This window comes from Xenopus laevis, chromosome 7L (assembly GCF_017654675.1).
Source record: "Xenopus laevis strain J_2021 chromosome 7L, Xenopus_laevis_v10.1, whole genome shotgun sequence".
Lineage (NCBI taxonomy): Eukaryota > Metazoa > Chordata > Amphibia > Anura > Pipidae > Xenopus > Xenopus laevis.
The window spans coordinates 19,133,809-19,259,573 of record NC_054383.1 but is presented as its reverse complement, the minus strand read 5'-3'; the positions used below and the strand labels follow the sequence as shown (position 1 = coordinate 19,259,573).

Below are 125,765 nucleotides of genomic sequence, written 5' to 3'. Positions count from 1 at the left end.
TGGCGTCAAGTTGCACACTGCCAAGTAGAGACTCAGCACTTGCACACGTATAAACGTAGCCGGCCTGGCATGTCAAGAGGTAAGAAGATGTGCCAGTCTCCTGCTGTGCATTACAGTTTGTAGCTGTGGATCAGCAATAATTGGGTAGAGTAATACTGCAAAAGAAGGTATATCTCTCCTTCATGATTCAATTGTGCTATGCCTACCGCAACTGTGTGTGCGATTTGTTGCAAATCTGCCAGGTGTAATTTCTGGAATTTGGCAAGTGTGTGATGTGTGCACTCTATTCTTTCAGTACAAGTGAACTGCGGTGATTGACACAGAGCATTGAGAGAACTCTGGAGCTCCCACCTAGGTAGGAGGTGCCAATAGCAAAGACCATATTTTGAGGCAGGTACCTATAGAAAGTAGTTTTATGTGCGACCAACTGTGGGGAAATTGTAGGAAACACAACTGCACTTGCAAACATGCATGTGTCCTCTAAGCTTAGGGTTACAGAGGGAGAGTTTTATGTAGGCTTTATATCCCCTTTAATCTTCTTATAACTATTAATCATTCTGCAAAATATGAATATGTTAAAGAAAAGAGTGGATTATTTTTTGTGTTGAGTAAATGAAAATTAGAGCAAGTATTAATGTAAATTCCCTGTATGATTGAATACAGGGAATGATGCAGCAGAATGACTGAGCTTTTATTTGTTAGACTGATTCTAAATATCTACTTGTGATAGACAGGGTAAAACAAACAGGATGTGTAAATGGAAAAATCCTTCTTTTGTTAAAGCAATTTATTTAACAAAGGAAACTGCAAAAATCCAATCTCATCACCCAGTAGTTTCTGGTGGATCAAAGTCCTTGCGAAATTTCTAACTGTAAATCAAAGTCATAGCATTGAGTCTATCAGTAATTTTCTATTCGATTTACTTGGGATGTGAAAACTAAGCTGAAAGCAAGGAATGTGGCTCAGTGCATTCAGAATCCAATATTGTGTATTGGAATGTTCCTCTCCGGGTTATTCGTATTTATTTCCTTATTAAAACAACACAGGTTGTTAAAGGGGAATGCTCCTTATTATTAACTATCACCGAGAGTAGTACAGGCATGAGATCCGTTACCCGTAAACCTGTTATATAGAAAGCTCCGAATTACAGGAAGGCCGTATCCTATAGGCTCCAATTTTATGAAATAATTTATTTTTTCTCTTTAATAATAAAACAGTACCTTGTACTTTATCAAAACAAGTTATAACTAATCCTTGTTGGAGGCAAAACAATTATATTAGGTTTAATTAATGTTAAAATAATTTTTTTAGTAGGTTATTTACTAAAATTCTGGCTTTTTGAGACAAAAACTCAAATTTTTCATGGAAGAAAGAAACTCTAATTTTTCGAGATTTATTATACTACAAAAAGCTCCAATCCGAAAACCAGGAATCGCAAACCTATCAGGGTCATGTACATTATAAGTCAATGGCAGATGTCTCTATCCCAATTTGAAGATATTGTCGTCTGCTCTGGGTTTAGTCCAATAATCTGTAAAATTCGGGGGTTTTGGGCAATAACGCGGAAAAATCGAGCGATTCGGGAGAAAAGTCTGAAAAAAATTGTACAATTCTGGTTTTCTCACGATTTTATCGAGCTTTTTCCCAACCTGACTTTTTTTCCCGAGTTTTTTCAATTATAAGATAAAATTGTGGATGGGAGTTTTGTTGAGTTTTCTTTATTGAAAACATTTAATTAAATATTGAGTTTTAGTAAATAACCCCCTTAATGTATGAAAACCCAAATTACAAAAAGATCTCTTTTTCCGGAAAACCCCAGATCCAGAGCATTCTGGATAACAAGTCCCTTACCTGTAATCTATGATAGTCTGTAGTGTCCCGTTATCAGGTGTTTTGATTGGTTTGCTTTATATTTTCTTCTCCATTCCCAAGATACAAATGTGAACTTGCCAACACCAACGGCAGCAAAGGTATGAGACCAGTTATCCAGAATGCTCGGGATCTGGGGTTTTCCGGATAACAGATATTTCTGTAGTTTGGATCTTCATGCCTTAAGTCTACTAGAAAATCTTGTAAACCCAATAGTCTGGTTTTGCTTCCAATAAGGATTAATTATATCTTAGTTTGGATCAAGTACAAGGGACTGTTTTATTATTACAGAGAAAAAGGAAATATTTTTTTAAATTTTGGATTATTTGGATAAAATAGAGTCTATGGAAGATGGTCTTCCTGTAATTCTGAGCTTTCTGGATAATGGGTTTCCCGATAATGGATCCCATACCTGTATATAAATAAGATTTTTTCCCCAAAATATAACAATGTAGCATTTATTTAGGGACATATTTATCAAGGGTCGAATTTCGAATTGAAAAAAACTTTGAAATTCGAATTCAAAAAGACCAACCAAAATTAAGAAAGTTGTTTTTTGGTCAAATAGGTTAGCTTTTTATAGAGTAGGGCCAAATTCAAATCGTATGAATCGAAGGAATAGCGCATTCGATCAAATTCGATTCAACGTTTTTCCCAAAAATAACTTTGATTTTTCAAAATCCACAATAGACTCCAAATAGGTCATAGGAGGTCCCCCATAGGCTAAAACAGCAATTCGGCAGGTTTTAGATGGACAATGGTCGAAGTCGAATTGTTTAAGAGACAGTACATGATAAATTTCAATATTCAAGTTTTTTTCAAATTTGAATCGAGTTTAGACTATTCCCTAGTCGAAGTACACAAAAAAAAATCTCGAAATTCGATTTTTTTTTTTTTGAAAATTCCCCTCGACCTTTGATAAATCTGCCCCTTAATGTTGCCAACTATCCCTACTACAGACTTTTCAGCTTTCCTCGCTGGTAACAGTTTGGTTTGAATATCTGGGTCCTATTGAAATGACGTTTATTCCAATATATCTATGGTTCTAGCACTCTTTTTTTTTCTCAGCAACTGGTTGTCTCATTCCCTCTTTTAAATAAAGATAAATTCTTATTCCATGGGATCTCTAAAGCGCGTTTATAGATCATGAAAAAAAAGGCGCATCGTCCATCAAGTGCATCCACAGCTTAATCTAAAGATTTCTGAATCTGTTAGTGGTCCAATCAATGGGTACAATGATTCTTTTTTGTTTCCTCTGCCTATTCAAGGCACAGAGCAATTATCAGGCAACGGAGGATAACTGCTCATCAGCTCAATATAGCCGGCTGATTATTGCTACAATTGTATTGCTTGAACAGCTTTTGGTAAACAACGTCTTCCTGCCCAATCGTATAAGCAACAAAAAAAAATGTGATGGGCTAAATATAAGCGCGCAATACGTTTACGCAATTTTGGTTTGTTCGCATATTAACAAGCCATATGTGCAACACAAACAGATCTAGTCCATTATAAGTCATATATTCTGCTACTCAGTAAATTCATTTAAATGGAGAATCTCAATTGCTAAATGCTATGGTGTTTTACGGCATTATACAACGCATGAATAGACGGTAATGAAACTGCAATTCTCAGTATAATGAACATGTTCTTATTTCAGAACTCGACTAAAGGATAGGCTTTACTTATTTTCAGTTGTATTTATCCCTACAAAACTGAGATGCAGACAGGATGCTATTCTATTGGCCTTTTTAGTGATGGTCTCTAGTCTTATTGTATTAAAGGGTTTGTTTTCTTTTTTATCAACCTAGACATCGCCAAAGTATTCCTTTTCTTCATTTTCTGTGGTTTTAGAATTATTTCACATTTTGCTCTACAACTCTCCACTTTGAAATTTAGAAGGCAATACAGGTATAGGACCTGTTATCCAGAATTCTCGGGACCTAGGGTTTTCTGGAAAAAAGATCTTTTCATAATTTTGATCTTCATACCTTAAGGGGGTTATTTATCAAAGTCCGAATTTATTTTAATATTTTCTGCTACAAACTCTGATCAAATCCGCTTGGGTTTTTTACGCATATTTATTAATACATTTTCCCGAAAATTTGCTTCGCTGGAAAAAAAAATCAGATTTTCATGATTTTTTCAGATTTTCCCTCAAAAACTTTCGTGTATTGCACGAAACCCAGCACACATAAAAAAATCATTGGGACTTCTCCCATTGACTTATATGCAACCTCGACAGGTCTGAGATGCCGAATTTTCTTATTCAGGGTTTAATAAATTCCAAAAAATGTGTGATTTTTTTAAAAGTCTGATTTTATTTAAAAAAATATATTTTTATTTTTGCATTCAAAATTTAGTAAATAACCCCCTAAGTCTACTAGAAAATAATGTAAATATTAAATAAACCCAATAGGCTGGTTTTGCTTCCAATAAGGATTAATTATATATTAGTTGGGATCAAATACAAGCTACTGTTTTATTATTACAGAGAATTTTTAACTTTAGATTATTTTGTAAAATGGAGTCTATGAGAGATGTCCTTTCCGTAATTCAGTGCTTTCTGGATAAGGGGTTTCTGGATAATGGATACCTGTATGTATAGTAGTCAAATATTGCATTTGCAATTTGAAATGTTATAACATTGTGGCTTTTAAATGAAATAAAATCAATTTTTTTAAAGACCTGTTTATGTTTTGCACATATTTTCCCAGTAACATGATCCCAATTAAATTGTTAAAGGGCCCCCACATATTCTATTTTCTATTCAATGATTATTAAAATCCCAATTTTTGAGGAAAAATGCTAACTTTTCCATAATTATATAATATATATTTTTATAAATTATAAATCTGAAATGGTAGCCTTTTTTTCAAGGCTAAAAAAACATGAAAAAAACCCCTACCTTGTTTAACAAACTTGGTTGAATGCTGAATATACTTTTTCCAAGTTTTGGGTGGCAAGATTTAGGTTTTTGGTATCTTGTTTTAGGTGTTGAGATTTTATTTATCTCAAACATTTTGGCTAAAACTGCGGTTATAATAATTTTGCGACAACTTAAAAAATAATTGTTTTTCAATCAGTAATCAGTTCATTCTAATAATATAAAACGTTATTTACAATTTCCTCCATAGAGTATACTAGATATGTACGGGCAGATTTTTCAAAGGTTGAGTGATAGAGTTTTTTTCACCTCGAATGAACTCGAATGGTTTTGAAACTCGAATGGTATCTTATTTAAGAAAATACTCGAACAAATATCACTGACCTGAAAACCAACCCTAAAACTCTAATTGAGGTTGGATTTTTTTCCAACTCGAATTTGTGAGTTTTGACCAAAAATAAAACTCGAAAATTCAAATTCAAATTCATATTTAACCATTCAAACCTTAATAAATCTGCCCCTTAGGATTAAGGCATACTGAGTGCTTTCCTCCAATTTCTGAACTCGTTGCGGGTGGGAACATTATAATGCTCTGATAAATTTGCAATTTCCTTGAGATTACCCATGCCAAACAAGATTACTTTAGAGACCAGCCCTGGGTCATCCAGTAATCATACATTTTCTTTGGAGGTTAAATATAATACAGATCTTGGCCATCAGCCAGTCTATAATGTAAGGGATGATTGCAAAGAGTGATTTTGATTACTTTAACTAGATATTACAATTATGTGGGACCATTTTAAAATTACTTTTAGATTAAACTATAACCCATCTTTACGCTGCATTGGTTTTGTTAAATGGTGATTTTGATGGGGCTGGGGCTCTCAACCTAACTTTTTTTATTTGGATGCAACCAACACACTGATGCTGTGAGTCGCTGACAGATTTTACCTACTCTAACTGGCTGATTCCACAATTTGCAGTGTGTTGCTACCACACAGCAAAAGTTCTTTGCAGTAGGAAATAAAATAAAACAATAAGTAAAAATATAATAAAGAAAAATACTCAGTTAGTACTTCAATATTTACAGACCCGCACATATCAGTGTGAGAATTGTTCGTAGAGTTAGTTGGAATATACTTTCCCCTGATATGTTTTACTGATGTACATGGCGATTTTCTCTTTATCCGAATACTGTATGTTAAAAATTGTCCAAGTCTGTAGGAAAAAAAGTTATCATAAACATTAACACGTTTACCTATTGTTCAGTGGATGCAAGTACAGAACAGAATAATCATTATTACATTTAATAGCCGAGCTCTGAATGGTAGAATATTGCATAATGTATCCTCCGTGAACTTAAACGGATAATAGATAAAATAAATATACACTTTAATGACTCAAACAAATGAATCATGAAAAAATTCAATTAAAGGCAGAAACCCAAGCCTAATCTCAAAAGAAAACTACATTTTAAGGGAAACGCTTGAATACTAAGCAAATAAAGGTAAGAAGGGTGAAATTGCAGACAAACATTAAAATGTGCTTGGGTACTTAAAGGAAAACTATACCCCCAAAATTAATACTTAAGCAACTGACATATTAAAGAATCTTATCAAACTGGAGTATATATTCAAGTAAATCTTGCCCTTTTAAATCTCTTGCCTTGAACCAACATTTTGTGATGGTCTGTGTGCTGTCTCAGAGATCACCTGACCAGAAATACTGCAGCTCTAACTGTAACAGGAAGAAGTGTGGAAGCAAAAGACACAACTCTGTCTGTTAATTGGCTCATGTGAACTAACATGTATAGTTTGTTTGGTATGTTTATGTGCTCAGTGAATCTTACGATCCCAGGGGGCGGCCCTTATTTTTTTTAAATGGCAGTTTTCATTTACCCAATGGCACATACTACTAGAAAAGTTTATTATTATGAAAATGGTTTGTTTACATCAGGGGTCCCCAAACTTTTTTTTAGCCGTGAGCCACATTTAACTGTAAAAAGAGTTGGGGAGTAACACAAGCATGAAAAAAGTTATCGAATGTGCCAAATAATTCTGAATTTAGTAAATAGATTAATAAAGGGTTTTCAAATTCAAATTTATAAAGTTTTTTATAGTCAAAACTGTCAAAAATTGTTAAAATTTGAGTTTTGAAAAACTCCCATGAACTTGAAATTCGACCCTTGATAAATCTGCCCCTATTATTTTATTGCACATTATCTATATGCCAATAATCTTATGGGTAAACAGACATACAGTATGGCTCAATAACATAGAGCTGTTGCATAAAAACTCACCGAATGTCGTGCAAAACAACCGCATCCGCACACACCCTACCAGTGCCTTATAAACTGGCAGTTGGTAGATGAGGTTACCTTATGCCCAGGGTGCATGTTCTGATTGAATGAGTACTAATCTGCGTGATTTTTTTTAATCCCTTTGTGCTCTTTTACTCATAAAAGAACCCCCTTCTTGTAATACCCCTTCTCTTTCTCCAGTTTAACTTTTGTATGTCTGCCTTATATATTTTAAGTAGTCAGGCTGCTGCTCACTTTATGCCTCCATAGTGATAAAAAGCAAACAAAGCTTCAGTATCTGTTAATTTTTGAACCCATTTATTATCATGTTTTAATTATTAAAATATCATATATTCCATGGTGATATTCAATTAGGATCCAGTGCAGAGAGACCTGCAACACAGTGAAATAACGTGTACCAGCATAGAATGTTATGAGTGATAACCATACACGTACAGCAAACCTAGAGTTTTCCATGTGGACACAATACAAATAACGGCTATTATAATGTTTAATTGACTGTACTTTATTCAAAATAAGATTCACACTTGGTTTGTTCTTCAGTCATACCTTTGCCGGAGATTTTGAATATGACTGAGAAAATCGTTGGTTCAGGGTTCAGGGTTAGACTTTGGCATTGAGGGCACCTCCAGATTAGGGTGCAGAAGATTTGCATTTGCTGGGTTTCTTTGTGCTAAGGGTATTTAGAGCATTTATCCAAATGAGTTTATTGCCGGGTATAGGCCCACCTGGCATTACACTCATTAAAGGGCAAAAATAGTACTGAACTCTTGAGAAACATGTTATATCATTTGCATGTTCTGTCTCCATTAACCAGAAGACCAATCAAAGCAATATAAGCTCTAATTAAAACAGAATCTTATGTGTAGCAGACACAAAAATGGACCTACACTGACTAGCGAACAACTACTTCCATTGTAGGGTGACAACATACTCAGTACAGAGCAACTACAGCAAGGGGTGCCCAAAAGGTAGATCTACAAGTAGACCTTTAGCTGGTGATCAGTAGATCTCAAGACCCTGTCAACAAACAGCTTGTCTAAATCACCCTCCTGTTTCATTCAGATATTTATTATGTGACGGTTACATAAGAAATAGTTGTACTTTCTCACCATGGAACAGAATGCTAACAATGCTTTTATGGATATAGATCATAATGGGACAATATCACTAAAAGTAGATCTCACATTAGTAATGTATGGGCATTTCTGAACTACAGAAAGTATACATTCTGTATTAAAGGGAACATTTTCCATAGCAGTCTTGCTCCATGAAATTGTTGCTGGTGCCCAGGATCCTAAAGGGATTCTGTTTACAAAATATATCGGTTAATACAGTTCTGCCAGCAGAACATTGAAATCCATTTTTCAAAATAGCAAACAGATTTTTTGATATGTAATTTTAAATCTAACATAGGGCTAGACATATTGTTAGTTTCCCAGGTGCCTTTAGACATGTGACTTGTGCTCTGATAAACTTCAGTCATTCTTTATTGCTGTACTGCCAGCTATCACTCCCCGCCCTTTCCACCCTAGCAGCCCATCAGCAGGACAATGGGAAGGTATCCGGAGGACAGCTGCATTGCTAAAAATTCTCCCATGACCCAGTGGTAAATATGTGAACAACACTCAATGGTAAAAATCCAAGTCTGGCTATCCCAGGTCACAACTCCTTCATTTATACTGAGTATGAGAAACAATAACAAACTAGTCTAAAATTAGTTTCATTGTGAAGTGCTGTCTCTTTCTGATAGCACACGACCAGGCAAAATGACCTGAGATTTATTGCTTCAAGAATAACTTTTTGAATGGTAGATTGAATTACTTGCAATGTACACAGTGTAATTTAGTAATAAAAGCTACACCATAAAAATCATGACAGAATCCCTTTAACAGTCTACAGAAATCAGGATTCTCTGCCGAAGAGCCAGCAGTCAACAAAATAGAAGAGGCTTACCCTTAAGGGTCAGAAATGGCAGGAAATTTTCTACCAGACAGTTGAACTGAAGAAGACACTCAGCCTAAAGATTATTCATCAAGGTCAGTTGCCTTAGACTTACCACTGCTAGATACTAGTAGGAATGATTCTCAAAGGAATATTTTTAATAAACGTGTGAATGTCTACTTTTAAGACTAGGGGGCACCAGTGGTAGTGTATTAAGAAATGTATATGTCCCCATTAAGGTTGTAGTGGGTTCTCCATGATACAATGAGGGACATAGCTGAATTTCCCCAATTCCAAATTTATTGATTGAGACCATGGGGCAGATTTACCAAAGGGCGAAGTGGCTAATGCTAGCGTCAATTCGATATCGTTACCGCCCCTGCAGGGACATCACCAATTTACAAAAGGGGCGCAGGTGCCAATTCACCAGCGAAAGAGACAGGCGTTAGCATTCTATCGCCAGGCGACAATTTTCTCTGGCTGATGGACGCTGAAGTGCGTATTTTACTGAACGTTACCTCTTTCGCCAGAGTTGCCTTTGCCACCTCAGACCAGGCGAAGTGCATTAAAGTAGCTAGATCTTCCTCAATCTTCTGTCACTTACATTATATTCTGTGTGCCGAAAATGCATCAAAGTCCAAAATATGCTGGCGTCTTTTTCTTTTTTCAGCCTGATTGCCTGCAAAAGACCTAACTTAAACTTTTTTGGGTAACTGGTTTTCCCCATACATTTGCAAACATTTACAGTGGGCACATGTGTAGGGCATTATATTACTCTATTGTCTTTATTAAGGTTCCTTGGACATGTGTTTTAAAAAGGGTAATTTGTAAGTATATGCAACAACATTTAACATAAAGACGTCCATACAACTTTAAATTTCCTGCCCTATGCAAATTGACTTGAGCGCAAAGATCATTAGGCAGAAATGAACGCTAGCGCATCTTCACTATCAAAAGCTCGCATTGCCGAAGTAACGCTAGTGAAAAGTGGCCAGCGTTCGGCGCCCATGGGGAAAACTCTGCATATTAGTGAATTAGCATTGTCGGAGCACATTTGCGCATGCTGAAGTGTTGCGCTGGGTGCGAATTGGAAGTGGACAAATTTTCGCAGGTTAGTGAATCTGCCCCTATAAATTATTCAGCTATCTGGAAGAAATTTTTCAGTGAACATATGTGCAAATGTTTTGCCAAAACATTTCCAGTTGATGCATGGCTACAGAAGTGGGCATCATCAGGATAGGTGACAAATTGCAATGTTAAGTGGCCAAAGCTCAATCACACATAAAAGGGTAGCAGTGAACAGAAAGTGGTTAAGGACCTCAGTAGTGATTGATGGTATAGTTGTTTAAGGGGGACAAGCAAGGGTTGTCAAAAATATTTTGCAGCCTTTGGATGCCCTCAGTGGTTTTTGGAAGGTGTAGTTAACCCATAACTGGGTGGTCACAACTTTTATATCCTTATCTGAATGCACTAACCTTCATTTTCTCTTGGCTTATGATTATACATACACTACCATGGTATTACAGCCATAAAACTGCCTTTTTTATATTTATTTGCGTGCATTCCACTTGCATGGTTTTCAGGGGAAAAAATAAATGACGTATTTTTAGAGATTTATTTAAGTCCGATGGTCTAAAAACTCTGAATCTAAAACCCCGGCATCTTAAAGCCCTTGAGGTCCTGTATAAGTCAATGGGCAAGGTCCCAGTGTCTGCGCTGATGTCCGTACTGATATCTGATGAGTTTGTGGTTTCTGCGCAAAAAAATCCGAAAACTACGAAAAAATCTTAGTTTTTGCGCAAAACTCTGAACAATTCGGGGAAAGCTCTGAAGTTTGCCCGACCCTATTTTTTCAGCCTTTTTTCTTCATAGATAAGGTCCATTCAGGCAATCTGAGTAGCTTGGATTTCTAAATACTGAGATAAATTCTGACCTTGATAAAAAAAAAAACCTAAATGTAATACAGAATAGGCTTTTGATTACAGTTAATAGACTGCAAACAATGAGATACATTTGAGCCCATTAGATAATCTCACTTTAACGCTAGTCATTCATTAGGATCCCTTGCTGTTCATTAGGCGGCATTTCTTTGGAGAACTTGGTTCAGTAGTTTCTACAGAAAACAAAATGGAAAGATGACAGACAATTAAAACAGGCAGCATTCTTAGTTTCAACACACATTTTGGCAGAATGAAAACTTTTTAAAAAAAGGAATTCCATAGATACGGTATACACAGGGTTAGTGCCGCTGTGCCACCTGCTAACAGTGAGGGGCAGAAGGGTTTTTGGGGTCTGTATAGGGGACAACATATAAAAACAAACAAGCTAATTGTTGTGCCAATATAGTTCAGTTCACATAAGCCTTGTGTTACCTTTTTGAAGAGTTCAGCTCTCATTCTGTTGCTCAGTAGTATCATTTTTTTCTCTTCTTCTTCCTTTTTCCTTTTAACTTCTGGCAAGCTGTTATAAATCCTGTAACAGAATGGCTGTGTTGTTACAATAATCCTATCAATAGGGAAATATAACCTACAAGGGGCACAGGCAAAGACATACAACATGCACAATGTTACAGTTCCACGCAAACTAAGATACAGGTATGGGACATGTTACGGTTATCCAGAATGCTCAGGACCTGGATTTTTCAGATAATGAATCTTTCAGTATTTGGATTGCAGGGGTTGTTCTCTTTTAAATAAGCTTTTAGCATGAAGTAGAGAGTTAAATTCTGAGACTTGGTTTTCATTTTTTATTATTTGTGATTTTTGAGTTATTTAGCTTTTTATTCAGCAGCTCTCCAGTTTGCAGTTTCAGCAATCTGGTTGCCATGGATCAAATTATCCTAGTAACTATGCATTGATTTGAACAAGAGACTGGAATATAAATAGAATAGGGTCTGAATAGAAAGGTGAGTAATAAAAAATAGCATTAACAATAAAAGGTGTAGCCTTGCAGATTATTTGTTTTTAGATGGGGTCAGTGACCCCAGGGGAGAATATCATAATTTACTATGCAACCAGGGATTGCATGGAGAAAGTGTCATTTACAATGCCACCAGGGATTGGATGGAGAAGATCATTAGTACCATGCCACCAGGGATTGGATGGAGAAGATCGTAATTTACTATGCCACCAGTGATTGGATGGAGAAGATCGAACATGTTTAAAGGGACCCACTGCAGTCTAATGCCAATAACTACATAGATACAGTACATAGAATGTACTGGGATTTATACCCTCCAGGGGTAAGATGTGTTGTCTACAGATCATTTTTAAGTCTTCCTTTGCCAAGACGAATTCCCACTCTTGAATAAATGCTGATATAGAGGAAAAATGTCCTGAGACCTACAGTCTACAGCAGGGGTTCCGAAACTTTTTTACTAGTGAGTCAAATTCAAATATAAGTCCGGAAGTGGCACAAGATTAAAAAATCTCCCTGGGGTGCCAAATAAAGGCTGCGATGGAAAGATCCATTATCCTGAAAACTACAGGTCCCAAGCATTCTGGATAACAGATCCCATTTCTGTAGCATGCCGGACTGGTGCAGTTGCATCATGTTTCCATGGAAGACTAACCCTAAAGGCTTAGTCTCCCATGGAAACATAATGCAACTGCACCATCCCGGCATGATACTGAAACAATGAATAACAATATCGTGAGGTTATTGAATCGCTCCAATTTTTTGGTCTTTTTCCTGAATTGCTTGAATTTTTCAAGTTTTTGCCTGAAAGCCCAGAAAAGGTCAGATTTTTGGGCTAAACCCAGCACAGACCACAAAAACTCCGAATTAAGATAGGTGCCTCTCCCATTGACTTGACAGGTCTGAGATGGTGGATTTTCAGGCTTTTTGCAGCATTGGGGTACAATAAAAAAATTTAGTTTTCTAGTGAAAAAGAAAATCCAATTGTTTGAGATTTTTCCGGAAAACCCCAGGTCCCAAGCATTCTGGATAACAGGTCCCATACTTGTAGTAGATGGTTAGACTGGACACCAGTTAGATATTTTTTACCTTTTTGATCTTTGTTGCATCTCCTTCTCTGAAATAACCCTCTCCGTTGGTTTAAATAAGTTATCTGAAAGAGAAAAGAAGCGAAAACACACATATGGTCTTTAAATAATTCACTACGCCATGCACCAGATATTGTATGCAATTCTTAATATAAATTGAAATGTCAGCATCTATCAATTTATTTGGCAGATTTATTGTCCTTGCAAGAGAACACCACAAGATTTTGCTTTCTGAAGATTAACCAACTATTTCTTTTTTAATGTCTCTGTCATAAGGTTACGTATCCATGGACGGTGGCAAAATGTTATTTTATGAAATAGGAATCTTCAAATTATTGCCTTTCATAGAGGTGTGACTTGAAGTTAGTTGGACCAAAAGCAAAATCTTTCTAGGGCCCCCCAACCCCCAAAAACAGGAAATAATCTGTTCCATGCACACAGAAATTCTACACCAGCTACTTTAGCTCATTTTATTCCACCATGTTTATTTATTTGAAGGACACTATGGTGTGGGGCAAAAGACAGAACTTAATCAGCTGATGTGACCTAACATGTATGGTTTGTTTGTGAGCAGCGTGAATCATTGGATTCCAAGGGCAGCCTTAATTTTTTCAAATTTTCTATTTAAGATTACCCAATGACACATACTACGAAAAAAGTATATAATTATTATTATTATTAAAATGTGATTTACATGTGAACTGTTTTATGCAGTTAATATGTACCGCAGTATCGTTTTCTTTTAAATGGATCACATTCTAAATTTAATGGCTTTCCATAGGGTGTCAGATAATGTCAAAGTAAAGTTTGCTTAATCAGTTAGATAAGGTAAGCTTGGTTCAGGGAACTCATTTCAACTTGGACTCTCACATGTTTAATGGATGGAGAACATCATGATTTACAATGCCACCAAGGATTGGATTGAGAAGACCGTAATTTACAATGCCACCAGGGATTGGATGAAGAAGATCGTAATTTACAATGCCACCAGGGATTGGTTGGAGAAGATCCTAATTGACAGTAGCACCAGGGATTAGATGGAGAATATCATCATTTACAAAGCCACCAAGGATTGGATGGAGAAGAGTGTAATTTACAATGCCACAAGGGATTGGATGGAGAAGATCGTAATTTACAATGCCACAAGGGATTGGATGGAGAAGATCGAAATTTACTATGCCACCAGGGATTGGATGAAGAAGATCATAATTTACAATGCCACCAGGGATTTGTTGGAGAAGATCCTAATTGACAGTAGCACCAGGGATTAGATGGAGAATATCATCATTTACAAAGCCACCAAGGATTGGATGGAGAAGAGTGTAATTTACAATGCCCCAAGGGATTGGATGGAGAATATCGTAATTTACAATGCCACAAGGGATTGGATGGAGAAGATCGTAATTTACTATGCCACCAGGGATTGAATGGAGAAGATCGTAATTTATAATGCCACCAGGGATTAGATGGAGAAGATTGTAATTTGAAGTGGCACCAGAGATTGGATGGAGAATATCATAATTTACAATGCCACCAGGGATTAGACGGAGAAGATTATAATTTAAAGTGACACCAGGGATTGGATGGAGAAGATCGTAATTTACAATGCCACCAGGGATTGGTTGGAGAAGATTGTAATTTACAATGCCACCAGGGATTGGATGGAGAATATCATAATTTACAATGTCACCAGGGATTGGATGGAGAATATTGTAATTTACAATGCCACCAGGGATTGGATGTAGAAGATCGTAATTTACAATGCCACCAGGGATTGGTTGGAGAAGATCCTAATTGCAGTGGCACCAAGGATTGGATGGAGAATATCATCATTTACAATGCCACCAAGGATTGGATGGAGAAGAGTGTAATTTACAATGCAACCAGGGATTGGATGGAGAATATCATGATTTATTATGCAACCAGGGAATGCATGGAGAAAGTTTAATTAACAATGCCACCAGGGATTGGATGGAGAAGATCATAATTACCATGCCACCAGGGATTGGATGGAGAAGATCGTAATTTACAATGCCACCAGGGATTGGATGGAGAAGATCATAATTTGCAATGCTACAAGGGATTGGATGGAGAAGATCGTAATTTACTATGCCACCAGTGATTGGATGGAGAAGATCGTAATTTACAATGCCACCAGGGATTGGATGGAGAAGATTGTAATTTACTATGCCACAAGGTATTGAATGGAGAAGATCAAATTTTACAATGCCACTAGGACATAAGAAACAGACAAATGCTATGTACTGTATATAGACCGTTGTTGTGCTATGCCTATGACAAGGTATCATGGATACGAAATGCGTCAGGACGATATTTTGCTTTTAATCAGTTGAAATAAAGTTCTTTGTTTTTACTATTGAGTGGACGTGGAGTGCTCGCCAATTTTTCTTCCAGTTATTGTACAGAAGATACTGTTCAAATAGGCACTTATGGAGCCTGACCATGAATGCAGGGATATGGTCAGGAAGTTTGACCAAGTTCAGAACAATGTCCCAAACTCTTGCTCATGATTCAGGTTCTATCTGGACAGTAAATTCACTGTGATGATAACGTCATCAGGTTTGACATTTGGTGAACAAGACATGGCTTCCGTCCTACTCACTTATCCTAGCTCAATGTAACGTGGGTATCATTTTATGTGTTTGAAGAAAACAAATAGCTGTCTTGTTTATCAGCCTTGTAGTTGTGGTTTCCAATGAGCTTCACCAGTGGCACTCATTTATTAACTAGTTGAGTAGTAACCCATAGCAACCAGTCATTCACTTTTTCAGCCAGCTGCAGGTAGAATAATGAATGCAAACATTGGTTGCCATGGGATAGTGCTCAGATGCAAATTTGTGTTGATGAATGATCCCACTGACTTTACCTTAAGTTGTCATCCTTAGTGGCATTAGTTAAGCCATTAGCAAATGGACAATTGAACTTTGGATATGGGACAAGAAGGAAATTTTTTAGAATACTGCCTATTTGTGACATAGCAAATCCACAATCATGTCCTGAGATATCCCAATAAATATCTGCCCTTCTACAGATAAAAAGATGTGCCCCAGCTAATGACAAACAGGGTAACACTAGACTGATAAGGACATTCTCAATCAAACAATGTCTCAGTATTTATTAAGGATTGAGAAATAAATCATCCTTTAGGTTGGTTATTAACATGAGTTAAAAAAAACTAATTGGGTACCAAAATCCAATATGTTTTAGCCTCCTTTGACTAAGGCTGCTGCAGTGTTTTTTTTCCATCATTTTGTGAATCCTTGTAATGCAAGTAAAGCAAGATAAAACAAGGACATTCTCTCTTAAAGAACATGGCCGACATCATTATATCCTGCTCATTGCCCCCTTAATTGTTAATGCACACTGTTCCGTGGTATTATCTAACAAAAATAAGACATCTCATCCATCATGTCTGCAATTAAGTAGAACAGCGCCTTTATCCCTTACTGAGCAATTTTCTCTTAAATAAAGTGTAATCCAGAGGGAAGGACCATAAAATAGATTCCATGTTCTTTGCTTTCCGCCTAGTCATTAGGACTCCCTCCCTGCTCATTGGTGTTTTGCCCATAATGTACAATCACAATTTTGTGTCTAAATTTATGCATAACATTAATAGATATATATATATATATATATATATTTTTACATATAGCTGTTGAGCCCAATAAAATTGGATTTGCATTGAAAATATGTACTGCCTATTCTTCTGATATTTTTTTTATTTAATTTTTCAATACTAATGGATCATTGTTTTGTTTTAACTCTCCCTATCACTCACTACCTCCTGAGGGAGGGAGACGCTGAGCTCTCTATATGAGTCTATGTCTTCTCATAGCTGCTGCCTGTGTCTCAGGTTTACAGTTTAGGGAGTAGTTGTGGTGTTTATTATACAAGGTGTTTAATTGGGTTAACATCCATCTTCTCTTTCAACATGTGGCTACCAAGGAGTAGTAGTGTCATATAAAATGAAAGTACTTTCAATTTCACTGCAATGTTCAGTGCAACACAAAAATAAATGATATGTTAAAACTGAACAGGCATAATGCATTTTCAACTCCTGCCTTATTTGTTAGATTTATGGCAAACACACAGTTCCATGTTCCACTTCCCTGTTATGTGGAGTTCGTACTCCATGTGTAATAAAAGGCACTAAGTTTCCCCAGGAGAAGTAACCCATAGCAACTAATGAGTTGATTGCTTTTTTAATAGGTGACTGGTATATTCTACCTGCTGATTGGTTGCTATAGGTTACTGCTCCTGGCAAAACTTTTATTACATAACCCCCTAGTGTTACATTGTCAAAAAGAAAGTCATTGTTGAAGCAAAAGATGCATTAAGTAAATAAAATTTCAGATCAAACCTATTAAATGTCGGTTGGGATTGGCAAGGTGGTGTGGTGATGGCTATCCTCACAGTACTGACTTTTTTGGAAGGAGGGTGGGTTGTTGCCAAAGTTCTCAATGTTCTTCACATGGGTTTGCTCCAAATATGCTGATACAGTATGTGTAAGAGCTTCTTTTGATGAAACTGACCCTAGTTTGCAAGTATTGAAAATTAGCAGGGGGTATATAAGATTAGATCCAGCAACCGATATGTGCGTAGGCGTTGGTAGGGTTTTCCAGCCAAAGTTAGGCTTTAAAGGTTATGCAAAATAAATTATGTTCTGAAAGGTTTAGAAGACCCTGGAAATTATATTGCAAGCTTCCCTGTGAGAGGAATTTCCTTAACCCGTCATTGTTGTTTTGTTAAATGTCAACAAGAAAAGTGGATAACAACTAAAGGGCCACAATTTTGAGTTACATACCTTTAGCCGTATTATCCAGCATGTGGTCCTTCAGTTGTTCAGTCCCTAATCTAATTTGAAGCTCAATAACAGCTGGATGGGCACATAAATATGGAGGCCAGGGGGTGATATAAGACAGGGGTGCCCAACCTTTCTTACCTGTGTGTCTTAAATGTAAAAAGAGTTGGGGAGCAAAACAAGCATGAAAAAAGTACCTGATCATGGTCTTGGCCATTTGGTAGCCTCTATGTGGATTAGCAGCCTACTGTTTGGCAGTACACTTGGTTTTTATGCAATTAAAACTTGCTTCCAAGTCTGAAATTCAAAAATAAGCACCTGCTTTAAGGCCACTGAGAGCAACATCCAAGGGGTTGTTGAGCAGCATGTTGTTCTCAAGCCACTGGTTGAGGATCACTGATATAGAATATGACAAGCATACAACAGCCATTAATGTTGAATTGGGCTCAATATGGGCAATATGACACCATTCTTCCCTTGTAGTGAATGTGTTGCTCCACAAGATATTATTATTGCCCAATTAAAAGGAATCTAAACCTTCCACTGCAGTGTTGCCCCAATTATAAATTTGATGATTACAACCAACAACATTTTCCAATATATTATCAATATAATATCAAAATTTAAATTTAAGACAAAAACAGGTTTAAATCCCCTGCTGTATCTCTAGATCTCCAAAACAAATGAAGGGACTGCTTCTGTGTTTCCATTAAGAAACAGTTGCTTTAAGCTGCAGTTATGACAAATCTCTAGCTGCCGACAAAAAAGTCTCACTCGTCTCTCTACACATAACAATAATGAATGATATTACGTCTGCATCATTCTGTTCAGCATGCTTGTTATAAGGATTTTGAAAACTTATTACATTTTTATCCAGCAGCCATTATATTTTAATATCTCATCTAGATCTGTCTAAAAAGCCTTTTTAGATGAATTAACAAGGACAAAGCCTTTCAAGCAACACATTTGCCTATGGGCATTGGTAAACGGATGATTGCCTCCTTTCCTCATTATTTATCATTTGAATGACGACTCTTCTCCTACCTGAACTGAAACAAATGACCAGGTGGTGGGAATACAGTTGCAGGCAGTCGGCTGTGCTGACTCAATCAAGCATGCCCATAGCAGCAGGCACAAAGAATGATTGCATAATTGTTTGTTAATATATTTTCAGAGCCGTTAGATAACTCCAGTATAAATCATAATGCTTCAGCCCTAATATTCTTATGCCTGCTCTTCTGCTCAAGGACAACATGTTGGTAACCTGGAATACACAATACCATATACTTTACCCCCAAATTATATATATATATGTTATCCTGTGTGCTTCATCACTGGCCAGTGGACAAAGAAGCTCCATCTGTGCACAATTGGATATCTGAAAAGCAGCTTTTTCTTCAGTTATAGTTTGCTTTAGTTAGCAGTCATGAGCGAAACCCAGTGCTGTATTTACCATATAGGCACTCAAAGGCCTGTGCCTAGGGCTGCAGCTTCAGGTGGGCAGCCCTTGGATGCCTACATTCTACATTTTAAATAAAAAATTTGCACAAGCAATAAAAAAAGTCTTCCTCTGCTGCTGGATATAGTCCTATAAAATCCAGTTGCAGAGGTGGGGAGATATTCGGTGTGGGTTGCATACAGAAGTGATGTCATTAGCAGGTTCGCTATGTTGTGATGTCACTTTTTCCGACTACATTGCACATATGCTGATGGGTGAAAATAGGTCTAGGCCAAGGGCAGTAACAGACCGAAATACAGCCCTGGTGAAACTCGTTTTGCTTTGGCATAAAAAAATCACAAAACCTGGAAACATTCATAAAATGGAGTAATAATAATATATAGTAATAATAATAATGCTGATGTGTTGATTGTGAAGCAGGGATATTGGATGTCATGCAATAATGATGTCTGCACAGTTTATATCTGGCTAAACAGGCTGTGTTTATTTATTCACTTATAGACTGCATGGCAAAAATTTAGCACGGGTTCATGAAAAATTGTAGCTGGCAAAACCGAGAATTTCACCACAAAATTCTACTGGGTGAAAAATTTTGCACATTCCAATCAGTTAAGCAACACATCAAAAAATGCGATAATTGGACAGATGCATCAAGTGTAGATTAAGACTAATGCACGTTAGTTACATTCGAGTATTTTAATGCGAGGGAGGTCTGGAGTTAGAACATAAAATACATGTAAGCATAAAAACATCCACTTGTTGTGAAGAATAGTGGCCCAGGTGCTCCTGCCCCAGGCCCTCAGCTCAGGGGAGTAGAGATGTCGCGAACTGTTCGCCGGCGAACTTGTTCGCGCGAACATCGGGTGTTCGCGCTCGCCGGAAGTTCGCGAACGTCGCGCGACGTTCGCCATTTTGGGTTCGCCATTGTTGGCGCTTTTTTTTGCCCTCTCACCCCAGACCAGCAGGTACATGGCAGCCAATCAGGAAGCTCTCCCCTGGACCACTCCCCTTCCCTATAAAAACCGAAGCCCTGCAGCGTTTTTTCACTCTGCCTGTGTGTGCTGAAGAGATAGTGTAGGGAGAGAGCTGCTGCCTGTTAGTGATTTCAGGGACAGTTGAAAGTTTGCTGGCTAGTAATCGTTTTGATACTGCTCTGTTATTGGAGGGACAGAAGTCTGCAGGGGTTTGAGGGACATTTAAGCTTAGGTAGCTTTGCTGGCTAGTAATCTACCTTCTACTGCAGTGCTCTGTATGTAGCTGCAGTGGGCAGCTGTCCTGCTTCTGATCTCATCTGCTGACTGCTGCAATAACAGTAGTCCTTGTAAGGACTGCTTTTATTTATTTTTTTGTTGTTTTACTACTACTACTACTACTACTACTATAAGAGCCCAGTGCTATTAGTCTAGCAGTGTTGGGGAGTGGGACTGGTGTGCTAATCTGCTGCTCCTAGTAGTTCAGCAGCACCAACTTTAATTTTTTTTTTTAATATTCATTTTTTTTTATTTTACTTTTTTTTATTTTACTACCGCTGTAGTAGTGTATAAGTTGACCTTTTAGGCATTATTTGCCCTGTAGGCATTATTTGCACACTGTTTTCTTCAACCCGCCATCGAGCTGTGTGACCTTGTTCACATTCTGTCTAAATATCCATAATATTACCGTCTCCAGAAAAAACACCGGAGTCACTTTTTTCAAGCAGCCATAATATATTTTACGTAATCCGTATCCACCGCTGTAGTAGTGTATACGTTGGCCTTGTAGGCATTATTTGCACACTGTTTTCTTCAACCCGCCATCGAGCTGTGTGACCTTGTTCACATTCTGTCTAAATATCCATAATATTACCGTCTCCAGAAAAAACACCGGAGTCACTTTTTTCAAGCAGCATTCATATATTTTACGTAATCCGTATCCACCGCTGTAGTAGTGTATACGTTGGCCTTGTAGGCATTATTTGCACACTGTTTTCTTCAACCCGCCATCGAGCTGTGTGACCTTGTTCCCATTCTGTCTAAATATCCATAATATTACCGTCTCCAGAAAAAACACCGGAGTCACTTTTTTCAAGCAGCCATAATATATTTTACGTAATCCGTATCCACCGCTGTAGTAGTGTATACGTTGGCCTTGTAGGCATTATTTGCACACTGTTTTCTTCAACCCGCCATCGAGCTGTGTGACCTTGTTCCCATTCTGTCTAAATATCCATAATATTACCGTCTCCAGAAAAAACACCGGAGTCACTTTTTTCAAGCAGCCATAATATATTTTACGTAATCCGTATCCACCGCTGTAGTAGTGTATACGTTGGCCTTGTAGGCATTATTTGCACACTGTTTTCTTCAACCCGCCATCGAGCTGTGTGACCTTGTTCCCATTCTGTCTAAATATCCATAATATTACCGTCTCCAGAAAAAACACCGGAGTCACTTTTTTCAAGCAGCCATAATATATTTTACGTAATCCGTATCCACCGCTGTAGTAGTGTATACGTTGGCCTTGTAGGCATTATTTGCACACTGTTTTCTTCAACCCGCCATCGAGCTGTGTGACCTTGTTCCCATTCTGTCTAAATATCCATAATATTACCGTCTCCAGAAAAAACACCGGAGTCACTTTTTTCAAGCAGCATTCATATATTTTACGTAATCCGTATCCACCGCTGTAGTAGTGTATACGTTGGCCTTGTAGGCATTATTTGCACACTGTTTTCTTCAACCCGCCATCGAGCTGTGTGACCTTGTTCACATTCTGTCTAAATATCCATAATATTACCGTCTCCAGAAAAAACACCGGAGTCACTTTTTTCAAGCAGCCATAATATATTTTACGTAATCCGTATCCACCGCTGTAGTAGTGTATACGTTGGCCTTGTAGGCATTATTTGCACACTGTTTTCTTCAACCCGCCATCGAGCTGTGTGACCTTGTTCCCATTCTGTCTAAATATCCATAATATTACCGTCTCCAGAAAAAACACCGGAGTCACTTTTTTCAAGCAGCCATAATATATTTTACGTAATCCGTATCCACCGCTGTAGTAGTGTATACGTTGGCCTTGTAGGCATTATTTGCACACTGTTTTCTTCAACCCGCCATCGAGCTGTGTGACCTTGTTCACATTCTGTCTAAATATCCATAATATTACCGTCTCCAGAAAAAACACCGGAGTCACTTTTTTCAAGCAGCATTCATATATTTTACGTAATCCGTATCCACCGCTGTAGTAGTGTATACGTTGACTTTGTAGGCATTATTTGCACAGTGTTTTCTTCAACCCGCCATCTAGCTGTGTGTATTATCGTTTCCAGAAAAACCAACTGAGTTTTTGTTGTTGTTGTTGTTTTTTTAAAAATAATGCCAGGCAAAGGCAGGCCGCCACGCAGAGGCCGTGCTAGGGGCCGTGCTGCTATGCAATCCTGTGGCCCTAGCAAATTGCCCAGTTTTAAAAAGCCAATGACCCTGAACTCCCAAAATGCTGAAGAGGTAGTTGACTGGCTTACACAGCACACCCCATCCTCTACCGTTTCTAACTTTACCACAACATCCTCCTCATCCTCCACTGCTATGGCCACCCCACGTAACACTTCCTCCACCACCGGTGCCCCTTCTTCACTGGGGTCAGAGGAGTTATTTTCCAATGAGTTTCTTGAACTGAGTAATGCGCAACCATTATTGCCAGAAGAAGATGAAGGAGATGAGGACCTTACAACAGATTTAATTCTGGCAGAGAACACGATAGAGATGGACATAATGAGTGATGAGGAGGAGGTCCCCGCTGCTGCTTCCTTCTGTGATGTGTCAGAAGAAATTGATGCATCTGAGGAGAATGATGATGAGGAGATTGATGTTTTGTGGGTGCCTAGTAGAAGAGAGCAAGAGGAGGGTAGTTCAGATGGAGAGACGGAGAGTCAGAGAGGCAGTAGGAGAATAAGACTTAGAAGAAGCAGGGAGGACAGCCCGCAGGGATCAGTAGGGCAACAACATGTATCGGCACCTGTGTTCAGCCGGCCAACGCACCCGCCATTGCCGCCAATACCGCCAACTCCGCCAACTTCTACTGTTACCGCCAGATCGCACACTTCCAAAAAGTCAGCAGTGTGGGATTTTTTTAATGTGTGTGCCTCTGACAAAAGCATTGTAATTTGCAATGAGTGCAGTCAGAAACTGAGCCTTGGTAAGCCCAACAGCCACATAGGTACAACTTCTATGCGAAGGCACATGAGCGGCAAGCACAAAGCACTTTGGGAGCAACACCTCAAAGGCAACAGGCAAACTAAAAGCCACACTCCTTCTGGTCCAGCATCTTACTGCTCTACCTCTGCTCTCCTTGACCCGTCTGAACCACCCTCCACTCCGCCTTCCACCTTGACCACCTGTTCCCATTCCCAGTCATCTGCCACCAGCCAAGTTTCTGTGAAGGCCATGTTTGAGCGTAAGAAGCCAATGTCTGACTGTCACCCCCTTGCCCGGCGTCTGACAGCTGGCTTGTCTGCACTCTTAGCCCGCCAGCTTTTACCATACCAGCTGGTGGACTCTGAGGCCTTCCGCAAATTTGTAGCAATTGGGACACCGCAGTGGAAGGTACCCAGCCGCAATTTTTTTTCTAAAAAGGGAATACCACACCTGTACCAACATGTGCAGAGCCAAGTTACCGCATCTCTGTCACTTAGTGTTGGGCCAAAGGTCCATATGACTACTGACGCATGGTCCTCCAAGCATGGTCAGGGCAGGTATGTCACCTACACTGCCCACTGGGTGAACTTGGTAATGGCTGGGAAGCAGGGAATGGGTAGCTCAACAACAACAGTGGAGTTGGTGTCACCGCCACGGATTGCACGCGGTTCTGCCACCACCTCTACTCCTCCATCGCTCTCTACCTCGTCTTCTTCTTCTTCTTACTCTGCTGCTGGGTCCTCCTTCTCCTCCTCCACACCTGTGCACCCCCAGCTCCCCCTAGGCTATTCGACGTGCCAGGTACGCCGTTGTCACGCTGTCTTGGGGATGACATGCCTGGAAAGCAAAAACCATACCGGATCTGTACTCCTGTCATCTCTGCAGTCACAGGCCGATCGGTGGCTGACCCCACACCAACTGCAGATCGGAAAAGTGGTGTGTGACAATGGAAGCAATCTGTTGGCAGCGTTGAGACTAGGCAATTTAACACATGTGCCCTGCATGGCACATGTGTTAAATTTAATAGTCCAACGTTTTGTCTCCAAGTACCCAGGATTCCAGGACGTTCTCACCCAGTCCAGAAAGGTGTCGGCCCATTTCAGACGTTCCTACACAGCCATGGCACGCCTTGCTGACATTCAGCAGCGCTACAACATGCCAGTCAGGCGTTTGATTTCTGACAGCCAGACTCGCTGGAATTCAACGCTCCTTATGTTGGAACGTCTGCTGCAACAACAAAGGGCCGTCAACGAGTACCTTTTTGAACTGGGTGGTAGGACTGGATCTGCACAGCTGGGGATTTTTTTCCCCCGTTACTGGGTGCTTATGCGCGATGCCTGCAGGCTCATGCGACCTTTTGAAGAGGTGACAAATATGGTCAGTCGCACCGAAGGCACCATCAGCGACCTAATACCCTTCGCTTTCTTCCTGGAGCGTGCCGTGCGACGAGTGACAGATGAGGCTGTAGACCAGCGTGACGAGGAGCTGGAAGCGCACGATTTCTGGTCGGAATCACCAGAACGAACCCAGGCACCTGCTGCAACGCAGGGAGAGGTGCCAGAAGTGGAGTCAGAGGAGGAAGGTGGCTTTGTGGAGGAGGAGGAGGAGGACCAACAGGAGCAGGCTTCCCAGGGGGCTAGTGGTGACCTTTTGGGGACCCCTGGTCTTGTACGTGGCTGGGGGGAGGAGACCGTGGATGATGCAGTCCTTGATAATGAGGAAGCGGAGATGGATAGCTCTGCATCCAACCTTGTGAGAATGGGGTCTTTCATGCTGTCATGCCTGTTGAAGGACCCCCGTATCAAGAGGCTTAAGGAGAAGGACCTGTACTGGGTCGCAACGCTACTAGACCCTCGGTACAAGCATAAAGTGTCAGAAATGTTACCAACATACCACAAGTCCGAAAAGATGCGGCATTTACAAACCAGCCTGCAAAACATGTTGTACAATGCTTTTAAGGGTGATGTCACTTCAGGAACTCATCAACATTCCAGGGGCAGAGGTGCCAGTAATCCTGCCACGAGCACACCTGCAAGGACAAAGCCCTTTGGCCAGTCTGTAACGTCAGACATGCAAATGTTTTTCTGTCCAAGGCAGCGCCACAACCCTTCTGGATCCACCCTCAAAGAACGCCTCGACCGGCAGGTAGCGGACTACCTGGCATTAACTGCAGATATCGACACTCTGAGGAGCGATGAACCCCTGGACTACTGGGTGCGCAGGCTTGATCTGTGGCCAGAGCTGTCACAATTTGCCATGAACCTCTTGTCTTGCCCAGCCTCAAGTGTGCTCTCAGAAAGGACCTTCAGTGCAGCAGGAGGGATTGTAACTGAGAAGAGAACTCGCCTAGGTCACAAAAGTGTCGATTACCTGACCTTTATTAAAATGAATGAGGGGTGGATCTCGGAGGGTTACTGCACGCCGGAAGACTTGTTCTGACTTCTATGCAGCTGTCCTTCTCTTCAAGCCTCATGACTCCACACACAGCTGTCCTTTAGCGTCCTCCTCCTCCCTCCGCCACCGTTACAAACTAGGGTGCAAACCCTACTGGTTTAATTTTTTCTGGCCTCTGTGCTTCAGTGGCTGCGACCAAAAAAATGCCTATTTTCTGCATTTATATGACATAATTTTTCTGGCCTCTGTGCTTCAGTGGCTGCAACCAAAAAAATTTATATTTTCAGCATTTATATGGCATAATTTTTCTGTCAACTGTGCTTCAGTGGCTGCGACCAAAAAAATGCATATTTTCTGCATTTATATGGCATAATTTTTCTGGCCTCTGTGCTTCAGTGGCTGCAACCAAAAAAATTACTATTTTCAGCATTTATATGGCATAATTTTTCTGGCAACTGTGCTTCAGTGGCTGCGACCAAAAAAATGCATATTTTCTGCATTTATATGGCATAATTTTTCTGGCCTCTGTGCTTCAGTGGCTGCAACCAAAAAAATTTATATTTTCAGCATTTATATGGCATAATTTTTCTGTCAACTGTGCTTCAGTGGCTGCGACCAAAAAAATGCATATTTTCTGCATTTATATGGCATAATTTTTCTGGCCTCTGTGCTTCAGTGGCTGCAACCAAAAAAATTTATATTTTCAGCATTTATATGGCATAATTTTTCTGGCAACTGTGCTTCAGTGGCTGCGACCAAAAAAATGACTATTTTCAGCATTTATATGGCATATTTTTTCTGGCCTCTGTGCTTCAGTGGCTGTGGCCAAAAAAACTGGGCAAACAATGCCTACAAGGTCAACGACGTTGACCTTGTAGGCATTGTTTGCCCAGTTTTTTTGGCCACAGCCACTGAAGCACAGAGGCCAGAAAAAATATGCCATATAAATGCTGAAAATAGTCATTTTTTGCCATACGTTGACTCAACGTATATGGCAAAAAATGACTATTTTCAGCATTTATGTGGCATATTTTTTCTGGCAACTGTGCTTCAGTGGCTGCAACCAAAAAAACTGGGCAAACAATGTCTACAAGGTCAACGTATGGCGAAAAATTACTATTTTCAGCATTTATATGGCATATTTTTTCTGGCAACTGTGCTTCAGTGGCTGCGTCCAAAAAAACTGGGCAAACAATGTCTACAAGGTCAACGTATGGCGAAAAATGACTATTTTCAGCATTTATATGGCATATTTTTTCTGGCAACTGTGCTTCAGTGGCTGCGTCCAAAAAAACTGGGCAAACAATGCCTACAAGGTCAACGTATGGCAGTTGTTTAAAGAGAACAGTAGATTACTAGCCAGCAAAGCTACCTAAGCTAAAATGTCCCTCAAATCCCTGCAGACTTCTGTCCCTCCAATACAGAGCAGTATCAAGCAGATTACTAGCCAGCAAACTTACTATCATCTGTCCCTGAAATCACTAACAGCTCTCCCCCTACACTATCTCTTCCAAGCACACACAGGATACATTTTTGCCCTTGATCCCCCTCTGGCATGCCACTGTCCAGGTCGTTGCACCCTTTAAACAACTTTAAAATCATTTTTCTGGCCAGAAATGTCTTTTCTAGATGTTAAAGTTCGCCTTCCCATTGAAGTCTATGGGGTTCGCGAACCGTTCGCGAACCGCTCGCATTTTTGCGCAAGTTCGCGAATATGTTCGCGAACTTTTTTTCCGACGTTCGCTACATCCCTACAGGGGAGCAGACAATCCGTACAAAAAGAAATAGAAGGTTTGGGGCACATTTAAAACCACATGCAGATGCTTGTTAAAAAGTAGAAAAATCTTTAAAAATTATTTTATTAATCTTTAACAATCATCTCAAGCCTTACACGTTTCCTGTCCATGAATCATAGATTAAGGGGCAGATTTACATAGGGTCGAATATCGAGGGTTAATTAACCCTCGATATTCGACTGCCGAATGTAAATCCTTTGACTTCGAATACCGAAGTAGAAGGATTTACCGCTATTAGATCGAACGAAAAATCAAACGATTCGAAGGACTTTAATCAATCGATCGAACGATTTTTCTACGACCAAAAAAACCTTAAAAAGCCTATGGGGACCTTCCCCATAGGCTAACATTGAGGTTCGGTAGGTTTTAGGTGGCGAAGTTTTTTTTAAAGAGACAGTACTTCGACTATCGAATGGTCGAATATTCAAATGATTTTTAGTTCGAATCGTTCAATTCGAAGTCGTAGTCGAAGGTCGAAGTAGCCAATTCGATGGTCGACGTAGCCAAAAAAACATTCGAAATTCAAAGTTTTTTTTATTCTATTCCTTCACTCGAGCTAAGTAAATGGGCCCCTAAGTGTCTGGTGGACACGAAACGCATAAGGCTTGATGACTCTAAACTGATTTATTAGTTGATCTCTTTCTTTTTTTGCCCCTGCTGAACAGAATCCCTCAGTTTTATTAAAGGCAGCTGTTAGAATTGATACAGGTATGGGACCTGTTATCCAGAATGCTCGGGACCTGGGGTTTTCCGGATAACGGATCTTTCCGTAATTTGGGTCTTCATGCCTTAAGTCTACTAGAAATTAATTTAAACATTAAATAAACCCAATAGGCTGGTTTTCCTTCCAATAAGGATTAATTATATCTTAGTTGGGATCAAGTACAAGCTACTGTTTTATTATTACAGAGAAAAAGGAAATCATTTTTAAAATTTTGGATTATTTGGATAAAATGGAGTCTATGGGAGACAGCCATTCTGTAATTCGGAGCTTTCTGGATATCGGGTTTCTGGATAAGGGATCCTATACCTGTACAATAGTTGCTAATATTCCGCAGATGCTGCTGAGAAATGTATTTACTAATGGAGCAAATTGTAACAGTTCAGACTCTGCACCTGAATTACTGAGCTGCCAGACTCAAACACCCGAGACATTAGACTTCAATTCTGGAAAAACGTTAAGAAATAAAAAATGAAAATCAATTGAAAAAAGTCTTTATTTCTGGTGAACAATCTGGAAACAACTCAACTAAAAAAAAGTGCTTGGAAGGTGAACAACTCCTTTAACTCAATTGCGCTGAAGGCAAATCTGAACATAGCCAGGATAAGGATTATGCTGGAATTGTGGGAAAAAAATACTGCATTATTATACAATCCATGGTGAATTGCACTCCTATTTTTCCTGTAATCCCTGTTTGTTTTAATTGATTGTAAACCACTTTAGCGCTATATATAAAAAGTGATGATGGTGATGTAAAATAAAATATGCCAGAATATGAAAAGGAGTATAGCTCTTTCCAAACAACATATGGTTGTTTAAAAATATACTTAGCAGGCAGCATAAGGCATTGCAGTATTCCATATGCAATTTGGCAACCAAAAACATCGCCGCTATGTAAAATACACAAAATTAGACAATATGCAAACATTTGCACGTTTTGTTATTCAGATAGAAATTATATTCTGAATACAGGGACAAAAATTAGTCAATAGAAAAATAAGTCAATGAAAATAATGAAATTATTTATCTGTAACCAGTGATGGGTGAATTTGTCCCGTTTCACTGAAAATTTGGAGTGGAAAATTAGCGAAGCGCAAATTTTGACACCCCCATTAAAGTCAATGGGCATCTGAATAATGTTGAACCCCGACAGTTTTGACGTGAGTGACTATTCCGTCGTGAGTCAAAAAATTTTTGACGCTGGCGAATTTTCGACACAGTTTCCCGCAAATTTATTCGCCGCTGGTGAATAACACAGAAATTCGCTGTGAATTCGAGCCTGACGAATTTATTCGCCCATCACTATCTATAACGCAATACTATAAAGAACTTTTCCTTTTTTTCTGTGTAATAATAAAACAGTATCTTGTACTTGATCCCAACTAAGATATAAATAATCCTTATTGGAGCCAATACAATTCTGTTGGGTATTATTAATATTTAATTCTCACGAAATTCGGAAAACGGCTTAAAATTTGTGAAACTCGAAAAATTGACGAATAGTTTTGACGGTTTTTACGAGAGCAACTTTTCCGACGCCTTTCCAAAATTTTTTGACGAGGGAGCTTCGTGAAATTATTTGCGAAATGTGGAAATTTGACGTTAATTCACAACTGGCAAATATATTCGCCCATCACTTTAAGTGAATGGGCCCTTAAATCTCTGGATATACAAATAGCGTAAAGACCCGTTATCTGGAATACCCCTGGTTCCAAGCGTTCTGGATAACAGGTTCCATACCTTTTAGGATTTGAGAGATGACATCTTAGTATGTCTCAAAAGTATTGCATATGGCTCTGCCTTGATTTAGTAGTCATATATAATTCTTGATGATTGGGTTAATATACTGTAGTTAGTTGAATAAAAATATAATCTTTAAATATCCAGATAAAGGCACATGGGCAGCACTTTCCCATTCATACTGGGAATCAACAACCAGGGAAAATAGTCACAGAATAATAAACACATGCAACAATGTGAGTGGGAGAGAACTCGCAGATGGGGGGGATCTTTAACTGAAAAATTATGGAGAGAACATACAAATGATAATGTGGAAAACATTAGGTTTGTTATTCATGAGTAATTAGATACTGTATATTATTAGCAAAAAGGGGTAGAATTTATTGAGAATGAAGTACAAATACGTATTCTAGCACTTCCTATAGCACCCAAACAATACATGAAACCACAACCAACAATTAGCTGGTTCCTATACTGTGTTTGTCCTTCACAGTCCACTCCCTCATCATCATCACACAAGAAGTGGAAGATTTCCCTGAAGGTTATCAGCAAAACATTATGCTCCATGATAGTGTTGGTGGGGCAATGCTCTGCATATATTAAGGAAGTTATTTATTAAATACTTGTTTTATTCCCTTATTTTACCAGAAACAAACGCAACCTAATGGCCATCCATGAATTTGGCTAATTTAATAATAATTAGGGGTTTTTTTTCACTAAACTTTCTAGATTCATTATGCCCCGAAGCTGCTACAAGCCCAAATCCGAAAATACTCCAGTTAAAACGTGTCGAGGTCATGTAGAAGTCAATGACAGAGGTCACTGTACAATTCGAAGATGTTTTTTTTCATGATTCTCAGTTTTTTATGCTGGTTTGTGCTCATAAACTCGATAAATTCTAGCTATTGGAGTTTTTTTTGCCTGTAAACTAGATAAATTCAAGATATTCCAGTTTTTTCCCGATTGCATACAGTCGAGTTTCTTTACATTCAGATTTTTTTCATAAATAAGCAAACATTTGAGTTGTGAGTTTATTCAAGGTACAAATATCCTCATAAACTCGACCTTTGATAAATAAGCCCCTTAAGACCAAAAAACCGGCAAGCACTCTGTAGTCCACTTATAGGGGGGTTATTTATTAAGTCCGATTTCATCTCAAGATTTTCTGCTACAAACTCATATCAAATCCGCTCTGGTTTTTTACGCTTATTTATTATTACATTTCCCCGAAAATTTGATTTGCAGGAAAAAAATCTGATTTTCACTTTTATTTTTCACCCGAAAACTCAGATTTCCTATGCTTTTTGCCCGAAAACTCAGAAAACTTCAGGGTATTGCACGAAACCCATCGCACATCAAAAAAATCATTGGGACTTCTCCCATTGACTTATATGCAACCAAGGTCTAATGAATTCCAAAAAAATAATGATTTTATAAAAAAAAATCACAAATTTTTAGGGATTTTTGCATTCGGAGTTTAGTTAATAACCCCTGTAGAGTAAAACGTTCAAGTTAATTTCAGCAGGTTAAAAAACATCACAAAAATGACGCATTTTGTATTGAAGATACGTAATCATAGGCATGTATTGGGGCCGATTCACTAAAGGTCAAAAAAGTGAGTGTTATTTATAGCATGCCTTAAAATTTTTTATCACTTCTTATATTTTTAGAATCAACAATCGATTCACTAAAAGTTCACTTGTCTAACTTTACGTTCATTTTAGCTGAATTGTGTGCGGTATTTTATAGCATGTGTTATTTTGTGCGATATTTTAGGGCATTTGATATTGTCACACATTATTAGTGCAATTTATAGCATCTAAGACATTTGGGATGCCACTGGCAGAGTACAAGTCTCTTTTTGCAGTATTCTAGTCATTCCTTACCCTGGGAAACGTAATATTCAATGACACAACGGGACCCATTTACTTAGCTCGAGTGAAGGAATAGAGGAAAAAAAGTTCTAATTTCGAATGTTTTTTTTGGCTACTTCGACCATCGAATGGGCTACTTCGACTTCGACCTTCGACTTTGAATCGAACGTTTCGAACTAATAATCGTTCGACTATTCGACCATTCGATAGTCGAATTACTGTCTCTTTAAGAAAAAAAACTTTGACCCCCTAGTTCTCCACCTAAAAGTTACCGAAGTCATTTAGCCTTTGGGGAAGGTCCCCATAGGCTTTGGTCAAAGGATTTAATCTTTCGATCAAATGCGTTAGTATTAATTCTATTCTATAAATATCACAAAGCGATTAGAATACTGCTGTGCAGAAATGTAGAATTAACGATTGTGCTATGTCTATTAACGCATGTGAAAATACTTATAAATAAATATAATAAATTACGCACAAAACTGTGCATTAAGGAATATTGACCTTTTGTGAATCAGCCCCATTGTGTTAAACGGCTATTTAAATCCACAGGCCGAAAGTAACATCATCAGCTAATTAGTAGAATAAAATCACAATTTCTATATACCATACAACCCCTTGTTTCTCTAACCGGCTGAATTACCTTGTGACCATGTATTTAAAATGATCACATGGCCAGAAAATATCCAGTTGATTTGCGTCAAAGCCCTATAGAAACATTTAACAAAAGCATAGCGCAACAATGTAAATTGGTTTTGACCATGAAACAATATGTTCAATAAGCCCCTTAAACTTGAAAAATTAGATTGAAAAAAACTAATGTTCAAGTTTATAGGCTAAAAAACTTGAATTTATTGAGTTTTCAAGCGAAAACCAGTATTAAAGACCCCAAAACAACCAAAAATCATGATGCCAAAAAACTTCTTAAAATGGTTAAAGGAACCTCTGCCATTGACTTTTATATGAATTCAATAGGTTTTAGATGGGGAATAATACATTTCTAAAAATAAGATTTCTCTAAAAAATTATTTTAGTGAAAAAAACTCAAATTTGTAGAGAAAACTAAACTTGACCTTTAATAAATAGACCCCTAAATGTGTTGCTGAAGCAGTTGTCTTCTAAAACATATCTCACACCCCTGATCTACCCCATAACAATTGGACTTTCAACTAGTCAGCACAGAAAATCGAATTGCTCAATGGAGCAGCCAATAATTGTCATAAATTGTGATCGTTTGCGTATTCGTGAAACTGTTGGATAATATAACTGGCTAATGCTAATCTACTCTAGAATATTGTGGAAGCAATAATTAATGAAAAGGAAAGCACATATCATAACAAATTATAAATACTAGGGATACACCAAATCCACTATTTTGGGATTCGGCCAAACCCCGAGTCCTTTGCGAATGATTTGGCAAATACGGAACCGAATCCGAACCCTAATTAACATATGCAAATCAGGGCAAGGAAGGATGAAAGGGAACTGCACATGTAGGGGCAGATTTATCACGGGTCGAATTTAGAGTTCATGGGAGTTTGTAAAAAAATTTTAAACTATTTTTTTAAACTCGGGTGAATGGGATTGACCCGCAAACTCAAATCGCTCGATTCAAGTTTTTTCTCTAAAATAACTCGATTTTCAGGAAGGCTGCAAACAACTTCAAATTGATCCCAGGATGTCCCCCATAGGCTAAAACAGCAAATTGGCAGGTTTAAGGTGGAGAATAGTTGAATTTAAATTCTTAAAGGGCCAGTACATGATGAGCTTTTCGACTTTTAACTATTCCCTAGTTGAATTCCACAAACAAAACTCAAAAATTCAAATTTCACAATTCGAATCAGAAATTCAAATTTTCAGTTCGACCCTTAAAAAATCTGCCCCGTAGTGTGTGGCTAATGTATTTACTTCCTTGTTGGGTTTGATTTTAAGGATTCAGATTCGGTTCAACCAGGCACATGGATTCGGCTGAATCCTGCTAAAAAGGCCAAATACCGAACCGAGTCCTAGATTCAGTGCATCCCTAATAAAAACTGTAAAATTGTAGGTGGATAATGACTGGATAATGACGCAATTAAAGTTTAAGTTATGGGGATGGTATGTTTGAGGCTATACATTTCCATGATAAACAAGAACATTGTAGTTAACAGCTTTCTCCATAAAGAAAAAAAACCCTTCCTGTAATTGAGCTATCAGTGATCCGATTGCTACCCTGGCCGCTGTCATGGTTCAGTCCCCACTTTTCAAAGACTATATTAAAGCTCTGAATTAATCACACTAGAGATGCTGACGTTCCTTAGCAATACAATAAGTGCATATTTATTGAACATAAATATAAATTAGTTTTCAGTATATCAGTCAACAGCTCCTCAGTTAGTATTCACGCCAAGGACTTTCTGGGTACAAATCAGCAGTGAATACAGACGCTAGATTTATCTCGTGTTGCACAAAAAGAACTTTATTTTTTACTACTCCTAAAATGCTTATAATTTAAAAAGAACCACAGTGTGTAGCTAAATCATCGGTTGAAGAATTATTTAGGGGTAGTAACTAGGGATGCACCGAATCCAGGATTCGGTTCGGGATTCGGCCAGGATTCAGGCTTTTTCAGCAGGATTCGGATTTGGCCGAATCCATCTGCCCGGCCGAACCGAATCCAATCACGTGACTTTTTGTCAGAAAACAAGGAAGTAAAAAATGTTTTCCCATTCCCACCCCCTAATTTGCATATGCAAATTAGGGTTTGGATTCGGTATTCGGCTGAATCTTTCAGGAAGGATTCGGGGGTTAGGCCGAATCCAAAATAGTGGATTCGGTGCATCCCTAGTAGTAACACCTCCAAAAAGTATGGATCTTGCTCACTAGGGCTTACAATCTAAGAGTAAAAGGATGGGAGACATACAGTGAGGGTAAACTACTGACCTACCCTAGCACTTGGCAGTATATTAATTCTGAAGAAATTCTAAATATTTTACTGCTTATCTGATGTATCTTGATACTTATATACTTAAGATAGTTGCGGTTGTATCTTTAGTTTAGTTTTTGTATGAAAGTTTCCCTGACTGTATCAAACTGAAATCAAACTATATACTGTTTATGTTACATACTGTATATAAGCAAAACCCTTTCTCTTTTATTATCATGAAAGGCAGTTTTTGACTATTTATATAAATTTGAGTTTATACATTTTAGAGGGTTTTTTTGTTTGTTTATTAAAAAAATTAACTCTAAAATTCAGTTAAATGAATCTATCTTTTATCATAATTTATATCATAATTTGTCTACAAACTCTTGGAAAAAATACAAGAAACTCAAAAAACTAAAAAGAAAAATTCAAAAAACTGAGCTTTCTGATGCAGAATTTATACGTTTGAGGTTTTGAAAATGTCTTTGCTTCATAAATATTGAACACTCGAGTTTTGAAATTCAAATACATGAGTTTTAGCACACAAAAAACCCCGGACCGGTGTCGTTTTCTGCTGAAAGGAGGACCAGCCTGGGGTTTCAGGTAAATAAATACAATCACTTGGGGGTGTCTAACATTTTGCACACCCAAGTGCACAAAGACTTTCCTTCTCCTTTAGACAACTTAAAGATCTGTACTAAGGATCAAATGTATTCATTTGAGGGGCAATTTTGCCAGGATTCCCAAGACAAAATCCTAAAACTTGTTTGTTCCTTTTTTATACAAAGGTTTTTCTCCTAGTCAGGTTTTTTTCCCCCTAAAAACTAAAATCTTAGCAGGCTTTGGTGGCTGCATTCTTATTATTATTTTTTTTTTTAAAAAAACCCTCACTCACAGAAAAGATACAACAGAGAATTAAAAAAACAGTCAAAACGATTTTCAGAAATCATTAAAACAATTAACCCCGATTTTTTTTACCAAGATTAACAATAAATGTGGTCCTAAGTGACTGATTTATTCATTTTCTATTTTAAGGATTGAGGTTTTTTCCAGAGATCAAGTTTTTTTTCAAACTCAAATAACGATTGCAATTTTTTTGTGGGGATAATACTTCTTGAAAATCACATTATCCCATTAAAAAAAAACGAAAACTTTAAAACAGCTTGAATGTTGTAAATATACCATCCAGTGACTTCTATCAAAGTGTGTCAGCTGTCAAATTTATTCATGCAAATTATTGATTCATTTTTGATTGATAAATCTCAAACATTCAAGTTCAGCATACTCAAATTCCAAACTATTCTAATTTCACTTTTTTTTACAATGTTCTCAAATAGTGGAAATCTAGGTGACCTTGAATTTTAAGATAGTGGTGTGGCCCACTGATTGGATGCCTGTTACGTGTATACTATGCTATTATATCCCAGGGATTTAAAAATGAAACCCCTATATACAACAAATCAAATCAAATCAAACAAATCATTAAGCTTAAAGCCAGTACAAAACTTAACGTCTACAATTCTATTTCCTCCTCCTGTTCTTTGTTAAATCTCTAAAGCCATTTGAAAAGGAAAGAGATCAAAAGTCTGGTCACAGCCATAATGCTTGCTCTTTCTTTGTCTCTGTTCTTAATATTTCTGTTTAATACTGTCTAATTTCTTTTAAAACAGAGATCTGGTGAAACAATAGTAACGCTGGCAACAAAACTGCTGAGTAAACATAAACACGAAAATGTCAGGGAATAATCAAGAATCACAAAAAAAAAAGTTCCTGCCAAGATTTGTTCTTTTTTTTTTTTTTTTAATTTGAGAAACAGTCTCAAAACAACAGAGACGGCTCTGCCATAGAATAGCAGGAGACAGAAAATAAATTATATCCATGCGTTGCTTAGTGCAGCAGTTCAATAAAATGTGCTTTTATTTCCAATAAAAGACAGAACAAAATATTATGTTGAGGACTGTTTGACTGTGCAGCGCAGTGGGGAGTGTGTAGCATTATTATACTAGTGGCAGTCATGGCACTAACCTTCTGTACATGAGAGCCAAGTGTACTTTGGGATTACATTTTGTTGGCTATGCTACCAGAACAATCAGAAATTATCTGTGCATAAGTTTTATGGGTTTCTTAATCATGGCCATGTATTACAACGGCCAGCAAATATGATTAACGGATATTGCTTAGCGCTGGAACCAGTAACTGTGTATGTTGGTTAAAAGAGAAGGAAAGGCAGTATTTATTTACCAAAAGTTAGGCACCCCCAAGTGATTGTATTAACTTACCTGAATCCCCGGGCTGGTGCTCCTATCAGTAGAAAAATGCAGCGGTCATGGGGTTTTTATATCAAGCGGCACGGAGTGATCAGCTTCCTGCTTCTTCTGTCTTCACATGGGTGTGAAAAGCCGTTTTTTTAATGAAAAAGTTGTCTATTTTGTTCTACTGCACATGCGTCTGCCCTGGAAAATTTGAAGTAAAAAGAAGAAGGATGCAGAACGCTCCGTGGTGCTCGCTGGAAGAAGCCCTGGAATGGTGCAGTTTTCTGCTTATAGGAGCCCCAGCTCAGGGTTCCGGATAAATATTTACAATCACTTGGGGGTGCCTAACTTTTGGCACCTCCAAGTTAATACAGCTTTTCCTTCTCCTTTATTACTATAATTGTAGAAAAATATTACTGCAACTATGGGTTGAACAGTTTTGCCCAAACATGGCTGCTAGTATCTTCACCAGTAGTAATTACTTACTTTTAAGTATGTATAGGAGTTTGGGGATATTAATTCCAATACTTGGCTTCAACCATAGAGGGTCATGGATTCATAATGAGCTGAAGATCAAGAGTCCCATACGTTGAAACCCTTTAGGTGGCTGATCGTGTACAATCTCTGACCAATCAGTCCATGGACAGAGTGGATGGAAAGCGAAATTTCCAGAAATTTCATGGGCCTTTTTCTTTTGTTTCGATTGTTCAAGTACAAATCGGAACAACTGGAACTGTAGAGGGTTTGTCTCATCTGATGGACCATGAACTGGCCGACATGATGTATCAGCAGATGACACTTTTATACCTGCAGGCTGCAAACCCTAGTAGCCTAGTGAATCAGGATGATCTCCTTCTGCTTGCATGACATCTTGAAAAGAAAGTTAAGTTAAAATATAGATTTTGTTTAATGTTATTAGGTAGCTTTGCAACCTAGCATTAGTTATCCATATGCTAGAGACTTAGCTTCTGAGTATAGGACCTCCTGTTAGCATAGTACTCAATCACACCATATAGGCAGCATAGGTTTAGTGACAAAGTCTTGAAAAGATGAGAAATTAGAATAGATTCAGAGTGGCTGATGATGGAGCACTTTGTTAGCACACCTCCAAATCTGTCATGATGAAAATAATAGAATGATGGACCCTTCTGGACTTCTCCACATGGCATGGCAAAAACACATACTTGCAACTCACTATTTTAAATGAAATGAACAGTTTTTAAAAGTTACATGGCAACTCTGAATCCTGGCTATTCTGAAATCATGTTTCAAAAGCATTACCTATAACAGAACATGAAAAACACTTTGAAAAAATGGCAGATAACCTGGGGTATTCTCTGCTTCAAACAGACAGAAGCCACAAAGAGAATTCAGACCTTTGTAGGCAGAATTCGATATCCTAAGAGATGTGACACTGAAAGTCTAAGGAAAAAACCAGCAGAATCACCCCTCCACAAACACATGCCTGCTTCAAAACAATCCCTTCAAAGGACTTCCAAAAGATCTCTGACACTCTATAAAAGGGAATAAAATATGGCTGGAAATTTTCCTGCAAAATACTTTGCTGTAGAAAAAGGAAAACATCATAATTAACATCCCATATCTTGAAGAACTCTTTTCAGCACAGACTCAGCCCTAAAGCCTACATAGCTGCCAACCACAAAGATGACAAATAAGAACCTCTGAAACGATAATGTCAAAGGGCATAGCTGATAAATAAAAACCATTGACTATTTCACTTCATAGGACAAAGCTGACAAATCAGAAGCTCTTGAAACATCATTTCAGAAGGCCTGCCATATGAAAAACTCTGGATAACTGTCTTTCAGAAGTGTTGATCCAAAATTCCAAAGATAAATCTGATATAATGAGGTATGTGCAGAAGAAAGGTGAGGCAGACATTTCAAGGCTGTTTAGGTTGCTTTGATCTGGAAGGTTTCCAATGGAAATGACACCTGGGGATTAATTTTTTTTACACTCTGAACCATGAATACTACATAGTGGTGTAGCAAGAAACACAATGTAATATATTTTAAACCAGCTTACTTAAAATGATTCATTACAAGCTGCTTAATATACCAGCTCCCGGCTATTCTTTCACAAAGTTGTATAGGTTTCAGTCATATAAGTAACGCTTGCTACTTATAAGCCTATTCTCTGCAAGTATAAGTTCATCAAGGAAACACCAAAATGTGCTATATCAGTTTAAATAGTGCCTTGCCAACAATGTTAGTATGTTGAAATGAATGCAATGACCCTACAAGCATGAGTAATGAAGCTACTCTGTCTATAATTGCCCCATATATTATACTGGGGCATTCCCATTGGTTATTTGGCTTGACAACTCTATTGGTGCCAAATTTCCCTTTCATTTCAGGATCATATCATTTTGCTTTATCCAAGTTGCCTTCTGGTTTCTCAGATCCTCAGGAAAAACTGCAGCCATATTGTATTCCCTTTTATAGAGTGCCAGTGATCTTTTGGAAAAGATTGTTATTGTCTGTTTACCAGTAACATAACTGGAGGGGGGTGGGCCCTGGTGTGGGACGTGCCGCCGGGCCCCCGCCCCCCTCCATACCAGATTATTTTCCCCAAAATCGGCCGATGCGGCCGGAAATCGGCAGTGCGCGAGCTCACGGGGGGCCCTGAGGGGGTGCGGGCCCTGGCCCAATTGCACCTCCTGCTCCCCTGGTAGTTCTGCCACTGCTGTTTACATGGTTTTAGGGCTAAACTCCATGACGCGACTTCTTCCGATCCAACCTGCTGAGAGGAAGCGCATGCGACAAGACGGATGCGCTACAAACTGAATGCATCCGACACGACTGTCGGATGAAGATTCATCAGACAGTCGTGTCGGGTGCATGCAGTTTGTAGGTGCAATAGTTCTCTTACTTACATTATATTCAGCGCATCCGTCTTGTCGCATGCGCTTCCTCTCTTTGCACGTCAGATCGGAAGTAGTCGTGCCATGGAGTTCAGCTGTATGAATTCTAACTTTTTATTGACCTTGATTCTAGCCACCTGCCCTTACTCGTTGCATGTCCTCAACTATGATTTTGCCTCCTCCTAGTCTGTACCTAGACAATTCCTAGGCTGACCTCTGAAGTAAATATGTTCACTGTTGGTACCCCTGCAGAGAGTTAACTTATGAACTTTATGTGCAGACAAACAACCGATAATGGAAAAATCTTTGGCATATAAGACAGTACTGCTGCACCTTGCCCCCACTGTTAGTAGCATACCATCACCTAGCCAGTCTCATGTGTAGTTATAAGGAGTATTCTCAACACTTAAAGGGCATGTAAAGGCAAAAAAATAAAATCCCATTTTTACTTTCTTTCATGAAAAAGAAACCTATCTCCAATATACTTTAATTAAAAAATGTGTACCATTTTTACAAGAAACCACTGTATGCAGTGAAATTCTCCCTTCATTTACTGCAGTGGATAGGAATTGTCAGACGGTCCCTAACTGCTCTGCAGGGAAACAATCATACCTATGAACAGCAGGGGGAGCCCCCGAATTCCCAGCCATGCAGAACTCAAGCAGCTTTGTTTGTTTCCCTGTAGAGCAGTCAGCGACTGTGTAGAGATTTGTATTGAATTTTATTTTTGCCTTTATATCCCCTTTACTATTTCCAACTCCAGCTGCAGGGACACAGATCATGGAGCCAGATTTAAACAGATAAACTCAGATTCTATTTGGAGAATTATTTTGCTGCAGTCACAGGTTCTGCAGAGTTGGAGAAAGTTTGTATTAAACAATACACAAACTATAAAATCCACATTCGGTTACATGACAACACAGGACCCAGTTGAGTCTGTCTATTCTGATTATTAATCATTCTTGCTGTGTCAGCTTCTGGCAGATATTATATGACTTGTGCTGTTTTGATAATTTATGATGATCCCTGAACAGCAGCCCAGACCACACTGAGCATGTGCATTGTCTTGGTCTTGCAAAGATGTTTAACAAAGTTACAATGGTGACCCCCTGTGGCCAATGTTGAATGCATAAATCATTTGTTTGTTTAGGCTTGTGGTGCAGTAAGTTCATGTTCATGCTTAGTATACAAAATACAGCATTTCTAGCCTTATTCTATTTTAGACTTTACTTCCCCTTTAAGAACAAAAATAACCTGCTATGTTAGTATAATTGTTCATTTAAATGCACAAAGGTATCAGAATTATTCAGATGTATTTAAATGAAATATGGTGATATACAAGTAAAGCACTTATGGTTCTCAGAGAGTCATAGCTGGGTATGGCAGGAACAAAGTCCTAACATTAAGAATAGCTGATCACTAGAAGATACGGCTTTTAAGTGAGGGTACAGGTGTACATTTTATCTTCTCGATAAAAACAGTCCTAACTTTGGCTGCTTAAGAAAGGCAGATGGCTGTTAATGGCTGAGATATTCTGTCATTAGACAGCCTCATTGCTACCTCTGAACATCTGGATAGGGATGGAAATGTCACTATTTCTCTAAGCCAGGACCCTGAATATTCCCTGCTGCTGCAGCTGCGCAGGCACTTTGGATCAGATATTCAAAGCACTTTGCAAGCAGTTCTCAAGATGCCACAGGATTCACTGTAATCAGAACAAAGGTTAAATATACTATTGGAGGCCATTTGCAAATTGCTGATTGATTGCTATGAGCTTCAAAGCCCGTACAAGTAAGGACATTGTAAGCTGGAATACACAGGAGTCCATGCACATTTTTTTCTATGTAAAACATACTTCTCCAGGAAATGTAAAAAGTGTGTACTAGTTTATATATCCATTTTTACATCATCCATCACTGAAATTAGCAGCCAGAATGTATTATTCCTAATTATTTGCTTTGTAAAGCACTAATGGAAAATAGTTTTCTTTTCTTATTGCTTCACTGAACCTATTTCTCCCTCTCCTCCTATACACAGGGACATTTAGTTCAAAGGGAGATAAGGAGCTCGGAAGAAACAAACCCCTCTGTTCCCTAAGCTGCAGCCTTTGAACAGTTCATTATACAGAGGGTTTATCTGTGGGTTGGTAATTTGTGTTTATTATCTTCTCCTCTGCTCAGCATAACAGGAAGTCTGGTAGTGAAACTGGTTTCAATTCTTTGTTTAATCCAAGAAATCGCGAAAAAGACAGTTTTTTTATTAAAAGGATAGGCAAAGGTATGTTCAACATAAGCCCTATTCATTGAGCTCATGCTGAAAAAAATGGTGTATATAGGTATGGGATTTGTTACCCGAAAACCCCTTATCCAGAAAACTCAGAATTATGGAAAGATCCTCCATTTGAGTAAAATAATTACAATTTTTAAAAATGATTTCCGTTTTCTCTGTAATAATAAAACAGTAGTTTGTACTTGATCTCAACTAAGATATAATTAATACTTATTAGAGGCAAAACCAGCCTATTGGGTTTATTTAATGTTTACATGATTTTCTAGTAGAAGTATGGAGATCCGAATTATGGAAAGACCCCCTTATCTGGAAAACCCCAGGTCCTGAGCATTCTGAATATATATAGTGAATAAAGTACCCCCTCTTGTAAAATATAAGCATATTATATATCACGAGGAGTTTCATGACCATATAAAAACACAAGGCCGAGTGTTTTTATACAGGTCATGGAACGCCAAGGTAACTTCTAATATCCTCATATTTTACAACTGGGGGTTCTTTGTTTATTATAATACACAAATTTCAGTGAGGCATGTGACAGAAATGACATCAGAACTCACCGTTTATAACTGATGACATCAGAACTCACCGTTTATAAGATATAATTTCCAAGATATTCATGGCTTTTGTGTATTATATATATATATATATATATATAATTCTCCCCCCCCCCCGCAACCAAAGGTCATTCTGCCCCTCCAGGCCTTTCTCCTGGATCAACATGATGGAAATGATCGATTATAGTCTCAATTAATTTCTGCCTTTTAAAGGCATATACACTTATTGCACAAAGCATTGCCAAAAAATTCTGTCAGGGAGCAAGCAAGCAACAGTGACTTGGGTGCCAATACTACTTTTTCAGCCTCTAACAGACTTCAGACTGAGCTTCTATTATTCCAGTCTGCTAGAATAAAGTAGTAGGACTAGGTTACATGTCTAAAGTACTCTTACTCATAGACGGTTATTAACTAGATTCCGAATGCAAAAATCATGAAAAATGTGTGATTTTATATATATATATATATATATATAATATATATATATATATATATATATATATATATATATATATATATATATATATATATATATATATATATATATAAAATCGGACTTTTAAAAAAGCACGAATTTTTCAGAATTTATTAAACTCCGAGGATGGAAAAGTCCGAATAAGAAAATCCGGCATCTCAGACCTGTCGAGGTTGCATATAAGTCAACGGTAGAAGTCCCAATGATTTTTTGATGTGTTCTGGGTTTTGTCCAACACCCCAAATCTGAGTTTTCGGGGGGAAAAAACAAAAAATCTTGAAAATCGGATAAAAAACAAAAAAAAAACCATGAAAATCAGATTTTTTTTTTCCGCAAAGCAAATTTTCGGGAAAATTTAATAATAAATAAGCGTAAAAAACCCGAGCGGGTTTGAGTCTGTAGCAGAAAATATTGAGATAAATTTGGACTTTAATAAATAACCCCGACAGTGTCTCTATGTGGTCCAAACTATGGTGTGGTAGATGCAGAAAATGATGACTGTGGGTAACAATTTAGACATGGATTTAGGACAGAAAACAGATATTATAGGGGACATTTTTGGGTAGCACAGAATCTATAAGTTCAAGACAAGGGATTAATTAAAAGACGGCTTCAAATCAGTTTACAGATAGGTATGGGACCTGTTACCCAGAATGCTCGAGACCTGGGGATTTCCAGGTCATGTATTTTTCCATAATTTGGATCTTCATCCATTAAGTCTACTAGAAAATCATGTAAACATTAAATAAACCCAATAGGCTGGTTTTGCTTCCAATAAGGATTAATTATATTTTAGTTGGGATCAAGTACAAGGTACTGATTTATTATTATGCAGAGAAAGGAAATCATTTTTAAAAACTTGGATTATTTGGATAAAATGAAGTCTATTATGAATTCCATAATTCAGAGCTTTCTGGATAACAGGTTTCCGGATAACCGATCCCATACCGGTACTTGATTTCTTCCAGACACATCATAATGTTTGACTGCACTCAGTGAAAATAATGCAAAATGATAAGTGAGAGCGGCATTCTCTTTCTGTTTGTGTGTAGGGGTGTATGGGAATTTTCCATAAAAGGGTCACTGACCCATCCTACACACTGTGGCTTGCACCTGTTCTCCCAGAAGCATTTGCCCATTGGGAACAGATAACTTGGTTAAATGTAGATTAAAACAAGTAGCTCCCTAGTGCACATCTGTTTGGAATATTCCCACGCAACAGAGGAACATGGAGTGTGTTATTATTAAACATTTAACAGTTTTTTCAGTTGAACTGTAGATTGTGATTAAAATGGACAATATGTAAGTATGTGAGAAAGAAATGGCAGTGAATATGAAGATCGACAATTATGGCTGTGATCCTGCTTTTACTGCATATGAGAAATGGTAGCACTTACTTTCCTTTCCCTTTTTCTGTCCGTACTGAAGACTATTTAAATTTTGCCTGCAGACCAACAGGCTAATAAAAGACAAAACAATTCCGCAGCTCCGTACATGATTTTATCCTCAATAGAATTTCTTCCGAATGTCTGCTTTGCCATTTGATGCAGAGCAGCTGAGTCATTTTTAGCAGTGTAAGCGTTTTCAAAAATGAGATATTCTCGGGCACATTTGGGATAAGAGAGGTTTGGAGAGGTGTCAATGATAGTGTTTCCTTACATTAAGCTGTATTTCGGCTAATGATTTTCTGCTGTTCCTAAACACTCTTAATTGTTATGGCTTGTTTTAATTACAATTCTGCGCACTGCAGAAGCTTTTTCCAATTTTCATTTCATGAAATGTAAAGAAATAGAATTCAGATGCAGCTGATGATCAAATAACACAACATAATTGTTCCTGGGTGCTGCAAGGCTTAAGGTAGAGGTAGAAATGGCGCCACATCAATGGGGGAGATCATATTGGTTAAAACGACAGAAATACAGGAAACCCATTATCCGGAAAACTCAGAATTACGTGAAGGCCGTCTCCCATAAACTCCATTTTATCCAAATAATTAAATTTTTTTAAAATGATTTCCTTTTTCTTTGTAATTATAATAAAACAGTAGCTTGTACTTGATCCCAACTAAGATATACTGTAATTAATCCTTATTGAAAGCAAAACCAGCCTATAGGGCTTATTTAATGTTTACATGATTTTCTAGTAGTCTTAAAGGGGAAGGAAACCTAGTTGGCGCAAAAACCCTCCCCACCCTCCCGTTTGTTGCCCACCCTCCCTCCTGCCCCCTGGCCTACCCGTCCCGCTGGGCAAATGCCCCTTACTTGTTACTTACCCTTCTGCAAAGGTCCAGTCCAGGGAGTTCACAGACGACATCTTCTTCCACGCGATCTTCTTCCTGCTTTGAACGGCGTTTTGGCGCATGCACAGTAGGAGCATTTCGCCGGTACGGATCTACTGCGCATGCGCCAAAAGTCACGATGTACTTTTGGCGCATGCGCAGTAGATCGTACCTGCGAAATGCTCCTACTGCGCATGCGCCGGTCAAAGCAGGAAGAAGATGGCGTGGAAGAAGATGTCGTCTGTGAACTCGCTGGACTGGACCTGCGCAGAAGGGTAAGTAACAAGTTAGGGGCATTTGCCCAGCGGGACGGGTAGGCCAGGGGGGAGGAGGGAGGGTGGGCAACACACGGGAGGGGGGAGGGTTTTTGCGCCAACTAGGTTTCCTTCCCCTTTAAGGTAAAGCAATCAAAATTACAGAAAGATCCACTATCTGGAAAACCTCAAGTCCTAAGCATTGTGAATAACAGGTCTCATACCTATACTAAATATTTGATCAAATCTTTCCATGTACTTGTAGATCAATGGATAACGACTAGTGATGGGCAGATTTATTCTCCAGCATGGATTTGAGGCAAATTTCTGCATTTCGCCACCTGCGAATTGTTTCGCGAAACTGCTGTGAAAAAATTGTTGCGCATCAAAATTATTTTGACGCCTTTTGACTTTGATGCATTTAGACAAAAAAACTCACTTGTGTAAAAATTGTTGCTCGTCAAAATAATTTTGACGCCTGTTGACTTTAATGCAGTTGGACAAAAAAGTGGCACATTTTAAAAATCGTCGAGCGCACAAAATTGTCGCACGTCAAAATTATTTTGACGCCCATTGACTTAAGTGCATTTTGACAAAAAAGTCGCACATTTTAAAAATTGTCAAGCGCATAAAAATTGCCACACGTTAAAATGATTTTGACGCCCATTGACTTAAGTGCATTTGGACAAAAAAGTCGCACATTTTAAAAATTGTCAAGCACATAAAAATTATCGGCCATCAAAATAATTTTGACACCCAATGACTTCAATGCATTTCACTAATTTTTAAGAATTTTTTTCGGATTTTCGCAAATTTTTTGGCGACGCAAAACAGGACAGATTTGCCCGTCACTAATAAGGACATGTATAATGTTCATCCACTCCCACACAGCTTTGAGGCATGAATGTTGGAATTTATTTATCTAAAATGCAGCTCAGAAATAAAAAAAAAGGAAAGGCTATTGAACGGTAGAGTTTATCTGCTATAAACTATCAAATAAAACAAGAAAGGGAATTGAACGTTGAAACTCTTATTCCCATTATGCACATAGAACTAGAACACTGACCATTTTATTCATAACTCAATATTCAGAACGGAAAATCCATGCAGCACACACTGACACTTATATAGCTGCAAGATGAAAATTCATTTTTATACAGCAACTGACCTGTGCATTTTTGTTTCATTCCTCAGAAAAAAAAACATATTTTAAAAATGTATTTTCAATGCCCAACTGTTTTACTTGCATGATGTTTACCCATAAACCAGCATTTCAATCATGTCCTCTATCTTCAGACAAGCTTGGACAATAGCCAGCTGTATCTGATTGTCTTGAGCAATTTATATCCCATGTAACCTCTGCTCTGATACTTGCCTACAGGACTGTTAAATCAGCAGGGTTCAAGCAGGAACAGCCTGCTTCCAACCTACTGCGGAGAGGCATGAAAGGCGTGCAAGTTTGAAAATCAATATTGTGCAAGAAAATTGAGTATTTTTTTCATCCTTAGTATAATATTGTATGCATGAATGAGTACAGATGTATGTATGGAAAGCTCTGAATTACAGAAAGGCACTCTCAGACTCCATTTTATCCAAAATAACCACATTTTTAAATATTTTAAAAAGAAATATTTTCAAAAGAAATAATTACTATTTATTGGAAGCCTATTGGGTTTATTTAAAGGAACAGTTCAGTGTGAAAATAAAAACTGTGTAAATAGATAGGCTGTGCAAAATAAAAAATGTTTCTAATATAGTTAGTTAGCCAAAAATGTAATATATAAAGGCTGGAGTGAATAAAAACAGCCAGAATCCAACTTCCTGCTTTTCAGCTCTATAACTCTGAGTTAGTCAGCGACTTGAAGGGGGGCCACGTGGTACATTTCTGTTCAGTGAGTTTGTAATTGATCCTCAGCATTCAGCTCAGATTCAAAAGCAACAGATATGACCCATGTGGCCCCCCCTCAAATCTCTGATTGGTTACTGCCTGGTAGCCAGGGTAACCAGTCAGTGTAAACCAAGAGAGCTGAAAAACAGGAAGTAGGTTTCAGACTGACATGTTATACATCAAATCCCTCCAGCCTTTATACATTACATTTTTGGCTAACTTACTATATTAGAAACATTTTTTATTTTGCACAGCCTATCTATTTACCCAGATTTTATTTTTACACTGAACAATTCCTTTAATGTTTACATGATTTTATACTAGATTTAAGGTATAAAGATCCTAATTACATAACGATCCCTTATCTGGAAAACCCCAGGTCCCAAACATTCTGGATAACAGGTCCCATACCTGTACTTGCAGCATATAAACTCAAAAGGATTATACTGGATGTATATTTTTGGGGCTTGCAATATGAAAAATCACTTCTGCTAACTTTATATGGGTAAATCTCACAAATTTCAGATTAGAACTTTAAATTATGAATTACATCCAGCTCAACGTTAGTTTAAGCTCTCTAATTAGGTCTAGCATTTGGTCATGGGTCCTTGTCCCTTATAACAAGATTACAGTAACATTGTATCAACCATTTAGCAATAGCTCCAAGAATATACTGGCCAGTAAATATATGTTGATCCAAAATCTCACCCTAAATTACCTTTAGAATGGGTTTCCAGAACTATCAAAACAACAAATAAGCATTCTCCCTAATCCCACCCAGACTTTGGGAACTGCTGCTCTAATGTTTAATTTTGTAGACTTTCTTTGTCGATGCATAGGGCCAGTCAATAACAGTGTCACTGTCTATCCATCTATCCATTAATACATCCAATTTCCTATCCATCAATCTCTCTATATATCTCTCTTTTAAGTTTAGACCCCTCCCCCAATAAATAGTAGTAAATTTGTGTTGATTGCAAGTCTCACCATAAGTAACCTTTAGATTGAACCTCCAGGACCATCCAGGAAGGTGACTATTCATATTTCCTAACCTCGCCCTAACTGACCTTACGAATAGGCATTTAAACCATCCAGAAGTATTAACCCTAAATATCAACCAAATCTCAACCTGACTGATTTTCACACTGTGGTCCCAAGACAATCCAAGAGAGCAAATAATCATTCTACTGAAATCTTATTCAATTTTTACCCTAATTCAAACAGGGCTTTCAGGACTATCTAGTAGAAAAAAATAGACATTCTCTCTGAATCTCACCCTTACTGACCTTCTCATTGAGCTTTCCCTCACCCCAGCTTTTTTTTGCCCTTGAGCCACATTCAATTGTAAATAGAATTCGGGGACCAACACTAGCATACACAGTTCCTATGGGGATGCCAAATAAGGGTTGTGATTGGCTATTTGGTAGTCCCCATGTAGACTGACAGTCTAAAGGCAAAACCTCTGGTTCTATGCAAGGAAAACTTGCTTTCAAACTAGGAATTCAAAATAAGCACCTGCTTGAGTCCACTTAGAGCCAAGGGGTTGGTTAGCAACATGTTGCTCATGAGCCACTGGTTGGGAATCACGGTCTTACAGTGATCACTTGAAATGAAATACAGACTGGGCTTCCAGGGCCATCCAAAAGATAAAATACTTATTCTGTCCAAATCTCACTCTAAATAACCTTCAGACTGGGTTTCAATAACTACTGAGGAAAGCAAATAAGCATCTCATCCAGATCCACATCTTTAAAAGCCTGATCTAGTTTATATCTCTAATTTTGTAGACATTCTATGGTCATGCAAAGTGCCTCTCCTATTGAAAAGGTAGTATACCCCATAAGTGCTGATATTTTTTTAATGTTTTAATCACAAAAAAGTCAGTGATTTTTGTTATTTCTTGAGCTAAACAGGACAAACAGGGACTGAAGCTACTTCATCGTTTGGTCCTTTCTAGGTAGATAATTACTTAAATTAGTTTAATCAGTATACAACCTCCTCCATTCAACCTTTGCTGTGCCTGTTTTGTTAGCAGGAGTTCATTATGCTTGGGATTATTTGTGTATTTGTGTTGAACAAGGGCCTACAGTATAATGCAAATTCAACAGATTTAACAGATGTCATTGTTACTTTTACTTCATGTTCACAGTTTATCCCAGAGTCTTGTTTAAAACTAAAATACACTTGAAACACTTGCAATCAAAAGGAAAAGGTAGTTTGTGAGCTGAACACATTCACACTCTTAAATAAATGTTGATATCCTCTTTGCAAACAAAAAAGTAAAAGAAGATAATAAATGCGGCATTCAGGATAGAATTGTTTCTAGCGCTACTTTACTTTGGCTTCTGCATTATGGAAATGATGTGACAACAAGAGGTATGAAGAGCTAGAAAGGCATCATCATAATGTAGCAATTCCAAATTACTCGGTACCTTGCACCTACAGTACAACTCATCTCTGGCTCCCTTAGCACATTAGCAGTTTTGCTTAATGTTCTCATTCTGAAACAATGCCTACTTTCAGAAAATGGTCAGTGTGCTGACTCAGCATAGGGAAAACACATCTGCATATCTGTTGTACTGTCAGCAGAAAATTGAGAGGGAAATGTTTATTATATTCCTGCTTAATGAGCCCTAATTTTGTTTTTTTAAATTTGCTTTTTAAAAAAGTTTGCCGTCACAAAATTCCAACCGAATTAAATTCAGAAGACAAAAAATGGAATACTGTCAAATGTCATAATACCCGATTTTAAAAATAATAATTTTTAGTGTTGTATCCTGGAAATATTTGTTCAAATGACTGTTCAAAAAATAAGGGTGGCAGTAGGGAAAGCTTGTTTTGCTCAAGTATGAAGTCATCCATTAGATTATCTAGAGCTACTGCCTCTATCCTAAGGAGAGGTATAAGCATTATTAGGGGCAAAATGCTCAGGGATTGGGATTGTGTTTGTCCAGCAAGAGTGGGAGTGTGGAACTGTTGCCTGGTAAAAACTGCTGGGAGTTGAAGGACTACATGGGTACCCCAGGGCAGGGTTTATATTGAAATGTGATTGCATTTTGCTATTTTTCCTGCAGTTATATAAAGTTATATTTGTTACTGCACTTGTGTGTTAAGTATTTGTTCCTAGTGGGGCCACCTGTAAGTGTATCTTCGAATCCCACTAGGTGGAGGCACTGCCATTGAGAGAAATTTTCATTACGCTTTAATTTAGCAAAGGGGATCATATAGTATAAGTGGTGGCCAAAATAGGGTTACAAATATAATGACTGCTTTGAGGATATAGAAAACATGTTGACTTATCAGGCTGATATTAGGGCCACAGCAACAGAGATTTGCACTTTATAAATATGGTTTCCTTGAGGGAAAAAAACTTTCAAGATCATCACAGCCTGGTGTTTCTTTTTAATGGCAGCTGCCACTTGATGCAACTCTGGTCGCCACAAAATACTGTTTAATTACCATCCTACTATTAAGTTTCAGCATTTTGGAGTGCCTTCTTTATCTCTTCTATGTCATATTTGTTAAAGGAGAAGGAAAGTCATCCTGCACTTGGAGGTGCCAAATGTTAGGCGCCCCCAAGTGATTGTATTTACCTGAAACCCTGGGCCAGTGCTCCTATCAGCAGAAAACTGCACAGGCCTGGAGAAGCGGTCCGTGGTGCTAACTGGTATAACCTCGGGTCGGTGCAGTTTTCTGCTGATAGGAGCACCAGCCCGGGGTTTCAGGTAAGTAAATACTATCACTTGGGGGTGCCTAACATTTGGCATCCCCAAGTGCAGGATGACTTTCCTTCTCCTTTAACTTCCTTAGCTTGTTATATTGCTGCCATGATGTGCCCCTAGAGCAGCGATCCCCAAACAGAGGCTTGTAAGCAACATGTTGCTCACCAACCCTTTGGCTGTTGCTCCCAGTGGCCTCAAAGCAGCTGTTTATTTTTCAATTCCAGACTTGGAGGTAAGTTTTGGTTGTGTAAAAGCCAGGTACACTGCCAAACAGCGTCTACTGTAGGCTGCCATTCCACATAGGGGCTACCAAATAGCCAATCACTGCCTTTATTTGGCATCCCCATGGACTTTTTCATGCTTGTGTTGTTCCCCAACTCTTTTTTGAACTCACATTTGAATGTGGCTCATGGGTAAAAAGAAAGTTTGGGGACCCCTGCTCTAGAGAATGCTTTAGGTGCATTGGAATTGGTTTCTTGGTTTATTTACCAGTATTCCTTATATCAGAAATGCAGCTTTCTCCATAGATTATTCAGAAATGGTTTTCACTTTTTTTTTTATTTATACATGAATAAATATTTTGAGACCCACTTGTTTGGAGACTATGACTAAAATAATATGTATATGTATAGGAAAAGTGCAATTTTTAGTGGGGGCATCTGACAAACACCGTTCAACAGGCTAGTGCTACATGAGGATCAGTCGGCAGTCAAACACTGCCAACTAACAATGGTGGTGAAAATCGTATACTCTTCAATTGTGATGTTTCTGCATTGGTTTGTTGTGGGAGACAAAACAGGCAGTAACTCTAAATTAACGGTGAATATTCACAAAGACATTATGTACAAATAAGTACAACTTCTTCAGAACTTGTCTAAGAAGATTTTCATCCATCCAGGTCATGATATACAGTATCTAGCTGAGATAAGTGTAAAGCAACTGGGCCTGAAAATACCCTTGAAATTCCTTTGAATTCCCCAGCATTTTAAATTCTTAAAGGTTATACAGTTAGCAACATTATGGGTTTAAAGGGTTTAAGATGTTGGGGAATTCTCTACCAACCAGTAGAATTGAAGAAGTGGTTGGATGAGTGGTCAAAAAAATTCAGAAAGTCTAGTTGCTTTAGACTTATCTCCACTCGTTTTACAGAGCTTCATAATGCTTCCATGTACTGGGACTGGCACGCCCGCCGTGTGGTCCTCTTCCGGCACCATCTTGCCTGCCTTAGGGTGCGCGCGGCGCGCCTGCACATTGTTTATAGGCGTATACACGCTGGCGTGTTTGCGCCAGCGCATTTTTTTGGCACGAATGGGCACGTTTTTGGCACGAATTCTGTCCCCTATAAAAGGCCCATTCTGACTGCAGACAGATGCCCGTGATAGAACTTAGTTTCTAGTGGTTCCTGAGCCTTGTGCATCTGATCTGTATCCTGTCTGTTTGATTATCCGGTTTTGACTACTCTGCATTCTGTATCCTGACCCCTGCCTGCCTACGACAACTAATCCTTTGTACCGTGACCTTCGGCCCAAAAGACTTTGCTAACAGCCGTGCCCCTTTGCCAGCCAGAACATCTCGCCTTGCACCCCTCGTTAAATCCAGGTGGCAACCAAGTAAGCTGAGGGCTCCTCCCGAAGCCAAACGGTGGTCACACTACTGGTGAAGCCGAGCCGAGACCAGGGTGCTTGGCACTTGTTCTGGTATTGGGTGCCGGTCGTGACAGGCAAGTGAGATAATACATTACATAGAAGAGAATCTGAGTAAATAAGGAGGATATAAATATGTTGACAACATGGAGAAAATATGTCTTTGGAAAAGATGACATAGTAATACATAATTTGTAATGTTTTGGGTCAATCCTGACAACCATGCTGAACCAATTAAAAAGCTAACCAAACAAAGTTTTGATGTGGGAGATCAAATTCGTTAAAGGGCCATGGTTAAAATTCAGGATAAAATAACATTATGTAGAATTCATTTACAGCTGTATTAAGTGCATATGATAAGAACCGTATGTATAACTGCTCCCATATACTGAAAATATTGGTCCCTTATAGTGATGGGCAAATTTGGAGCATTTGGCCGAAAAATTTGCAAATTTCCTGTGAAATTCACGAAATGGCAAAAAATTTGAGAAACTGCACCGGAGTCTTGTTTTTTTTATGCCAGCGAATTTTCGCGGCGGTTTTGCAAATTTAATCTCTGGCGTCGAATCGCGGTAATTCGCGTCTGGCGAATAAATTCGCCCATCACTAGTCCCTTAGCAAAACAAGCTTCTTTATGTTTCCTTGTAGAAACAACATGTACTCACTGCTCAGTGGAAGAGGCACCGTGAAGAGCTTTCTCCTGTAAGAAGTGACTTTTGGTGTGAGCTTTGAAAGTGGAGACTGAAGTGTCTTTGGGGGAACCTGCACCTGCTTGATTTTCCTGTGCTGTGCCATAAGCTCCAGTTTGTGAACACGCTCTTGTGAATTAGATATAAAGTCCGGTCTATGGAGTTCCAGGGCCTCCTAGTAAAAAAGAAAATAGGAATATTTGGGTGGGTTCGGATGCAATACTTGTCCTTGCATTAAGCCTTCTAAAATTAGTTTCGGCATCTTCAGAAATGTCAAGTTTATCTGCAGGAGTTTTTCGGTGATGTGGAGAAAGTTATCTTTGGAATAAAATGAGTTGCAGAAAATACCTTGATTGCAACAAAAATCACTTTGTTCCATTAATTCTTAAAAATGTGACTGTTTTTTAAAACTGAAAAAATAAAATTGCTCAAATGTTGAAGATACACCTCCGATTGACTATGGAAGTAAGCAGGCTTTAGCTGCTGAATTTTTTAGATTTTCTTTGGTTAATAATTCTTGAACATTTGAGTTTGAGAATTATAAATTGTGGGGAAAAACAAAATCTTGAATTTTAATAAATTTTCCAACTAGTGTTAAACTCTCCATACACCAGCAAATAAAAGCTGCTGACTCTCCTCTAGACCAAGTGAGCAGCTTATTGGTTCTTGTATGGTGCCACCCAACTGATATCTGTCAGCCGGATATTTATAAGGCAAATCTTGTTGGGAGAGGATGGCATCACCACTTTGCATCAATTTAAGACCAACTTTACATAGGGCCAACTATTGGATTGTACGGCAGACCTATGTTAACAGGTGAGGACTAGATCAACAAAGTGATGCCCGTGGGCCAATATTCGGATCAATTAATGTGGACCAGCTTAAGGGGATGATCAAATGGTTGGCCTGGGGGCCCAGTAGGTCAATATAGACCTGCAGCATAATCTGACCCCTGGCCCAGAGGGCAAGGATTAGATTATACTGAGGGTCTACATTGACCCATCGGGCAAGGACCACATCAAGAAGGGGATGCATGGGGGCCAGCCATTGAATCAGTCTGATTTGGCTTAGCACATGGGTGGGCAAATCAACCAAAAATTAGCATCAAACAGGTGGATATTTAAGTATATGACTTGCTTTACTGGACCTTCATGTTAGTGAAAATGCATAGAAAAGTATCTAAATGTCCTGAAAGAAAACTCCTTATCTGTGTAACCTTGAATATGGACAATCTGAATCTGCTAGAGCTGATGCAAAAGTTAAGGCAGTTTTCCCAGTGATTTAGCTAAGCAGAAATACAACATAAAATATATAGCAATAAAACATTATATAGAACGAGCATGTGCCAGGGCCCTTCCAAAACTCAATACACATTCTGTTTGACCAAACATTCCAAAAAACCAAGACAAATTGCACTCAATAATAAATTATTCTCAAAGTAATTTCAACCTGTAATAGCATACTGGAATATTCAATAAGTGTGAAGCAGATAATTACATTATTTAAATGTTAATATAATGAAATACCCTCAAACTCATGCCTTCTGCTTCACTCTCCTTGTTTTCCTTCAACTGTTGCTGTTGAAAAATCATTGTTTGTAAGGGCAATGGCAGGTCCTCAATACAATCACGCTCTGTTTTCTCACAGGACTTGGGCCACTTGGAACCTGAACGGAAACACTTACACAGTCATGTTTTACAGAATAAGCAAACAGAAAAAGAATAATATGGCAGATTCAGATGGAATTACACAAAACTGCAATGTAATTTTTGTAGAAACAGATTTTGTAGAAACAGATTTGGCACAGCAACCAAACTAGTTAAATAATACAGTTAAATAAAATACAGTACTTAAAATGTTTGGTTGCTATGAGGTAGAGGGCCATAGCCTTTGCCCTTTGCCATACCAGCCATTTAAAATTGAATTAGGGATGCACCGAATCCAGGATTCGGTTTGGGATTCAGCCAGGATTTGGTCTTTTTCAGCAGGATTTCAATTCGGCTGAATTCATCTGCCAGGCCGAACCGAATCCAAATTTGCATATGCAAATTAGAGACGGGGAGAGAAATCGCATGACTTTTTAATCACAAAACAAGGAAGTAAAAATTTTTTCCCCTTCCCATCCATATGCAAATTAGGATTCGGATTTGGTTCGCTATTCGCCGAATCTCGGGGGTTTGCCCGAATCCAAAATAGGATTCTGTGCATCCGTATATTGAATGCACAAACAGCAAAGCTAATTAATATATAAATTGGATGTATGCTGGGAAGGTGCACAGAAATACTGTATGTGTTATCTATTGCAAACTGCCTATTAGCGTTGCAGGGTGCGTATTCAATTTGTTTATTTTTTAAAGTTATAATGTTCATAGTTCTATGGGAACTATCTGTCTATAATGCCCTCTAATGTACTTGTAAAGAATAATCATATCCCCCTCGCAAGCACCTTTTCTCCAGAGAAACCACCCCAACCATGACATTCTACCTTCATACACTCCCATTCTTTTTTCCAGTTTAGTTGCATGTCTTTGCAATCTCTCCAGCTCATTAATATCCTTCTTAGAAACCGGAGCCTAAAACTGCACTGTATACTCAAGGTGAAGCTTTACCAGGGACGTATAAAGAGGTAAATTTATGTTTCATCACTTGAGTTAATGCCCGTTTTCATGTAAGGCAACATTTTATGTGCTGCCTAGAGATACACTATTTCTTATCCACAAAAATCCCCAAATCTTTTTCAAATAGTATACTGCCAACACACTACCATTAAGTGTGTAACTTGCATTTATATAATTTCTACCAAAGTACACTTATCAATATTAAACCATTTACCAGTTTGCTGACCAGTTTTCCAATTTAGTTAAATTGCTCAACAAAGTGGCAGCATATTTAAGAACCTAGCAGCATTAATTACTATGTAAACCTCACAAGTTCAATACTACAGACTACATTTAGGGACATTGTAGCAAAATGCTATACACATGAAATCACAGTACAGGTATGGGATCTATTACCCAAAATGCTTGGGACCTGTGGTTTTCCACATAGGGAATCTTTCCGTAATTTGAATCACCATATCTTAAGTCTGCTAACAATTATTTAAATATTATTTAAGTAAACACAATAGGATTGTTTTGGCTCCAATATGGATCCATGCAGCTTAGTTAAGATCATGTACAAGGTACTGTTTTATTATTATAGAGAAAAAGAAAATAGTTTTTAACAATTAGAATTATGTGCTTAAAATGGAGTCTGTGGGAGATGGCCTTCTTGTAATTCACAGCTGTTTGGATTACGGGTTTCTGGATAAATTATTCCGAATATGTTGCCCATAAATTTCTGTACATATTATAAATGCTATTAGGTGCGTAGGCGAGTTTTACACAAAAAAAAAGAAAATATCTTCTATATTAATTTAATATGTATGAAAATGGTTCTTGAGTAATTATGCAACATCGTTATGCAAAATGTTAGTGGAGAAAGGATTTTATGCTTATAATAGGATAATTCATCAGCGTGCTTTATATGTGCATCCCTCTGGGAAATATTTCAACAATAAATCTGAAAATAAATATACAAATTATAAGAAAGCAGGAAAGCAAGTTTTGGTTCACTCACATGCTATGAAATACTCTTCAAATGAGTTTATATATTCTCCCAGTGTCTGCATGAGTTCTCTGATTTCCTCCCACACTCTAAAAACATACAGGCAGGTTAAAGGGGACCTGTCACCCTAAGAAATTATTCTAAATCTTATTTCAGGATGCTATACAAGCAAAATAAACTTCACTCACACTATATAACTTATTTAAATCTTGTTTGTTTTAGTCTTGAAATTCACAATCACATTCAGCAGGCAGCAGCCATTTTGTGGGCACTGTTATCAAGGCAAACTTTGCATCATGCTGAAATTTTGCTTTTGTGCCAGAATGGGGGACCCAAAATCCATGTCCATGCACTGGCTACATAATTAGATGGAGAGGAGGGAGAAATTTAGTGGAGGAGTGCAATGACATCTAGTAAGTGCAGAATGGAAAGTTAAAAGTAATTGCCTGCAAATTGGGCAGGCAATATATGATTGACAGCTGAAAGTTTTAAATGAGTTTATAACAGGTATGGATGTTTTAATACAAAAAAGAATTTGGGTTTAATTTTCACAAAAAAATCTTGAAAATCAGACATTTTTAATGAAAAATTGTAAAAATCGGAAATTGATGCCGGCGAATAGAGCCGGGCCGCGCTGGCCAGGCACCCTAGGCAAGCCGGGCAGTCGCGGCGCCGGCTTAGTGTGGCTGCTCGCGTGCGCATGCGCGAATGGCTGCTCGCGTGCGCATGCGCGAATGGCTGCTCACGTGCGCATACGCGAATGGTCGCTTGCGTGCGCGAATTGCCGACCGCGTGCGCATGCGCGAATAGCCGTTCGCGTGCGCATGCGCTGATTACACAATTACACAAAACTGCAATGTAATTTTTGTAGAAACAGATTTTGTAGAAACAGATTTGGCACAGCAACCAAACTAGTTAAATAATACAGTTAAATAAAATACAGTACTTAAAATGTTTGGTTGCTATGAGGTAGAGGGCCATAGCCTTTGCCCTTTGCCATACCAGCCATTTAAAATTGAATTAGGGATGCACCGAATCCAGGATTCGGTTTGGGATTCAGCCAGGATTTGGTCTTTTTCAGCAGGATTTCAATTCGGCTGAATTCATCTGCCAGGCCGAACCGAATCCAAATTTGCATATGCAAATTAGAGACGGGGAGAGAAATCGCATGACTTTTTAATCACAAAACAAGCAAGTAAAAATTTTTTCCCCTTCCCATCCATATGCAAATTAGGATTCGGATTTGGTTCGCTATTCGCCGAATCTCGGGGGTTTGCCCGAATCCAAAATAGGATTCTGTGCATCCGTATATTGAATGCACAAACAGCAAAGCTAATTAATATATAAATTGGATGTATGCTGGAAAGGTGCACAGAAATACTGTATGTGTTATCTATTGCAAACTGCCTATTAGCGTTGCAGGGTGCGTATTCAATTTGTTTATTTTTTAAAGTTATAATGTTCATAGTTCTATGGGAACTATCTGTCTATAATGCCCTCTAATGTACTTGTAAAGAATAATCATATCCCCCTCGCAAGCACCTTTTCTCCAGAGAAACCACCCCAACCATGACATTCTACCTTCATACACTCCCATTCTTTTTTCCAGTTTAGTTGCATGTCTCTGCAATCTCTCCAGCTCATTAATATCCTTCTTAGAAACCGGAGCCTAAAACTGCACTGTATACTCAAGGTGAAGCTTTACCAGGGACGTAACCAGGTAAATTTATGTTTCATCACTTGAGTTAATGCCCGTTTTCATGCAAGGCAACATTTTATGTGCTGCCTAGAGATACACTATTTCTTATCCACAAAAATCCCCAAATCTTTTTCAAATAGTATACTGCCAACACACTACCATTAAGTGTGTAACTTGCATTTATATAATTTCTACCAAGTACACTTATCAATATTAAACCATTTACCAGTTTGCTGACCAGTTTTCCAATTTAGTTAAATTGCTCAACAAAGTGGCAGCATATTTAAGAACCTAGCAGCATTAATTACTATGTAAACCTCACAAGTTCAATACTACAGACTACATTCGCTTGCGTGCGCGAATTGCCGACCGCGTGCGCATGCGCGAATAGCCGTTCGCGTGCGCATGCGCTGATTCGATTCTTGCACATGCGCACAAGCGAAAAAATACCAGAGATAGTCGGGCAGAGATGGGACCGGACACGGGTAGGTGACAGAGGCGGTACGTGCCTGGCGCCCCTCCAGCTTTGCGCCCCTCCAGCTTTGCGCCCTACTCTGCCTACCCCTAGTTCCGGCCCTGCCGGCGAATTTTCACAAAAAAATCTTGAAAATCAGACATTTTTAATGAAAAATCATAAAAATCGGAAATTGATGCCGGCGAATTTTCACCAGTGAATTTTCGCAGGAGATTCGCAAATTTATTCCCCGAAAATTTGCTACAAATTCATGCCAGGCGAATTTATTCGTCCATCACTACTAAAACACATAGGTATACAAACAAGAAATAAAATAATTTTTTTGTAGATATATTGTGATAGTGGTGTCATCATCAATATCATTATCTTCATGTCTGGTTTAGTTAAATTGTGATTAGAATCACGGTATCACTGAATAACTGTATACAGTACACTGTACTTGATCCAAACTAATAAGTAATTAATCCTTATTGGAAGCAAAACCAGCCTATTGGGTATATTTCATATGTACATGATTTTGGTATGAAAATCCAAATTATTGAGAGATCTGTTATCTGGAAAACCCCTAGGTCCCATGCATTCTGGATAATAGGTCCCATGCATTCTGGATAATAGGTCCCATATCTGTACTGCCTGCTATAAAACAAGGTATTCATTTCAGAATATTAAAGGATAAGTGTTTGTAAAGCAGACCTAAGGGCACTTGTATGTCCACAAGTGCAGTTGCAACCCCCCCCTGCACCTTCCTCACAATCACTTGCACATAACACCACTTTCATTAAAGGTACTCGTGGCAAAATGCTGAGTGTGCCACTCAGTAGTGATGTGCTGGTCAACAAAAATAAAGCCCTAACCCTGCCAACCCTAACCCTATACGACATGGTATGGCAGCTCTATTTTAGGCAGGCACTTGACTATAAATCGAGGCTGCCATTGTCAGAACCTGGCAGTGTAAGGACGAGGAGAGAGTGGAAGGAAGAGCTCAACGCCAGGCTCGGACTTGGCCGGCGGGACACAGCGAAAAAACCCGGTGGGCCCCGACCCTGACCAGCTGTTGTGCTGTGAATGCGCGCAACATATTTGGTGCATGCATGCAACATTTTGAGGTTGGGAGGGGGCCCCCAGGGATTGCCAGGAGAGCCCTTTGTTTTGCAGCCCCGATGGGCCCCCCAAGGCTCTAGTCCGACCTTGCTCAATGTGAGCCCACCCACGACCTGGCGATCTCTGCGGAAGTAGGCTCAAACCTGCCTGACAAGTGTGTTGGGCCGGCCCACACATCACTACCACTTAGTCCCTTCTGTCTTCTTGCATCAAGAGCATCACCCTTTTACGACCACAATGACACCAGAATTCTGAGAAAAGCCACTGCATTGTGGGAAAAAATATGGCAATTATGCTCGAAATTCCACTTTGCTCACTGCACTTGCTGACGTACATGTGCCTTCTAGTCACTATACAAGCGTGCCTTAAGCAGGTGTGAGGATCCTAAAGCACTTGGCATTGGACTTTTACTCAACAGCTATTTGGTAGAGTGGACATTGGTACATAGAAAGTGTATGTGCAATAAATACCCCGTTGCACAACAGAGCTCACTATAAGAGAAAGCTACAATAAACATTGCTTGTTGTATGAAGATTCAATTTCAGCCCTTAAAGAGCTACCGGTTCTTTGGTCCCTTTTTTATTACAGGTTCCCCTGAACCCTGATAACACCTCCTCTATATAAATCCCATATACAAATATGCTTCTTATATTTATTAGCTGCGAGATGCTGGAAAATCAGTACAAAGTGTTTACAAAACACATGCCAATTCTGAGCAATTATGCTCCCACAGCTACAGCAGCTGTTTATTAATATATATATATATATATATATATATATATATATATATATATATATACACATATATATATATATATGTTCAGAAATAAGGGATTACATTTATAAATTCCCAGTGACTACAAAGAACATTTCAGACTTAAAAGCATCCCCTGTGCTAATTTGTCCATTGATTGCAATGAAGGGATAAAGACTGTAAGAAGTCGTGGAATAGATTGATAGTTTTTCACTTACCGTTTGGAGCAATGTTTTCCTTGTGGGAAATCTGTTTTCCGTTTTCTGACTTTGGAGTCTGTTTTCCAAATATGAAATTAAATGTGGTGCTTTTAGATCTTTCCGGCTGAAAGTTACTCTTTCCCTCAGACAGGCAACCTCTTTGTAACTGGGGATCAGGTTTTGGTGTAAGCACCTGATGATTAGATTCTGTGAAGATTAAAGTTTGTAGATCATTTATCAACACAACTTGTAACAAACCCCTGTCAGATTCTGTTCCAGCTACAGTATTTTTCTGCACTTAATCGAACATAAGGCCTTAAAAAACATATTTCAAGTAAATTTTCCCTTTTTGATCTTAAAGACATGGAGAAAAAAAAAAACGTTAAAAACAAAATAACTAAACCAATGCAAGAATATGCTATTTGTTGGTTTAGGTATAGGACCTGTTATCCAGAATGCTATGGACCTGGATAAGGGATCTTTCCTTAATTTGGATCTTCATACTTTAAGGGGGTTATTTTCTAAACCCTGAATTGATCTCATTATTTTATTAAAAAAACCACAACCAAACTCCCATGCCCGATTTAACCTTATTTATTAATTAAAAAACTAAAAACTCGTATGAATCGGATTGGGAAAAAAAACGATAACTTTAAGTGAAAACCTTAATCTTTAATCTTTAATTTTTCTGACTTTTTTTCCTGAATTTTTCGGATTTTCCGGCTAAACCCAGCGCAAACTACTATAACTTCAAATTGATATTGGTGCTTTTCCCATTGACTTTTACAGTACCTCGACAGGTCTTAGATGGCGGATTTTCAGATTCAGGCTTTTTGCAGTAAAAAATTCCCCCCACAAAAAATCCCAGTTTTTGCCCCAAAAAGCCAGACCAGATTCATTTGAGGTTTAGTAAATAACCCCCTAAATCTACTAAAAATCGACTAAAAAAGTAATTTAGTTGTCTCCAATGAGGATTAAGTAAATGTTAGTTCGAATTTAGTACAAGGCACTGTTTTATTACTACAGAGAAAAAGGGAATTGATTTTAAAAATTTGAATTATTTGTTTATAATGCAGTCGATGTGAGATGCTTTCTGGATTCAGATATTGTCTACTGCATCTATACTCTACTTCTACAAGTCACCTACATCAATGACCCAAGTGGAGACAGACCAGCTAGTGCTTCACAATCCTTTAAAAAACCTGAACATTAATATTTAAAGCACACTGGGGCACATTTAATTGTCGTGTGCTTAACTTATCACTGGAACAATTTGTATAAAGTGTCTCCAAGAGATTCTGCAGTTGCTATGATTTTTCAATTCCTTATTCTTTCTCCAAGGTTCAAGCAGATGAGGCATATCCCCAAGGATAATCATACATAACACCATGCCTTGGAAATGTCAACATTATTATTAGAAATATAGCTGTTGTTTAAAGACTCATGGATGAACTGGTTTATATATTAACATATCTCCTGAGTTTACAGTACATAAAGCATTCTTATTGCATACGGGTCCATATATGCAAATGTTAAAGGGGTTGTTCACCTTTAAATTAACTTTAGGGGGCCGATTCACTAACTTCGAGTGAAGGATTCGAAGTAAAAAAACGTTGAATTTCTAAGTGTTTTTTGGGCTACTTCGACCATCGAATGGGCTACTACGACCTTCGACTACGACTTCGACTTCGTATCGAAGGATTTGAACTAAAAATCGTTCGACCATTCGACCATTCGATAGTCGAAGTACTGTCTCTTTAAGAAAAAATGTTAGCCTATGGGGAAGGTCCCCATAGGCTTGGCTAACTTTTTTTGATCAAAGGATATTCCTTCGATCGTTGGATTAAAATCCTCCGAATCGTTCGATTCGAAGGATTTTATCGTTCGATCGAAGGAATAATCCTTCGATCGTTCGATCGCACTATTTGCGCTAAAATCCTTCGACATCGATATTCGATTTTAATCCCCAGTCGAATATCGAGGGTTAATTAACCCTCGATATTCGACCCTTAGTTAATCGGCCCCTAAGTATGACGTAGAGAGTGATATTCTGACACATGTAGCAATTGGCTATCATTTTTTATTATTTGTGGTTTTTGAGTTATTTAGATTTTATTCAACAGCTCTCCAGTTTACAATTTCAGCAATCTGGGTCCAAATTACCCTAGCAACCATGCATTGATTTGAATAACAGACTGAAATATTAATATGAGAGGCCTGAATAGAAAGATGGGTAATTAAAAGTAGCAATAACAATAGATTCTGTAGCCTTACAGAATTTTTTTTAGATGGGAACAGTGACCCTCATTTGAAAGCTGGAAAGAGTCAGAAAAAAAGGCAAATCGTTCAAAAACTTTCAAAAAGAAAAAATGAAGGACAACTGAAAAGTTGCTTAGAATTAGCTACTCTATAACATAACAAAAGTTCATTTAAAGGTGAATCACCCCCAAGTGCCAATGTTGCGATTAGTCTTACCTTTAATTCTTGCTGAACATGAACGTGGTCCTTGAGAGAGCCATTTTGGTTGATCTAACTGGTATTTGGTGTCATGCTTCAGTTTTATATTCAGTTCATTGCAACCCTTTGTTGTTTCTTTAGTTTTAAACAGATATTTAGATCTAGCAGGGCTTTTTGTTTCCAGGTCATTGTCCAAAATGTCTGGCTGCCTTTGGAAAGAAGTTCTCTCTTTGGTTTCTAAATTAAATACAGTTGAATCACCCCAAGGGTCAATGCTGTAATTAGCCTTGCCTTTAATTTTTGCTGAACATGAACGTGGTCCTTGAGAGAGCCATTTTGGCGGATCTAACTGGTATTTGGTGTCATGTTTCAGTTTCATATTAAGTTCATTGCAATCCTTTGTTGTTTCTTTCGTTTTAAACAGATATTCAGATCTTGCATAGCTTTTTGTTTCCAGGTCATTGTCCAAAATGTCTGGCTGCTTTTGGAAAGAAGGTCTTTCTCTAGCTTCTAGATTAAATATCGTTTTTCTATCAGCTAATGAGACAGACCTACACAACTCCGTGCCAACTTTGTTTATAGTATCATTCCTACTGGGTGGATGATGGTTTATTTTGAAAGACATTTCTGATTTATAGATGTTTTGACTGGACGTCTTTATTTTCCCAAGGCACAAAGCAAGGGACTTGTCTACATAGCTGATTACTGCAGGAGAAACCTGATTTGTTGTACTGTAGATGGAGGAGATGAATGATACCCTATCTTCTCCATTACTTGAGCTTAAATGACTGTTTTCCTTTCTGCAAATACAAGCTCGGCAAGGTGTGCTAGAAGATGTCTGTAGACAAGTATGAAAGGTTCTACATCTAGAAGCACTCAGAGAAAGGTGCCTATGTTTATCTTGTGATGGCTGATGAAGTTCAGAAGAGAAATCAGAACCCTGGAATGCCATGTTATTGTTTCTGCACAGAGACATAATGGGTTCAGGGACAGTTTTTATCTCAGCATGGTTCGATTGTGGATTATTTTTCTTTGCCGTAATTGTAATAGAAGAAAATCCTTTCCTCACTGTGTGGCTTTGTTTTTGGTGGTTGGAATTCAAGTTTGGCCCATGTATGGATTTATCTAACGTTGTCTGAATCTCTAATTTGATGGGAAGTGCTGTGAATGCTCTATTAGTGCTGACTGAATTGTGATCAGCCATAGATTGCTTTTCATGAGAAGAATTAGGCTGAGGGATCACAGGCTGCCGAGAAAAAAGGTGCTTTTCTCCCTCGGTTTCATTTCCATCAGTCATCTGTGAAATGAATAGGGATGAAAAATATTCAAAAATCATTTGCTGTAATATGGAAGAGTTGATTTGAAAGGATCAGAAGTGGACATTCTATGGTTTGGAACAATCCTAAACTAGAAGATAGTTACATAATAGCAATATTCAGTTCATGCTTGGGGAATCAATCAAGGTTGGGTCCCTTACTTGAAAATAAAATATTATGTAATTAAAAATATTCAGCAAATGAAGCTAAACGTCTGTATAGAATTACAAATCCTTATAATCTGCCTATGTTGAGCTTCACCCACAGACATGCCATGAGAATAAGCCCCATATATTACCCAGCCTGACATTCAGGTAAAAACAGTAAAGGCATGGCAGGTTTTTTGTCTAGTAATGTCTTCATATCAGAATGTTAAGTTTTTCACTGAAATTTCCAATATCCACTGAAACCATTAGGGGCAGATTTACTAAAGAGAAAAGTGGCTAACGCTAGCGAGTTTCCACCCGCAGCGACATCGCCAATTCACTAACAGTCGCAGGTGCCAATTCGCTAGTGAACGGGACTGCGCTAGCGTTCATTCGCACTCTATCACCAGGTGACTTTTCGCTTTGGTAAAAGATCGTTATTCTGCAAATTCACTGGCGAAAGAGGTAACGTTGAGTAAAATCCGCATTTCATTGAATTTGCGGAGTAACGTCCATTCGCCAGATCGAATTGTCGCCTGGCGATAGACGCTGCGTCTATCTCTTTCGCTAGCGGATTGTTGTCTGCGCACGTTAGTAAATTGGCAATGTCCCTTTACATAATTGTAAAGATATTCCAGAACACAGGCCAAATTACATGCAAAAATATATGTATTTATAAGGCATTTTTGTGAATGACTTTCAGAGTTATGGTATATACATGCATGGTATGGTATATACGGCAAAATGCATGGACAGGGAGGTTGCCAAATGAGGGAATTTTTGTCCATTTTGGCCTTTCAAATGTTGGGATGGATTTGGCTCCCAGTTGAACAATTAGGTAATTTAGGGACCAAGCTGATCCATACCTTTACAAATGAATTTTAAGATGGGGGGGCCCGTCTACTTATTTTATACCATAGGGCCCCAGTTTCATGAATATTTCTTACTCTGTTCAGCTTATGTGAAAATAGAATTCCTTATGCAGGTATGGGACCTGTGCAGAATGCTCGGGACCTTGGGTTTTCTGGATAATGGATCTTTCTGCAATTTGGATCTTCATACCTTAAGTTTACTAGAAAATCATTTAAACATTAAATAAACCCAATAGGCTTTTATGATCCCATACCTGTACAGTTCCATTTTTGAAGGGTTAAAGTTGTTACTTACTAGGTACTATAACATGTCTTACCATTATTAGGGTAATGAAGGCTGAAGGGGATATTTAACTCCTGGCAGTAGTCAAGGAAATACAGACTGTGATTAATGTCTGCAGGATTTTATTGGACACATGATGCAATACCATAATAACATTATACTGTCTTATTGGCTTCAGTTATATTTAAAATGTAAATAATACTGTGGTTCATTCTGCCAAGCATTCAAAAGCAGTATAGATAATTGTGAAATTATAAAAAAAAAACAAGTCTAATAATGATTCAACAGAGGAAATGACTGGTTCCTAGTGGAAATCTAGTTGACATCCGAATGTACAAGTACACGTACAATGTGGCAGTTTGATTGGCTAATAAAGAAAAAGTGATCCTTTCCAATTGGTTGCTAAGATTTCACTTTGTGACCGGTTGGCATGTGGTGCGTGGGCCTTTTTTTCCCCCCTACTTTTTCCTGTGATTGTAAAAAGGCCTTTGATATTTTACAGTACCTTGTTAAAATGGGCATTTTCATTCTCTCTGTGTCGAAGCTGTTCTGCTGGAGAGCAGTGCTTGCTTTCTTTCAAACCTGTTCAAATAAAAATATGCACCGTGTGAAACCATTAAATTATGCGTCTTTTATAGAAGGCAGGAGTTTTTTTACTTACTCTAAATTATTATGGTTAACACATTTTTATCTTATTTGTTCCCTCTCCCTTTGTGGATTGAGGGAAACGGATTCAGCGAGAGTGAGGCTGTTACAGAAAATCACAGTAGGAGTTATAGACATTTAGCCGCCACAGCATGGAGGGAAGGAATTTAGTGTCACACAAGGGGTGTTGAGTAACCACTCTCCACATTAGATCATTCGATTTATGGTGAACTTACAGAGGTGAATGCTGGTTCCATGAATGTAATTTATCATGGATAGGCTAGGGCAAAAGTGCAAAAAAAGAGGCACTTATATTATGCAAGACAAAAATATGCACCAGATTCCATAAGTCTGCAGCACCTATTGGTGTTGTATACATATGGGTTGAAGGTACACATCATTTATAATATGTAAGGCAGGTAAGAGCAGGTTCAGACTGGGCAGGCGGGACACCGGGAAAGAGCTTGGTGGGTCCCGCTGGCCCAGACGCCCCTGAGTTAAGGTGGCCATAGACTCAAAGATCAGCTCGTTTGGCGACATTGCCAAACGAGTGGATCTTTCCCCAGTATGCCACTAACTGCATGGCTATATCGGGGGTAATTCGAACATTCGGCCTTATGGCCGAACGATCGAATTACGATGCGCCAAGGGGCTCCGACGGATCCCCTTTCCGATCGATATCGTGGCCAGATATCGATCGGGAAGACCCTTCGGAAGCCCCCATACACGGGCAGATAAGCTGTCAAATCGGTCCAAACGACCGATATCGGCAGCTTTATCTGCCCGTGTATGGCCACCTTTACTCTCTGACTTTCCCCCTCCCTGATCACGGCTGCGTAAAGAGAAAAGTAGGTATGCACTGGTGGGGTGGGGTGAGGGTGGTGAGGGGGGTTGCAGGCCCCTGATGCTGCATATCTGGACCCCCCTCCCCCCAGGATGCTGCATCTCTGGACCCCCCTCAGACCCCCCTCCCCCCAGTCTGACGCTGGGTAGATTTTCCAAAGGAAGCTACAAGCCCTATACTTTTAATATAGACTCTTATGGAAGATATTGGCATATTAAATGAGCTAAACAGTGAGATATCAGATAAAAGACACTTTATGCATCTATGTTTAAAAAATGTATGTGCCAATCATTTTTCTAGAACTTCTTTGCTTCTCTTCTGCAAAACCATGCATGAAAAGGTATGAATAAAAGAAAGCCCAAGAGAAAGGCCAAAATGTATGGAGCAAGTAAGAGTGGCTATACTAAATTCCATTTGGAGCTAAATGTGTTTGTGTTTACATATGAAAACATCCGTGACCTACACAGAGCACAGCAACTTTGCCCCAGTTCTTATTCTCATAGGGGGGAAACACATTTACATTATAAGCGCATGCAGTGCATGGCAGAACATCTTATTCATTATTTTTTATTTATTTATAGGATTTGAATATTATGCTACCAAAAAGCATGTGTGCCCTTCCCATAAACTCTTCTTCGCTATTTTAAGTGCCCAAATTGGTGGAATCCATATGTTTAAGTAATTAGGAGCTTCATAACTGTTGATGCTTTCCTTGAAATAAAAATTTGTTATGAAAGTATCACAACTGAAATGTATGTTAGGTTTGACATTACTAGTAGCAATATGAAATGGTCTTGTTGGAAATGGATAGAAACATCAAATCATCAAAGTGAAAAGAACATGCAATGAAGACAAAGAAATCTATCTCAGAGTGTTGCCAATAAAATGACTATGTCTATACACAAGAAAGAGAGAGAAGCTCTGGTTCATTATGGTATCCCAGGATATCATGCACTGTAGAAACAATTCCTTTCCACAAAGACCATATAACTGTGTTGAGAGATAAATCAGAACACGTGTAATCCCATGCTGCCCCTGTCAAAGAAAAATCAGCTCATGATATTTAGCTCTAAGCCTACATAGCTTCCGTTGTAGATTTATACGGAAGTTACCCATCATAAATGAGCATCTCCATCAATACCATTTGAGGCATAACATATGCTAAGAGGATCTTGCAAGGGTCAGTTTTCTGGGCAAGTCTAGCCAGTGTCTCTGCTCTGCCAAGTATTCTGTACTACTAAGAGATCTTTCTCTCTGGATCTAGATGGCCATTTTCTGCTATTTGTAGGGTCAACCTTTCTGCTGTCTCCTCTTCCTCTGTGGTAGTGAGCTAGCAAGCTGCAGTTCTACTGTATCATACATTCCTGTGTCACCACAATTCACCTTGTTATGGCTCTCTGAACCCTAAACTATAACTTTCATCAGACAACGTTATCTCAATGCTTAGATATACTGTTTATAAAGTATTAAAATTGAAGCTTAAAGAGGCTCTCTTGGCATGAATTCTTTAAGATGTAACTTATCTTGCCTTGAAGACTTTTTGACCCAGTGAGCTCTGTATTCTATTCTTGTCTCAAGGAATTTGCTGAGCAGGACAATGTTGCACCTTTAACCACTAGTCAAGGGGCAGAGAGTTGTGTCTAAGTGTAATAAGGTAAGATGCATTGTTGATCAAATATATGGCACTTTGCACCTTACTGGGACTTCTATCTGAAGCCATCACAAGAAATACCACCCGCATGGACATCTGCAATTTACTAACAGGTGCAGAGGACAATTTGCTAGCGAAAGAGTACATCGCTAACGAAGTTTCGCGCCCTATCGTCAGGCAACGATTGTTACTCTTCAAATTCACTAAAGTATGAATTTTACAGAATGTTGTTTCTTTCGCCAGAGTTTCCTTTGCCAGTTTAGACATGGCAAACTGATAAGATGAAGCTACATCCTCCTCAATCTTATGTCAGTGACATCATATACTGTATGTTTGCAAGTCTTAAATTCCTATTTCATATTTTAAAGCGGATTATCTTTAAAAGTTGTAACTTTTACATTTTTTTTTTTACCATTTGAGGGGCATGCCACATTTGTTTTAGGGTGGGCTCATGACTAGGGCATTAGAGGATCTCATTTTATTTTGCTTCCTTGGACATTTTTAATAATAAGTGGCCACTTCCAGCATTTGCACCAACATCTCTATTAAAAAGATGTTTATATGACCTATATGTACCATGTGTGAATTTGCCCTTAAGTGTCTCATGAGACACTGCCTCCTGAAAAGTGCAGACAGTATTCACTATGGAAGTGCAGGGCCACTAGCCACTTTGACTGCTTAGTTTAATTACAGGGTTATCAGGATATCAGTGGTTGACAAGACCTGCCGGAGTTGCCTAAAACCAGTGGAATTCTGCTGATAATGTTGTTTGCTCCTGTTACAGCAAGCTACATCATATGGGCCATTATATGGACTAACATACTTAAAATTTATTTGAGTGATTGACCTTTGCAAGTAATCAATTCCTCATTTTTCTGCTACACAACACATTAACGCTGTCTGCTCATATATGTTAAATGCTTTCTCATTGACTTTCTTAAATCTGAACTAAGCCACATAGGCTGGTTCTTAATACGTTTACATTTATTTCCTAAGGGACTTTATTAAGAACAGTAATGGTTCAATATATTATAGAACAACCACTTCTGTTTATAAGAAACAGTGTCATTTTATGTTGTGGGTTACTGTGTCAATATTTCCTGGGGTCACTAAGCCTCAAGTATTTTACAGAAGGACCATGGGGTTCTTCTAATGCTCTTGTTAAAGTTTTACACACTTATTATAGACAGCACCCAAGCTCACCAAATTGACCCATGCAGAATTACAAATTTGGACACAGGTGTCTGTCTCTAAATATATAGATAGTAGCCAGAAATTATACTTGTAATGAAATATATTATCTTCTTAAAGGGATACTGTCATGGGAAAACATGCTGCTCCAGCAGAATTCTGCACTGAAATCCATTTCTCAAAAGAGCAAACTGATTTTTTTATATTTACTTTTGAAATCTGACATGGGGTTAGACATATTGTCAGTTTCCAGGAGCCCCCAGTCATGTGACTTGTGTTCTGATAAACTTCAGTCACTCTTTACTGCTGTACTGCAAGTTGGAGTGATATCACTCCCCTCCTCCCAAACCCCCCCCCCCCAGCAGCCTAACAACAGAAGGTAACCAGATAACAGCTCCCTGATACAAGATAACTCCCTGGTAGATCTAAGAACAGCACTCAATAGTAAAAATCCAAGTCCCACTGAGACACATTCAGTTACATTGAGTTGGAGAGAAAAAAGCCTGCCAGAAAGCAGTTCCAACCTAAAGTGCTGGCTCTTTCTGAAAGCACATGACCAGGCAAAATTACCTGAGATTATAAATTAAAAAAAAATACACTTGCTGGTTCAGGAATTAAATTTTACATGGTAAAGTGAATCATTTGCAGTGTAAACAGTGTAATTTAGAAATAAAAACTACACCATGAAATCATGACAGAATCCCTTTAATCATTTTATCAGGGGCTCAAAAAGTTGAGGAATCAGCTTTGCCACCTAAATGTTCCATATGTCACTGCATCAGGAGTATCGTGGATATCCACTCTAAAGGACATGGGGGCCTATTTTCAGGTCCCAAACCATAGGTTTAAAATCAATATCTAGGCAATACAGAAGACAATGTTTGGACATGTCTTTCTAGATGTTGAGGATGCCGTTGGACTTGGAGAAAAGAGAGGACTTTGTTAAATGTACTCACAGTATGAGAAACTCTTCTGTAGAGCTCCAGACTCCCTATGTTATATCATTCACCATAGGCTGAAAATTAGTTTCTATACTGTATATACATCATTTCTTTTGGCACCCATACCCCCACCCCTGAATTCACTTCCTGACGAAATTGGCTCTGATATTAAACCTGTAGAAAAGCTTTCAAATATTTTTAGAAGGGCAGACGCGGGAATCCCATACATGTTCTTTTCCATTTCTTATTAAGTTGAGCATCACGTTGTTTTAAAGGTTTAAGGTTTTCATGTGGGATAGAGCGGAATCATGAATCCTCCGTCGGTTGCTTGGCAACGGGTTTCTCCTTTCTTGAAAATGTGACAAAGTACAAAATAATATTGCTTCAACGGATGAATTTTATAGGATCGTGAACAGCTGGGACGTGCTCATATTATTTAAACTCAAATAACAGTATGAAAGCCAATGCCTGTGTTTTTTTTAAACAAAATAAAGTGCGGTAAATTTAATAAAGTGTAGTTAAAAAAACATATTACTGTTATTGAAGGAATGGTCTTGCACTGTTTTTTTTTTTTTTTGCTGCATCTGCTGCGCACTTTATCAGGCTACAGAATGTTCTAGATACGTGTAAGCAATGAATGAAAGGTCTGACCATATCAAAGCACCACCAGAACTCTTAGGCAGGGTATAAGTGACATTTGAGTTCATTGGATACATTCATTTGTTCATTGAATACAGGTATATTATTACCTTACCTGTTCAAATTGCTGAGAGTAAAACAAAAGGGCACTGACCTGTCCAGAATAGTGATGGGTGAATTTGCGCCGTTTTGCTTCACGCGAAATTCGTGAAACGACGAAAAATTCGCGAAACGGTGCCACGTTTGATGCCGGCGCCCGTTTTTTGACACCGGCACCCGTTTTTGACGCCGGCGCAAATTTTTGATGCCGGTGCAAATTTTTGATGCGAATTTTTGCGGGCGTTTCGCGAATTTATTCGCTGGCGGCGAATCGCGCAAATTCGCAGCGAATTCGCGCCTGGCGAATAAATTCGCCCATCACTAGTCCAGAATACTTAACTGGGTTCTGTTTGCACCAAGGGAATACACACCAAGTCAATTAGAACTCTTACCTGCTGAATTTACTGGCAAACCTGGGAAATAGTGATGGGCGAATTTGCGCCGTTTCGCTTCGCCGAAAAATTTGTGAATTTCGCGCGAAAAAAGTTTTTTACCTTGAATTTTCGCGTGCGTTTCGCGAATTTATTCGCTGGCCGCGAATCGCGTAAATTCGCCGCAAATTCGCGCCTGCCGAATAAATTCACCCATCACTACTGGGAAACAATGTATTAGTGGGAGAGAAATGAAATCGTATATACAAGTTTAGGGTGTCCCCAAGTACTTGTGCTGTGGTGTCCACCAAGATCCTATTTGGCAGGGTTCTCAAAGCTCTTAAAGGAACAGTTCAGTGTATAAATAAAAACTAGGTAAATAGATAAGCTGTGCAAAATAAAAATAAAAAAATCTAATATAGTTTGTTAGCCAAAAATGTAATCTATAAAAGCAATCAGTGGAAACCAAAAGAGCTGCAAAGCAGGAAGTAGTGTTCTGGCTATTATGTTAGACATCCAGGGTCAGACTGGTCTGGCAGGATACTGGGAGAAAACCCGATGGGCCCGGCACTCATTGGCCCCCACAGGCACAGACCTGCTCTGCTGGATCTGGTGTCTTGTTCGCGCATACGTGCTGTGCACTTCTGCGTACTTGTGCATGCACACGACACATTTTCCGCGTGTGTGCGCATGCGTGTCTTTTGACACTTCTAGTTAGTAAATCTGGTGCCTATTTTGACACTCAAATAATAAGATAATCACATCTTTCATTCACATTAGGATACTTAAAGGGAATGCCACACCAAAAATATTTTTGCCTAATAGAAGAAAACATAATTCTAAATAACTTTGCAATATACATTCATTACAAATTTTCTATGGTTTTTTTGTATATGTATTGCTATTGAAAGAAGTGTTCTGTGCATGTTGATTCTCTGCCCTAGTGACTGTTGTTACAATGTAAGACAAGGCGGCTGATTAACAGACCTGTCTTTAATGGGGAACTAACATTTTTGCAACATTGTTTAAAAAGTAACAACCAGAAGTTAAGCAAATGCTGCCTTCAATAGCAATTACTTTTACAAATAGCTTTAAAAGCACTGAAAATGTGTAATAAATACATATTGCAAAGTTGCTGAGAATTACGTTTTCTTTTATAAAGCTAATTTTTATTTTGGGGTTGACTTGTCCTTTAAATAAGACATACTACAGGGATTCATTCAAATTATAGCTCCCCAACAAGATCCATTTTTGAAGGCATCCTCGCTTAAAGGCTGTCCAGAATTTACATCACAACAGTGTGAGGATAAAAGAAATACAAACTGTTAGATGATATGATGTCATACTTTGGGCCTCATTAAATAATCCCACAGCTGCTAGAGTTCTAAAGAGGTGCAAAATCATGCCCCTTAGTGATCATTTAGAAAGGATTTGGCTGATACGGCAATGGTTTCATGTAGCTGTCATCTTGGAAAGGGAGCCCTGGCCAACTGTTGCACCTTAAAGGGGGGGCTTTTAGTGAAAAGTGCAACTTCTTCAGATGTATTTTCTGCCTACATTCCTTTTTTTTTTTTTTTTTAGATAAAAGGAGTTAATTTACAACTGCCCCTGCCACAATCGCAAAGGGTGCCAAACCACTGCCCTTAGTGCTTATTCAGCTTGCACTTGAGGAAGGGGCAATGTTCAATCCAATGTAAGGGTGCAGAGCATGGAGGCTGCTGGTGCAGGGCCCCTGGTACAGACTGTAGGGCTCATTTATAAGTGCACTCTGCATTTAAATTATGCCACAACTTTGGTGGCGGAGAAAATATTTGCAAAACATTTTTGCAAATTGAAGTGACTGTGAACGCTATTTTTGCGCACAACAACCTTGCACAGTGAGCACACTCACGCAAACACCTGTCTCATTTGTGAGCCATTTCTGAAAAATGTACTCACAATGCAAATTTGCAAGAAAAGAAACAGAAAGGCGGACAGAGCAGTGCTATATATTAGCGTTCAGGAAAAAGCATATTCGCGAAATGGCGAAAATTCGCCGAAATGCATTGAAGTCTATGGGGCAAATTCACTAAGCGCCAAAGCGCCGAATGCTAGCGTTACTTCGCTAGCGTTTGGCATTTTCGTTACTGCGCAAATTCACTAACGAACGCTGGCGTAGTTTCACTAGTGTTACTTCGCACCCTTACGCCTGGCGAAGTTTCGCTAGCGACGTAACTACGCAAATTCACTAACGCACGCAGTGTACTGAACGCTACCTTTTACGCTAGACTTCCTTCGCCACCTCAGACCAGGCGAAGCGCAATAGAGTAGATAGGGATTGCTTCAAAAAAAGTAAAAAATTTTTCTAAGTCCCAAAAAACGCTGGTGTGTTTTCTACAATATGGGTGATAGGCTGAAAAAGATAGAAAAAAATTTTGGGGCTCCCCTTCTTCCCCCCTACATTTCCTGACTCATGGCAACTTACCTAGACAATGGGCACATGTGTAGGGCAAAATAAAATTTTTATTTGATGTTTTGAAGCTTTTCTAACCATTTGTAGTACTGATAGGTATTCCTCCATTGAAATTTGAATTTGGCGCCGTATGCAAATTAGCCTTCACTAGCGTAACTTCGCTTTACTTAGCGAAGCAACACTAGCGCAACTTCGCAACCTTACGCTACCCCTGAGCGCAACTTCGGATTTTAGTGAATTTGCGAAGCACTGGCGAAACTACGCCTGGCGAAGTGTGGCAAAGTGCGGCGAAGTTACGCCTGGCGCAACTACGAATCTTAGTGAATTTGCCCCTATGGGTGTCAGTGGCGAAAATTGGCTTAAGATTTCGCTCATTTACAGGTGCTCCCTAACTTGCACATCTAAATAATTATGAAGTCTGGGGATGGGTAGGGGAGGGCTACATGCCTCCTCGCATACCTCATGAATACAGCGCTTCCAAATGCAGCTCTGTTTTTAAAGTGCGTACATTCCAAAAACAAGGGGTGGGGGTAAATGCAGGTCCCTGCAGGACTGGATTTGTGGACAGGCCAGTAAGGCCTGGGCAGCATAAATCTGGGGGTGGAATGCCGCCCACTGGCTGCAGCTGCACTGGGGGACACCCCAATGAAGAAGATCATATAGGACCAGGTTGTAGCAGCTGAGACTGAGGATGGGTAACGTGCTGCGATGGAGCGAGCAGTCTGGGGTAAGTGTGGGTTGGGGGGCAGGTGGGGTGTGATTAGCAAGGGGGACTAGGGGTGCAACATTTTTAAATCCGCCCCTGGGTCTCTGCACTCCTTTTGAAATACATACACCTATACACCTACAATTGATTTAGCATGCAGGAGAGAGTGCTAAGTGCAAAAACAAGGCAGATTGCCCCCAATTTTTTGCCTGTTACACTAAATAAAATAACCTCTAAAGTCAATATTTTACTGCCATTCCCAGTAATTTAAGAAACTCCCTGTACTCTCTCAAAACTAGATATTTCCCTTTCTTTCTTTTTCTATTTGTGGAGACTGGAAAACTTGTAACATTCCCAGCAGGACAAAGGAAACGGCGACCTTCCAATGTCTATCCCACATCAACTTCTAATGACTCTAACAGACCCCGCTGCAATGTCACCGCAACAAAAAAGCTAAGGGGAGAACGCTTCTGAAATAAAAACATTCGTACGGACTCGATATGATTAATTTTTTTTTCTGCTTTAAAACATTAGAGCAGTGGAAAACGCAGCTGTTTTCCTGAAGTGCTCTGTTTAGAGAACACTATTTGTTGGCACTCTCGAGAGGCGTGAGAAGGAGATGGATAACCTCGGCATGACACTGCTTCATGTGATTGCTGAGCGAAGCTTAACCATTCATAAAATCCATTGTGGTTTTGGTTATAGGTCAGAGAATAATGTTCTGTATTATCAGTGAGCAGTGCTGAGAATATCATACCCTGCTGATCTATCAGCTGTGCCACTTGCTTTAGATGATTGCTGTCTGTTTTTCCCTGGAAATGATGTAGGTGTGCCAAGCAGCAAGCAATGTATTATTAAGACACAGATTGAAGCCATTTGCTAAATCTGCACCATGTTAGTCTTGGAGTGTATTTATATATACGTTAATGGACGGAATATGGCACTTGGTTTTAATTATACATCACATTTGGCTGCTTCTAGATGTATCCAACTTCTAATGCGTTCTGTTTTAATATATTAATTTCTGTCGTAATTAGAGCTTTCCCATTCATTTCATTTTTCCTTTATGTTACACATCAAAGTGGCGAGCAATTACGTAAAATGGGAAATAATTACAATTCTGCAGGGAAATGTAGTGTAGAAATGGGGAAATTCCTTTTTCTGGCACTTTCAGTATGCTACATAGGCATTATAGGTCGTTATGACTAATTCAATGCGAGATGCAAACTGTCAGCACAAATCACAATTTTTTCGGCGCCGCGCAGCCACGTCTGCACATGCCATTCGCACGTGCGCACCTTCATGCATGGACGTCACAGTAGGGGGTGGGGGGGCTAGAGGGGGCCCTGGACAGCAGTCCGACCCTGATTCAGAGCATTAGGGATAATGGGTTTCCAGATAATGGATCCCAACTGCTAGGGGTATATTTATCAAAGAGTGAAGTTAGAGCTCTCCAAAGTTCGCAGAGTGAAACACCGCCTCTCTCCATTAATTTCTAAGCGATTGAATGAATGAATGGAGAGAATTGGTATTTCACTCTGCAGACTGTGGAGCTCTAACTTCACTCTTTGATATATATACCCCTTAAGGCTCTACAGCACAAGAGCATGACCCTTAAGGGATAAATTTACTAAGCGGCAAAAAATCGCCAGCACCGGCTTCACAGCCATTGCAACACTACGCCAGGTGAAAATTCGTTCAGACAACTTTTCAATTGGTCTACTCTACGTCATTTATAATTTGCATTCTTCTTCTGACTCTTTCCAGCTTTCAAATGGGGGTCACTGACCCCATCTAAAAACAAATGCTCTATAAGGCTACACATATATTTTAACAACTACTTTTTATGGCTCATCTTTCTATTCAAGCCTCTGCTATTCATATTCCAGTCTCTTATTCAAATCAATGCATGGTTGCTAGGGTAATTTGGATCCTAGCAACTAGATTGCTGACTGCAAACTGGAGAGCTGCTGAATAAAAAGCAAAATAACTCAAAACCCACAAATAATAGGGTGTAAAAGTGATACAACAAATCAGGCTTCTGTGAAGCTTCATTTTGTTTGTTTGTTTCTTCATCTGAAATTAGGAAGGGTTGCACGGGACAGCCCTGAGTAGTGATGGGCGAATTTGCGCTGTTTCGCTTTGACACCGGCGCCCGTTTTTTGACGCCAGCGCCCGTTTACGACGCCGGCGTCCGTTTTTTCTGACATTTTTTTTTTACGCTGGCGGCGAATCGCGCAAATTCGCCGTGAATTCGCGCCTGGCGAATAAATTCGCCCATCACTAGCCCTGAGTGCTTTTCTTTCCAAAATAACTATGTCAACCTCAATGAGGCATCAAAGGGGCTTATTGCTTGTTTCAACCCTGTTTATGCAAAGCCACAAACACTAGAATTTAACAGTAATCAGCACATAAAGCAAATAAACCATTTATAGGGTTAGGGCTCTGTTAAGGATCATCATTACTGTTCTAAGTGATTTATAAGCTATTTTTAATGTTAAGATTTGCCTTTCATGTGCAGTAGTAAAGACAATGAAAAAGAAAATGCAGTATTTGGTATTTAACAAAAATATGACACTCATTATACCATTTAAACCTTTAGAAAGCTGTATAAATTAATGCAGCGCTTTGTTTAATTCACATGACATGACATTGAATCAGTGAATGATTTTATATTTCTTCCTCTGCCTTTAAGTTACAATTTACTTCCTGAAAACAGAAATTTACAATTCCTTTAAACTCACAACAAAGACTCATAGAATCACATAAAAAAGTTATTTTTACTAAATAAACACATCTGCAGGGGATGGGGGCTTTAGGTTTAATATTTTGAATGGAGAGTTTCAGTTATTGACATTCGTTAGCATTTACTGCTGAATAATATAGTCATTCTTTTTCATAATGTAATTTGCAGTCCATAATTTAGAACTGTATTTTTTTTCCAACATGTTTTGTTGAATTTTAGAGACAGGTCTTGGGGTGCTTTGAAGTCTTCTACAGAAATGAATAACTGCCCTGCACCTAATTGCCTCTCTTTCTCAGAAGAAAGCATGAGGAATCGTTATCCTGATCTCTCCAAAAGAAATATACAGTTCTATGGCCAGCAGGATGCAGAAAAGGTCTCACAGGGAGAGAGTTGTTTGGAAGTGGAAAGTAAAGCATTCAGCTGCTTCAGAGTTTGAAGGAAAACTGACATTGTGGAAAGAAAACATTGCCTCAATAGCCATACATTCATATTCAAAATGTGAGTTATCCAACCAAATCATCATCATTTATTTATCATCATCATTTATTTATTATATATAGCAAATATGGCATTGTTGCAAACAAACAAACAGAATAATACTAACTTAACGTATAATTCTTCACTAAGTAATGCACATTTCAAAAGTAAAAGTAGTAACCTCCGCTGTATGCTGGCAAATGCACGGAGTTTGTCAGGTAAAATGGGTGACCTAGAATTAATTGCATGCTCTAAAAATTATGATATAATTGGTATCACTGAGACCTGGTGGGATGAAACATGTGACTGGATTGTGAATTTAAAAGGTTACACCCTTTTTAGGAGGGACAGAGGGATTAAAAAGGGTGGAGGAGTGTGTTTGTATGTAAAGCCTGAATTAAAGCCATGCGATAAAAAGAAATAAAAATAGCTGGCACTGGTGAGGGTGTAGAATCACTCTGGGTAGAGATTTTGACTGGGCAAAAGGTAACAAAAAGAATTATCATTGGTGTATGCTATAAACCACCTCGTATAAGTGACGAGTATGAAGCCCAGCTACTCTTGCAGATACAAGCGGCTTCACAGCTGGGTCAAGTTGTTGTTATGGGTGACTTCAATTATCCAGACATTGACTGGGGTAATGGGGTTGCCAAGACAGAAAAAGCTAGTAGGTTTTTAAATATGCTGAATGACAACTTTTTATTCCAGCTCGTTCAAGAACCTACTAGGAATAACTCTCTTTTGGACCTTGTAATAACTAACAATACTGAACTCATCTCTAACATTTGTGTGGGTGAGCATTTAGGGAATAGTGATCATAACATGGTCTCCTTTGAGATTCTGTTGCAGAAGCAATTCTATAAGGGAGTAACTAAAACACTAAATTTCAGACGTGCAAACTTTGACAGTATAAGGGCATCTCTGCAACATATTAAGTGGGAAATGCTTTTCACAGGGTTAAACACAGAACAAAAAGGGAAGTCTTTAAAATGCTGCTTAATAAATATACGTCAGTATATTCCACTTGTAAGCAAGGAACGCCGTTGCAAAGCAAAACCTTTTTGGTTCAATAGAAGCGTTAGTGTTGAGGTGGGTAAGAAAAGACGTGCTTTTAAGGCTTTCAAGTTAGCTGGTACAGCCGAAACATTTATAAGGTACAAGGAGGCCAATAAATCATGCAAAGAAGCTATAAGGCAAGCTAAAATTGATATAGAAAAGGATATTGCAGCAAGCAGTAAAAAAAATCCAAAATTATTTTTTAAATATGTTAATAGTAAAAAATGAAGCAGGAAGGGGTGGGACCCTTACTATCAGAGGGGGGTCAGCTGGTTGATGAAAACAAAATAAAAGCGCAGATTCTGAACTCATATTTTTCATCTGTCTACACAAATGAGGAACCAGTAAGTGAAGGTTTCCTTCTTAACAGTCCCAATTCTAGTAATACAACTAATGATGCATGGTTCACACATGAAGAAATTCAAAAGAGACTTGAACATGTTAAGATTAACAAAGGTCCAGGGCCAGATGGTATTCATCCCAGGGTAATTAGTGAGCTTAGCTCTGTGATTGCCAAACCTCTTTACTTAATTTTTCAGGATTCATTGAGATCTGGCATAGTGCCGAGAGGCTGGCGAATTGCTAATGTGGTGCCTCTATTCAAAATGGATCCCGTTCTCAGCCTCAAAACTATAGGCCAGTTAGTCTGACGTCAGTGGTAGGAAAGCTTTTCGAAGGGTTAATAAAGGATAAGATACTGGACTTCATAGCAAATCATAATACTATGAGTTTGTGCCAGCATGGTTTTATGCGTAATAGATCTTGCCAGACTAACTTAATTTCTTTTTACGAGAATGTAAGTAGAGACCTCGATTCTGGGATGGCAGTGGATGTGATTTACTTAGACTTTGCTAAAGCATTTGATACAGTGCCACACAAAAGGTTACTGGTTAAATTAAGGAATGTTGGCCTGGAACATAGTATTTGTACCTGGATAGAGAACTGGCTAAAAGATAGACTACAAAGAGTGGTGGTAAATGGAACATTTTCTAATTGGACCAGTGTTGTTAGTGGAGTACCGCAGGGCTCTGTACTAGGTCCCTTGCTTTTCAACTTGTTTATTAATGACCTGGAGGTGGGCATTGAAAGTACTGTTTCCATTTTTGCAGATGATACTAAATTGTGCAGAACTATAGGTTCCATGCAGGATGCTGCCACTTTGCAAAGTGATCTGTCTAAACTGGAAAACTGTCACAAAAATTGGAGCGCTCACCTCTCAGACAAACACAGTTGAAGTGCCAGGTGCTGAACTAAAAGGCCCAATCCTGTCCTCGGGTCACATCAATCCATAGACAAAAATAGCAGCACACTGTTAAGTTGCAAAAGTGCTCAAGTGCATAATTTATTTAGCCCACAGCATACAAAGGCAACGTTTCGAGCCAACCAGGCCCTTTATCAAGCCCCCTGTTACACCATTAACAATCCATTTATAGTGAGGGTTTGGGGCGTGTACATGTGCTCCACCCCCATCCCACAGACAATTAATAAATTACATATTAAGTAAATTGCATGAGCGTCTCAGGTTTGCAAATTCACCTTATCAATATACAATAATTATTATATGCTCTGAAGTGTTTTCAGTATCCAAATATGAAATTTTGTAAACACCAATGGACTTTTTTGAAAAGAATGGACTCAACTGATGAAAACTACTTTCTTTGAAATTCACGCAGGATGTTCTATTTTAATGTTTTAATATCACTTTTTATTGACACTTTGTTATTAACACTGAGTTTTTATAACAATTTCTTATCTTATTGGGATTGAAAGGTCATCATTCATGCAATTTACTTAATATGTAATTTATTAATTGTCTGTGGGATGGGGGTGGAGCACATGTACACGCCCCAAACCCTCACTATAAATGGATTGTTAATGGTGTAACAGGGGGCTTGATAAAGGGCCTGGTTGGCTCGAAACGTTGCCTTTGTATGCCGTGGGCTAAATAAATTATGCACTTGAGCACTTTTGCAACTTAACAGTGTGCTGCTATTATTGTCTATAAACTGGAAAACTGGGCAGCAAACTGGAAAATGAGGTTCAATGTTGATAAATGCAAGGTTATGCACTTTGGCTAAAATAATATAAATGCAAGTTATACACTAAATGGCAATGTGTTGGGAGTTTCCTTAAATGAAAAGGATCTAGGGGTCTTTGTAGATAACACGTTGTCTAATTCTGGGCAGTGTCATTCTGTGGCTACTAAAGCAAATAAAGTTCTGTCTTGCATAAAAAAGGGCATTAACTCAAGGGATGAAAACATAATTATGCCTCTTTATAGGTCCCTGGTGAGGCCTCATCTGGAGTATGCAGTTCAGTTTTGGACTCCAGTCCTTAAGAGGGATATAAATGAGCTGGAGAGAGTGCAGAGACTAAGTGCAACTAAACTGGTTAGAGGGAGGGAAGACTTAAATTATGAGGGGAGACTGTCAAGGTTGGGGTTGTTTTCTCTGGAAAAAAGGCGCTTGCGAGGGGACATGATTACACTTTACAAGTACATTAGAGGACATTATAGACAAATGGCAGGGGACCTTTTTACCCATAGTGGATCACCGTACCAGAGGCCACCCCTTTAGACTAGAAGAAAAGAACTTTCATTTGAAGCAACGTAGAGGGTTCTTCATAGTCAGGACAGTGAGGTTGTGGAATGCACTGCCGGGTGATGTTGTGATGGCTGATTCAGTTAATGCCTTTAAGAATGGCTTGGATGATTTTTTGGACAGACATAATATCAAAGGCTACTGTGATACTAAACTCTATAGTTAGTATAGGTATGGGTATATAGAATTTTAATTAAAAGTAGGGAGGGGTGTGTGTATGGATGCTGGGTTTTCATTTGGAGGGGTTGAACTTGATGGACTTTGTCTTTTTTCAACCCAATTTAACTATGTAACTAACTATGTAACTATATATAAATATATATATTTCCCAATTATATCGTTTTTTATTCTACAACTACCCCTTTAGTCAAACTCTGCCATGTATGTTGCTGTAGCTTTCTCGGTCTTCTGCAGGGATGGTCAGAGACAGGGAATAAGGTGTCCATCCAACTTGAAAAAACACTGAAGCAGAGATGTCCAACACAATGGACATTACGGAGATCAATGGAGTTATGGGTTCTGTTATTCAGAATACTCGGGACCTGATTTGGATCTTCCTACCTTTACGGCAGAGACACATGCGGCAATTCGGGGAGAGAAGTCACCCAGTGACTTCGGGGCAACTAATCTCCCCGAACTGCCTCCCCTGCCTTCCCGCCGTCTTGAATGAAAATCGCCGGCCGGATAGCACTCGGAGTGCTTCGTTTTCCGAAGTCGCCCGAAGTTGCCTCACGAGGAAACTTTGGGCAACTTTGGAAAACTCTGCTCCGACTAATCTCCCGAATTGCCGAGTGTGTCTCTGCCCTTAGGGGTTATTTACTAAAACTTGATTAGATCTCATTGTTTCAATAAAAAAAGCTAAACCAAACTCCCATCCCTGATTTTGCCTTATTTGTTAATAAAATAACTAGAATAATTCAGATCGGTTAAAACCTCAATAAAATCAAGGGAAAATCCGAATCGTACGTAGGTTTTTTTTGCCCTAAACCCCCGAAATTATCAGGTTAAACCCAGCGCAAACCATGATATCTTCAAATTGGGATAGGGACATCTCCTATTGACTTATAGGGGCACATTTACTTAGGGTCAAATATCGAGGGTTCATTAACATTAAACGAATATCGAAGTCGAAGGATTTACCGCATTTCCTACGATCGAACAATCAAAGGAAAAATAGTTTGATCGAAAGATTAAATCCTTCGAATTGAACGATTCGAAGGATTTTAATCCATCAATCTAACGTTTTTCTTTCGATCAGAAAATTGTTAGGAAGCCTATGGGGACCTTCCCCATAGGCTAACATTGATGTTCGTTAAATTTTTGGTGGCGAAGTACTTGGTCGAAGTTTTTTTTAAAGAGAAAATTCAAAGTATTTTTTCTTCTATTCCTTCACTCGAGCTAAGTAAATGTGCCGCATACTGTACATGACCTCGACAGGTCTGAGATGGCAAAAATAAAAATTCAAAAAACTTTCACTTACACCCATTAGAAATGAATGGAGAGTGGCGGAATTTCACTCTAGAGGACTGTGGTGATGTCTAACTTCACTCTTTGATAAATATACCCAATAGTATGAAGATCCAAATTACAGAAAGATCCGCTATCCAGAAAACCCCAGGTCCCAAGCATTCTGGATAACAGGTCCCATACATGTACTATCACACAGCTGGAGCAAGCAGCATTGTACAGTCAGAAAGCCAATATTCCTCCTTTACAGGTCGAAGCTTCATTTATACAGTATTACTGAGAAAAGTTCTCAAAAAACACACATTTGCCTTCTGCTTTGCAACACCCCACATTGTATTCAATATTATCTATTTTAATATTAATTTTATTATGCATTATTGCTCTATTGCATTTAAGCATCCGGGAAAGGTCTCAAAGTAGAAAATATTATCACATTTCCTGCTCATACATCTGAATGTAATTACATGTGAATGTAAACAACTATGCTGTGAATGAGATTTTATTAGTATCCTTGATTTCTAAAGTGTCATTGTGTTCTTCAGGGCTGTAGAATATAAAAATAATGTAATTGCAGCCCAATTATCAGACAAGTTGTAAATTTACAAGTTTGCATTAATATATCCTGAAACTTATACTTATGAGACAAGGACATATTAACCCAACTATGGTAGAGTTTATAAAGTGCTCAAGAGTAGACTTCTGTTTGGGCTAGTGATTCCATGAGCTTCAAACTATACAGAGAAATATGAGTAAATGTCAAATAAATGAAAGTCAGCATGTTGTCACCAACAACTACTGTAGGTCACCAAAAGCCAAAAAAGGTCCTTTATGGCTCCTTTGTATAGATCCCAAAAGTGCCTGGAATTTTATTGGAGGTGAAAACAATTTAAATGTGAGCACCTACCATCAAAGAGAAATGCAAGGGATGGTGTGCAGGGTCAAGTGAAATTAATATAAATGGGACAAGGGAGAAAAAAAAATGACCCATTATAGCTGTACCTTCCCACCATGAATTTCCTTGATTCTCTAACTAACAAATTAAAACGTAACTTTTAGTATTGTAGTAAAAGAACGTACAGTGAAACCTCGATTTTAAATACCCTGATTTTAAGTTTTCCTGCATTTTACATTATTTATTTGTGGTCCTACGAATTTATAATGCATTTCAATGGGTGCATTTCCCTGATTTTAAGTCATGTTTTCCCATATTTTGCATCAAAGTTTTGTCCTGATGTGCCCAAAAACTGCTTTTTTCCCTCTAAGAATGTTATTATTTGTGAAATAAAGAGGTTTAAAATACTAACCAGATGTATATTCTGCCATGGTTCTGCCTGCAAATGGTCAATTCCAATTAGTCTGCCCTTTATACAGTCCTGCACCAATCACTTATTGCTTTAGGTTGTGTATGTGACTGACAGAGAGGCCTTGCCCATGCCCCCCATAGTGTCATATTAACACTGCAATGTTTAACCCTTGTTATTAAGAAAGTAAATATTGTATCTCAAAGTAAAATGAACTCCTGTGCTTATATCCTTTCAGTACTTGAAGTAAAAGTTGATTTTACATTTTCCTGGATTTTACACAATTTTTTCCTGGTCCTTTGAAAAACGTAAAGTGGGGGGTTGTACTGTATGTCAAAAATAGAACTTGTAAGGTAAAAACGTTGAGGAAACAGGTGCTACAAATAAACAGCTGTTGTACATTCAGTGCTGCATAATATGTTGGCGCCTAAAAATACATGTTAATAATTATAATATAAGTAATGATCCTGCCTGATCGCTTCGTACACAGCTTGGTGTAGTGTGTTTTGGGCATTACTGGCGGTGCTAATGGGAATCTGCCCAACTGCCTGAACCATTCAGTGGGATCCCACTGCAGTCCCCCACCTCCGAAGTATCCTCCAAACCGATTAGTACCCCCATTTGAGAGTTCTGAAGCCCTGCCCAAAAAAGCTAAAAGAATATTGTGCCTGTTTCCTTGACGTTCCTACCTTACAAGGTTAATTTATTATTTTACATTCTTTTACCACATAAATAAAAGTCAAGTTTTAATTTATTAGTTAGCGAATCAAGGACATTCATGGTGGAAAGGTGCAGCTGTAATGGGTCATTCTTTTTCTCCCTCGTTCCATTTAACTTTATTGGAGGGATTTCATTGATGAAATTCAGATGTTTTGATTATGGATAGTGGAAAATGTTACAGGACATTGCACCCCTGGAACATTCTGCTCATTTCATTATAGAGAGGCCAGAGTTGCCCCATTTTCATTGGGACTGTAAATGGCAGATTTATAAAACTCACCAACTTTTAGCGTAAAGCAACTGGAGAATTCTTAAAGGTACAGTAACATAGAAAATTAAATGCATTGTGGCCCTGCACTGGTAAAACAGCTGTGTTTGCTTTAGAAACACTACTATTGTTTATATAAATAAACTTCTGTGTATCAATGGGGGCAACCATTCAAAGGAGGAAAGGCTCAGGTTACACAGCAGATACGCTTTGTAGAACATAATTGTGTTATCTGTTATCCACTATTTAACCTGTGACATATAGCCTTTTTTCAGTTTCCGCCATTGCTACACAGCAGCTTGTTTATATGAACTATAGTAGTGTTTCTGAATAGAGATGTCGCGAACTGTTCGCCGGCGAACTTGTTCGCGCGAACATCGGGTGTTCGCGCTCGCCGGAAGTTCGCGAACGTCGCGCGACGTTCGCCATTTTGGGTTCGCCATTGTTGGCGCTTTTTTTTGCCCTCTCACCCCAGACCAGCAGGTACATGGCAGCCAATCAGGAAGCTCTCCCCTGGACCACTCCCCTTCCCTATAAAAACCGAAGCCCTGCAGCGTTTTTTCACTCTGCCTGTGTGTGCTGAAGAGATAGTGTAGGGAGAGAGCTGCTGCCTGTTAGTGATTTCAGGGACAGTTGAAAGTTTGCTGGCTAGTAATCGTTTTGATACTGCTCTGTTATTGGAGGGACAGAAGTCTGCAGGGGTTTGAGGGACATTTTAGCTTAGGTAGCTTTGCTGGCTAGTAATCTACCTTCTACTGCAGTGCTCTGTATGTAGCTGCAGTGGGCAGCTGTCCTGCTTCTGATCTCATCTGCTGACTGCTGCAATAACAGTAGTCCTTGTAAGGACTGCTTTTATTTATTTTTTTGTTGTTTTACTACTACTACTACTACTACTACTATAAGAGCCCAGTGCTATTAGTCTAGCAGTGTTGGGGAGTGGGACTGGTGTGCTAATCTGCTGCTCCTAGTAGTTCAGCAGCACCAACTTTAATTTTTTTTTTTAATATTCATTTTTTTTTTATTTTACTTTTTTTATTTTACTACCGCTGTAGTAGTGTATAAGTTGACCTTTTAGGCATTATTTGCCCTGTAGGCATTATTTGCACACTGTTTTCTTCAACCCGCCATCGAGCTGTGTGACCTTGTTCCCATTCTGTCTAAATATCCATAATATTACCGTCTCCAGAAAAAACACCGGAGTCACTTTTTTCAAGCAGCCATAATATATTTTACGTAATCCGTATCCACCGCTGTAGTAGTGTATACGTTGGCCTTGTAGGCATTATTTGCACACTGTTTTCTTCAACCCGCCATCGAGCTGTGTGACCTTGTTCCCATTCTGTCTAAATATCCATAATATTACCGTCTCCAGAAAAAACACCGGAGTCACTTTTTTCAAGCAGCATTCATATATTTTACGTAATCCGTATCCACCGCTGTAGTAGTGTATACGTTGACCTTGTAGGCATTATTTGCACACTGTTTTCTTCAACCCGCCATCGAGCTGTGTGACCTTGTTCCCATTCTGTCTAAATATCCATAATATTACCGTCTCCAGAAAAAACACCGGGAGTCACTTTTTTCAAGCAGCATTCATATATTTTACGTAATCCGTATCCACCGCTGTAGTAGTGTATACGTTGGCCTTGTAGGCATTATTTGCACACTGTTTTCTTCAACCCGCCATCGAGCTGTGTGACCTTGTTCCCATTCTGTCTAAATATCCATAATATTACCGTCTCCAGAAAAAACACCGGAGTCACTTTTTTCAAGCAGCCATAATATATTTTACGTAATGGCGAAAAATGACTATTTTCAGCATTTATATGGCATATTTTTTCTGGCAACTGTGCTTCAGTGGCTGCGTCCAAAAAAACTGGGCAAACAATGCCTACAAGGTCAACGTATGGCAGTTGTTTAAAGAGAACAGTAGATTACTAGCCAGCAAAGCTACCTAAGCTAAAATGTCCCTCAAATCCCTGCAGACTTCTGTCCCTCCAATACAGAGCAGTATCAAGCAGATTACTAGCCAGCAAACTTACTATCATCTGTCCCTGAAATCACTAACAGCTCTCCCCCTACACTATCTCTTCCAAGCACACACAGGCAGATTTTTCAGATACATTTTTGCCCTTGATCCCCCTCTGGCATGCCACTGTCCAGGTCGTTGCACCCTTTAAACAACTTTAAAATCATTTTTCTGGCCAGAAATGTCTTTTCTAGATGTTAAAGTTCGCCTTCCCATTGAAGTCTATGGGGTTCGCGAACCGTTCGCGAACCGCTCGCGTTTTTGCGCAAGTTCGCGAATATGTTCGCGAACTTTTTTTCCGACGTTCGCTACATCCCTATTTCTGAAGCAAACAGATCAGTTTTACCAGTGCAGGGCAACAGTACATTATATTTTCATTAGTTTAAAACACTTTCATCTTTTGATGTTACTGTTCCTTTAAGACAGGTTGAGAATTCTCATGTTAGTGAGAGAATTAGAAAGATGCGTCCTTTGGTTTGAATGGATCTCGGCCAGGTTTGAGCTCGCTAGTTCTGTTTAGAAAAATAATGCTGGTAAAAATGTGATAAAATTAATAAAGTAATAAAGAATAAACATCTGAAAATTTCAGATAGAGCAAAAACCACGAGTTTTAGCCAAGATTTAACTACCGTTGATAAAGTGGCCCCTTGGGTTTATGCATTATTGACAAAACACCAAACATTCGATCTCTTTTTGAATAGTTTGCAAGTGAACTGAAGTCAACTAATTTGTCACAATTGTCACAGCCTGTTGCTACAATTATACGACATCTGCCCTACATCCAGAGACTGTGATTAAAGTCTTCAACAACATCTATTTTCTCTTTTGTATACAAGTAGCACTTTTATAAATGAAGCCACATATATTTGGCAAACTCTAATTTATAGTATTCCCTGTTTTCTTGTTTTTTACACTCCTCTCTGCTCCCAGCATTTTACACGTATAAAGTTACTTCTCTCCATTTATCCTTGTCTTTGGTTCTGTTTCTTCTCTACCTGTTTCCATGGCAGCGGTGAAAAAACAAAGGGACGCTTATCTTGTAACGTCAGAAAGCCCTGTGGTTATACAACTTTAGAGCAATTGTGTCTCCTCATCTATTATGTATGTGGGGGAAATATTGATGAGCGAGAAACAGGGCTAGATAGAGAGAGCTGAGTGTAGAGTGGAGATGATACAGATATGCAGAAAATAATAAAATATAAATGTTGATTAAGAGGTAAACAGGGGATTTCTGTTTTGTTTCTGCAATGGTAAAACTTTTAACCACTATTTCAAATGACTGGCAAAATAAATGTATACATTTAGAATATGTATTCCCCAGGAAACATGATGCACTTGCACACATTTTGTTGCAGTTTTCACACCGCGTTTTTTAAAAAAAAGCTGACCACTGCGGTAGCGTTTTTGTGCCATTGCCTAAACTTAAACCGTTATGTGTACTGTATCTACGTGACAGTCGTTTTTTTTATAAACCGCAACGTGAACCGCGCCGAAGATGCAGCTAACATCCGCATGTATATCCATGCCCTTAGTGGAGTCTTGTCAAAACTGGAGACTGGTCAGGGTGGATTTGGAATTCTGCGCATTTTTTTTTTATATAATCCCATTTTTAAAAAAGATTTCCTTTTTCTCTGAAATAATAAAACAGTACATTGTACTTGATCCAAACTAAGATATAATTATTCCTTACTAGCAAAAACAGCCTATTGGGTTTATTTAGGGGTCGAATATAGAGGGTTAATTAACCCTCGATATTCGACTGGGAATAAAAATCCTTCGACTTCGAATATGGAAGTCGAAGGATTTTGCGCAAATACTGCGATCATACGATCGAAGGAATAATCGTTTGATCGAACGATTAAATCCTTCGAAACGAACCATTCGAAGGATTTCAATCCAACGATCAAAGGATTATCCTTCGACCAAAAAAACTTAGCCAAGCCTATGGGGACCTTCCCCATAGGCTAACATTGGGTTTGTTAGCTTTTAGGTGGCGAACTAGGGGGTCAAAGTTTTTTCTTAAAGAGACAGTACTTCGACTATCGAATGGTCGAATAGTCGAACAATTTTTAGTTCGAATCATTCGAGTCGAAGTCGTAGTTGAAGGTCGAAGTAGCCCATTCGATGGTCGAAGTAGCCAAAAAAAACACTTCGAAATTCGAATCCTTCACTCGAAGTTAATGAATTGGCCCCATGATGTTTACATGAATTTCTAGTAGACTTAAGGTATGAAGATCAAAATTATGGAAAGATTCGTTATCTGGAAAACCCCAGTTACTGAACATTCTGGATAACAGGTCCCATACCTGCTGTGGGGGGCCCCATTATTACTGATGGCAGCCCTGCCTTGTAGCAACATAAGTGATTACATCTGCTTTGTAAATATTCCTTGTGCGAGTGACCATACTAGGGTGCACAAAATCAGAAGCAGTAGGGCCATATTGAAGGGAAGCACACTGTGTATAATTATTTATATCCTACTAGTGATGGGCGAATTTATTCGCCAGGCGCGAATTCGCGGCGAATTTGCGCGATTCGCGCCGAGCGAATAAATTCGCGAAACGCCCGCGAAAATTCGCGGTAAAAATTCGCCAGCGTCAAAAAAAAAATTTTCCGAAAAAAGTCGCCGGCGCCAAAAACAGGCGCCGGCGTCGGAAAAACGGGCGCCGGCGTCAAAAACGGGCGCCGGCGTCAAAAACGAGACGCCGGCGCCGTTTCGCGAATTTTTCGCCGTTTCGCGAATTTCGCGCGAAATTCGCGAATTTTTCGGCGAAGCGAAACGGCGCAAATTCGCCCATCACTATATCCTACTAATGCATTGTAAATATAATTAAATGTATTTTACATAAAGATAAGCAGGGTTGTGGGCCCTGTCATCCTGCTCCTGCTAAATGCTGCCCCTTGACCCAGATCACATCCAGATAAAGAAAAAGAAGAATAAAGAGAAAACATCTTTGCACAGGAGGACAGGTCGGCGCAGGTAGGTGGGCATCACGGCTGGGGTTGAGGGCCCCTAAGGCAGCAGTCCCGGTGGACGTGGAAGATACGCATCTGTGTTATGCATGGATGTTTATTACATGTGCATTTGAGATAGGTACTTCACAATAGAAAATTATTTTCTGCATAGCTGTGCATAGTATTACCGTATGTATGTGGAGTAATCTGAATAATTTCAAAGTTTGGTAGCCAGGGGTGCTTCGCCAATGAGGCAAGTTGAGGCTGTCGCTTCAGGCGGCAGCGCCCCACTAAGTACCAGGGGCAGCAAAAATGCTGCTCCTGGTACTTTAAGAGCGAATTTCCTGGGGAGGGGGGGGCAGCAGCCACTGCTGCTGCCTCAGGCGGTGGAGGGGCCAGGATCGCCCCTGTTGGTAGCCTGCATGATTCGACTGTGACTGTTATCAGAACAACAGATCCTGTAATCACTAGCAGTGATCTTTTTTCCTGCACTATTACATGCATTGCCAGTTGCAGAGTTAAGTCAATTATCCTGCTGAAGACAGGTTCCTATGAGTTAGAGCTGACTCGTTTAGCCAGCCTTTCTCTTCAGAATGTTTAGGTGCAGTAAGCATAATGTTAATATAAAATTGCTGACATGGAGGCAAACATATGTAAAAATGATTGTATAAAATAAATACACACCTATGCTAAACTGAGAAATTACATCTAGTAAATGGATGTAATTAGATGTAAACATTGGCGTGATGAAATATTTACACCAGGCACCACATAATAGATGCCCTGTAATAGTGACTGATAATAGCTTTACGCAGTAAGGAAAAATATGTTCAAAATAACATAATGATCTCCAGTGTCAAAATGTTTATAGAAATATTCAGACTATTTTCCAGACAGAAATGACATTTCCTGTACACAGTTTATCCATTTGCACTTTCTACATGGACTGCAGACAGGGCAAAATGCACGACTGTAAATGCTTATTTGTTTCCATCTGTGTCCTCCCTTGTGGCATTATGTTATGTTACTTCCAGTAAAGGGATAATCTTACTTTTATTCATGGACTCGCTGGCTAAAATCCAGTTGGTATAATTTTATCATTACTTATTCTCTAAATAAAAAGAAACCTGTTATTTTTCATTTTATTTGACGTATTTTATGTAATTAGATATTGCTAAACTGATTGCAAACTAGATCCAGGGGCAGGGAATGAGAGGAGGGCGGCAAGTATAGAGACGCGAGAATGGCGGAGCTCAGCCCTATCTGTCAGCCTCACCTCGTCCGCCATAGCTATCGCGGGATTTCGGCAACTTTAACTGAAGAATTCAATTGACAAGCAATACTTTACCTGCTATCAGCGCTGGCCAACATACCACTGGGATGCAACAGTAATAATATCAAGGAGGCTTTATTGTGGCATACTCAGTGGTAAATTCCATGGTGGGTGTGCAAAAACTAACGCATTTCGTGTCCCTACAACTGGACACTTCCTCAGTGTTCAATGAGAAGAGGGAATTATATAATAAATTAAGGAACTTTGGGGACCCAAATCAGGGTGATCCGTCAGCAACATTCCATGCTTCAACATTCAATGAGATCATAGGAGTTGTATTTCAACAACAGCTTGAGGGTCGCAAGTTAAATGATGTGAGCGTTAAATCTGCAATTTTTGGATTCCACCAAATCCAATTTCTCCACCAAATAGAATTGAACGAAATCTGAATTCTTATTTGCATATTAGAGAAAAAAATTGCATCATAGTGAAAAAAAAATTGTTCCCTTCAGTCATCCAGCATTTTAAAATAACTTGATGTTTGGGTTTGGAATCAGTTTAGACGAACACCAAGGATTAATAATTCTGCAAAAAGCTTAATAGCTAGTAATATTCTGTTCATGGCACCCATTTCAAGGTTACGGCCCACGGCACATATTGTTTCTACTATAGCCTAAACAAGCCAATGTCCCTTGTAGAGTAATAAAACTTATTTTATGGTCACTTAAAGGGGTGGTTCATCTTTAAGTTAACATTTAGTATGTTAGAATTATAAGCAATTTTTAATTGGCCTTCATTTTTTCTGATAGTATATGAATTATTTGCCTTCTGCTTCTGACTCTTTTAAGCTCTCAAATAGGGGTCACTGACCCCATCTAATTACCAAATGCTCTGTAAGGCTACCCGTTTATTGTTATTGCTACGTTTTATTACTCTTCTTTCTATTCAAACCCTCTTCTATTCACATTCCAATCTCTCATTCAAATCAGTGCATAGTAGCTAGCTAGGTTAATTGGGACCCTAGCAACCAGAGTTCTGAAATTGCAAACGGAAGAGCCATTAAATACAAAGCTAAGGAGCTCGAAAACGACAAATAATAAAAAAATGAAAACCATTGCAAACTGCTTCAGAATATCGCTCTCTGCCTCTTACTAAAAGTTAATTCAACGGTGAACAACCCATTTAACATTCCATGTAATTAATCAATTTTGTGATTGGTCATTAATTATACATTTAATAACTCGTTACCAGGTCAGATACCTTTCAGCCTCTTATGTCTCCTTTCTCCCACTGCCGAGCTAACCTCATATCTATAGTTCATTGAAACTTTCCTATTTATGTCCTGTCTGAACCTGATGTAATTATTACTTACAGGATACACAAATGAAATAACCTTTTAGGCTCCTGTTAAAAATATAGATGCTATAATTGCCAGCTACTGAACTGGAAGCATGTTTGGCCTGACTCAGAAAGAGCCTCCTGACCCTACAAATATATTTTAAACTGCCCATTTGTCAAATATCCAAAGGCCGTTAATACTGCTGGGCCTAGGTCCTATCACTATGCCCTTAATTTTAGAGGGGCAGTTTCATTTCATTAAATATTTCTGCAAAAAAATAACCTTAAGATGCCCCATTCTACTTAATATACAAAATTAGGCATCACTTACCAAAGTAATAGTCTTTCTTCCTGAGACAGTAACGAATTGACAGGTGGACTGGTGTTATGCCACTTCTCCCTTCAGCCGGTGTAACATTTAAATCCATGCAATACTTCTTATCACACTCTGGGAAGACAGGAATTCTTTCCTGGGAAGGCATGAGTCTGTCGAGCAGTGTTTTGGAACACAGGCCGGTCACTTGTTGCACTGGTAACAGGGAATGCCAGGGACTGCTCTTTCACTGAGTCTGCGCTACAACCATGAATAAGTAATGCACCTCCCTTCATGACAGTTCTCCTCTGCACAAAAGGACTCTCTATTACCCTCTCTAATTACCAAAGGACAAACATTATGAAGCACAGACAGTTTCAGGATTCCTTTAACCCCATCCCCCCACCGTTAATGATAAATGAGTGACATCACAATTGCACTTTTTTTGCGTGGAAAAGTTGATTTTGGATTCCTGGTTTTCCTCTGTTAAGTTATAGTTTCTAGTGAGAGAGCATAAATGTTTAATTTCTCAGACCTTTAATATTTTAAGGCAGCGTTCTTTCCCGGCATTTCCCTGAGCAAATTGCGGACAGTAATGGTTACACGTATGATCCAAAAACCTTGTAAAATGGGTAGTAAAATGAATAAATGATGTGAGAAAAATAATAAAAACAACCCAATGCAGCTGTAATGTATTAACTCATAGGAAACTGGGCGCCTTGTACATTCGGTACTGTATATTAGCAGGGGTCCCCCGGACGGCGGCAGGTGTTATGCTGAACTGCTGAATAAGTGACCTATCAATAAATATTATCAATGACATATTGCTTTTATATTGAGCCACCATTTTGTGATGCTGTATGTGTCACTCTCTGATCATCTGACAGGAATTAATGCAGGTTCTGACTGTAACAGGAAGAAAGGTGAGAGTATAATAAAAGGCTCTGTTCATTCATTGGCTGGTGTAATCTATCATGTATGTGCGACCTTGGTTTGTGTGTGAGCCCAGACTTCATACAAGCCATGGACTTTAGCAGTGCTTCAGTATTAGATTATCAAGGCCAAATCCTGTCACTGCTTCTCTCATGACTGCTGCATCCAGAGCTGGATTGAGACCTGGCACTGCTGTGGACACACCCCTTTGCCTACCAGTCTGATTGGCTTCCGAGTAAAAGCTTTTCCAACGGCCGGGAAATTTGACTGGTGAATAGGGTGCATGTGATGTGAAAATGTTATTTTAATAAGATTGGGTCATAAAGTGCAGTGGATTTGAGGAAGGCAAGGACCTTTTTTTTGGAACTGTAAGCAGCAGGAATCAGATTTTTTCTAACTTTTGAGCAGCAATTACCTTAGGGTACATGTGTAGCGTAGTTTAGCATTGGAGATAAAGAGAGCATTACACCCATCCATGGTGTGGAGTCAGCAAGGTCATATAATGTAACAAGTGTAGAGCAGTGCCATTCAGGGATGTCTTAAGTAGTTTTTCTATGCCCACCTTTTTTTTGCCCAATTTTACCCTTTCCATTTCATGGTTGCCTTGATCCCTTACATCAACAAGGCTCCTTACAACAGTCCTGCCTACACCTCCAGTTCAAAGAGGATTTGAGGGGCACACACCTGGTTAATTTTCTCAATTGTTTGGGTGCACCTCCCGCAGTGTCCTTCCCCACTGGAATACAGGAATCAGAGACGAAATGGGCAGCACTCCAGGATAAGGTTAAAAAATTGCCTCTTGAAAAAGAGCCATGCAAGGCTCGAAACGTTGCTCTGCTGCCCTGCTGTTGGTAAATAAAGGCAATTTTTTACCCTTATCCTGGAGTGCTGCCCATTTCGTCTCCGATTCCTGCCTACACCTCCACCCAATGGATGCCAGTATGGTGACTATGGTCGGACTGGGCCAGGGGACACCTGGTAAAACCCGGTGGCCCCGGCCTAGACCCGCACCCGCCTATGGATGCCCCATGATCACGTCCCTCCCAGTCCCGATGGCTCTTACCGTACAGGTAAGAGTGGGGGCCCGGAAGGGGGTCGTGGCTGGGGTTGGAGGTCTCTACGGAGGTTGTGACAGAGGTAGGGGGAGCCCGGATGGGAGTGCGGTGGAGTACGAAGGGAGGGGCGGGGGCCCTGTGGCTGAAGCACCAGTGGGCATCCAGTAGTTGGGCGGGTTCGGGCCGACCTCACACCCCCCTTACAATGCCAGCTGCTGACATCCGTGTTCAACTTTTATAGACGTGCGTCTGCTCACCCAGCTCCTTTTATGATGTCATCAGCAGGGCGGGTCGGTGCGGGTCACTAAAAGGAACCAGGAAGTCAGGCTCAGACGGGCGTGGGTGGAGGGAGGGCAGATATCAGGTGGGTGCGGGTCAGAAAAAAAACTGTCCCGCACATCACTAGCGTCCGGGACTCCAGCCTGACACTAATGATGCCCATAAACAGACATTGCCCAATGAAAATACCTTTCAGGGCCACATCTATACTACAGGCCTACAGTTGGGCAGCCCTTGTCTTGTAATCATAGGAACTTCCCCCCTACACTTTGTGCATACTGTGCATCCGTGTGCAGTAATAACTACGCTGAGCAATACCTGTCAAGGAGGCAACCTTGTGTAAGAAGCTTGCATAGAGGCTAAATTGAAAAATGTTTATTAAAATATGGTTCATTCCATATAAACATTGATATGGAAAAAATTTATATACTGTATATACTAAAAAATAAGAAATCCCATTTATTATGACAATATTTCAGATTTGTAGACGGTTAAATTTATATATACATATATATGCTGTGGCAAAACTGGCAGTTTGCACATGTAACTTTTGGGGGAATTAGTCAATGGTGGGTAGGCAGCATAGGACAAAGGAGCAGAAAGACAGGGACACAGGCTTCTTCAAGGAAAACACAGGTTTATTTTCCCACTTGTAAACAAACACAGGCAATTATGCACAAAAACAGGGGTGACCATTGTTACCAAACAAACCAAAAAAATAAAACCTTGCCCCCTGGGCACTAACTTCACACTTTGAAGTAGTCCCTGACTAGACTGGGCCCCTTGTGGACGACCAGCAAACAAAGTGATATGGCACTGGTAGTGTTCAGCCTCCTGGCACAACTTTGTCAGGGTCACAGACTCCCTCTGCTTCTTTCAGTATCAGGCGGCACTCCCAGCTCCTCTGGAAGTTCCTCATACAGCCAGGTCTCCTACCTGCTATGTCCTGCTGAGAGACCCACTCTCCCATTCCAATTAACTTCAAATAGCCTTTCCACAGGACAGCTTTCTGGACTGGATCTGCGGAATGGAGTCCCTGACTAGTAAAGTCTTTAAACAAAGCACTGATTCTCGGTTTAATAACTCCCTTCTTTGAGCCTATCTCAGTCCCTGGAAAGAAATGAAAGGCTAGAGTGACCTTTTTCCACCTTTTCCTCATCACTCTACCACAATGTATATATAAAAATATAAATACAGTATATAGGGGTTTTTTTCCTTTTTTTTTTTTACACAAATACACAGAAAATCAAGATCTCAAACTGTGAGAAAATCAGTTTATTTAACTAAGTTGTCCCCAACAGATGACACACAGAGGATCCTCATTCCACTGCATTCAGCCCCTAGTAGCCATGGGCAGCCTCTCTTTGTAAAAGGACACTGATAAATAGGCTACTCTGTGTTGAATATATTCTCAGCATGTTTTTATTCAACTAAGTGTAACAAGCTGAATCTCCATAGCAATACATGTTTAAATAGTTCAAGCAAACAGCATTTCGTGAATCTGAAGTGCGGAATCCATGCATGTTATAGGGGAGCAAATGCCACAAAAGCCATAAAAGCACATCTAGAAATGCATTAACAGCCATGAGAAAATAAATATATGTTTACACTCACAGGTTACAGGTTAATACAATGGGGCAGATTAACTAAAGGGTGACTTGTCGCCAGCGACCAATTCGCACACTTTGCCAGGTGCAAATTCGTTACCACTTCGATAATTTGCTAATTCCTGGGCGCCGAACGCTGGCGAGCATTTCAATAGCGAAGATTCACTAGCGTTCATTTATGCATAGCAAAAAGTCGCTAGTGCTCTTATGCTTAGGTCAATCTGAATAGGGTGGGTACATTAAAGTCATTTGGACTTTATTAGAGATGTTGGTACAAAGTCTTGAAGTGGCCACTTTTTATACAAATGTTCAAGGAACCTTAATAAAGACAAAAGAGATCATATAATGCCCTAGACATGAGCCCTCAGTAAAATGAATGTTCCATGGCCCTCAAATGTCTGGGGAAAAATGTTAACCCAAAAAAAGTTTAAGTTAGGACTTTTGCAGGCAATCCCACTTAAAAAAAAGGAAAAGTCGCCAGCATTTTTTCAACTTTAATGCATTTACGGCAGACAGGATAGGATGCATGTGACGTAAGATTATGAAAGATGTAGCTTCATTTAAGCAGTTCGCCTGGTCTGAGGTGGCGAAGTCAACTCTGGTGAAAGAGGTAACGTTCAGTAAAATCCGCACTAGTGAATTTGCGGAGCAACGACCATTCACCTGAGCTAAAAGTCGCCTGGAGATAGAGTTCTAACTAACGCTAGCAACGGTCACTTCCGCTAGTGAATTGTCTTCTGCGCCTGTTAGTGAATTGGCGATGTCCCTGCTGATGTGATTTCTGGCGAAAAGTCGCTAGCGTTAGCCACTTCGCCCTTTAGTAAATCTGCCCCATAGAATTTTAATCAAATAATTTAGTTTTTAAAAAAGTGTTTCCTTTTTCTCTGCAGTAAGACAGTAGCTTGTACTTGATGGGAACTAAGCTGCATGAATCCATATTGGTAGAACAACAATCCTATTGGGTTTATTTCATGTTTCATCATCATAAAGTATGATGATCCAAATCACAGAAAGAGCCCTTAACCGGAAAAGTGTAGGTCCGAAGCATTCTGGATATCAGGTCCCATATCTGTAGTACAAACCATTGCCCCCTTCAGTCTCAAAAATAAATCTGTCTTGACCTTGTCTGGCTGAGAATCGTAAAGGCACATTTCCGCTCACAGTAAGATTTTTATGAGAGCTTTGATGATCAACAGGTTGCCATTCGAGTTTTTATCTAATCTCATTGCAATGGAGATTATTAGCGATTGTATACGATTTCATTGCCTTGCCAAAGCACACTTTTATAAATGTGGCATTTATTGTATATATATATATCATTTTAGGCTTTCATTCAAAACACTTCCTTTTTCAGCTGAACCGAGCGTGAATGAAGCAAGGTTTCCACTGAAAAACAACCGTGAATCAGATGTTTTGTAAACTGGAATAGACAATGGTTTCTCCTCTCTAATAAATGTTAACTTATTTCAAGGTACGTTTTTGTATGTTTTCATGAACAATCTGGCACAGTTTTTGGAATCCATTCATAAACCTTATAATGACTGCTTTTCATACTGTTACAGCTTGAGGTTGTTAGAGGCTTTTTGGTTTAATTAAACTATCGGGACTTCATACACATTGAGTTAGAAGTGCGTGACACAAATGTCAGGAAAGATTCAGCAATTTGTCTTCATAAACAGAAATACATTTGCCCTGTGGCACAAAAGATTGTTCATAATGTGATCCTCAGATCAGCAACCGTTGCTTTTTCATATCAATACAATAAATGCTACAACAGTTGAAAAGAGTTTGCAAACAGACTACCGGATTACAGAGTTTATATTCCTCAATTCATTGTAATCTTATCAGATAGCATCTATGCTCAACACATTAACATTGCCATTGTCTTTAATCATTGCACATATTCTTCCAGTGTGTCACCATTTGAGACAGCCCATGATAATCAGAATTCATTTCAGATGGATGTTGACTTAGTTACTGTATGAACAAAAGGAAAATCAAGATCATGGACTGTAGCAAATACCTCTACAAATGTACTGAAAAAAGTAAATTCAGGAAAAAAGTGCCAAGCAAACATGTATCAATATATGAAAATGTACTGTATATAATCACCTGGAACACTGCTACTTTACATAAGGAAGAAGGCTAGTGCTGAATACTACTTTGTTACACCTCAACAGTTTCCTTTGGTGCTGTAAGTGCCTATTTATAAAGCTTCAAAATGTTTTCAACTAAGCTGAGGAAGTAGTTCTCAAAATTTAGTAGGCAAAATCAGTCATTGGAATGCTTTTTTAAAAACTATTTTATTTTTTCGGGGGAGGGGTGCCACATTTATGTAAATTTGGTGAACTGGAGGTGGCAGCTTGAACAGATGTTTTCTAACATGGAACAACTATAGAGCTAATGCCCTCCCTTTGGAGGCTTGATTAAAGGAGAACTAAAGCCTAACTAAAGAAGTAGGCTAGAAACGCTCATTATGTTTTGGGCTTCTGTACCAGCCCAAGTCAACCACAGCCCTTCAGCAGTAAAGATCTGTGTCTCCAAAGATGCCCCAGTAGCTCCCCATCTTCTTTTCTGCTGATTCACTGTACATGCTCTGTGCTGATGTCACTTACTGAGCTTAAGGACCATCTCACAATATATTGTACACATAGAATGGAAATGTCACAATATAAGGCTGATTAGTAATTAATACAGATAATTACTACATGGCCGCACAGAAACCAGTGCAATTAGCATCAGAATTTAATAATCAGCCCTGTAGAATCAGCTTATATTACAGACCAACCTCATTTTCTGCTTGACAATTTGTGAGGACCCCTAAGCTTAGCTTCTCAACTGCTGCTCAGAGCCCACTGAGCATGTGAGTGTCACAGACACTTTCCAAGATGGTGACCCCCTGTGACAAGTTTGAAGTCCTGGATCATTGCTGCTATTGACAAGCTGAAACTTTAGGCTGGTGCAATAAGTTCAGTATATAAAATATGTCATTTTTAGCCATTTTAATTTTTAGGGTTTAGTTCTTCTTTAATGGAAGCCAAAATGTGGATGTAGTGCTGAGCCAAAATTCTCATTGCTCAGTCCTCTTTCTTTGGTGTTTAAGTTTAGGTCATGAATTTTAGAGAGGTTTATGATTTCAGTTGCTTTAAAACAAATGTAAACCCTCAAAACAAATGACTAAAATTGTTCATAGTTCTCTTTTTCTATTTTCATATTATTAGCCTAAATAGGGTTGCCAATTGTCCCCTTCATTTTTCGAAACGGTGTAACTAAATATATATATCTATATATATATATATATATATATATATATATATATATATATATATATATATACTGTATATACATATATATATATATATATATATATATATATATATATATATATATATATATATATATATATATATACACACACACACACACACATTCAAAAAGACCCAGCATATGAATAAAAAATAAATGTATTATACATTTTAATTGCATCATATTGTGAGTTCTGTTTTTTTTTTAATGTTTTATATGATAGGCCACATATGTTTGGTGACCTCGTGAACCAGGATTAATGGTGTTAATTTTGGCTTGAAGACTTGGCATGACCAGGCTGAAGCAAACAGAATTTGAGGAAAGCTTATCAAAAAAATGTAAAATAAAAAAACTGCTGAATCAACAAATTAAAATACATAGTAATGTAATAGTGCAAAGAACCAATTAACAACCCAGTTTCAAATTAAGGGGAACATTTATCAAAATGTGAGTTTAGAACTTAATAAATAAAAACTCACCAACGTTCTATTCATTCCTATGGGGTTTTTAGAGTTATATTCAATGGGTGAAACTTAGAACTCACCATTTAATAAATACAGTCCTAAAAATCCCTTCGGAATGAAAAGAACATGGGTGTGTTTTTATTTATTATGCTTTAAACTTACATTTTGATAAATCTGTCCCTGTCTTTAATGGGGGAACTATCATGAAAATAAAAAATGTAATACAAACGTCAGCATACTGAAATAAGAAGTTTTCTAAATATAATCAAACATTCTATAGCGTTTCTGAAACAATCAAGTTTATATTCACTATCCCTCTCTCAGCATCTTTTACTCTTCATTCTGTCTTCATGCAGCAGTTGAGTGTGAGATAATCATTGACAGTCAGATCCAATATATCTTATAGGGGGCTCCTTTTGCCTAGAAGATGTATTAGAGCTCACTTTATTAAAATTCCCAGACATCATGTCTCTCTACATGCAGAATTTGTGCAAAAGGCAGTTATTTTGTTAGATTTTGATTGTACTGGAATCAGTTATTTGAGTGAGATCTAATACATCTGCTAGGAAAGGAAGCCCCCCTATAAGATATATTGGATCTAACTGTCAATGAATATCTGACACCCAACTCCAAGAAGACAGAATGAAGAGAAACAGGTACACATGCGTCTTTCCTCTCCCGTGTCTGGTTCCCCTATGGCACATTCGCCGGTGCATTTCCGGGTTTGTGCGCCGGCGTGATGACATCACGCGCTAGGTCGAGAAATTCAAATAGTATAAAAGGGGAATTCAGTATTCAATTCATTGGCCGTTGTCAGGTTCAATTAGCTTGTCCTGGGTGTTCTTTCCTTTGAGAATCCTGCCTGTTATTCTATGTATTGACCCTTGCCTGCCTGCTTTTCTACTCTGACCTCTCCAATCCTGATCCTGCCTGCTTGTGGCTACTCTGACCTCTCCAAGCCGACCTTTGCCTGTCCACTGACTATTCTACGTTCCCCTATCCTCATTCCGGCCTGTCTGATGATTCTCTGCTTGTGCTGGCCCAGCCTGCCTGTTCCTGGTGGTGTTCTCCCTTCCAGTATCCTGGTGAGACGATTGTGTCCTTTTGCTCGTCCATAACCGTTAGCTTTGCTCCTCTCTCAAATAAGACCTGGTGGCATCCGATTAGCCAAGGGCTCCTCCTGAGGTGAAAGGCGGCAGTTATAGGCAGAAGTGAGAGCCGTGACCAGGGAGCTTAGCTTGGGTTCTGGATATAGGGTGCCGAACGTGACATAGAGGAGGGGCAGACAATATTTGATTGACAGCTGAGATTTTTAAATGAGCTTACAACAGCTATGAATGCTTTAATAAAAAATAAAAATTGGATTTCATGTTAAATTTAAAAAGGACTTTTATTATACAGCTTTGTGTGTCTCAGTGACAGGTCCACTTTAATAGCAAGTGTAGCACACTTAATATTTGCACCTGTAAGACTGCTGGGTAATGTAGTCCCCCCATGCCTTCCACTACAGTACAGAGGAACTAGTTAATGCTTCAGACTGCAGGAAGGAAGGGATTTTCTCCAGCCAATGATAAAGGAGACACTGTGCCCTGCCCTCTCAGCCAGGAACAGGAAGAGGGACCAGGGCCTGGAACAGGGGGAGGAGAGACCAGCCAGCATGGAGAGATGTGCTGAGAGATCTAGAGACTGGGTTTGTGTTCCAGCCTGCTGAGTGACCAGCCAGAGAGAGAGACTGCTATTAACCTGCAAGGGGAAAACACTGCAGTGTGCAGCCTGCTTGAAGCTGTGTGCTGCTGTTCCCTGGAGGAAGTTTTGTTGTCAGCACCATTGTGATCCAGGAGTACAACAGTCAGCCATCTTGATAAGGAGAAAGCCACAGTGTGGAGAAAAGCAAGGTTCCTTGTCAACTGTAAGTTATTAACCCTTTGTGCTACCAGTTTAAGGAACTTTGGGAGTTATAAAACAGACATTATCCTGCTAGTCCATTGGAGGGTGAGACATATTGTGCAAGGAGAGCTGACAGCATTGCACCATCTATACCCTTACCAAGGGACACATCACCAGTTCTTTTATTGTGGTTACATCCAGGGAGATAATTCAGTTGCACAGTTCAGCAGCAACCTAAGGTGGAATTTGCCATTCATTTAGACTGCTGTGCTATTTGCAGCCCATCCAGTTCTTTCAACTCAGTAAGGGGGCCCCCCATCGGTACACAACTGTTTCAGGACTTAGGTGTGCACACCAGGGTTTGAAGGGTCTTACAGGGGTTGTCTTTGTTAAATTGTCATATTTACTACAGTGTTAGCAGAGTACTAATTGTCATATTATTGTTTTATTTCTAACCAATCATCTCTTGCAGCTGTTTAATAAAGTCAGGTTGTGCCTGTTGCACTGCCATCTTGTGTGCCTGGTTACTGGGGCCTTGGGGTGTCACCTGGTTAAGAAAAGCAGACTCATATAGACTACTGCCAACACCTACGGGTGCGCTACACTTGGGGGCTCGTCCGGGATTACTAGCTTTCTACTCTGAGTCTCCCTCTAACCAGCAAGATGGAGCCAAGTGATGTTACTAAATGGTGCAAGGTAGCGGGTGTGGATCCTTCCCATTGTACTGCTTTACTATTGCCTGTCACAAAATTCTCATCAGAGCAGATCTACAGACTGTTAGACTGCCTAGCACCACAGAACAGATGCTGCATTGTAAAGCTGCAAAGAGAGGAGCACATGGGGCATCTCCAGGTGTTACTACAGTGGGATTGCCAAGTCACTTCTCTTGTTGTAACTGACACAGTTGAGGTGGGTGATGAAGGTAACAAAGCTCAGATTGTGCGACCTGAACTTGCCCACACTGAGTACCGAGCTGTGGAAAGTCCTGCTGCACTGGAAGTGCCACCTGCCCCATCACCTGTGGCTATGATTGGGCCCGAGTTCTTTACAGCCATGGGAGAATTCATGGCTAAGTGTAATCAGGGTAATGGTGCCCATATTGGTGCAGGCTACCGAAAACTGAAGATCTTCTCAGGGGTACAACCATTGCCCATGGGTGAAGAGGAATATGAAGTCTGGATGGATCAGGCATTACAGGCCCTTGATGAGTGGGACATACCAGAGGCACAAAAGAAGCAGCGAATAGCAGAGTGTCTAAGAGGTGCTGCATCTGAAGCAGTGAGGAATTTAAAGCTGAGTCAGCAAGATTGCACGGCATATGATTACCTTGCTGCCCTTCAAACAGTGTTTGGCAGAGTTGAGGATGTAGAGGATCTCCACTACCAGTTGAAGCACACTTACCAGTGGGAGGGAGAGAAATTATCTAATTACATCCGACGCCCTTGATAAGATTATTCACCAAATCTTACTAAAGAAAGGCATAGACTCTAAAGAAGTGGATCAAGTGAGAGTGAAGCAAATCCTCCAAGGGGCTCAGCCACTAGACCCTATTGTGATTAAATTGAGAACCCGAGGAGCTGGGGGGACCACCCGCTACATTGATCTGATCAAGTGGGTTCGGGAAGAAGAAGCCACGCTAGCAGCTAAGGGAGCTATGGCAGACCCGGTGACCAAGCTTATCGCTGGAGTTGGGTTGGTAAATGCTGTGGACACCAACCAAAGGATCGCCCAGTTAGAACAGACAGTCAACAAGCTGGCTGAGCTAATGACAAAGGTGGTCTCACAATCGGGCATGCCTCCGGTACAAAAAGAGCTAAATACAGAAGTCCCAGTGGGACCAGCTGAACAGCCCAATGTTTCCCAAGACAGGAGGTTGACTGGCCCAGCTATTTGTTACTGCTGTGGAGGGGAAGGTCATTTCCAGAGAGAGTGCACCTCAAAAGGAAGAGCAAGCAAGACACCACCAAAAGCAGCAGGGAAGCTTCAGGGGCCCTCATTGAAGAGCCCACTCAAGAGTTGCTCACACCGGATCCAGAAAAGCAGTAAAGTGCCCAAGTCTGTGCAGATAGTGAAAAGTCAACCCCTGCCTGTCAGACACAAGCAAAGTCATATGGACAGGCTAAAGAGAGGGCCTGAACCCAAGCTACCGAAGGGCTTGGTGGGTCCATCACCTATTGTCCCTGTACAGATTGAAGGCATCTATGCTGAAGCCCTTCTAGATACTGGTGCTCAAGTGACCCTCCTGTATGAAGATTTCTACAGGAAATACTTAAAGCACATACCCCTGGAAACCCTGGACAAACAGTTAGAGATTTGGGGCCTAAGTGATAAGAAGTTGCCTTATCAAGGTTTCCTTTCAGTCAAAGTGGAATTCTCCCAGAAAGTAGCAGGGATGGCAGAACCCATGGAGACACTGGCGGTGGTGTGCAACCGACCCCCTGGGGCTGGGAAGAATGCCTTGGTAGTGGGAACCAACACAGCTGTTGTACGGAGACTCCTTGACCACCTGGTGACAACAAAGGAGGCATCCATTGTCCCAGTTCACCCACTGCTACAGCCAACCCTAAAGTCACTGGTGCAGGAGGCAAATGTTCCAGCTGATGGGATCGGAAATGTATGGTATTTGAACAGACAAAAGATAGTAGTTGCTCCAGGGAAGATCACTTGTATGCGAGCCAAGGTGAAGATGAACTGTGAGAACCCTGGATCCCATGTAATGCTTGAAAGTGACCTTGAATTGAAATTGCCCAGGGGGGTAGATCTGCTTCCAGAAGCCATCCCAGTAGAACAACTGAAAAAGAATGGAGGCATGGTGAAAGTGGGGTTGAGAAATGCCACAAGTCAGCCAGCAGTAATTCAGCCCCGCACTCTGGTGGGAAAAGTTTATGCTGCCTCCCCAGTACTGGCATCCCATCTTGAAACTGAGGAAGGAACCACAGACAAATGGGCCTCATTGGAAAACTCTCCCATCACAAAGGAATGGAAGTCACGGATGACGGGACATTTGGAGCAAAGGAAAGAGATGTTCTCCAAAGATGACTACGATGTGGGTTGTGCAACCAGCACTCAGCACAGAATACGGCTCCGGGAGGATAAACCATTCCGAGAAAGGTCCCGCAGACTAGCTCCTGGGGATATAGAGGACCTACGAAAGCTTCTGGAAGAGTTGAAGACCACAGGAATTCTCAGAGAGTCCCGAAGCCCCTATGCATCGCCAATTGTGGTGGTGCGTAAAAAGAATGGGTCCATTAGGATGTGTGTTGACTATAGAACTCTAAATCAGCGCACCATCCCTGATCAATATACCACTCCCAGGGTGGAAGATGTCCTGCACTGCTTAGTTGGAAGTAAGTGGTTCAGCGTTCTGGACTTAAAAAGTGGATACCACCAGATCCCAATGCATCCAGATGATCGTGAGAAGACCGCATTTATCTGCCCTTTGGGGTTCCTAGAATGGACAAGAATGCCTCCAGGACTTAGCGGAGCCCCTGCCACCTTCCAAAGGCTGATGGAAAACACAGTAGGAGACATGCATCTCATAGAGGTAGTGGTGTACCTCGATGACATTATTGTCTTTGGGAAGACTCTTGAGGAACATGAAGAGAGACTACTTAAGGTGCTGGATAGGCTAAAGAAAGAAGGGTTGAAGCCGTCACCGGAAAAATGCCAGTTTTGTTTACCCTCGGTCACATATCTAGGCCATGTGGTATCAGCTGAGGGAGTATCCACTGACCCCAGCAAGATTGAAGCAGTCACTTCTTGGCCCCGACCCCGCACCATTACTGAACTCAGATCATTCCTGGGATTCTGTGGGTATTACCGCAGATTTGTGAGAGGATTTGCTAAAGTTGCATGGCCACTGAATCAGCTTCTTCAAAGTGATACAGAAGAAGAGGAGGACATAGAGAACTATTCTAACAAGTCCAAAGGTCAAAGAAAAGCAAAAGAACCAGTTGAGGACAGGTGGAATGAGGACTGCGAAAAGGCATTTCAGCAACTGAAGGACTGCCTGACCAATGCTCCAGTCCTGGCATACGCAGACCCAACCCAGCCTTATGTCCTTCATATTGATGCCAGCCGAGAAGGACTCGGAGGTGTCCTTTATCAGCAGCATGAAGGAGAGTTGCGACCAATTGCCTATATCAGCAGAAGCTTGTCACCTACAGAGAGAAATTACCCAGCAAGTTGGAGTTCCTTGCACTGAAGTGGGCTGTGGTTGATAAACTCCACGATTACCTGTATGGGGCTGAATTTGACGTGCATACAGACAACAACCCGCTCACTTATATCAACACCTCCGCCAAGTTGGATGCCACAGGACACCGGTGGCTGGCTGCACTTGCAAATTACAACTTCAGTCTACGATATCGGCCTGGCCGTAGCAATGGGGATGCAGATGGGTTGTCCCGAAGACCACATGACAGTTTGCACCCAGAAGATGAATGGGTTGAAATACCAGCCCCTGGTGTAAGAGCTCAATGCCAGGGCGTACACTGCCGCCAGGCAGGATCCAGTGTGGCTGAAGCTTTGGGGATATCGGCAGCTGGGATCCCAAAGTTGTACTGCAGTGTTGTGACAGTGGACACTGCTGCCCTGCCTTCCCTCAGTTTAGATGACCTGCGGAGGGATCAGAAGGAGGATCCACTTTGTCGTCTGGCTCTGGAGGCACTGCGACAAAAGAAGCCAGAGTTGTTAAAAACAGATGAACACCCAAATGCTAGAACTCTGGCCCGGGAACGGGACAGGCTTAGCCTGCGGAATGGTCTGGTATATAGAAGAGCTCCTAACTTTGCAGGATGTGAGAAATGGCAACTGCTACTACCCCATAAACACAAGGACTCTGTATATTGTCAGCTGCATGACAACCATGGACATCTTGGTGTAGAGAAGACTCTAGGGTTAGTAAGAGATCGATTTTACTGGCCCGGGTTCAAGCAAGACGTGGAGGGCTATTGCAGTACTTGTTTCCGATGCCTCCAGCGTAAATCCCTGCCCACTAGAGCTGCGCCAATGGGACACCTTGAAAGCCAGGGACCAATGGATTTAGTCTGCATAGACTTTTTATCTATAGAACCGGATGAGGGGGGAGTGAAGAATGTTCTGGTGGTCACTGATCATTTCACCAGATATGCTCAGGCTTACCCCACAAAAGACCAAAGGGCAATTACTGTGGCCAAATTCCTAGTGGAGAAGTTTTTCATCCATTATGGGTTGCCTAAGCGGATACACTCTGACCAGGGCAGAGATTTTGAAAGCCGGCTCATAAAAGAACTGTTAACCCTTCTTGGAGTGCAGAAGTCCAGGACCACCCCATATCACCCACAAGGTGACCCTCAGCCAGAACGGTTCAACAGAACCCTGCTTAACATGCTGGGGACTTTGGCTGAAGAAAAAAAGGCACAATGGAGCAGGTATATAGCAGCTGTTGTCCACGCCTATAATAGTACCAGAAATGACACCACAGGATTTTCCCCATATTTCTTAATGTTTGGAAGGGAAGCCCGATTGCCAGTTGATGTTGTTTTTGGGGTAACAGCGGATGACACTCCAGTAACATCACACCAAGGGTACATTGAGCGCCTCAAGCACAACTTACAAAAAGCATATGAACAGGCACAGGCTGCTGCGGCAAATAGACAAGACCAGAATAAAAAGCAATATGACCGAAGTATGAAGTTCCATGATCTGCAGCCTGGTGACCGGGTGCTGTTACGGAATTTGGGTATTCCTGGGAAGCATAAGTTGGCCAACCGCTGGGGATCCCAGCCTTACATTGTTTGTACGCAGCTACCTAACATCCCAGTATATCAGATACGGCCTGAGGGGAGAACCGGGCCCATCAAGACTTGGCACCGCAACCACCTTATGCCAATAGGTGAAAAAGTTAGGGTGTTGAAGCTTCCAGATGCAAAACCCACTACCAATCGGCCTAGGTGTTCTAGAAGACAGCAAGGCCTTCCAGCTGAGACACCCTCAGCAAACGTCAAAGAAACAGAAGTTTCAGAGGACATTGAAAGTGATGATGACTGGGGTCTGGATTATTTCTTCACAGATCAGAATAAAGAATGTAGCCCCAGTTTTGGTTCAGAGGTTTCAAGCAATCTAAGTGTGGATGCTAATGAGTTTATTCCCAATGCTGCAATTACACCCGAGCCAAGATCAGATGAGACATCACAGCAGGAGCAGCTGGAGACAGTGGTCACAGCTAACATGGAGGAAATTTCTGCTGTACCAACTCCAGAGACCAGGGATTGTACTGAGACTCTTGAAAGGCCCTGCAGGCCACAACGAACAGTTAGACCTCCTCAGAGACTGACATATGATATCCTGGGAACAAGTCACAATCAGATGTTGCCCACTGTTCGAAAGGCTACCATCGCCCATGTTCCCTGTGTTCTGATGCCCAATGGTGACACCCCAGCCCATAAAACATACAAAAATGGTATGCCATGGTGGAAAAGATTGTTCAGTAAATGAGATGTTTCTGTTGCACTGTATATTTTTATGTTAACATGTATATTGCCATGCTTTATTCTCTGTCTGCATATTGTTACAAATGTTCTGAAATGCTGTCACGAGGACATGACATTTATAAAGAGGGGGGTGAGTGTAGCACACTTAATATTTGCACCTGTAAGACTGCTGGGTAATGTAGTCCCCCCATGCCTTCCACTACAGTACAGAGGAACTAGTTAATGCTTCAGACTGCAGGAAGGAAGGGATTTTCTCCAGCCAATGATAAAGGAGACACTGTGCCCTGCCCTCTCAGCCAGGAACAGGAAGAGGGACCAGGGCCTGGAACAGGGGGAGGAGAGACCAGCCAGCATGGAGAGATGTGCTGAGAGATCTAGAGACTGGGTTTGTGTTCCAGCCTGCTGAGTGACCAGCCAGAGAGAGAGACTGCTATTAACCTGCAAGGGGAAAACACTGCAGTGTGCAGCCTGCTTGAAGCTGTTTGCTGCTGTTCCCTGGAGGAAGTTTTGTTGTCAGCACCATTGTGATCCAGGAGTACAACAGTCAGCCATCTTGATAAGGAGAAAGCCACAGTGTGGAGAAAAGCAAGGTTCCTTGTCAACTGTAAGTTATTAACCCTTTGTGCTACCAGTTTAAGGAACTTTGGGAGTTATAAAACAGACATTATCCTGCTAGTCCATTGGAGGGTGAGACATATTGTGCAAGGAGAGCTGACAGCATTGCACCATCTATACCCTTACCAAGGGACACATCACCAGTTCTTTTATTGTGGTTACATCCAGGGAGATAATTCAGTTGCACAGTTCAGCAGCAACCTAAGGTGGAATTTGCCATTCATTTAGACTGCTGTGCTATTTGCAGCCCATCCAGTTCTTTCAACTCAGTAAGGGGGCCCCCCATCGGTACACAACTGTTTCAGGACTTAGGTGTGCACACCAGGGTTTGAAGGGTCTTACAGGGGTTGTCTTTGTTAAATTGTCATATTTACTACAGTGTTAGCAGAGTACTAATTGTCATATTATTGTTTTATTTCTAACCAATCATCTCTTGCAGCTGTTTAATAAAGTCAGGTTGTGCCTGTTGCACTGCCATCTTGTGTGCCTGGTTACTGGGGCCTTGGGGTGTCTCCTGGTTAAGAAAAGCAGACTCATATAGACTACTGCCAACACCTACGGGTGCGCTACACAATTATGACCACTTTGTTGTTATGATAAATATGCCCCTAGGTGTTCAATATCTGAAATAAGAGCCTGTTGCTGTTATTTCAGTGTTTACTGTTGTATCTGCAAAACTTTTTCAGTTTATTTTTTGTGAACACTGTTGATAAGTTCTTACAAAAGATGCTTTTAACACGTTTTTGTTCTCCATCAAAGGAATGCGAAAAGAGGGAACAAAAATATATTTTGGTTGAGTGAAAGATAACTGTATCTCCTATCAAGATGGATCTGTACTATTTCCAAGCACTCGTGTAGTTATCTGGATATCTGTCACACGAACAAAGCAATGTTGTAACAATATCTAGACAGTTGTTCAATTTACAAACGAATGCAAAAAACACAGCAAATTCCATTGATTTCCAAAGACCAGGAACATGAAACAGATGCCAACAGAAATCATAATGTAGATATCAATTGATGTGCTCGAGTTGCATGTCTGCTTTTCAGACAAATGACAAGACAGAATTTCTTGAATTCCATGTATTTGAAAATGCAACACCAATGAATGACACGGTTGCAATTTCTTGTTTCCAAGAACTAAAGGAAAATAAGACATTGCTTTGATTGGCAGAGATACTGCATTTTGTCAGTGTCAGCTGAAACAATGAACAAAGCTTAAACAAAATACATAAATGCTGTGAGGTTAAGAAACCTAATTGAAATAAAAAAAAATGGGGGGACAATGGCTTCTACAATTAATTATGTGTAAACTGGAACGATTTGAGAATACTAAGGTGCAGATTTATCAACATTTGAATTCAAGACTTTACCTCAGTTTGGGTTTTTTATTGCAAATTCATATTCATGTTTACTAAACTTTTATTTTCAAAAAACGATTCTCCATATAAGTGCGGAGACACGGATTGGGGACTTGCACAGTAAGGTCTGAGAGATGCCGAAAAACCTGCAGCGCTGCTACGGAGATCCCCAGTGGTTTTTTTTTAACAAGCGCTTATATGGAGATATGGAGAAACGTTTGTGAGTTTGTTTTTAATTGTTTATTTAAACAGTTTTTTAGCATTTCCACACGTTGCTCTTTATTGCCCACAAGGAGAAGAGAATACTGGAGGCTGGTTCGATTGGGTTGTAACTGTGAAATGCGCTGAGACTTCTCCTGGGTTTGTGAGTACCACTGGGATAGTCACATCTCTGAAGTGTGGGTGTATACCATAATTGGATACTTACCTCTCTACTTTCACTCAAATAGATATAACTCTCACCCTATATGAGTGTTTGCTAAAAGGTGAAGAGCTTCTATCACAAATAGTTTGTAAAGGCTTTATAGGCCCTGATGGTGTGCGTCTAATTTTGAGATCTCTGCACTGTATTGTTTCTGTTTTCTTTGACCAAAAAACCCTCGGTTGAGGGACACAGCAATCATTTCTGGAATTTTAAGAAAAAACTCAAATGTCCCACAATTGGTCGAGTTTTCAGCAAAAAAAACCCCCTCAAAACGAGTTTTCAAGCAAAACCCTCTGGAAAAAATATCAAACAGGTTGTTAACCTCTTCAAATGGTTCAAGGGACTTCTGCCATTGACTTCTATGGAACCTTGTCAGCTTTTCGGTGGTGTATTTTTGGATTCAAGCTATTTCCAGGGTCAGGGTATAATAAATCTTGAATATTCAAGTTTTTTCTTTAAAACTTGATTGATTGAAGTTTTTTTAACCTGAAAATGTGAGTTTTGACCAAAAAATACTCGAAAACTCAAATTTTCGTGGAAAAAACAACTCGAACCTTAATAAATCTGCCCCCAAGTAATACTTTTGAATTGTGATTACATTTACAATGATGTTGTAAGAAAAACATACTTATATGAATACCCAGATTAAAAAATATTTTGAGTCACTGTTTGGTTTGTTGTAAGCAGTCCCTTGCATGTATTGCACTCAAGGTCATTGCCTGTGCCTAGTATTTGCAACACATTATAAAATCATTATTTCACTGTGTTTCTTGCAAAATCTCTTTCTCTAGCATTTGCCAATCCTTCAAATGTCCTTGCTTAGAATTGTTTTCCTAAAACAATAGTTTTCCTTTGCCAGTTGAGTATAGACTGCCACTGCAAACCCTTGGGTTTATCAAACACCAAAGTTAAAAGTGCCTGTAATTACTGAAATGTGAGTAACAGCATCATAAATAGATTAAAAAAGGTCAAATCACCAGTTATAACTAATCAAGATATATGTTGGTGTGTGCCCAAGTCCATTATCCCAATCTTGTGATTAAACATCTGTTAGCGTCTTGGCCGCGATGCCTATTAATTAGGAAGCCTTTGTATTTATCTGCCTCATTACCATGTAATATTTTCCCTGCTCCTCTGCTTTTTTTTTTTTTTTGTATCCTTAGTTTTGAGAAATTTGGCATTTTGTATTTAGTATTCTGGCTGATTCTATTGTGCCTAAATTGAGGCAAAGTTGAAAGGTGTGTAGTTAGACTTTATAAGACTAATTTACTAAGCCAGAGTAATGCGAAAAATTTGGACACATATGGGCAGATTTGTCTTTATTTATCTAGATTTATCTATTTAATAAGTTATTTTTGTGTACTTCGACTATCGAATAGATCAAAATTCAGTTTGAATTTGAATAAGATTTGATTATTCGAATATCAAAACCTCGACTTCGAAAATCATTTGATTCTAATTTGATCGAATGTGCTAAAACTTTGATTCGAATACAGTCTATTCACTCGAAGTTAAAAACTTCTATTTTTTTTTAATACATTTCGATTGGTCTTTTTTTATTTGAAGTTATGGGAGTTCAAAAAAACATCCTTATGAAGGGAGGGTGTTCCCCCTGAAATGTTGATGTGTTTGGTGGCAAAATAAAAGGGGTCTACTCCCCGACTGCATAAACTCGAGTGTGTGCGGATCCGTTTCTTTAAGTGTAAGTTCAAAAAAACACCCATCACCTCGAAATTCGACCCTTGATAAATCTGCCCCATATTGCCATGTTTTTTACCCAAAAGCAACATACTGTAGGTTTTTGTTCCCAAGAATTCTATCATGTCCGCAAAGTAGCACGTACCTTATATTTGAATGACAAATTAGTTACTGCTTTGGCAAGCTGCATATTAGTTACAGATTTTCTCACTGAATTTCTCAACATATGGGGGCCGATTCACTAAGCTCGAGTGAAGGATTCGAATGAAAAATACTTCGAATTTCGAAGTATTTTTTGGGTACTTCGACCATCGAATGGGCTACTTCGACCTTCGACTACGACCTTCGACTTCGATTCGAACGATTCGAACGAAAAATCGTTCGACTATTCGACCATTCGATAGTCGAAGTACTTTCCCTTTAAAAAAACTTCGACCCCCTACTTCGGCAGATAAAACCTACCGAAGTCAATGTTAGCCTATGGGGAAGGTCCCCATAGGCTTGCTAAACTTTTTTTGATCGAAGGATTTTCCTTCGATCGTTGGATTAAAATCCTTCGATCGATCGAATGAACGTTTAGCGCTAAATCCTTCGACTTCGATATTCGAAGTCGAAGGATTTCAATTCGAGGGTCGAATTTCGAAGTATTTTTTACTTTGAAATTCGACCCTTAGTGAATCTGCCCCATGGTGTCACTGCCAGCACATAGCATCAATAACAGCTTTAACATGTGTTTTGCTAGGTGCATAAGCACAACTCTCACAATAATTCCTCCCTAGAGCAGGTGTTAAAGGGGTTGTTCACCATTAAATTAACTTTCAGTATGATGTAGATAGTGATATTCTGAGACAATTTGCCATTGATTTTCGTTTTTTATTATTCCTGGTTTTAGAGTTATTTAACTTTTTATTCAGCAGCTCTACAGTTTGCAAGTTCATCAATCTGGTTGCTAGGGTCCAAATTACCCTAGCAACCATGCCTTGACTTGAATAAGAGACTGGAAAATGAGAAGTATAGGACCATGATATAATGAATCTAACTGTAAATGATTATCTGACACCCAACTGCTGCATGAAGACAGAATGAAGAGAAACAGATGCTGAGAGAGGAATAGTGAAGATGAACCTGAATTCAGAAACAGTACAACATTTTTAATTTATTGTATTTAGAAAGTTTCTTATTTCAGTATGCTGAAGCTTATATTAAATTTTCATTTTTGCAATAGTTCCCCTTTAACAAGGGTCATTTTTGGCATTGGACATTAGTAATCATTTGTTATGCCAAAAGGCTAGACTGGGAACATGGTCAAATGCTTAGACATAATGATGGGCGAATTTATTCACCATGGACAAATTTGCGGTGAATTTGCACGATTCGCCGCCAGCGAATAAATTTGCGAAACGGCCGCTGGAGAAAATTTGCCGGCGTCAAAAAAAATTGTCTCCGGCATCGGAAAAACGGATGCAGGCGTCAAAAACGGCCACCGGCGGCAAAAAAACAGACGCCGGCGTCAAAAAAACCAGACGCCGGTGCTGTTTCGCGAATTTCTCTGGAAATTCACAAATTTTTCGGCGAAACGGCCCATGTTAAAAGGGAGTATAAGGAGGAAAGTAAAAGGGAGATGGAAAAAAGAAAAACAAAGAAGAGAAAGTGGGAAATTATAGAGAGATTATGGGGGAGCCCATGTTAAAAGGGAGTATAAGGAGGAAAGTAAAAGGGAGATGGAAAAAAGAAAAACAAAGAAGGTTAAGATGAAATGAGAGACTCATGAAAGCAAAGGATGAGGGACACAGAATGAGACAGCACTAAAGCAAAAAAAAAAATATAATGGGAGAAAACATTTAGATAAAATGTGCTATGTAGTGCTAGTTTGCATAAATACATAAGCAAAACCTGCATATGCACAGTGCCAAAATGCCAGCCTTCGGTGATCATGCAAGCTGGCAGCCTAGATTAGTTCTCAGCCAAAAACTGGTGGGGCAGATGGCAAGGGAGCTGGGAGTATTACATTTAAAAGGGTGGAAGCATGAGACAAAATATATTTAAAGAACAAATATTGTAAAAGAGAAATCTATATTAGTCTCTCATGTCAAATGTTAAAAAAAAACTCTCCCAGCAACGCTTTCTTGTTTACATGTACTATAACATCACAACATTTTCTATACAAATAAGTACCATAGATTCCAAAATCTGAAGGATCACTGAGGCATATATTTAAAGCTTTACAAATAGATGCTGTTCAATTATAGACCCTCAGTAGGGTTGCCACCTTTTTCATAGATGAACTCCAGGCAGGGGGTGAGACGGGCGACGTAGGGGGCTGGACACATGATTTTGGGGCAGGGTGTGTGATGTCTGGGACGATTCGGTTGTGTCAGGGGTGGGGTTATGTCATCAACTTCAATGTCCTGTTTGAATTTCCAAATTTGGATATCCTGATACAAGGATTCCACCCAGACATCCTTCCAAAAACTGGTGACAACCCTAACCCAAGGACAAATCAAGTGCAATTGCAGTGGACTCAACTCAGCCCTTAGCTGCAATGGCACTGGAACTGTGGGGTTAAAAGTTGCACTGTGGGTAAAAAAGTGACCCTTTATAAAACTACACCAAACAATCATACATGTGAAATATTTCAGGAAAAAAAACCTGAAAAATTAATACGATTTAAGTTTTTGTACAGTTTTATCAAGTTTTTTCACAATCCTATTAATTCAAGTTATTTTATTAATAAATAAGATAAAATTGGGCATGGGAGTCTGGTTGAGCTTTTTGTTTTAATATGAGATGAATTAAAATTTTAGTAAATAACCCCCTTAATATCATATTTATCAATAGGTAAAATTTAGAGTTGACCATTTAATAAATATACTGTTAAAATAGGATTGAATTGGAAAATAGGAATGAATAGAAAGTGGGAAAATTAAAAATTTTGATAAATTAAGAAGGAAGATTTTTCGAAATATTGCTTGGCTGCAAAAGGTAAGAGGCCTATTTAAAACAGTGGTTTTAGAGGTTTTTGAAACTACGACTAAACTCCCTTTCTATAAGATCAATGAGTGCCATGAAATTTATTAAAAGATCGGAACTGAAAAAGCACCAAACCTGTGACCTTTCCGATTTTTGTTGCACAATAACTGCAACTTTTCTGTATTGACACACAAAAGCCAACGTCAAAAACGCAGAAAACCTCTAAAACCATGAATTAAAGAAAGATTTTCAAGTTCTAAAATTGACATCTGCCGTTGACTTCTACCTGATTTCGACAGGTTTTAGCTGTGGTTAAATAAATCTGTCCCTAAGTGAAACAGTGGATTTAGTATTCAGGAGGTTACAGACACATATTAAGTAACAGGATGAACTGGTGAACAGTGAACTAGAATGCAATAGGGTCTTCCAAATAAATCTAGTCCCATGACAAGGATTGATTTCTCTATACTTTCCCTGATCTGGATACTGTTATTGAGGCAGAGATTATATTGGGCTGGTTCAAGGTTTCCTAATACCATTTCTAATGTCTTTATATTATGCAAGGCCACAGAGAATGAAATAGGCATGACTATTGTTACACAGATGATTCCATTTTACATCGATGCATAGAGCTTTCAAAACATTCCAGTATTTAATTCATTGAATCTGTATACTTGAATTAATGAGTTTCATTTAGTATCAGTGATTGCTTATTGTGAACATTGTTTGTTAATTCTGCTGGTGTAATATGAGGAACTCAATGGATCACTTCAATGCATGTTTCTTCTTCCCACATGATAATGTTAATCAATTAATGCAATGCTAAGTACACAGACAGTTTCCTTATATCAATCAATGAACTGTGTTGGCCTGTATTAAAGGAGAAACAGACCCTTTACCAAAAAAAACCCTACCACCCCCACCCCAGCCTAGCTGGCCCTAACTTTTTACTTATCCCTCAGTGCAAAGTCACAGCATCAGAGTTCACCGCAGCCATCTGCCGGGTCTTCGTGTCTTCTTCCGGCACTTCGGCAATTTTTGTCCATTTTGGCACATGCGCAGTTGCCGCAAACCAGGAAATTGCCCCAACTGCACATGCCCTGCTTTGCCGGTCTCCATCTCAGCTTACCGAAGAACCGGAAGATGGCTGTGGTGAACTCTGATGCTGTAACTCCGCACCAAGGGGTAAGTTAAAAGATAGGGGCATTTTCCCTGGGGGGGCAGCTAGGCTTGGGGGGGAGGAGATAGGGAGGTCTATGTGGGGTGGAGGGTAGGGTTTTTTGGTAAAGGGTTTGTTTCTCCTTTAAGGTGACTGTCATCTATATTGATTCAATCCCATTTTCTTCACAGTTCTTGGGAAACATGAACATAAATATTGTAAAATAATACATTTGGTTTAAAAAACACCCATCCATCAAGTTCAACTTTTTATGTCTATATATAGGGGGAAAATTACTTCCTGACTCCAAAATCAGACCAGTCCCTGGATCAACTTGTACTATGAGCTATCTTCCATAACCCTGTATTTCCTCACTTGCTAAAAAGCCATCCAACCCCTTTTTAAAGCTATCTAATTTACAGTGTCCCAGGGATACCAGGAAAACTCCCGGTGGGCCCAGGTGTCAGGGGGCCCTCCTGCTTCTAAACATTTGGCCTATTTCATGACCATTCCCTATTTCTATGAGTATAAAGAGGCTAAATAGATAGAATAATAGGTTATAGTATGTAAATGAAATAGAATAGGAGAATAGAGGTTGAGTGAGCAGAGGAAGAAAATAATACTTAGAGTGGGCCCCTGGTCTAAAGGTTTTTGGGTGGGCCCCTGGTCTAAGGGTTTTTGGTGGTGTCCGAGTCCGACACTGCTAATTTATCAGCCTGTACGACTAGTTCAGGGAGAGATTCCAAAACTTCACTGTAAAAAACCCTTTCTGAATATTTAGGTGGAACCTCTTTTCTTCTAATCGGAATGGGTGCCCTATGTCAGCTGGAAAGACCTACTGGTAAATAAAGCATTAGAGAGATTATTATATGATCCCCTTATATATTTATACATAGTTATCATATCACCCATCAAGCGCCTCTTCTCCAGCGTGAACAACCCAATTTGGCCAGTCTTTCCTCATAGCTAAGACTTTCCATACCTTTTCCCGCTTAGTTGCCCTTCTCTTTACCCTCTCCAATCCATTTTGAGCAATGGAGACCATATTCTAGGGGGCTTACTGGTGCTTTGTAAAGTGGAAGATTACCTCCCCCTCCCATGCCCCTTTTAATACAGTTTAAGCTATTGTTTGCCCTTGCAGCTGCTGACTGCCATTGCTTATTACAGTACATCCAAGTTTGCCATCTACAAGGATTGCAAGGTCCTTTTCCATGATGGAGGGTATAATTGGCTTGTATATTTTTACTTCCCAAGCACTTGGTTTTCCATTTCTCAGCATTGAATCTGCCACTTAGCCACCCAGGGTAATAAAGGTTACTAACCCTGTGGTCTAGTGGGGGGACGGCAGGGACGCCTGCTGCCCCCTCGGTGGGGACACCCACCACGCAAGTCTTCCTCCTCAGTGCGTCTCTCTAAGGTGCGCCTGCAGCGCGTCTCCTCTATTTAAAGGCGCATGCGCACTGGCGTCATGACGTCAGCGTGCAATCGACGCAAAATTCAAATGTTTAAAAGGGACATTCATGAGTAGAATCTTTGCCCGTTATAAGATCTTGTTCCTGGTGCTTTGTGCTTTTGAAGCTTCTGTATTTTGTACTCTGATTCTGATACCCGTTTTAACTCCTGCCTGGCTTTGACGATTCTACTCTCTGTATTCTGACCCTTGCCTGTTTACCGACTCCGATTCTGTTTAACCCTCTGATTGACTTCCTGGTTTGACCCTTGCCTGCCTGACTACGCATATTCTCTGCCTGCCTCGACCCGACCTGATCTGACTACTCTATTGCCTAACGCCTTGTACTACGACCTTCTGCCCAAAGACTCTTGCTATCAATTGTGCCCCTCTGCCTATCCAGAACCTCTAGCCTTGCACCTCTCGTTTAAGTCCTGGTGGCATCCAAGTAGCTGAGGGCTCCTCCCGAGGCCAAAGGAGGTCACACTACAGGTGAAGCACGAGCCGAGACCAGGGTGCATGGCATTTGTTCTGGTGTTGGGTGCTGACCGTGACACCCAGATTGTTAGTTTGTCAAAATCATGTTTGTAATAATACAGTGCCTGAAATAATTTTTCTACTCTTTTTATTCCTGTTGAATTGACTTTGCATTATAAAATTAGTTGCTGCAGCGTGGTTGTTGCTGCAACTACATTTGATTTCCCACTCCACAATTACATCAAGTCATAACCCTTTTGTCTTAAAAGGATTATGATACTCTAACAGGTAAGCAACTGAAGTAGACCTTTCCTATAGAATTCAAACACAAAACAAAACATTTCCCATTCTGCCCTTCAAGAAAAGCATTTTGGTTGAGGAGATACTTTCCTAATTCATATGTAATGAGAAGGTTTTACATAACCCAGGAGCACCCCTAAGGATGAGATTTACTTACTGGATTTTAAAGCACAGACAGGGCAGTATGCTAATCAGATCCTCAAGGAAAGTGGATCCACAAGGAAATCATTGTTGGCCATTTTTGAGTAGATATCATTGTCATTTCTAAGCAGGATTCCTCAGACAAGGACCAAGGATCACTCTTAAAATCCAAGGATCACTCCTAACATTTTCATTTACGATACCCTCAAAGCTGAAGTTTACCCATTGCTTTTAAAGGAGAGTCAGGGCAGTATGCTGGTCAGATTCCAACCACAGACCATTATTGTGGCTTATTCGTGCAGAATTAAATTCTTCTAACAAGGCAGACGCTTTTTTTATCCAACCTTTCTAACTGTTGAAACGAACACTAGTGCGCAAGAACTAGTATTAAACAAGTATTAAACCTTATCAGAATAAACACTGATTATTAGATTAATAATTACTGAACTCAAGCCTGCAAGACTGCATGTGACAAATTTTGAGTTGTATTATTTATAATATGATTTAGAAAGACAATTGTTCACCATTTTGATGCCCTCATGTCTAAGGCCGATTAATAACTACATATAAATGTCTAAAATAATAAAGAAAGATAGTAGAATCCATTCAGATGAAAGAGGTTGAAGTGTTTGGCCTGCAAATTAACCTAAAAGAAAACAAAATAATCAGTCCTCTTAATCATTAGCACAAATTACCTTTAATCTGACATTCCTGCTGTTTCCACTCATTCTCTGTAGCCTAGACCCAGTGATGTGAAGGCCTGGACCATTTAAGACGAGTTCTCTCACTTTTAATTAAGTGGCATATACCACGCTGTCTTAGTTTCTCTTGGCATGTGAACTGGGCCTGAAGAAGAAAGCAATCATAAACTCTAAGATGGGTTCATTCAGCTGTGGCATTTCTAAGCTGATTTAAGCAGTCTGTCAAAAAGGAGTGAAATTAATTAGTTTACCATGCAGCTTTAACATCATCAGATTGACAAATTACCAATGCAAACTAGTGGGAGTCGTAGGAAATTTATTCAGATGCTGTTTGCTCTTTCGGTAGGAGAAGTTGCAGCATTCTTGAGCATTTTAATTCTCGGTATTTAGACATTTACTGTCATTCAAAAAAAAAAAATATTTAGCAATCAGATTTACTTTTTAATTTGATCCTCAGACACCAAAAATGTGTTTCTGATAGATAAGATATTTTTGGGCCTTTTTCAGACTGGTTTTGCATAATCTTTTACCCATCATTTCATACTGAGCTGCGGGAGAATAAAATAGATTTGTATTCATCTGCTTTGACATTTTACGTTCTAAATTTAATCCCAGAGGTCCACAAGAACTTTGCATCATAATAGGACAGATTAATTCTGATAAGAAACTTCAGATTCAATTTCCCTAGTGGAGGACTTTAGATCTGAATCTGGAGATGTTTTTCCTAAAGTTTTCTCGCCTGTTTTTAAATGAAATGCGTGCACTAAATGCCCATGCAAATAAGGGGGGCTTTGTTACACGTGGCCTTGTGATTGTCACTACAGGTATTGGACCTGTTATCCAGAATGCTGGGGTTTTCCGGATAATGGATCTTTCCGTAATTTGGATCTTCATACCTTAAGTCTACTAGAAAATTATGTAAACATTACATAAATCCAATAGGCTGGTTTTGCTTCCAATAATGATTAATTATATCTTAGTTTGAAACAAAGAACAAACTACTGATTATTACAAAGAAAAAGGAAATCATTTTTAAACATTTGGATTATTAAGATAAAATAGAGTCGGCCTTTCCATCATTCGGAGCATTCTGGATAATGGGTTTCCCATACCTGTACTAAACATACAAAACATTGGCAAATGCCACAAGTTGCTTCACTTTGACTACAACAAGAATTGCTGTGGTTTCATCCAGGCTTGGTGATTTTCACCCCAAGAAAACTCTCAACAATCACATAACCAGGACTTTACTCATAGTACTTGCTGATATAAGGCAATAGTTTGCCATTTTTAATATTGTGTCAGTGATACTCAGTAGTCCTATAAGAACGGTGCTCTACTGTGGTGGTTTGTGGTGAACTTTTTCAGTTCAAGTGCCTTTTGAGCTCCAACATTTGGCCCAGGCCACCACCATCATAATCATCATAATTTATTTATATAGCGCCAACACCAGAGGCTTATAATAAAGGTTAGAGATAGAGGAAATACAGTGGCGTAATAGTTAGACAGCCAGATATCCAAGAATACAAAAAGAAGTGCTTGTTACAATGTAAGTATATCCACTTCCAGTCTCAATTTGGTGCAACGAAATACAGGCAGAATAAGTGGTATGGTAAGTGAGTGTACACATCTAGAAGATGACTTTCTCTACACTTGTATACCAAACAATAAAGACATGTGTGTAAGCATTGAACTGTATTCTTGTGATTACTTTTTTACTACATCATTACTACACAGATACTAGGGAAAGTATTATTCTGCCCGTATTTAGTTGCACCCGAGATGAAAAAAAAAAACTAAAAGATTTCTGCCTTTAAAAATAATTGTTGCAAAAAATAAGGTGTATAGTACAGGTATGGGACCTGTTACCCAGAATGATCAGGACCTGAGGATTTCCGGTTAACAGATCTTTCTGTAATTTGGATCTTCATCCATTAAGTCTACTAGAAAATCATGTAAGCATTAAATAAACCCAAATAGGCTGGTTTTGCTTCCAATAAGGATTAATTATATCTCAGTTTGGATCAAGTACAAGCTACTGTTTTATTATAACATAAAAAAAGGAAATCATTTTCAAAAACTTCGATTATTAGGATAAAATGGTGTCTATGGGGCCATTCCGCAATTCGGAGCTTTCTGGATAATGGGTTTCTGGATAACGGATCCCATACCTGTACCATACTTTGTAATAAAATATGTAAGCTCACGTGCTGCATCAAGGTCCCTTTTCTTTCTTACTTCCCTGTGCTCTAAATATTAAAGCAAAAATTGTTATAAGCTTTGGGTTAAATTTGTAATTTCACATATGTCTTGCTCACTACAATGGCATACCTCCCAACATTTTGGAAATAGAAAGAGAGACAAAAAAAATTGGCAAGTGTAGCACATCGAAAACTTTTGACCACCCCCGTTTTTGTGGCCTATTCATCATTTTTGCCAAATTTGGGTTTTGTGTGTAAGAAGACAGTTCCTTCTACTTGACAGTAACTATATGAACATCAATACATATGGATGGTAAAAGAGTCCTATTAAAATATGCACTTTAAATAGTTTGTTTGTTTTCCTAAAGGAGAACTAACCCCTAAAAATGAATATGGCTAAAAATGCTATATTTTATATAGTGACTTTATTGCACCAGCTTAAAGTTTCAGCTTGCCAATAGCAGCAATGATCCAGGACTTCAAACTTGTCACAGGGGGTCACCATCTTGGAAAGTGTCTGTGACACTCAGTGGGCTCTGAGCAGCTGTTGAGAAGCTAAGCTTAGGGGTCGTTAATTACTTAATTTTATACTGTGACATTTCTATTCTATGTGTACTGTATATTGTGAGTGGGTCCCTAAGCTCAGTAAGTGACAGCAGCACAGAGCATGTGCAGTGAATCAGCAGAAAAGAAGATGGGGAGCTACTGGGGCATCTTTGGAGACACAGATCTTTACTGCTAAATGGCTGTGATTGCCTTGGGCTGGTACAGAAGCCAAAAACATAATGTACAACATTTATAGCTACTTCTTTAGCTAAGCTTTAGTTCTCCTTTAACGCACAGGAAAGGTTCCTTAAGAGAGTTGCAGGCCTTCCAGATAATAAATCCAACCTGTAGTGTTGCTGACGTAAGGTGCATTTGAATTGATGTGCCCTGTATATATTATTTTTTATGTATTATAATTTCGTTTTCAAGAAAACTAAATTGGACAACTAAATCCTAATTCTAGTCCTTTCTATTGATTTAAGACTTTTACATCTAGAGTTCCTTTGATCCTCCCTGCCTAGTGAATAAGTGCTGATGAGCCCTATAAAGTCTCAGTGTGACATATACTCATGCTTGGGAGCAGAACATTGTGTAAAACTTGGCTTAAGGCCTGGAGGTAAAAACTGAACTATAAGAAACCAGATGGCGATAGAAAGTCATTGATCTGATTTTTTTTTCATTCTTTCATCTTGTCATAACTGTACAAGGCACAATGTCAATTAAAGGATAGATATAATTAGTTAAGTTAAAAAAAAAGGGGAAGGAAAAAAAGAATTCACTCTTGGACGGCATCCGTATCCATTACTCTTATATTCAGTGTCAGACAATTACCTTCTGGTTTGTACTAAGGCTTTTCAGAGTTTAAGTGGTTCAATGAGCCTACTACATA

General features: G+C 39.4%; 1 protein-coding gene across 1 annotated transcript; it reads right to left on the bottom strand.

The window, feature by feature from the left end:
* Window positions 1-10,832: 10,832 nt before the first annotated feature.
* LOC108696120 ((E2-independent) E3 ubiquitin-conjugating enzyme FATS) lies at window positions 10,833-95,225 on the bottom strand. The gene is made up of 9 exons (XM_018225174.2): window positions 94,848-95,225; window positions 67,253-67,329; window positions 64,149-65,427; window positions 61,692-61,880; window positions 55,365-55,504; window positions 53,815-54,013; window positions 13,023-13,086; window positions 11,390-11,489; window positions 10,833-11,130 (listed from the first exon to the last, which is right to left on the bottom strand). Exons 1-9 carry the CDS (start codon window positions 94,996-94,998, stop codon window positions 11,092-11,094), a joined length of 2,238 nt encoding a protein of 745 aa, XP_018080663.1. The 5' UTR covers window positions 94,999-95,225; the 3' UTR covers window positions 10,833-11,091.
* Between the last annotated feature and the right edge of the window lie 30,540 nt (window positions 95,226-125,765).

Bases quoted from the DNA above. Each gene is read 5' to 3' on its own strand.
- LOC108696120 (XM_018225174.2), bottom strand. From the start codon at position 94,998: ATGCCTTCCCAGGAAAGAATTCCTGTCTTCCCAGAGTGTGATAAGAAG. The intron at 61,881-64,148 runs GTAAGACTAATC...TAATCTTCACAG, and splicing joins ATGTTCAGCAAGAATTAAAG to AATCTAATCATCAGGTGCTT. The intron at 13,087-53,814 runs GTGAGTACATGT...TTTCTCTTTCAG, and splicing joins GGTGCCTCTTCCACTGAGCA to ATAACTTATTTAAACCAACG.